The sequence below is a fragment of the Xiphophorus couchianus genome, chromosome 12 (genome assembly GCF_001444195.1).
Source record: "Xiphophorus couchianus chromosome 12, X_couchianus-1.0, whole genome shotgun sequence".
Classification (NCBI taxonomy): domain Eukaryota; kingdom Metazoa; phylum Chordata; class Actinopteri; order Cyprinodontiformes; family Poeciliidae; genus Xiphophorus; species Xiphophorus couchianus.
Genome location: NC_040239.1, coordinates 19,064,998 through 19,193,721, shown reverse-complemented (window position 1 = coordinate 19,193,721; position 128,724 = coordinate 19,064,998). Strand labels below are relative to the sequence as shown.

The 128,724-nt window shown below is 36.9% G+C and overlaps 1 protein-coding gene and 1 long non-coding RNA gene across 4 annotated transcripts; one reads left to right on the top strand and one right to left on the bottom strand.

Moving 5' to 3' along the window:
• Positions 1-16,497: 16,497 nt before the first annotated feature.
• On the bottom strand, positions 16,498-18,695 carry cox7c (cytochrome c oxidase subunit 7C). The gene is made up of 3 exons (XM_028034931.1): positions 18,517-18,695; positions 16,994-17,141; positions 16,498-16,596 (listed from the first exon to the last, which is right to left on the bottom strand). Exons 1-2 carry the CDS (start codon positions 18,589-18,591, stop codon positions 17,025-17,027), a joined length of 192 nt encoding a protein of 63 aa, XP_027890732.1. The 5' UTR covers positions 18,592-18,695; the 3' UTR covers positions 16,498-16,596; positions 16,994-17,024.
• Positions 18,696-59,397: 40,702 nt separating this feature from the next.
• On the top strand, positions 59,398-120,466 carry LOC114154190 (uncharacterized). 3 transcript variants are annotated; one of them, XR_003597514.1, is made up of 4 exons: positions 59,398-59,446; positions 59,694-59,755; positions 60,045-60,147; positions 120,391-120,466. It is a non-coding gene; the product is annotated as an uncharacterized LOC114154190 (long non-coding RNA). The 3 variants fall into 3 exon arrangements; XR_003597515.1 differs by lacking the exon at positions 120,391-120,466 and adding an exon at positions 117,378-117,532; XR_003597513.1 differs by lacking the exon at positions 120,391-120,466 and adding an exon at positions 90,462-90,656.
• Positions 120,467-128,724: the final 8,258 nt, after the last annotated feature.

Below are 128,724 nucleotides of genomic sequence, written 5' to 3'. Positions count from 1 at the left end.
ATATTAGGCTGAGCTAGCTGAATGTTGTTTCAGCACCGTTGACTTCGGCAAGAGCTGCAGCTAGAGATTACAACACTGATTGCATTTCAATTTTTAATGGGAAGTGCCAGAATATCTAAAGTTCCTACCGGTGAGTTCAGTCAGAGTGTTTTACACCATTAGCAACTCTCACAAAGACAAATTGGTCACATTAGCAGCTGCCTAATGTTCATTCATTCATTATTTGCATTAATAAAGTGGCACATATTTGCTCTCCCCTGAAATTTGAAATTGCGCAGCAAGGCGTTCCTTGATAGAGGATGAGGCTTTTTTCAGGACCCCAGAAGTCATTTGAGTGTGCCTGGAGGTTATTTATCTCTCTGTGGGACTGAGCCTTCTTTGTTTGGATTTTGTGGAACATATTAAGACACAGTAGGTGTCATAATAACTTTGGTTTTGGGATTTAGGTGATGATAAATAGTGTTGCATTCAGTACAAGCAGAGTATGAGGTGACGGTGTGTGATGCAAAAGAATGGACTATTTAGTTTAGGTTATAATATGGGTGATTTATCTCACTGCTCAGGGAGTGTGTGTGTTGCAAAATACTGTAATATGCAATCTCTTTTACTCTTATTATTATTTCCAGTCATCACAGAGGCAGCTGGCCAATGAAGTTAGCATACAGTTTTAGATTTCTCTTTGGCACTAAGTTAAATTCTGTTTTCTTCAGAATAATTTTCCCACAAATCTTTTGATTCATTAAATAAAAAAAAACACATTTAGACATTTTTTTGGTAAACTTGTGTAATAAACAGTAAACTGGCTGTGACACCGCACACTGCATCAAATCATTCTGAGTTGTTTTGAAAATATAGTTAAAATTTCTCCTCAGCTTCTTTTTGAGAAGTTCATATTTTATGTTTTACATTGAGCCCAAAAGGAGAGGATCACCCAGCATGGCATTTATGCTACAATCCCCTTTAGATCCATCCGTTTTCAATTTAAAAATGACCATTGGACTGCTATCTTTCCAACGCTGTTCCTTTCAGTGGGCCACAATGGAAGACAGAAGCAAAAAGCGGAGAGCCACGATTTCAGAAGTTCTAAGAGAATCAAGCAAGCCATTGGAAGATCTAAATCATCTCTGTAGTAATGTGCAAGATGAATAATTCACCAGCACAAATGGTACTGTTCTCACTAATACATCTTCAGCTTTCTCTCTGGCACACCATACAGTCGTGAGGCAGCCCATAATTGCTCAGGGCATGAAATAGTACTTAAAGCCCGGAACGATGTAGATCAGTGTGCAGTGCACACCACAAAATGACAGGCACAACCAGCGACTAGTCCATCATGCTAACCTCTTTACAGTGGCAGATGAAAAAGTTAAAGGCCCATAATACTGTGATGCTGCTTGCACTTCACTATGGTTTATATTCAACATTCACCGTCTGCAAAAAAAAAAAAAAAAAGGTGCTGAGAAGAAAGGAGCTTTTGAGTCTTGGGGAAGAGAATTATAGCTTTAGTTAGAATTTAATGAAGCCGCATAAAGTGGAAACCTCAGTGTTCGAGACCTCAATGAACTGCTAGCTGGGAGGAAAGAATTGCAGCCAAAAGCACCACGAGGAAGACTTTGATCCGGCTGGAGCCAATCTTTAAACTGATTTGAGAGTTCACGGTGCAGAAATGGCATTGTGGTTCACTTTTTAACAGTGAGATAAACGATTTCTCACATAATAACCAGAGCTTTAGGACTCAGAGATCATGTATAAGTAGAGAACTCTACAGGAATGCTCAAGTTGGCTCCTTTATGCTCTTATCTTCTTCGGCGGTGTGCCGCAGCAGCAACTTCTCAGCAGCAACAGTGAAAAACCCCCCAAAATGATGTCCAGTGCTCAAAACACGAGCGAGCCCTCAGCCCCACCATTACGTCTCAGTGGATTATTATTGTATGAAGCTATTCTTTGAAAGGTCAAGAGAAGTGATTTGTCTCTCTGCTGTTTCAATCTTCCCCTTGCTCTAAATCCCACTGGTGTCTGGGTGGAGATGATAGAACAGCCCATTCCATCTCTCCCAAACTCCCCAACACCCTCCACGCCTCCCTCATCCGGCTGTTACACACTCCACTGCTCAATTACATGTAAATTAATGTGAGAATGCACTTTTTTTTTTTTTTTTAGTTTTATAATTTAGAGGCCACACACATAGCCATAGCTCATGGCGTTGTTTCACACAGCTTATTGCATTTCTCTCATGGTTTTCCTGGTACTGTCCACGCTCATGTATTTTTTATGAATATGCTTAGCCTTGTGGGGAAAGGCCGAGGGTAGTGGGGGGGTTGGGGGGGGGGGAAGTTAACCGAATATCCAGTCTCCTCTTTTCTTAGCATACTAACAGTTAGGGATGATTTCCCTCTCCTGTTGAAAAGCGACTCTTCTTTTTTTTTTTTTTTCTCTTCTCTTCTCTTCCTTTTAACTCCCAGGACGGTAAATTTTCTGCTCCTGCAGCTGGTAGTGGATATTTGATTCAGCATTTCCTGAGTTCCCAAACTCCCCTTTGCTTGTTCTCTCAGCCCTGCTCGCAGATAACTGCTGAAGAGGCTTCAGGGACGCTGCGTCTTTGGAGGACCAGCTGGCTGGACGCTTGGCTGTGTTGTGAGATTATGAAACCCTACCAACTCCAATTTGTTTTGCTTTGACTGTCTTGCTTATTAACCTGAGTCGGAGCATATTTGTTGTAAGAATTAAGTACCTTGTGCAAGAAGGTACTTAAAACATAAGGTCAGCAAAACACTGGTGGAAAATCAACATCCTAAAGATTAAGGAACACAGCTGGGATAAAGTTGCAGAAGGCTAACACTATCCCACACTTTGAACTTCTTCAAAGACCATTGTGCAGTATATCATCTAAACATAGGAAGAGTAATACAAAATCAAAAACCTACTAAGACATCGTGTCCACCTAAACTATTAGGCTGGAAAAGAAAAGCATTCAGCAACGAAGAAGTCCATAGTCAGTCTAGACTCTAGTTCCACATTTCAAATGCGAGAACCTTTGTTTGTTTGCACTCTACACATTTTGGCTCATATGATTGGCCAGAAGAAAGGCATTGTGTGAGGAAAGTCACAAGAAATCCCATTTGCTTTTTTGTCACAGTTTTCATACAACCCATGTATGAAAATGATGGAAGCACGCGCTCTGATCAAATTAGAGCAAAACTGAAATTTCTCTCCTACATGCAAAACAATATGTGAGACAGAAAACTAGCAACCCAAAAGCACGGTGTCTATAGTGAAACATGTAGGGGGCAGCATTATGCTATGGGGACGTTTCTGTCTACCAGGTGATTCCAATTAGTGGAAGAAAAAAAAGAAAAACTTGAAAAATCATTTAATTCCAAATTATTCTGTAATACTTTAAGTATTTTTGATATTGGTCTATCACAAGTACTTAAAATAAAATACATTTAGGTTTGTGATTGTGGCATGACAAAATATCAAAAAGTTCAAGAGGGTATGAATACTTTTGCAAGGCGCTGTATGTGCAGAAGGTTTTGCCGTTGTATTGGTTGAAAATGTGGCTTTTAACATGATCTAATGAGACTCTCCAGATCTTAACTTAACTATACAATAATGATGTGAACAATGTACAAATATTTAACTTCTCACTTTTGCAGACTGTAAGTGGCTTAAAGTGATAACCCCGGGTTAAAACTTTCAAGGCTTTGTAGGAGACGCAGTTAATGTTTTTTTGTTCCTTTCTCATTTATGTGCCCCTGAATAAATGGAATGTAAATTAGATTTATTCTCTATGAGTGAGTCATTAAAGAAAAGGCAGAGGTTAAATACAATGGTGGAGGGCGAAGTTTAATTAGACCATCTTTTCCTCTTCTGTAAGGGAAGTCTTTCACTTCCTCGCAGCCTTCTTGGAATCTAAAGGAGAAGAAACGGTGAATACGCAGCAGAAAATTCCCAGCCTTTTTTAAAAAGGGAGCACTGGGGAAATTTGTTAAAAGGATGTCAAAGCTAAAAATCCCATTTAGAACTGTTCTTTCTAAATATCTGTATTTCTGCTGTGACCTCTGATTATTGAGTGAATAACAAAAGTTTCTTTCTTTCCACCTTGTAATGAGGTGTTTGCCAACAGGGCAATCACTGACAAGCAAAGTGTAATGAAATGCCATTTTAAACAGATTCAAAAATGCAATTAACTTCCCAGAATAGGAATCCAGGACGAGGACACTTCAGAATAAAAATCGCTTTTTAAGTTAAACAGCAGAACTTAATTGTGTTAGCCGACTTTGAAGCTAGGTGGAATCCAATTTTCTTCTTTAAGAGACCATAGCTGCATCAAATTAAGCCTGCATACTGTGCTCAACCTATTGCAATGAAAATTACACCGAAGTAATGAAATATTATGACATGGCCGACGGGGGGAGCTTTTCAAGGATAGATGAAAACATTTATACAGAACAAGAGAACTCTCTAATATGATGACACTGCATCAAGATAATACTGCTGAGAATGTGTTCGTTAACAGCTTACAGCGTTGAGCTAGATTGCCGTGGTAAATGATGAAACAGCTGTGAAATTCTTGAAATGTGTGGCTAAAGTTCTGTGAGAGGTTACTGCTCACATTAAACCCACTATTTCGTTGAATTCTGTTCAATGACAATAAATGCTATCTATCTATCTAGTCAAAGCTTTTAGAAATGAATTTACTACCTGCTGATTTGAGGTTATTGTTCCTTGTGTTCCTGGAAATATTTGCCCCCCACCCCACACGATCTGTTTCACTTTTTCCAGTCTCGAACGGCATTCTTCCACTGTTCATAATTCAGCCCTCGTGAGAGCTCTGGAGTTGCCGTGTTTGTTTTGCCTTTAAAGCTTCCAGGAGAAAGGGAGCTACATGCTTTCTTCACAGTTTAAAAGCTGGGAAGGAGCTCTCACTTCGTTTAAACTGTACTAAGCTAGATCATTAATGATACCATGAGCATGTGTGCCTTGCAGAGAAAATTATATCTTTTGAGCTTTTTTACATTTTATTGCTTTAGGGCCACAGAGAACAATATAGTGCATAACTGTGAAGTGGAAGGACAACAATACAATATTTTCTTTTTTCTAACAATAAAAACCTGAAAGTGCAACCTTTTGCTTTTAGAATCACCTAATTCCTAAACAGAGTTAATAGAGAAGCTAAACCCAGGGTTATATTATAGAACAACATCCCAAGCTTTGAACTTCTTGTAAAAGAACTGTTGAATCCATCATCCGAAAGAGAACAGAAACAATATGGGACAACTTCAGATCTACCAAGACATGGCAGTCCATCTAAACTAACAGACTGTTTAAGGAAAACATTAATTGGAGAAATGGCCGAGAGGCTCATGGCAACTCTGGGGGAGCTGCAGAGACTCACAGTTGTGAGGGGAGAATTTGTAAACAAGACAACTATTAGTCATCCACTCTGCAATTCTAGACTTTAAAGAAGAGAGAAAAGAAGAAAACTGTTGACTGAAAGAAAGTCATAAGAAGTTCTGCTCAAAGATTTCCGCAAGACACTTCAAATATAGAAGGCAGTCTAGCAAGATTGGAATCATCTGAATTAACATACCCGATTGGAAAATGCAACAGGGAGTGGTAGAATCATAGCCTGGTCACTGCCTTCCTATAAGCAAATTTGCTTGATTATCATCGCTCTTCAGTGCGGTATCTGGGATTTCTCCCATTGAACTTGATTTCTCCAGTTGAATTTCAACTGAAGCATTTGCAGCCAAAAATTTGATTTTCATGAAAGATTGTGTCAAAAAAGCAGGTAGTTTGCAAAAAATATGACTTTATAAAAATAATGTTAATTACTGTATTAGCGTAATTTTGTTTTAAATGTTACACATAGATTGTATGAAAATACCTAAGAAAATAATACTGGTGAACTTTTTAAAGATACTTTCTACTTTGGAGAACATTGCTAAGTTCTTTGATGTTTTTGACCAAAGTTAGGAAGACCCACAGTGAAGGGTTTACAGAGCCACCTGTAGCTAGGGAGCTGCAGATTACAGATTCCTGATGTAGATCAAGACATGTTCATGTGTTAGAATGGCCCAGTCAAAACGCAGATCAAAATCCAACTGAAAATCTGTGACTTAAAAAAAGTACACTGTAGCTAAACAAAAATGTTAACCTTGTAGATTTTAAAATGAAGAAACTATGGATCCTTTTTTTTACTACTTTACAATTACGAGATATTTTCTTTCTGGTCAATCATATAAATGTGACAAAATGCAAAGACACAGTTGAATAGACCAAGTTTACAAAGTTCTAAGTGAGTGTGTATGTTCAGTTCAAGTCATGAGAAGATTCAACATTGCTGTGAATGTTAAGATTTTTTTTTGGAGCGCATGAGTCAGTGGGAAACCAGTGGCCTTTCGTACTGCTACTGGTCTCCCAGTTTAATTTGTGCATGGAAACACTGTGATAAATAAACAGTAGCATAGGACTTTATTTATGTCCTTAAAAAATCTTGAAATAAAACAATGAATTACAAAAACACTCCTCTGAAGTTGAAAACCATGGCCATTGTAAATCCAATGGCCTCTGCAAGTTTATTTTATCTTTATTGTGCTCTAATTGATACTTTTACAGATTCAGGAACTGCTTTGTTTACTCAGCTCCATTTCTTGCAATGCAAGGCAGCTGTCAGGAAATACAGTAGCAATCCTTCCTTCTGTCTTCTTCACATCGTTCTCTCATTTGGCCCCGCTCCTTTGTCCATCTTTTACCTATAAGACTCCCATTCCCACCAACACTCTGATCTACAAATTAATCTGGGGATATAAATTATAATTAGACTAAGCAGGTGGAATTTCATCTTTAACCTCCCTCCATAATTGAATATCTTGACCTTTTCTATCAGTTTGAAAGGCTGCAGAGCCTTCGGATGGTTTTGTTTCCGCATACTTCCACATGCCTGAGCTGAAATCAGCAGGTGTGATTTCATCAGTAGACGGCTTTTCTCTCTAAGCCTCAAAGATTCATAATTGCAAAGAGGAACAGTAAATGTAACACTGGCTGATAAGCTGAAAGATTAAATGAGATGGAGAGTTTTGAAGTGGTCTACATCATAGTGAAAAGTGAAAGGCAATTAAAGTTGTATGCCATGGAAATATTGCTGGAGAAAGTAAAGTTTTGCGCTTCATCAAATTTTCAAGAAATCTTTACTGACAGTACTTGTGGGTTTTTGGAAAGATTTCAACCAACAGGATGAAACCATTTTGACAGAATTAATAGTATGACGGCAACTCATTTGCTCCAACACGAGCCCCTTCTCTTTTATTTATGTTGTCTGGAATAAAGGGAATTATATATATGTGGATGATATCACATATCTCTTGTAATTTCCCTCTGGTTTGTTTTATTTTTCTCTGCTCACATAAACTGTAATTTGGAATAGTTGAATTCCCAAAAGAGCCACTCTTACTTTCATATTTTGTTGCTGTATGCATCAGAAAACAAGATGAAATTTCTCACTGAAATTGGTCCATTTAGACAAGGTTTGTAAATGTGGTCAGGTTTTGTGTAGCCTTTTGAAAAAGTCCTGAACTGAGTTTCCCCCATTTCAAGTTTGTCTTGTAAAATATGTCATTCAGTTCAAAGTCCTGAAAAACAAGTGTGCTGCACATATGAACAAGGTAATGCGTTACACCATGTATTATTCAAGACAATATGGGGTGATCAGATCAGATCTGATGCAGTTCATTAGGACACCATTTAACAAAAAATTCTATAATGTCAAAAGATACAATTCAAGATGATCCAATTATCCAACTTCAGATCTAATACAATACAAAATATAATGGAAAATTATGCAATGAGAAACAATCTAACTATCCAACCATACGATACAGTCACTGTTTCTATAACTGCATACAAATTAAAATGATACAATTCAATATATAGGGCACAATACTATTTATCATGCTATGATGCAATATCAAGAGATGTTGCTGGAATAAACATAATTCAAGAAGACCCAATACAATTTGAAATAATACCGTAAAATAAGATGTAACGTAATGCAATAAAATACAACACTGATTGATAGAACAAAATTTAAGCTCTAATATAATACAAGATAATCTGATACAATACAAATTGTGTAAGATGATGGTATATGGTACAATCTGATGCAATGATTATCCACTTGTTCAACATTCAACAAAATGAAAGGAACAACAGACAAATAAAAAATACAAACAAAAACAAAACACATGTTGCTCAACTGATAAACAAATATAAAGTTAGTCCAACAGAGCTTTGTATCTGGGGCACTGGTCACCATGTGGTTCATCAGGGCTTTGAAAGACACCATTCACTGAGTGAATCCAGGCCAACGCCAATTGCACGTCTTTGTTGTATCCAAACATCTGCCGTGTCAAAGGAACATCCTGGAGGAGACTGGTCCGTAGAAAAATAAACCATTCTAAGCGCCCTGTGCCTTCCTCAGACACATGTTTCTCTCTCTCGCCTCTGTGGACAGACAATGGCACTTCATTCACATTTGCCCTGCGCCACCAGTGTTGCCCTTGTCACTTGTATTGCATCTTTGTGATGCTCTGTTCCTGTGCTCAAAGGAAACAATCTTCCCCTGCTGGGTGACAAAAAAAAAAAAAAAAACCTGGCAGAAAAAAGAAAAATCATAATGTTTGTTTGGACTTCCAATATTCTACCGTGAGTTACAGTACATAATATTTGTATGAACATCTCACCTGTCCTGAGGAATTTATTATTGATTAAAATGTATGACAACCAAATGAAATAAGCAAAACAAATGTTGACTTCGGCTGCAACCTTGCATGGAAATGTGTTTTGTAATCCAAAGCACTTGGATTACAAGTGCTTTGTTTTTCTCCAGATGGGGGAGCTCTCAGGCTACCCAGGAGCACTATGGTGGTGCCTAACTGTCCTGCTTCTATACCTCTGTACTTCTGCATCTGTGTCCTGAGAGACTGCTGCAGAGCTACACAGTAAATCTTGCAAAAATGGTAAACAGAGCAGCAAAACCCATACAAAGTGCTGACTCTTCGAGTTCAGGGCAGTGTTTGTTTGCATGGGGAAACAGCTGTAAAATTACAATTCCTTTACCATGAGTGCTTGCAAATCTTTTTCTGGGATATGTGTCTGTCAGCACCTTTCTGTAGTCTTCAAAACATCTGTCTATAAAGCAAGTGTCCTTGGTCTGGGATTTATCTATTTAACAAAGACCAAAAAACGATAGAATAGCACTTGTGAATTTGACTTTTCTTATAAGAGTGTGAATGGATTCTTGATCTTGTAACTTGTGTGTGTTTTTCAGTATTTTCTTTACAGGTTTAAGCTTAACTCTAACAAATTTATTTGAACCACGTTTATGTCCCTTCCTGATCTTCCATTCATGCATGTAAATATGCGAGTTTGTGGCAGATGCCTGTCATTGGGGATTGAATCTCTTCTCAGAGAAAGTAATAAGGGAAAGAAACCACTGGGGAGCAACAGACAAAGAGAAAAGGTTGAAATTTCTTTTTTCTCAGACTGTGAAAAAAAAACATACCAGAGAAAACAACCACAAATATTTAACTAAAAATTCCCTTTTCCCCCTGGCTTGGCTCATACTCTACTTCTGGCAGTTTGACATTGTCAGGCCTTATCCTCTGACTGCATCTTCTTCCCAGAACAAATCAATGGAGATGTTTCATTTGAGTAAAAAAAAAAAAACCCAACAACAACAAAAAACATCAAGTGTGCCTAACATCAAGTCTAAGAAAGGCAAGCTCTGATGAAACTGCGTGAGATGTTCGTTGTAAATAAGAAGACTGATCATGAACTGCTAAACATACATCAATATTTAATTGGTAAATGTATGTAAAAACCAATGAGTAAACAAAAAAATTAATGTAACAAACAAAGTAGTTAAAAAAATAGCTTTTAAATTGAGGTCACTTAATCAGAGCAGAAAGATATCTGGATTAAAAAGTTGTTTTTTTTTTTAAATCAAATCAAAAGTAACAGAATTATTAGAACTTTGAAACAAAACTTCCAAAAATCAAAACAAAAAAAGAAAACCCTTTGATGTACCCGTGTTTGAGTAGACTGGAACTATGTACTTTGGTCCAGTTAGACCACAACTGAGCTTTTCACCAATAACCACTCTAAGTGGGTTTGAAACAAATGAAACAAATGACTGTGTGGAAAAGCAAAGCACGAGCTGTGTAAGGTATGGTAGAGAAACTGTAAAATTACAGTTGTAAGTGCTTTAATGTTGTGGCTGTTATTCCCCTGGGATCCTTGTTTCATGGTCTCAATGACATACAAACATATTTCAAAGATTAATCTTGCGGCTTTTGTAAGAAAACTCAAAACATCTTTCAACAGGATACTGACACAAAACACGACCAAATCATTACAAATATGGCTTATCAGTAATGAATTCAAGCTCAGTCCACAGACCTAAGTGCTCTAGAAAAACTTGTGGGATGAGAAGAGAGAATAAGAGAGGAACCAGAACTCTGCATGATTTTGTTTAAAGATGAAATGTCAAATATTCTTGTCTCTGCATGATCCAGTCTTGTAAAACTTTTAGGAAAAGACCAAGTGCTGTCCTATTAGCAAAAATGGACTGAACAATGTATTGCTAGTGTTGACAATAACTATGCCAATGATAATTTCATAATTTGGTTGAAAAGAAATATTGGTAATCTTTCTACTTTTGTAATATTATGCTATTAAAGTAAAGAGTGTGTCATGAAATGGTGGTGTGGAGATGGTGAGGCAGAACGCTCTAGACCCAAGATGTAATAAATAAATTATTTTAATGATGAATGTCCAGCATAACATAGTCCAACATAGTCCAAAAACACCGGGCAGCACGGCCAAGCGGAAGCCAGGGCTCAACGCCGGTAGCAAGGACTAGACGACAAACTGGACACACAGACGACAGAGGCAAGGCGAAACGACAGGTTAGACAAGGACCCGACGAGGAACAAGGAACACAGGTGGGGTTAAATACACAGGGAGTAATCACAGAAACAAAACACACCTGGGAATGATCAAGGGGAGACAGGACGGCACAGAGACTCAGAAAACTCAAGACACATAGAAAAACACAGATCCTGACAGAGTGAATGAGTTTGAAAGCTTTTTATGCATCTTTGCTAGGGGTGCCGATAAATATGGCCAACTCTGTAAATGCAATTACTTGGTAAACTAAAATAAAAATAAAGCATTATGCCTTATGATACATTTGTGGTATAAATTGTGTGCCTTCAAGGAGAGATCTTGGGTTTAATGTTTTTGAGCTGTTTTATTTCTCTCATCCTGAACTTACCAGGAAAATTAAGAAGCTTTCAATACATAAAACCCACATATCCAGATCAAGTATTAACATAAGGCCCAGAACAGGAGACCATGACTCTGGTTGGCACAGTTATATTAAAATAAAATCTCTGCTCACCCCGAAATTGGCTAAAAACTGTGGCAGTTTAGTGTTTCATTACTGAATGAAAATCTGTTATGGGATCTAAAGTCTTCAGAAGCGGGATGTAGATATTATGCCAGCTTCTGAATCTTGGCAAGGACTGCTGCCAAGTGTATGCAACACTTGCTTTTATTTTAGATTTTATATGCAAAACTGTTCAACCATGGAATATTTTTCTCCTCTGGCCTTTCAGGTTTTGTTGTTATTTGCCAAAACAGGGCTGGCCTCTTTAAAGTGATTCAGTATCTGCTTCTATAGGAACATTAATGAATACGGAAGGAGAAATATTCTGCAATAACACACTCTTCTTGCTCGACTCCTTTGAATGATACATACACTGAAGGGTGTAGTAAAACTAGTTCACAGGGTTTCTCTGTTTGCTGCTTGCTGTCTAAAGTTACAATATTATTATTATTTTTTTTCCCCCAGTGACATACAAAAACATGTACATAGACAAATGTGATCTCACTGGGACATTTATCTCCCATGAGCAGCCTTACTCTGGAGGTCCTGGACTAATTGTGTGGAATTCCTGGCTGAGGTGGTGGAGGCCCACTTTGACAAAGTGGGAGGTGCATGTACACTTCATCTTCCTGCGCTGACAAGTCCTCGCTTCTCCTCAAGTCAGCAACTTTAAGGAAACGCATTGCAAACAGAGTCGGCTGGGAGAGGGAACGAGCTTCGCTGGAAGAGAAGGACTTCATCACGCCCTTGAAACTTTGTTGAGTGGCAGCGTTGTTCAGCAACTGTAGACAACTACTCCCTCCTCGTTCTGTCATCATGCCCCATGTTATGGCATAGTAGACACACAACGTGCAGCTCTCTGTACTGCAACAGAGTGATTAGCGATATGACTGAATGCTGCTGTGTAAGTTGTTTGTGTGTGCTGATTAGGACTCATGCAGTGCATCCAAAAGGGTTATTTACCCTCCGGATTACATGACAGACATCTTACTCCCATACAGATTAAGTAGATGTTTATATAGCTCTCAATGCACTGCTGAGTCTGTTCACACTAGCTAGAACTTACAAACAAAAGATTGTTTAACTATTGCTAAAGCTAAACGTTACCGAAATCAAAAGAACTACTGGGTGTCTTTTCTGAGATGGAAGTGCAAGCTTTACACCAAGCTGAGGCTCCACTCTGAAGTGCAAATGAGCCTATAATTAGATTCCACACATGAGATGCTGAACAGCCCACAGGGTTTGCAATCAATGGCCTAAAACACTGCAAATAACATGACAAACAGGTTCGCAAGAACATTAAACTTTTTTTTATTTTTGGACAGAAGTTACATTCTGATTTTAACAAGGAATTGTAAAACTTTTTCAGATTTTGCTATGTAACAACTACAAACTTCAATGTGTTATTGTGGTAGACCAACAGAAATTAATCAGAAACAGAAATGATAAGAAAATAATAAATGACTTCTAAATGTTTTTCTTTTGTTTACAAATAAAATAATTTTAAAAAAATTATGTGCAACGCTGCTACTGCAGAGTGATTTCTGTTAAACAGTCATTGTAATTTATATGCTGGTATAGACTTGATCAAATGTCTTGAATTAAAAAAAAAAAAACTTTAATGACGAGTATACTGTAAGGGTATGAAAAAGGTGTTAACTCAGCTAAACTACAAATACCTCCCTCTTTCCTTTCCATCATGCTTATTTAATGGACTCAGTTCAAAAATCTCCTTTAAGAGACTATCCATTCTCTCATGAGTTGTTCTCTTATAATGTCTTCTTTTTCCACTCTGCCCCACTTTCCATTTCCTGTGACCACTAAGAGCGACGCTCTGCATGGAGAGTTCATCTAAATTATGCGATGTGGACTGCTGTGGACAACCCCTCTGCAAAGCGTTGCGTGCCAGCCAGCATCCTTATGTACCTTTCATAAGATGCCAGGACTGCACTGCAGCTTGGTCCCTATCCAGATAACACCGCTGCGTGTAATTGGCCCTCACTGCTGGACCCTGGCATCAACTAGGATTCCTAAAAGCTCCGGTTAGAGTACATAATGGCAGAGAATAGATCATTTATGCTGATAATAAAAGGATTGGCTACTTTTTTTACTCTTGCGTGCTTCAGTAATGTGAAATTCTTGTATGACCCAGTAGCCCTGCTGGTCTATATTTGTACTCTCAGTAGAAAGGCAGCACACGTACTTAAACTGTTTTTCTTTTCCAAAGACTAGAAGGTTGGGGGCGCTCCAAAATTAGCACAGCGTGTTGCTGCACCGATTTGCTACATTTGTAGTAGATGGTAGATGTTTGATTAGCCCCATCAAAACTTCGGGGTACTCAAAGGAAGCTTTAAATTATTTAGTTTTATCAAAAATGGAGTCATATAAAAGGAACAAAATTACATGCTTTTCAACAGTCATTAAAGGCCCTAAAGCAATTTAGGGCCTTTAATGCAGCAGCTTTACTGACTTGTCACATATTTGGGCGGCGAGCATTGACTTTTTGCAGACACCTTTCAAACAAAGGGTTGAGTGTTTCATATTCAGAAAAATACAATTTTGAAAGGGGTATCGCTTCAAAGAGGCTTATTTGTCTCTAATGGCACTTGAAAGCTCATTCTGTCTCTTTGAACAAGCACGGTGATCTTTGAGATCCACTCACAACAATGTAGTGTGAAGTATGGCTCGTGTCAGAAGCTGAAGGATGTCAATTATCTCACAGTTCATCATGAATTCTTGTAATTAATTGCTGAACAGGGGTCACCAGGCAAAACATGACAGTTACAATCCAGTTTGTGCTACACTGTCACCTTGGGGTATATTTAAACACGACAAGCACTGATGTTGTTGGGAGGTTTAAATGTTTCAGGATCTGTTTTTTTTCCCCCCCCAAAGTGATGTCATTTTTTGATGTTCTACCGTCGAACAAAAAAATCAAGTCACCCCCCGCCCTGCTGACTTATACTTTGATGAAATATCACACATCAGTCCTGACTGACCCGCCATTGACCCCAGTATCTGCCTGTTAACTTCATCATCACTTAGCAAAAGCTACATGATCTCCATACATTTTTCTTTCTATAAACGCCTACAGGCATAAACAGCATGCCATTAATAATGCCAGCGTGTAAAACCACCTGACAGCTTTACTACATGCTTTGAGTTGTTTGTCCTAAGATTGAGTGTGAAGGTTACACTGAAAAATCAGGTCTCTTTCAATGTATTAAAATATCATCAAAATGGTATGTATTTAATTAATCAGATTTTAAAGTGGAAACATGTATTTTCATAAAACACAGTGATATATTTCAAACACTTATTTCTTTTAATGTTGATGACTATGCCATAGAGCTAATGACATCTTAATATTCAGTTACAAATTCCATTCAATTCCAGATCAATAAAACTGGACTTTCAATATATAAATATATTATGACCAACATAATTATGGGGAAAACTGATGACAGCGGCCCAGAACCAAGTTATTAACATATTTAAAGACCTCAGACAAAACTACGCCACAAAAGACGTCAGCTACTCTATAAGACTGAATGCAGTTATTTTAACGGAAAGCTGAGTGGAAGGAAAAAGTATAGTTAGAAAAAAGGTTCACAATAAACAGCAGGCAAACCCATTCAAAAGTCTAGGACAAAAGTGATGACTGAGACTGGAGTCTGACCGTTAACCCCTTAACTGTCATCTTCAAAACACTTATGTCAGATATGAATTATGCAGATGAGAGTTCACCACACAAACCCAGTACATGGACTACTTCTGTTGGTTGTCTTCTGTAAAGCCACTCCTCAATCAGAAGCCGTGTGGAAGAACGGAGACGCATAGAATCCAAGTTGCTTGAAGTAAAGAGCAGTCTGCACCCTCAGTATGATTTGGAAAGCTGAGCCATCCTCTGATTTGTATTTGATCAAATCTAAAGTCATCACAGCCACTTACCAAGAAATTTCAGAGCACTCCCTGCTTCACTTTGCTGAAAGGCTCTATAAGAATAACATTTTCTGGGGGGACTTGGCACCTACCTACACTGCAAAAAGTATCAATACCGGGTTTAACGACCATGGCATCAGTCTGCTCGAGTTGGCCAGACATCTGATCCTAAAACCCAAAAATCTAGTTTCATCAAGCAGAGGAGCAGATTCATCAAAGGTTACTAATAAAGCAACCTAGGCTTCTTCCAACATCTTGGCAGTCATGGACTGATTCCCTTCATACAACACACACCACTAATGCAGTAATTCATACAAACTTATTGAGGGCATGTACCCAGGGCCAGCCCTAGCCACATTAGTGAGATTTTGTGGGACATCACTGAATGCAAAACATTTTACATCAGTTTCATTTTTTAAATTGCTAATATACAGTAATTTGTCAACATAGTATTTGTATTTAAACTGTTCAAATTAAGATGCATCTGTAAAAGTTTTTTTTTTTAGCTTATCACCACACACCATACAAAACAAAGCAAGAAATTGCTTTCAAAGTCTAAAATAAAACTAACCTTGGCTGATTGCTAAAAACTGACTTTAGGTATTATTTCCCTGCACCAACACCAACTCAGCAGGCACAAACACCCAGTTTTAATACTTTGCCCTTGGATAATTATAACTAGAAGAACAGGGTTAATTGAACTGAAAAAGGTTATCCACGCTTAACTGTGGAGCGAAAAAAATAATACCTGTCAGAGTCCTCAGACCTTCACACAAATTTCAGGTGAGCCACCTCATCCTCTTTTAAAACGATTACTTGAAGAGTGATGTTTAGACGCTGCACTTTAATAAATCATCTGCAAGGTATCTGGAGCATTGCTATTTTCTTCATACAAGCCCACATTACAGTTAACACTGTACGACATTTTCCCTCAATTAGTATATATTTTTCTGGACCTGATCCACAAAAGATTTTACTATTAAGATAATATGTATGGTTACTAATAGCACAGTAGTTAAGGGACTTAGGTCCACTTAACAATGGATTAAACCTTTTCAAAGTAATGACATATACATGTCTTATAAGAGAGAAATAAAGACACATTCATATTTAAGGTAACTTTATTTACAAACACAAATAGGTGAATCCCATTCTTCTGCATAGATTGAACGCAGATGGATAAATGTGTTCCAGCTGACAACCTGCAGGAAAAACGGGACACAAAGTGATAAGATGACTTGCATACATCTTGATGTCAGAAAAGCAATTTCTTAGTAAACACCAGAGCAGATAAATGTGACAACACCTCAAAACAGATTCCACCTGATACACGCTGACGTTTATAATAAACTGTCACATTAATTTGCCCAAGTGGGAGCTGATCTGCACAATACTGCTGCCACTTGACATCTGTTACTATTGCATTCAAGCATATGGTAATATATTTAAGAAATGCCATGCAGTGAAAGGCTAAAGAGGTGCAGGGAAAAGCCTGACTGCCAGTGCCCACTTTACCAAGCAATATTGCAGCAAATGCCACATCATCCTGACATTTTAATAAAAGCAGATATGCTGGATCAAAATGGCAGCCATAATTACCTCGGAGGCAGAGTAACAACATTGGGCCATTTCACTTTTTCAGGAGCTGATGCCTGACAACGATGAAGGGGAACGTAAAGCCGCTGCCGAAGAACAGGACCATCATGCCCAGCAGACGCCACTTGTTGTCCACAGAGAAGGGTAGGTTCTGTGGGGGAAAAAACCCAGACAAGTTGCAGTCTATGGTCAAAGTACTTATTTGTAAACTGCTCTTATGATATCTGGAAACCACTTTTTTTTTTTTTTTTACACATTTTTCCATTTACAAGTTCTTACTACACTAAGGATTTAAGAGAAGTACATTTATAATAAATATTTTCAATAAGCTGCTTTTAATCATTGAGAATAAACTTGTCTATGTAAACATTAAAAACCATAAATGGTCACTATGATGTGGTTGTAATGTTATGCAAAGACTGGGTCTTTCTGTGATGCCTGCAATACAGATAAGAATTTGAGAGAAGCCAAATTAGACAGACATGCTTTGAAGCTATGTTTGTATTGATTTCACTAAAAAAAAATGTTCAAAAAGTAAAAAGGCAGAAGACATCTTCAATCATCACACTCTTGCAAGGATTAATAATACTTTTGGCTTTTTAACCTACTAATGCCATTTGGATTTCAGTTGCACTTTTCTTCTAATCAGAGTAACAATAATTAGTAGCTATTATTAATAACTGCAAACTATTTTCTCCTTATGCAATAAATGTACACTTCCTATACAGTCTGCTGTTCTTACTTTCTGTTATAAATCTACCATGGAGTGCATCTGCATGCCTCGACCTACCCGTCGCTGCGCAGCTAGTTAATCTGTATTTCCGTCACTGAGGGACAATAAAGATTTTCTATTCTTCTCTGTCAACGTTAGCGCTCTGTAGTTTTACCTATATTTGTTACACAAAAACGGTCAAACGTGGGCCACAAATAGGATTTCCAAACAAGGCACACATTTTTGTAGCTATTATGCTTTAAAAAAATATACATTTGGCAGAAAAAGAACAATTCGTGTCAATATTTTTTTTTCCTGGTTCGTGTCAATTTATCTACGGCTTTGACCTTAACTGTTACAGCGGTTTACCGGAAGTAAAAAGAAGAAAAAGAAGTCAGATGAAAATTCAATCAATTTTGGAAATTTATCAACGTATTTGCCTGTAATTACACCCACTTTTCAAATGAAATGTTATAACAAAGCATGTGTCATACATTAAGAAGGCGGTGTTAGAAGTAGTTTGCTAGCTGTTAGCTTGACATTGTTAGCCCTGTGTTGTATATATATATATACATAGAATATCAGTATTAAATGTATAAAGACCACATTAGGTATAAATTTGAAATTAAATAATGTTTAATGTGAACAAGTTGTATCAAAAACTATTTATGTTATCTTTAATAGCGTTGTCATATACTTGCTAATTAAACATGACCTCTATGTTAGCACTAGCTTAGCTAACGCCAGGCTTCGGACATCGACAGGGCCAAGTCTCATTTGAAACAACGCGGTTTCTCTTAGGAGATCAACTAACCTTCCCTGGTCCTTCAGCATAGTGTGAAGAACGAACAGCAGATGTAGCGAATCGCCTCACAGCTTGTCCCAGCATAATTGTTGTTTGGCTTACTCCGTGTCTCAGTACACTGCTTCTGTTGCTGCTAATCGCGACCGTTTTGCGTCTGTCTCAACGCAAAGGACTTTGGGAAATGAACGGAAGGTGTGCTGTGGGAAATGTAGTTTGAATACACCCACGATGCCCGCTAGGTGGTTTGGTTTTGTCCTTCTATAAAAAGGTGGAAAAATAATACATGGACTGTGTTAGAAAAGAGGAGTTTATTTACATTTATTTATATGTTCAAACGATTTAAATCACTGAGCCATGAATATTTGTTTTTTTAAAACACTTTCACAGACATTAAGTTATAAAAAAAACTCACTACTACTACTACTACTACTACTACTACTACTACTAATAATAATAATAATAATAATAATAATAATAAATTACATTATAATAATGTAATAAATTACATTATCATGCATGTCAACAATTTTTATGTATTGTATAAAAATCTTCAGAGCAACGATTAAATAAAAAATGTTTGTTTATTTCAACTTGATATGTGTTTTTGTTCTACCTATCCTTTTCAAAAAATTCTAACAAAAATCAAGTGGTATGTTTTCTTTTTGCAATATTACAACAGCACACACACCCTTTAATTCTGAATTCTCTGATGGGTCAACTTGTTTTAATGTTTTATATAAAGATAAAATAGCTGTTTGGCGAAGATTAACTGTCTCACTTGTATGTAGAATATTGAAACTACAAATGTTTTAGATTTAAGTAGTATTTCTTTCATATTTAATGACACAATCTCCCTTCATTGGTGTGGATCACGTGCTATTTTTAACTGGTTTAAAATATGAGATACATAGTAGCAGGTGGTCAAACTCTCTAATCATCAGTAGTCTGATGATCTGAATGTCCTTGAACTCCTTTTGAATGTCCATTGAGTCTTGTTTGGCATATTTCCAGTTACTGCTGTGTCTGGTTCTCATCTGATGTTCAGACACATCTGATGGAAGTGGCAGTTTCTGTCTTAAGTCAGAGATCAGAAACAATTTGAAAGGAAACCATTTGACAAAGCTCAAATTTAAGGAAATCTACAGTAGATTTGGTCAATGTGAACAAAAAGAACAAGCAAATAAATAAATACAGAAATATTTCAGTTTTGTTCTTCATTGAAAAATAAAGCCAATGACATGTTGTCATACTTTAAGCGATTGAGCTTTTTTAATCTGTCAATATTAAGAGAAAGGTAGCAATGATAACTTTTGTTAAACATATTTTTATTTGAAACCTGTTTTAAAATACACAACAATGTGGGGGGAAAAAGATGAAAAAAGATAAAAAGACAAAGAAAGAAAGAATGAGATTATGAAGTATTCAGTAAAAAAATACAGCTTTTATTTTAAATTTTGACTGCAGCATTTACAATTACTTAATTTATTATTAAATATTATCACTAACCAGTTCTAGCTTTGTTAAAAATTGCAAATACAATTTGGTTGAAGCAAAAAAGGGAAAAAAAATCAGCTTAGTTACGGTATTTCACACAAAAACAAATATTCATCAATCCCCTTAATTAAAACTAATATCGATAAGGGCTATTTTAGAAGAGAGCTTTTATTTTTTTTTAACTACTCAGATTTTTGATAATATAAAGTGAATTACTTTCTCTTTCTTCAGTGGTTAAAAATGTGTAATGAAACAAGAGAAGGTAAAATCACCCTCCAAAATGCAACAATTATCTAAAAATCCATGGAACATCTCTGTTCAAAGCAAATGTTATGACAGCATTGTCAGCTAGTACCATTCTCTTTGCTGGTTGTGTTGAAGCTCCAACAAATTATCTCCTGTGATGCTGGCAGCTGCGTCAGACTGGTTACCCATCGTCTCATCCATCACTGCAGGGTCATCACCTGGCCTGCTGCCATTTGTTTGCCCTCACATTGCCACTGCAATCTGTTTAAAAAGCATTGAGGGATTGGGAATCATACTGTAGCTGGATGACAAATAATGTCATCAGACCCCAGCTATAAATATTGATGTTATCTCATGCTTGCCACAAAAAGCTGGAGGCCCAGTTCTGAAACGCACCGTTTGTAACATTGTCAGATTAATCTATTCTGTGGATTCATTTCTTATTATTGTTGACTGCCTTATTGTCTGGTTACTGACCTTTCTTGGCTGATGAAGGTGTATTCATCATAAATTCATGCTGGTAGAAGAGTGAGATTCTTGGACGAATAAATACAAACACAAATTATACCGCTCACAACTATTAAGGTGACTTCCATATTCAATTAGTAGCCATTGATACTGAAATCTACTATGTGAAATTCACCAAATCAATCATGCATGTATGTTGGTATACATAATTGGTTATATGCATGATAATATATAAAGATGGCCCACACTATCTTGAAAATAATTTACAGATTTAAAACAAAAGACTTGCGAAGCATCAAAATATTATAATGCATTCTTCCTAAGTCAGTTAATCATTTGTTTTACAGTAACTTGCAAAAGTTTTCATACCAGCTCAACCTTTTTACTTAGAGTCGATCCTTAGTTAAACCACTCTTCTGTTAGTTGCAGCGGCAAAAATGTTAGAATTTGTCTGTCCAAAAATGGACTCAGATATTTTCCCCCTGATTCTCTCTTGTTGCTCAAGCGCATTCAGAATTGATGGAAAGCTTTCGGGAACATAAATATTCAAATCTTGTAACAGATTCTGTTGTATTTTGTTCTGTACTTTGTACTATTCTTGCTATGCAGCTATATAAAAGTTCACTTACTCAGTGTTTTTCAAGTAAGGGGGCACCAGGTAGCGCTAGGGAAGCCACAGAATGCTGGAAGGAGATGAGGAGAAACATGCAATGTGCAAATTGCAAAAAAAAAAAGAAAATCTAATAATTTTTTAGTTAGTCAGATAAATAAAAACAATTTTCTGCATCACAAATTTTGATAATAAAATCTAATTAATTTTTGACTCAGTATTATAAAATATAAGTTAAATGTTATTTACCATGCTCATCTTTCTGATTGAGTGCCAGTCAAATTTATCAAGCCGCTTTGCTCCTTAAACCAACATTGCAAATGCAAAATCAACAAGTATTTGACAAGAAAAAAACCAAAGGGTCTGTCTACCAGCCTTGATGTGGAGTACACTGCTCCAAAAGCCCTAAGAACTCATGGCCAACAAAATCAGAAGGTGTGAGGCAATATTTATGCTAATAATAATTAAATAGTGAGCAAAAGTAAGAATAAACCATCTTAAATTGTATGTTTCTTTACATATTTTGTAGCATATGCTGAGGATTTCCAAAATGGGGTCCTCGTCCAGAAGCTAATGCTGTGCAGTTAAGACTTTGTATGACTTTCTTTTATCAGTGACTTTCATCTTGCCAATATCACAAAGGCCAGAACTGTGGAGTGTATGAATAATAGTTGCCGTGTCAACAGTCTTTCATCTGGGCTGTGGATCTCTGCAGATCCTTCAGAGTTGCAATAGGTTACCTGGCTGCCTCTCTTATTACTGCTCTCATTGCCCAGGTTTGCAGTTCTGTCTTACTCATTCTATTTTCAGATGATGGGTTGAACAGTGGTCTGTGAGATGTTCAAAGCTTGGATATTGGCTTAGAAACCCTGAGTTTGGTATCTTAAACCATTTAATGGTTGTATTAATTCACTCTGACTTAATACAACCATGCTGTATACTGTGTTACTTGGTTTATGATGCTGTTTGTTCACTAATCTTCTCCTAAATGTGACAATTGCTAGATTTCTTTTTGATAACCAAGTATTTGTCTACTTCATAATATGACTTTGTGTTGGTATGGCACTAATATTTCTATAGAGTATGCTAAAATTTGTTGTTGTGACGTTAATCCTTTTGCAAGGCACTGTATTTACCAGCCTTCTGCAGCACATGATGAATAGTAGGACAGATCGCCAAAGTACACAACACCTCTCTCCTTGTCTAGATTTGCAATAATGTTCCACAAAGAAGAGGAGGGGAAATAATGGATAGCATTGATCAGCGGTGACAGTTCATTTTGGCAGCAGCACTCTGGAGTTTAAACTGCCTTGTGATATTAGCAATGATGAAGGAAATTTGTAGTTTACTTTGTGAAAAGTGAAAGGCAGCAGTTAATTGTCATTCAGAATGTGATATTTACTTCTTGCAGCTTACATGGGTGACAAAAAAAGCACATCACTAGTTTACAGTAAACCATTTGTGACATTTGTTCATGTCTCTTTCATTTGATATTAACTTGTTCTGTAAAAATCTTTCCGTTTCTGTCTTTTACCCTCACAGACTGTTTTGTATTGATAAAAATGTGCCTCTCCATGTCCGTTTTTAGGGTCAGCGTGTGTCCTCGCAGTTTAAGAGGGGGAACCCTACATGTTTATTGTTAAGTGCACATGCACAGTTATGCATGCAGCGTGTAAAGCAGAGACACACACAGCCTGCAGCAAGGTCATGCTGGTAGATCATAGCGTGCACAGAGTGGCATGATTTGACATTAATCTTTAAAGTGGATTGGGGGAAATTGCTCGGACTGGGAGCTGACCTAGTGCCCCTTAGGATAACCAGCATGTAGCCCTGTAAGTTCACTGAAAGGTTTCTTAAATAACAAGCAACCTAACTGGGATATGTATTTATGAAATATTGCTCCTCTTCTTAGTCAATTAGATATTTTAATACTGTATAACAAACAAGCCTTCAGCCCCTCACCACTCTCTCTCCAATTGCTATTCTTCACAAGCAAAATGGACAATGATGATTGGATTCTATGCCAAACCTGCCAGGCTTGAAAAAGAATTAAATAGAGAATTACTCTGCAGGCCCGAGGTAAACATGACTAATTTCTGTCATTTCATTTCCTTTTGTTCTCTCTTTTTTTTTTCTTGCGTGAGCCCAAGGATACTTCAAATCATTGTGTTTTTTTATGGGGTTCTTTTGTGAAAATTTCTTTGAATTATACAGAGAGAAATTTCTTGTTCATCTTCAGAAACTGTCAGTATTTTTTATCAACATTTTTGGGTTTTACCCAGATCACAACACTGTTATTAGTCCAAGATGAGGGTAAGATGTTATTATGAGGGCCCATCATGTGTATTTCAAGCTTCACAGCTGTGTAAAGAATTGAGAAAAAAAAGTAGTGTATGAGATACAAGAAAAGCTGTTGTGGATTCTTCTCAGGGTGGTATTATCTGAATTAAATTACTTTATTGATTAGATGGAAACTGGACAATGATAAAACATCCACATTCTGTGTGCACATATGGACTAACAGCTGCTGCTGAATCTCTTTTATACTGTGTCCCCCTTTTTCCACTTTCCATTATTATCCTTGACAGTGCATAGTGGTTAGGGGGTTATAATAACCTCTTGAGGTGGATCTGGAGGTACTAATTAAAAATGGTGGATTAGTTTCAACCCCCATTCCATGAAGAGACCTTTCAGTTGGTTTAAAAATATCTTAAACATGTGTAAATTGAAGAATAAAATGATGATCTGAAACGGGCCACCGACCGACAAAATATGAGCAAAGTCTAAGCACTGAACAAAAACAGTGCTGCACAACCCAGTTATGCTAAAGTTAAAGTTTCCACCTGAGTCGTAGCTTCCTATTTCCAGTTCAGTTAATGGCTAACTTTGGACAGGATTTAGTACAAAATTCAAAATAATTTCTCTGGTCAAACGTGAGAAGGATATAATAATAATTCTGCAGTAACTACCATTCTGGTATTTTCAATGAGTGGCATCAGGACAAAACTACAGTCATAATTCTTTTTTTTTCTTTTTTTTTTATAATGTTGTAAGTCCTTAGTGCTTGCTTGTTTTTTGGTATCTATCTTGCCATGTGCACTAACGATTGGTTGCTTCCTTTTCTTTTTTAACATTAATTTCTGCGTATTTTTCATTTGTGGCATTGTTTCTTAGTCATGCTGATATTTGGTCATGCTAATTGTTACTTATTATCTTCCTTTTGTCTTTAGTTTACTATTCCATGCAGTAGACTTTATTTTTTTTTCTCCTTGCTTTCCCCCAGATCCTGTTGTTCATTAGTCTCACCTAAACCACATCAAATAATGACCGCTATAGCTTAAATATTTTTCTGTTTTGTCAGAACTTTGCCGGTTCCCTTAGTTTTTCCTGCCTGTCATGCAAAAGCCTTAAAAGTTTCAGCATCTGTAAATGTTTCCTTTCAACATGATTACGCCTTTATGCAACTTGACTGTAGTTGTGCGGTCATCACCATTTAGAGCCAAATGTTACAATTTATGAAGCGTATTGTATTTGTTAAAGAGCTAACATATAGAAAAGTGGAATTCTTCAATTTCTCATAAATATTGTTAAAGTCTTTAGTGTTAGTTAGCCTGGTCTGGTAATGTTGTTTTATCTTGTGAGAGAAACATATACTTTAACCTCCATGCCTAAATTAAAATTAGTCCTCAAAATATTTCATTTTCTTAAATTAAATAGATTTTCAGTCAATTTCATCCTCTTTCTATTTCTTTACCCTAAAAACTAAAATGGTAAAAATCCTAAAGTCAATAGGAATGCTCTATCCTTACATGTAATATTATATTTGCTCAAAAATATTTCAGAAACAAAGATTGACTTTGTTTAATGATTCTAAATAATGTTTTTAACCAAGTTTAGGAGTAAAATGCTTCTGTTTTGTAAAGTGCCTTGAGAGGACTTGTTTTGAATTTACTCTGAATAGACGAAGTGAACTGAAATATTGGTTTAATTTTTTGAAAATATATAAGGTGATATACAGAACACAGAATATTTTTTTACTGTATAACTTATTTTTAGATGACTGAACTTTTTGTAACAAGATTGTTCATGGAAGCTCATAGAAAAGTCTTGTCTAGAACACATTGTACAGACGTAGAAAGTGAACAAAGAAAATAAAGGTTTCTTTACATGGTCACTCCTTTATGTTCCTTAGACACTTTCACACCACCAGGCAATCTGCTTTTCTTTTCAAACTCCTTGGATGCACAGGATTATCACTCATGTATGACTTGTAAACCCCATTCTCTCACCCTTGAGGCCTTGCAAAAACTTCAAAAGAAAATCATTTAACTTTTATTCAGTCAGACGTATTTTATTCAGTGTATATTTATACATTTTTCTCTTTTTTTTCTCCAGCTGGTTGGGAGTCAGAATGAGAACTGAATGTTTTGAGGTCTGTGCTGCCACCGCTGACAGAATCTCCACACCGAAACAAAACCAGAACCCTCAAAAAAAAACGCCTTGATTGAGTGGACTCTCATTAAATACATTTACATTTTAGGGTGTAAAGTCACTTTCCTAAAATAATGGTCTACGTCATTTTTGGCCAAATATTTTATTTTTTTGGCTAATCATTTCTTATCGAAAAATGACTCAGTTCATTATTTTAGGAAAGTGACAATATGTATGTAATTCTTTTTGCTTTTTTTCTGTATTTAAAAAAAATACATTTTTATATCTTACATAAATAGAATTGGTTACATAAATATGATGTGTGACTGTGAACAAGCAAACAAACATTTAGTGTGTCCGTGTGCTTGCCTTAAAATTAACCTGAAAAGCAGAACAAGTGAATTCTTAATTCCTATTTAGCAGTGAAGAAAAAAACAATTGATGTTCCTCTTTAGAACGTCTATGTAAATATTTGATTTTCATGAGATTTTTCCAAGCAATATCTAAATGTAAAAGCTTTCACTATCAAACATGTGAATGACAGCGCTTCTTTATGGATAAAATCTAGTTTTCCCTTCTCTGTACATTCATATGTTTACACAATGGTTGTTTGCCAGTATTTGTGTCTGTGGAATATGTACTGTCCTTGGCAATCCAAGCAGCCCATTCAGAATGAACTGCTGCTTTGCCACCCTGTCAAACATGAGACAGAGTGCCACAAAGCCACCTGTCAGTGGTCCGTTAAGCAAAGCTCCAGGCTGACCAAGGACTGACCGGGAGCATCTGTGCCACTGTTCGCCTCTAATACGCTAATGAGAGTTGTCAAGCTGTCGAATGCACTCTGGTTGCCCTCTGGCACTAACAATGGCAATTTGGTTGTCTTGAGTGACATTAACAAACAGCTGCAATGGGGAACAGACTTGTTCGACATCACGTTGCGCACTGACATGCTCACGAACAAATCAAACAAGCTGGAACGACAGCCAAAATAAAACCCTTAACACACACACAGAATGGCAAACAAAGAGGGGAAAGTGAAAAATGATAGTTTTAATAATGTAGTTAGGCTGGTGCATGTTCCTGCGTCCTTACTACCTCATTTGCTTTTCTATTTGTACCACCAAAAGAAGTCAGTTACTCCGATGGAAGTCTCCAGTATAACAGCATTAAACAAGCCTAGAAATATCTAACAACACATTTATTCCAGAACGCCATTAGAAAAAAATAACTCATCCCCTCCTGTTTCAATGATTCCACATGAGAATTCTTGATTGATGCCATGCATCAAGGCAGTGCAACCCTCTGTCACCTCATGAAAAGCGCATCACGTGCCAGTCGCTCAAGTGTTTGCATGTGTGTGGGTGTGTGTGTGTGCGAGTGTGTGAGAGGTCTTGGGGCACTTCACTCTAAACCTGCCAAGCATCCATCAAGCTCACTCTGGCTCCTCTCAGCTCCCTTAACATGTTCCTCCCTGCAGAATTACGAGGCTCTGACCTTGTTCCGCAACAACAAAATCTTCCTGGCAAGACATAAAAACACACACAAAAACGGATAAATTGGAAAAGTTGGATTCCACTTTAAAGTGAAGGCTGACATGCTGACTGCACTATCCAGACGCTCAGTAAACAAGATGATCATGACTGAATGGCTGTACCTTAGAGCACCAAGATGCTGGCCCTGCACCTGTTATTGTATTTGAGGTTATGCATGTGTCAGGCTGGATTGGGTTTGTTTTATTTGCTGGTTTATTGCTTATGGCTTCTTTTTGGTCTGGATTCTTTTCATGGTTTGTCTTGCTCTCAGTTTTCACCTTCACAACACACATAAGGTCGGGCTGAATCAATAAACTCTAGAGTTGTATTTGTTTCTGGGGTGTACTTTATTTATTAAAACAAGACTAAGTGAAAAATGAAATGGTTTGTGATAAATTAAGACATTTTGGACACACAAGTTTGTGTTAGTTTTAAATAAATGTAGTACCTAAAACAGGCAAGAGGTTTTGTTCTTTAAAACAAAAATGTTTTATATAGGGTGCACTTTTTACAGAGACAGTACACTATTATATAATAGTGATAATAATGCCAGGCCTCATCATCATCTAGGGTTTTCCTAATTATTTAAAATAAATAAATGTATGTATGTATGTATGTATGTATGTATGTATGTATGTATGTATGTATGTATGTATGTATGTATGCATGTAACCGTTATTTAATCAGGTGTGTCATGTTTATATCAAAAGTATCTTTATCAAGCTAATATAAATTATAACTGACCTAAAAAGGAAAAGATATTTACATTCAGTGTTATTATATTGTCTTTTGAAATGTGCTACTTACTGTCATTCATTTCTTTTTGTTTTACCGTTTTGCTGTAAAATAAAGAGAAAATCTGCCCTCCCAAATAAAAGCTAACATGGGTAGATAACTTTGGTGACATTACAAGAAGCGTCAGACATATATCTTCTCACCATCTATCTATTGACTGTTTATTTGCTTGAATTTTTATCAAAATCCATCAAATATATTTACTTGTATTCTGTTTAGCAGCAGAAAAATATTCAAGCCTTCATGGAAATAAGGAATTTTTGAAAACTATAAAACACATGGAAGAAGTTTATGACAGGGCTATGGCAGGAAGCAATGGACAGATTTTATTGTCAAAGATCTGTAATGATCATTTTGAGCCAAGCTGTTATCAAGACCATGTGGTCTGGTCAACGTGTTTCATTAAGATTTTAAATCCTAGCAGAACTCCTGCGTCATCCACCACTATTAAAATTATTACCATGCAGACAGATTTCCACTAAGGCCAGTCCTAAGCATGAATCTCAAAATTTTTAAAACATTTACCACCTTCATAAATACTGTTGAGATGTTTTAAAACAAGCTGTGTTCTGTTACAGAAATTAGTTTAAAAATATAAATAAAATAAAACCTCATGCATTACCACTGCATGTTTGAAGTAAAAATAAACAAATTCCAAATTAGAAAATTAAGCAAACAGGTCCACTGAAGTCAACATTTCAAGTGTTTTTCAATCTCTAAATTATATATGGCTGTCATGGGGATAGCTGTTGTGAAAAACTGTTTGCATTTACTGAATACAAATGGAAAAACAACTTTTTAGCTTTTTAGAACTCCTTTTTTTTGTACATTTATTAGTGAAAGAAATCTAAAGAGAAATATGTTTAAGAAATATGTAACTGTTGACTACCATTAACATAAATAAATACAGTGTAAGCATATAAGTATATAAGTGTAAGTACAGTATGAGCTGCATTTTGAGGTTTCTGTTAAAAGACAGGCTTGCCAAACATACAGTAGCACATAAAGTTGACCAAGCATCAGTTTTTTTTTTTATTTGTTGCATATTTAAAAAGAAACTGATACAAAACTTTTTGTATCTTGCCTAAACATCCCTACAGATGTTTACTGTTTGTTGAATTGTGGACAGTACAGATCCATTGGTGTGATATCCTCTTCCAGACTGCAGGAGAAGCACAGCGTGGCTTCAAGGATTTTTTAAAATATAGATACTCTATAAGAAAAAAAAACAAAATATCAAGGTCAACCATGTGGACCCTCCTAGGTTTTGACAGTGTGCCACTGAATTAAAAAAATAATTCTACTTTCATGTTTAAAATTCAGAAACGTGTACAGTACATGAAGTTTTGGGGAATGCTTAATTAAATTTGGTTGCTGTGTGATCTTCTCTACACAACCCAGCATCAGACCCACCTGGAGGGAAGCAGGTGGCTGCAGTGGGAATCAAAGTCTTTGGAGAGATCAAGGCTGCCAGGGAATGACAGATCGTTTTTATTTTGCCAAAGATCAGACTCTTTATCTGGGCACTAGGAAGAGAGGCAAATGTCGGCTGGTGAAAGCACAGGTGGGACTGTCTCACAGTCAGATCGGCAGTGATTGTGATCGATTTGCCTTGTTTAGGTCGGTTTTAAGTGGCTGGAACTCCTGACATAAGGCGGCGACAGGTGCATCAGAGACAGCACGAGTGACAAGCATCTGTGCAGCGCTCCTCTTTGCCCCCTCTAATGACACTTGGTTGACATTCAGGAAATATATTGGCAGCATATGCACAGGTAGCTCAGGAGCATTATGAAGGCATAATGTATCTAATTTAATGTAGTTCTTTATTCAGCTTAGCAGTGAAAATGAATCCTAAAGTTTGCTTACACATGTAAGCAGAATGGGCAATTAGGCTTCTTTTTCTCTGCTTTGTTGACAACAGTGCTGACAAATAAGGGAAGATAATTCTCACCAGTATGTAAATTTTAATAGCTGATCCATGCTTATCTGTTCAGTATAAAGGATTCAGACACAAGGCAAATGTTTTCCAGCTGCACCGGGTACTTCAAAGAGTCCAGGACCGCTGTAATTAAAGCAGACATAATATTCATTATTATGCTCATAAATCTCCCCTTGATTTCCCCTTGCTCAACATAAACTGGCTAAGTTGTTGGTCTGTTCTTTCCACTGGAAAGCACTCCTGCCTCACAGTTAAATATTAACCACTGAAGTAGGAACAGTAAACATTTGCTTGCCTTTCATTTAAATATTTTAATAACTTGCCAAATGTGAATATTTACATTTGTGGATTTGAAGCTCCATGTCATAGACGGTTGAGGATTAAGGAACACAATACGGTACAGTTCAAATGGGGATATCTACAGTGGCTTGCAAAAGTACCTGTTGAATCTTTTCAGATTTAGATAAGAAGAAATCACAAACTTCAGCGTATTTTCTTTGTTTGTTCCATGTTAGATCAACAGAAAGTTTACCATAATTCTGAAGCAAATAAAACATAATTCATCATTTGTAACCCTTTTTTTTATGAAATAAAATCTGAAAAGTGTGACATTGATCTCTGATCTGCTGTTCAAAAATATATAAAAATTAAAAAAAATAAAATATATGACAAATATTGTCAAGAAAATCCGAGCTCATCCCACTTCCCCATGCTGGAGATTTTAGTTTAACAGTAATAATAAATAAAATTATCTTTAAAATGAATCACTCAAGTGACATCAAGGCCCAACAGTAGACTTAAGTGTCAATAAAGTTAGTTTAACAGTAATAATAAATAAAATTATCTTTAAAATGAATCACTCAAGTAACATCTAGGCCCAACAGTAGACTTAAGTGTCAATAAAATAAATCTAGTTGTGTGTGTTGTTTTTGTCTCATGCAAACTTTGCTTTAATTCTACTTTTTTCTATCTAATCATAAGAAATCATAGTCAGTCAGAGAGAGTCATTAAACAGGAAAAGCAGGTTTCCTGGAAAAAGAGGAAGTTTCCAGCCTGCAGATTTATAAAAATAGCTGAGACTATTTTAAAGCATGAAAGTTTTAAAAAATTAAATCTAAACATTTTGAGTAATTTGATAAGATTCAAAGTAAAATACTTATATTAATATTGATTTACTTGTAATAATACTTACACTTATATTTGTGGGAACTACAAGAAAAACAAGTAACTGTAACTTTAGTAGTAAATAATTAGAATCATGTATTATTCTTGGTTTCTTTTCAGAAAAACATCTGTAATAACTCACATTAAGATCATAATAAGAGTAACTAATAAGTTATGGTTATAAAATCATAAATGAATGATAGATCAGAGAAGCTGAAGAAAATAAATGTGATATAAGTTATGGTTATAAAATTATAAATGAATGCTAAATCAGAGAAGCTAAAGAAAATAAATGTGATATAAATGTGATTTTGACATTGAACTTGAAATGGTGTAAAAGGTTGTAAAACTGCAATTAAACATCACTGATATGTTGGAGGTAGATGGTAGGTGAAAGGTGACAGGAAGGGAAAAAGGGGAACTAACAGGAGAGCCGAGATGATCAGCACCTTATATGGAAACAGGAGGTTGAGCAGCCCTGAGACATTGGCACAGACATCATGACATGATGTCTCTTAAGACAGTGACGGATATGAGATCATCTGTCTAAGCAGACAGATGAACCCTATATAAGGTGGGTGCAAAAGAGGAACCTTTTGTTGGATCCTCCGGGCAGCTTCGAGCCAAGATCGAGATGGACAAAGAACTCTGCAGCTGAAGAAGAGCCGGGGCCACGGAGCCGGAGACTGTCCTGCACATGGAGACCAACCCGTCAGGCCCACAATCTGTGGCTTCGAATCGCACTTCTCTCATCGGCTGGGTTCTGACCCCAAAGACAAAGATGAAGACAAAGACAAGGAAGAAGAACTGGTGCCTTTTTTCCTGCCAGCACCAAGTCCTGTGTGACCTCAGCATCCATGCGGAGAGGAGGCTCATCAGACCTGCGGAGATCCTGGCCTTCATCGATCAACATCTTCCTCCTGTTGCAACACCTTCTTCATCATCGTGCCAGGTCTGGGGTTCGAGGCGCCAAACTCCGTCCGTCTCTCTCAAAGGTTCCCTTTTTTAGTTCTCAGTATCAGCAGTAGGGAAAGATAGACTAGATGATTGATTTTACTTATTTGATTATTTCTGCTACTGAATTAAGCTGTACTGACCCTTGCAAAAATGCCTTACTAATAAAATATTTAGCATAAAGAAAATCTAAAGATGTTGTGGACATTCAGTTAATGAGTCACCTTAAAGTTCTTTGATGGTTGTAAAATAGCTGTGATGTTTGATTCTGGAGAGGAAGAGGTGGAAAATGTTTTTAGGTTGCTGGTAGCCCATATTTAAAACCTCATCCTTGGGACTCGCCCGAGTCACTAAAACCTACCTGGTTCAATAACAAATGCAAGTTGCAAAATAGAGAACGAGCGACCGTTAACAGGTGTGCTCTGTGAAACTAGTTGGCTGTAGGCTGCTCAGTCTGGCTAATTCACAGGGGGAAGAAGGGTGGGACACCTGGATGTAGGCCGTCAGATAACCAGGCGAATCGTTTCTCGAAACCAGCTTAAACAGAGTTTACTTCAGTTCTGGACAGGGTAAATCCCAGCAGATTTAGGAAACTCAACGTACCCGTTAGACGGAGAGCTGGTAGCACATCTCCCCTCTCAGAAGAGGAAGTACGAGAGTGAGAGAGTAGAGACAGAAAGGAGGGGGGGGTGTTGCGCAACAACAATATCCACCAATTACCTGTCCAATGCTCAACCTAGTGTATCTCCAACTCCATGTCTTTCACTTCATTTTTCTTATTTGTCCACTCCGCTCTCCTTAATGACAGTCAGTCAGTGGTACATGGAAAATCACCATTTTAACAGAGGTCTGCACCACCTTAGCATGTACAATCAATTGTAATCTTTGTGTATTGCGTGCAACACGCATACCTACTGCAATTTTGTTTTGCTCATGGAATTTAGTGCTTATTTGGAATTTCAACTTCAGCTTTATCGTGCTTCTCCTCATATGCAATTTTGCACGTAGGCCAATGAGACAAATCTCATCGAACCTATAGAGCCTTTCTGTTTACAGCATCTCCTACAGGCTTGTGGCAAACTGCACTCTGAATGTCTTATGGCTTCCTTTCAACAAACAGTTTCTTCTCACCATGCCTGGTTTATCCTCATGTAATCTGGCTTCCCCTTACAGTCCAAAGATATCACAGTTACATTAAACTCCCTAAACTGTCCTTTGAATTGAGGGTGCACATGCACACCATCCCTACTGTGACCCTGGAAGGTCAACTCAGTGAAGTTCATGAATGAAGTGAAAAATTAAATTGCAAAGTGCATTGAAATTTGTGGTTTTAAAATGACAAGATGTTTATACTTTGAATTTCTTTGGATATTTTTAACTTCTTTGAATAAATATATTTTCAGGTGATTGTAATAGTGTCACCATCTTTCATTTTTTCTGTAAACAAATGAAATGAAAGTATCTTCAAAGTGTATTTATCCAAGCATGAGTCTGTCATTTTAGTTGTGAGATCTCAGTGGTGTATAAATAGGTAGACACTACTGACATAACATAGAAGACATTTGGTCATCATTTGTATGGGAATTCACGTTCAGCTTCTACATGCATTAATCTTTTTAAAAGCTATTGTAGTGGTCCATGTATTTTTTTTTTTCCAACATTGGAGTGTGATTGATTGTTGACCTTCATCAGTGGTCTTCTGTTTCTGCAGATGTCCGTGACATTCAGTCAATGCAAGGCAGCTTTCTGGAGCGGACGCTGGGATAAGCAGCAAAAGCTTACACAGTGTTGCTTCACAAAACACTGGATCATTCCACAAGGTACCAAGCACAGATTTAAAGCTTAAAGTGTTATCTGATTCAGAGTGTGCACCACAGTTTGTGTAATGAGAAAGTGCAGTAAATAAATAAGCGGAAGCAAAAGAAAAAAGACACAATTTATATTCAAAGTTTAAAGTCATGTTCATTCTTGGTAGTGAGGAGGAAAGCTGGAAAATATTTTTTATGCCTTGTTCACTCAGTCAACTCACATGTAAACAAGTAAGTACCATAATAATTTCAATTTTTCATTTAGCCTCTGATGTCATAACTTTATGACACACGTACCTCAACACGTCATGAGTGTATCTTCTCTCACAAGTATGAAGAAAAAGAGACATTCTCTAATGGACAGTGGGATGATGGAGGAACTGAAAAGAAGCAGGCAGCAGAAGTGCCTGATGAACAGTGTTGCAGGGTGATTTGCACTTTACCAGCTAGATCATCCAAACTGTTAAAGTGTGTTTGATATTTTCTATAGTGTGCAATAAAACAGGATCAAATCTGAAGGTGCAGGTGTCAGATAAACCAAAAACAGCAATTTTCAGGGATCTAGGAAATGTCTGTTGCATTCAACCTTGAACCTGTTTGACCAAACAAACACATTTTTAGTCAGAATGCCTTGAAACTTCAAAGGTTTTCTAGACTCATGAAGAACTCTAATAAGTCAATAACATGCAAAACTTTCAATGTAATGTGACATTCAGCTAAAATTAATAAGAAAAAAAACAGCAACAAATCATACAATCATTTAACTTTTTTGTTGCTTCTGACTAAGAAGACCAACATTAAAATTCATATTAACTGTGAACTTGAAAAACTAGCATACTAACAGTCACAAGAGGAACCATGCTTAGCTTGGTTACGAATATGTTATGAAACACGACCTGAACATGTTCGGGTCTAGCTAGCAAGAGAAAAATGCTACAGATGGCATAAAGCTGCTAATCTTTATCAGTTATTAGTTATTTGGTAGCCAATATTTCTGTACCAAAATAGAAATCTTCAATAAGAATATATCAGATTATGATGGTCTTACCTTAGCCTACAAAGTCAAGGTTTTAAAAGTACAGCATAATTCAGACTAAGCTTTGCCAAAACAACTTGAAATAGATGTGAGAAATGTGCAGCTGTGTGAGAAGGTCAAAAATCAAGGCTGCAGCATCAGAAGGAAGCAACGTCCTTATCTGAAATCAGGGAGGAGAAAAAGAAGAAAGAGATTCACACCCATCTTCTAAACGTATGCTGTATTTCATTTCACACAATTATGCCCAACCATTTGCCTGCAGTTACATTCATTGAAAATCCATCCCTGTGTTAATGGAATTATAATGATGTAGTGTATGTCATGGCACCTAATCAAATGGAATTGATTTAAGTTGCTTTTGGCCTGTAGTCCTGCAGCTCAAGGGTATGTGTCTTCTTTTTCTCTGATGGACTCAGCCTGTAGGGAACATGGCTGTTTGAAGAGCATTGTGTGTGTGTGTGTTTTCACACGTCGGCCTGTACATCAGCATATTAATGGGCTTGTTCATTATTTCTTCGTGGTGATGTTTAGAATGCTTTTGATTTTGATTTAAGAATGATATTGTCCTTCTGTATTTTTTTTCTTTTAAAGAAATGTCCGGAACAGAAGAACTGGGATGGAAATCAAATTTTTGCTACGTTGGCCAACAACATATCTTAAGATTTCTAAATATTTAAGTACGGTACACAAAAACCAGTCATGTCAGCAACATCCTTAAGACCTAACTTTTTGAGCTGATGGTATGCATACAGTGATAATATTGTGGCATATGAAAGAAAAAATTAAGAACTTGATCTTGGTAAGAAATAAAGCTGACAGGATATTCATGCCAAGCTGTGAGGCTTGATCTTTTCCCTTTCAATATCAAGTGTTTTTTTTTTTTTTCCTCCAGTGCATAAAATCACTGTTATATCTGAGAGAAATTACAATATAAAAGCGACACAGGTGAGTGGTTGAAGAAGCACCCAAAGAAAAAACCAATTAATTTATCAATCAAATAAAATACTGTCATTACAAAGAACACAAATGTTAAGAAGACTTTTAACTAGAGATTAAATATAAAATTATTTGTTTATGATGGTGATAGTGGCATATGATAGTGGCATAAAATAGTATTATAAAGTCATGAAGATCAAATAAAAAGTCAAAGACAAAAAATAAATACAGATGGGATTGCATCAGCAAAATGAGAAAAATAGCAGGCAAAATAAATTTAGCGTGTCTGCTTCATGAAAATGCAAAACATATGCCGATCGTCAGAGATTGGAAAATACTGGGAGGAGGATAAGCAAATGTGATGACTTACCACCCGCAATGCAATTTACTAAACCTACTGCAGAAGTTGCTGAAGTTGTTGTTGCTTCTATATTTTGCTTGTTGGAAGAGCAGGTGCAAACTGGCACACAAAAATGTCTGCGGTCACTGTGTCAAAACGGGAGGCAATGACAGAATAAATTGCTTGTCAGGTATTTTAAATGTTTTAAAAATACAAAAAACCAAACTAACATAAAAATAGATGAGGAATATTCTTCCACAATGGCAATTTTCAGCAGCAGTATTACAGAATAATTCCAGCGCACTATCACTTAATGGCAGCAAACATGTCTTGATGCTCTGCAGAAGCATATACTGTATATATAGTCTAGAAAAGGTGGTGCAGATTACATCAATCTGCCACCTTTAATCTGTTACACAAACTGTGCCAGCAAAAGATTAATGCCGCCGGACTGCTAACAATGTTTGTGCAGTTAAACTGACATGAAAAGCATCACTGCTTAACTTAAATATTATACCATGTTACTTAACGAATAAAACTGAACATTGTCAGGCAGCAGAAACCAGAAAATCATCAAAGTGCAAAAGGGACATTGAAGATAAAACAAATAAAAAATAAATGTTATGAGAATTTTTTTCCCCTCAAAGTTCCTTTACAGGCTTGTATGTAACACATTCATGTTGTAACAAATTGATTGGGGTTTAACCTGGATTTGCAAACATTATTGATGTTTAACTATAATATGTGGTTTAAATGACTGAATGTACTTAGCTGTTACAGCAAACCCGTTGGTAACCTGTTTATGGGTTGGTTGATTATTTGGATGTAAAACCAATATCTGCAATCCCATCACTACTGATGCATTTTAACACGAAATGCGAATGTTTTTTGCAAAACATGTTTTCTTCTATCAAAATCAGCCAGGAATGCATGTCAGTGCCAGACCTGAGCAAAGTTTCTGAGAATCTATGTTCATTTTAGTTCACTGAGCGATCTCATTGTAAGATTACACACAGGAGCAGTTCTATGTAAAGAAAAGCATGTATTTTGTTGTGATTTGCCACTGTAGTGTTTGAAAAGTGAATAAACTGTGAAAAAAGAAACAATCAATCTGCACACAGAATCAACAGCCTAAATGTTCAAAAAAATATATTTTATCATCTTTTCAAAATATGAAAAGGTAAAAGCCACCTTGAGCAATTTATGACCATTAGAGCCTCAACTGTAGCTGACCACTTACCTTCTCAATTTAATAACAATTCTGTTTTGCAAGCCAATTTTACATAGCAAGGTTGAAGATTACATTCATCACTGTCACTGGCCTTCTGAGAATGCTTTCATAGGGGCCCCTCATCAGAACAAGAAAAGGCACTCTGAATAAAAGACATCCTTGTGTAAAAAAGCAAACATGTCCTTCAATTAAAGTCGTATTCAGCATAGACAGAAGTGAGTTGCATAACTGAATGAGAGTGAATGGAATCAGCAAAGCGCACAGGTTGGCCAATCAGAATATGTGAATAACTTGGCGTTGGAAGTAGAGTTCAGCAAAATGAGAAGCCAACACCAAGATAAAATGTTTTGCCACATGTAGGGAGGAATGTTGTATGTATAGAAAAGCTTATTCATGCAATTGTGCACTCAAATTCTAGCAGTGATTATGGGAGTCAGATAAAGCACAGGCCTTGCAGGCAGTCACATTTCTGTTTTCTTTGCTTTCTAAAAAGCATTCAGCAAACTGCATGTAAAAATATTTGGAAATTTTTGCAATGCCCTTTGCAGAACTTGGGGGGGAAAAACACTGGTTTTATGCCTTTTTCTTCTTTCCCCTTATTGTGGACACCCAGGTCTTATTTCCTGGAAGCTGTGCAAACAGAAAAAGGTATGCAGTGACATTTATTGGACGTAGGTGTATTTGTATTCCATCTCTTCCTTCAGTGTGTGTCAGCTTTTATGAGCTCACTCAGGCAAAACATTAAAGAAGCTCATTCTTTATTAATCTTCACAATGACAATTCAAAGCTTCCAATGTACCGACTTTCCTGTGTGTGCTTGCACTTTCCACATTGAGAAATCAGGTTGCTGTCATTATTTTTTAAACAACCCCTGGCAGTCGGTCTATATGAAGTTTTGCATTGCTTTGGCTTTTCCTTTTAATCAAATGGGACAAATAGGACGAATTGCTCTGCGTGCAGACTAGAAGTTTGGGGGGTTTGCGACACTGAAAACGAAAACATTCGAAAACCTCAATTCATAAAAAGTTGCATAAGAACCACACTCAGCTGGGTTAATGGCCAATGAGTTATTTCACTCTGCTATGCTAATCTAGCTTGCTTAATGCTTAAACACATTTATTATGGAATTCATTACAACCTGACAAATTCAGACTTCAAGTTTTGCTTTCTAGCCGTACTGTACACAAAAACCGACACATTTGGCAGTAGGTCCAATTTTTTTGGAAAAAATTCAAAATCCTTGTTAGAAAAGTATTTCCTGTGTGGAAATACAGGAAATACAATAAAATAAATGGGCCATGTGTAAAAAGGAGCTACCGCGCTTTAATACAGGTCAGCTAAATTTTTGATAGTACAGTTTATGATAAGACAAAAAGAAAATGGGTTGTTTGAAAGGCTTGTGTGAATAACATTCATATAGATATATACAGTACATGCAAACTGTGCCTTGATTTTCTAAATACTAGTAAAGAGAACTGTTTTGTCACTGACATTAGTAGTAATCAAACATTTCATTGAATCTCAACAAACTGAATAGAAATCCCAGCACCGGTGTCAGTTGGGGAATCTTCACAAGAAATAAAAAGATAAAATCCTTCATATATGTTTTCCATACATATCTTTATTGCTCATATCTCCTGTATCTCCTGCTGGACTAAAATAGTTTATGTGCTGCCAGAATCAGAACCAGCCATGCCAACAAACCAGCTTCTCTGGTTTGACATGTGCAACCAGGGATATAACCAGGGGTAAAGGGGAGTAAAAAAGTGGTTCATGATTATTTTTTTTTCCTTCTTGTTTTTTTTCTTTTCCTTTTTTTTTTTTGCTGGTTGCCCTACTTTTAGAAGGAAAGGAGATACTGGCAGGTTTGGGATTTGTCTTTTTTTATTATTATTTGTGCCAGCAGAGTGGATTGCAAAATAAAGTGAATAAAACACATTTTCAACTTGAAATGGCCAGCTAACTTTTCCATCCATCCATCCATTTTCCGTTCACCCTTGTCCCTAATGGGGTCGGGAGGGTCGCCGGTGCCCATCTCCAGCTACGTTCCGGGCGAGAGGCGGGGTACACCCTGGACAGGTCGCCAGCCTGTCGCAGGGCAACACAGAGACATACAGGACAAACAACCATGCACACACACACTCACACCTAGGGAGAATTTAGAGAAACCAATTGACCTGACAGTCATGTTTCTGGACCGTGGGAGGAAGCCGGAGTACCCGGAGAGAACCCACGCACGCACAGGGAGAACATGCAAACTCCATGCAGAAAGACCCCGGCCGGGAATCGAACCCAGGACCTTCTTGCTGCAAGGCAACAGTGCTACCAACTGCGCCACTGTGCAGCCCCCAGCTAACTTTTCCCCTACCAAAATAATTCCCTCACCAGAACCTTTTAGTTAATTGAACGCTGTGTTAGTGTAGTGTTGGGTTAGTTGTTGTGAACCAATACAGAAAGAAGACTTATATAATATTGTGTTGTTGTTTTTCTTTGTCATTGAAAGAAAGCTCAACAAGTGCAAATATTTAGCAGTACGTAAATACTGCTAAATCAATACTTTTTAAACTTTGCAACATGATTAGGCTTTATTACTTAGTCTGCTTTAGCACAAGCTTGTTTTCGTTTTATCTCAGCAACACGTCACAAACCAATTTTAGATTCTTGAATGTCAATTTAGTAAATTTAGCTGCATTATTCAATTCACATATGCTATTTCATTCGTTCTAGCAGTAAAGATGATTCAAATGTAAAAATAAAAAAAAGATTTAAAAACTCCCACTTCCAAACACTTGCAAAAACCAATTTGCTGATAAGCATATGTGTTGATTAATTTTCGACTTTAAATGTTTCAATAAAGTTCAGTGATTATTTAGACCACGCTGAACAGGGTGGAGGAGGTAGAGGTGAGGGGTTGAGATGGTCTCTATTCTAAGACATAATGATGGATTATGACTAAACCGGGCTGCATGGTGAAGTGCACAATCAGCTGAATGTAGGCCAGCGGCTGAGCTTTTCATAAATATGTATGGCAGTTCACATATTGTTGGGAGCCTGCGGTGAATTACAGATCAGCGTTATCAATTCAAAAATACATAGTTCTGCTGAGCTTCATTTTAAAAAGAGCTTGCTTGATGAGATGCAAATATGACAAAATGGTCTCAGAACAGCAGTCGTACCTTAAGTACCACGCTTGACTTTCGGTTTGAGTCAGAATGAGTTCAAGTGACATTTTGTCGCTGTGGCTTTCACCTATCAAAGTACAATTTTAAGAATCCTCCCCCAGGGAGACTTCATTGCGCTATGATAAGAAACTTGTATAAGAAAGTTTGTGGCAGAAATCCTTGATAGAGGGCAATGGGGCAAAAACCAGGGAGCAGAATCAGCAGCAAGTCCTCCTACAATCTTCTTTTTTTTCCCTGTTTCAGTTCTGAAGCAATCACGCACCAGCAGAGCACAACAGTAATGCAATTAAGCTGTCTGTGATTTTTAATTAAAACTAAGAGGCGTGATTTGTCTAAAACTTTGTTTGCCTTTCAGGCAGCACAAGTTATCATCATCTTAATGGATATGATTATAGTGACTCTTGAAATAAAATCACATTATGATCATATTTTCTAATAAGAAAGGTAAGACAGACAAAGGCGTAGGTTCTGGTTTCTTCTGTCGTCTTTGCCGGTGCCAAGCCTCGTTGCAATTAGGACAATACATTTAATAGATACATGAATTATTCAGCGGCGTGAAGCGGTTTCAGTGGGTCCAATCAATAGAACATCTGACTCCTTTGCTGAGGCAAAGTCCATTACAAGTTCCAATACATCTGAGGAGCTTCTGAACCAAAAAGCAATTTAATGTTTATATCTCCTGGGACTCCACAAGAAAGCTCAAGAAAGGCCAGTAAACAAAGCGAGCACAGGAGCAACCCTGAGGAATGTAAGCCTTTACTGTACAAAACTTTTCACTCTGATATTGACAAAGTGAACATCAAAACTGTAGCTATTTTTAAGATTCACTCACAAGGGACATGATTGGATCAAACAACAGATGGTCCAGAGTTGAAAGATGAGAAAGCAAAACTTGCCCAACAAAATAAAACAAAAATCCTCACACAAACAAAATAACATCCTGTTTTCTGCTTTTTGTTCCTTTTCCCCAGTTCCATGACAGGAGGCTCCAATGATCAATTAAGACAGAAAGTCCTCAAAGTTTCAAAATGTAAAAGTTGTAAATGCAAACTGTTTAATATTTAATTTTAAGTTGGTATGAAGGGAATCCTGCTAAAAAAAACAAACTATTTTCTAATTGATTTCATAGTTCAAACAATAACAAAATAAATACAAAATAGCCAATGAGTTGCAAATTGGAAGAATAATTATTCATGATTGTTTAAATCTTTCTAAACATAAAATTAAAAAGTGTGGCTAGTAAATGTATTCAATGTCCTTTTGTGGTATCTTTTGTAAAATACAGTGCAGGTTATATTGTCATACCAAAGCATGACAACATAATTGCATATTGCATGTTTTTCTTATGTCATGCACCCAAATTAAATAAAATATTTTTTATTTATTCTTTTTACATTTTCCAGTCTAGGATTATGCTACTTCAATAAAAGATTCATTTATAGGCATTTTTCTACATCTTTTTCAAGGGGAGCCAATAACTGTAATCACCAATATGTATCAAAGAGAATATATATTTCACTTAATTCATCCATCCGTAATGCAAGAGTATATAGTGTGCACAATGTGTAACAACAACTTCCAGGATTTTGTATGCACTCACTCCACAACTCACTCCTTATTTGTTTTAATCATTCTAGCTAAATCATTAAAAAATATTACTACTATTTGAAAGCCTGTCTAGCAACCCCAAATGGACTAGACTCCTCTCAAAAGAGTGATGTAACCTTTTAGTTATCTTCTTTATTGGGTACATTTATGGCTTTTTCATTGTTTGTAGTCTTATAGCCTCAGGAGACGGCTGGTGTAGGTTCCATGGGTTGTAGCGGTGTAGCACAACAGGAGTAATGTGCAAACATACAAAGTCATTATTTCTACAGATGCATGGGGAGGCAATACATGTATTTACCTAAAATGTAGCTGTGTGAGAGGCTGTTGACAGATATAGATATGTTTTCCTGTAAAGACTGCTTTCTGTTATTGTACTGAGCAGCTCATGGCCTAAGTAGTTATTGAAAAAATGCTCCATAATATATGCTGATCTATACCGCAAAGTTTTTTCTTTATTATGAATGATTCCTTGCTGCAGCCACAAATCAGCAACATATTCAGCGCAGCTTGCATTTCCTTATATCAGCAAATTACTTCCATTAACTCCAAAACACCCAAGATCGATTAACTCTGCAAAGAGAAATAACCCCATTTGAAAAATTCAAATGTGAGCTCTGCCCTGAAGTGAAAACAATCAAACAGATGTATTAGTCGGTGCTCCTCCTACATTCCTCTGCTATTTCCCTTACGATTTTCACTTAACTCCCAAGGACTTGTGGTCTTTCTGGACCATCAGCTGCAGATATTAGAAACTTGTTAACAGGGAGATGAAATGTAATTCATCAGGGTTGACATCAAATCTTCAAAATGACAAGGCGTCTGCTAGATCTAAGACTTTATTGGCTGGGAGACGGATGGACCAGAGGGGTAGTTCAAAGTGAGAAATCAGCCCCTGGGGAGTTAGATTCTCTTATTTCAGCCACAGTGAAAAATTTCTATTAGAAAATCGAACAGTTTTTCTTCACCGCTCTAATTTACAGTTGGCAGTTAGGCAACACACTATGTCTTAACTGTGCAATCCAGTTGCTTCAAATAAGATTGATTGTGATGGTAGTAAAAAATGAAAAACAGTAATAATTTCTTCACATTTGAGGAATCTGTTGTCCTGCTTTCGTCCATCTCTTACAACATAAGTCTCAAAGAAATGAATGCAGTCATTGGCCCTGTATAACCAATTATTTTTAAACACGAATTTGAGAATGACATGGCATATGGCACAGTTGCAGTGCTGAACTCCTTAGAAGAGAAGATCAGTAGTTTGAATCTCAGTCAGGGCGAGCCTCCAGCTGCTTCAGAATCTGCATGAGCGAGAGACATATAGTCGAAGCGCTGCTGGCTAGGATGTCAGCTGGATTAACAAGGCCTGCATCAAATGTTTGGGGACCAGGACAAGCTGATAAGGAGATGACTGCTGGAAAAAAAAAAGACTTGGCAAAAAAAAATGCAAACTGTGGAACGCTAACATAGACAGTAAAACTGGGGACACACTACATGATTTTTTGGCAGATTTTTCACCCGGTTCCCAGTCGGGAAAAGTCGGCACCAGTTGCGGTCATTTGGCATCCTTTAGCGAGAGAGAGGATGATGACTGCAGAATCGACCCAAGCTCAGTTGCAGTCAAAAAGACATGTAAGATTTTTTTTTTTTCTTTTGATGAATCTGGATGCAGGTGGTAGAGTGAACTGATTATTGATCACAAGCGTGTGTTGCTGACAGCCAATGTAAAAGAGAGACTGGGACACATTATCTGCAAGGTGACTTTTTTTTCTCACTTGAAACTGTTTAACATTGCAGACGGGGTTTAAAATGCACCAGCCTGGGGCTGGGTTTCCAGCTATAAAACTAAGCAGGCTGTTGATCTGTTTCAACCCATCCATCCATCCATCCATTTTCTGTTCACCCTTTGTCCCTAATGGGGTCGGGAGGGTTGCTGGTGTCTATCTCCAGCTGCGTTCCAGGCGAGAGGCGGGGTACACCCTGGACAGGTCGCCAGTCTGTCGCAGGGCAACACAGAGACATACAGGACAAACAACCATGCACACGCACACACTCACACCTAGGGAGAATTTAGAGAAACCAATTGACCTGACAGTCATGTTTTTGGACTATGGGAGGAAGCCGGAGTACCCGGAGAGAACCCACGCATGCACAGGGAGAACATGCAAACTCCATGCAGAAAGACCCCGGCCGGGAATCGAACCCAGGACCTTCTTGCTGCAAGGCAACAGTGCTACCAACTGCGCCACTGTGCAGCCCAACTGCACAGTGGCGCAGTTTCAACCCAACTGTAGTTAATTGACTACTGCAGATGAGAATTGAAGCTCAGGTTGTCTGGTCCAAATACTAACAGTAAAGCAGCTTGTAGAAAGCAACAAGCAGTCTGGTTTTTGAATGAAATTAAATGGAGTGAGGACAAGCAGGGATGAACTGGTAGTAGGTACTGACCCAAGACTGTCATAATTTAACCAAAAAAATATTAGAAATTATTTTGCTTGACCATGACAGTCCGTTGGCTGATTTTCTTGAAGGACTTTGGGCTAATTCAATGAAATCTCTCAGCCCTCCTTAGAATTAGAATTAATTTAATTCTAATTAAATTAATCCCAGTATCAGACAGACACTGGAATGACACAGAAAATTTGTTTTGCTTTGTTTGTATTAACAAACAAATTCTGGTCCATTTAACATTGAACAAATGTGTTCAAATGTCTGCAATGTCTACAGCCATCTTACATTTTAAATCATAAACTAATATCTTTCATTTGTTACATTTTAAATAGTGTATTCACATTTTATTCACCACAAGTAAGGAAAGTACATTTTTTAATGTTAACTCTTCTCTGTTATGTTCTTCTGTTGTTTTGTCTTTTACATGACTGTTTTTATTTCTGTGGTACATGGTGGATCGGTGGGAACACACTCAGTTTTGTTGTGCCTCCCGGTATAATGACAATAAAGACTATTCTCTTAACCATGCTCGTTTTTACTTCACAGCATTTTGTTATGTTGTTCTCTTTCTGTAATTCATCTTTTGGGAATGTTTATCACATTTTATTATACTGGTAACAAACCTTTTTCATTTGAACATTTCCGATCAGTAAAGCAGAGATAGGATTTCAAGTACAGATGGGATTTGCAGTCAATATGGTTTATGAGACAGGCCATATGCACTGTTGCCCAGGATGGCACTAGAAGGGGGCGTGCATGAGCACAAGATTTAAAAAAAATATGTAGCTCATTAGTCAATTGCAATTTTAACAATAATTTAATTACTTTTAAAGATGCAATTTACATTTTACAGTAAATGGAGATTAGGCCATGTGGTGATTAGGTCACTCCTTCTTACTACTGAGAACAGCTATACAAGGTTACTTGCTTTTTGTCTGGGACTCCGATGTATTTTGTTCCACTTCAAAATCTCTGGATGATTCCCTTTATTTTGATTGGCTGCGAGCACAGCTGGAAGAACATTACCAGAACATCAATCTTCTCATTGATCAGTTGTTTCCAGGTAAATATTCAATCTCTTCTAGAGGGAGCTATTGTGGGGACTGACTCTGTTATGTACTATGTTTTCTTGACATAAATTTTTACTATTGTCTCAAAGGTTATTTGTTTAGTTATGTTTAGATTCTGAAGCTATCGGCTCTTTACTTTTTCTTTAACAGACGGTACTCTTAGATCAGTGCTTTTATGCGTTTTGTGTTTCTGCTCAATCTGCTCAAATCAATCACAGCAGATGGTTGCTTACACTGAACAAGGTTGTGCTGAAGGTTGCTTCCTGTTAAATGATATGACTAGTTCACATGGCAAGAGTTTTATGCCAATGTATGTTCCGATTTCCCCTTCCAACAATCTCAGGGACACCCAGATTGTCAGGATGTCCCTTTAGAGAAACTAACAACATAGTCCTGCCATGTGTGGTGTGTTAAGAATCACCCGGTCTACTTGGAAGGACCACAGCAATCTAAAATTGGGGATATTCAACATGTTGAAATGTCCTGACAAGACGACAAACAAGCCTGTTAAATGTGACTTTTACCCAATCAGAAAGTGAGATGAGAGGAAGTGAGGTGAACAGAGAAGATAAACAAATTTGCATGGCACACCAAAATGTCCAGGTAAGACGTCTTTTTCACTTGTATTTTTCTGCTAAACATAGTCCACAAACTATCACCATTGCATCTTCCCAGTCTGCCATGTTTGTTTATTCTGAAATCATTTTTGGTCTCGAGAGGTTTGGCGAGATTTTCTGTCTGTCATCTGAATGTTGGTGAATGAAATCAGTTTGTGTGTGGCTGTACAAGGTACACTGTAGAACCAAACCTGTTACACCTAAGCGTTTTCATCATCATGAGAGGGGTCTATCAAGTTTTGAAAGTCAGCCGACAATTTAAAAATCTTGAAGTGTGAACCAGGCAGTAGTTGTCTGCTCCACTTTTGTTACACACCTGTTCAGTGTAACGGATGTCTGTAAGGTTAATAACACCATCACCAGCACGACTAAATCCACTGTTGACAGTTGCTCATTCAGGAGGATATATTGCTGCAAAGTCAGTGACTTTATGTCACAAACTTGGTTTCCTAACAAGAAATTTTTTTTGACAAATTTTGTAGCTAGGATTGAACCAGAAGATGTGTAACTGACTTTGAATCTGTCTGTATGGGTGGACTGAAAGGACTGTATATTTCTGTATGCATACTGGATTTTTCAAGTTCCTTAAAATGACATTTGTTTTGATTTGTTGCTGTATAAATAAACTGAACTGATTTTAAATAAAACAAGTTGCTCAGAAAACAAGAACTTCAGACACACAATATCTGCACACAACTCACTAGACACTGAGTGTCTTTTTTTATCAAACTATCCCAAGAAGGAGATTCGTTTAAGACGTGTACACTGTTCGATTTGAAACAGCTGTTATTTGGCGCAGCTGTATGAAATGCATATAAAGAAAACCACCAGAAAACTGATCATCTCTTCCTCTGTACATGTATTATGTCTGCTTCACCGAAGAGCTGGCTGCCCACCTTTTGAAAAAATGAATCATGTGATGATTATCATCAATTCCGATTATTCTGTGGCATTTAGAAAACAGAAAGACATGATCTTCTTGTGCGCTCCCTCCTCACCTTTTCACGAAGATTTATGGGTACTGAGAAAAAGATGAGTCACTTGTACAAGCCAGCTAAGTGGAAGAAGATGAAAATGGCATATAACAAAAAGTAAAATTCATTGCTGAATTAGATTTAAACAGAAAAAAAGAAAAAACACTAAACTCTGGTGTAGGATTCACATCATTGAATATTTTGTTGATTATCATTAATTATTTTTGCTTTTTATGCAAATTCAAACCTCCAACCAAAGTGACCTACATGTTGTTCATGCCTTACTCTGTGGTCTTCTGCTTTTCTTCCATTATTCCAGAGTAAATCTCTCAGCCATCCACAAAGGTTGATTTTGTGAAACTAAAAGAAATGCTCTCACCCTCATCATTCTGCTTTTATTTTTGTTTGAGACTTTGCAATATTTTGGAGGACTTGCCTAAATATTTGGAAAAAAAACAACAAAAAAACCACTTATTTTAAATCTACATGTTGTATTATGCACACGCTTTTTCAGTCAAATGGTATGGGGGGAATATTTCCTGTCTCTTCTTCAAATGTAACTCAAATGTGACATTTCACTAACCTGGAATTGTGTGTTTGAGAAACCCAGATGTGAGGCTTACTGTTCATTTTCATTTATTCCAGATAATGCATTTATCCATTTGTAAAGATGCTGTCAAGGCCAAGTGCTTAACCAACAGAGAAAGCTCAAAATGCGCCGGACGGGAAATGGATTGGATTCATTTCTTTATGTTTTTGGACAAAAGAAACGAATGTTTGACTGACAAAGCTTTGCATTTTTTCCCCTTCTGTCGAACAAAATCTATTAAAAATAGCTGTGGGAGCAGTCTACATCAACACAAGATGTCAAATCATATGAAATTATGGCGAACCATTTATGCAGAATTTCCCAGGGCAGTGTCACTTGTCGAGTCTCATGTATCCAAAAGGGGGGAGGTGACTACATGCAGAACGATTGGATTGAAGTTTGTTTTTTTTAAATAAAAATACTCTGCATTCACTTTCAATTGCTGATTAACCAATAGTTAATGAATACCCATGCAACTTCCTTCGCAACAAGAATTAAGTCTTGTGGTCATCCTTTGAAGTCAAATTAAATAACAAAGTTTATAATTACAAGGTTAATTTTTGATATAAATGTTAGAAGATATAAAAATGATACCTATAAAACATAAAATGTAATACATTGGGTTTTGATGATGCCTACATTATAATTATGCAACATTAGGATACAATTTCTGAAGTTAGAAGCTGAAATGTTTGCTTTGTAGATTTCTGATAAACTAAAGGGCTGTTCAATCTGATCAGTTCATAGTTCAAAATTTTAAATATTAACATAGTTATTGTTTCTGAAAACCATTTTAAGAAAAACAAATAATATCCTTTATCATGCATCATCATGCTGGATTATGTCATTGCACGCCTATTTTGTTTATGGGAATATTTAAACCTTAATTGTCTGAAATGCCAGTGATTTTCTCCAAAAATGTTTTGGTGTAGTGTTTCTCAAAAAACTACAAATTTAAAAAATCTAATAATTCTCTACAAAAAAATAAATTACAATTTGTGATTATGTCACACTACAATCACATTAATGTGGCAGGTGCAGTAATTTCCTTTGTGGGACGCCATGCTTTGTTCACTTTGAAAGCTTTCCCTCTGTGCACAGAATGTGTAATTTAATGTGTTTATTTAAGGGGCCTTGCACACATTCTCTTTTAATCACTGGTAAATAACAACTCCCGTTGTGCCATTGTGACATGACAGGCACAGTAATGGGCTTGTTTCACATTTATTCATTCAATTTTGGTCTTAAAAACTGCTTTTAAAACATTATCAAGTTTCTATGTGGAGGTGGAGTGGGGCTTTCTCTAACAAAGCCTCTTATTCAGAGTCCCATCTAAGAACTCAATCGCCACCATGCTGCGGGTATGTGCATACAATTGCTTATGTTGTGAGACCAATGTTTTCATCACATGATGAAAATGATTCATTTTTGCTGTCTAAATCTGTAAGGTCAATATTAGAGATGCACTGATCCGACAGTAATATCTGTATTAGTCCTGATATTGAAAAAGATTATAGAGTGGGTATCGGTGACAATGTGCCCAATCCATACAGGCAGATTTATTCAGTCTAATTCTATGCTTTATGCTCTGAGCAATGTCATGCTTTCTTATTTATTTTACATTATAGAATTCCTAATTGCACTTTCTAAACCATTTGAAAGAAGGTTTTGTTGCATTTTATTTTTACCTGCTTGACCCGTGTAGTCAGCCTATTGGTTTTGCCAGTTTCAGTGTCTTTATTATTTATTTTACATTGGCTGTTATGCTCCCAATTGCACTAGCTAAAGAAATTAAAGTTGTCGTTTTTACTTGTTTGACCAAGATTGTGAAGATATTGTTGTGTAGAGTTATCAGATAAATTTGTAATTCAGTATTAAAAAACATTTTAAGTAAATTCAGCACTGTTTTACTGTATCTGATCGGTATCGGCTAACACCACACCTCAGATATCAATTGTATTGGAAATGAAAAAAGTGTATCATTAGTCAATATAATGTAAGTACTGTTTGCTGATGCAAACATATTATGTATTATTTGCTTTACTTTCTACAGATGAGAAAATATGACTAGCTTTATTGCTGCAGTAAAAATGTATCTTGAGACTACATTGTCTGTTGAAATGGAGCGTTTATGTATGGAAATGAATTATTTTTCAGAATACAAGAGGACTTTTGAATGAGAGATTTATAGAGTATTCAGGGACTTAATTAACACTCACACTATCGTTGTGCTCTGGGTGAAAAATAGAGAAAACCACATCTTCCTGAGAATTTTTTTCCCTTCACAGTCAGATATGACTTAAACTACCCCCATGTTGGCATTTCACAATAAACAATTTCCCAAGCAATGGACAAGAATAAGGGGACGAGGGTGAGCGACCCATGTGACCCTAATGGACCTAGCAGTTTGATTGTTCTGACTAGAATTTATAAGCCTGCTACACCTGAACAAAACTGAGCAGTCTTCTGGATGAGAGGTTAAACATCTACAAGAAATGCAGTTGCCCTCTATTCTGAAGCACTTAGGATTGTCATGTCCTGGAAGAATGAGAATACACCTATGTGTCACTGCAGCATGTGCAACAGCCTGGCCTGCTTTGCTTGAATCTGCTCAGAAAGTCTTGGCCTGTCATAGGCCTCTGAGTTAACAGGTCAGTTGTCTAAAGATGTGTGGCTTGTTTAACTTCAGGAGTCTATAATGTGTCCATATATCTCTGTTTCAGAGTTTCTAGTCATCACCTGGTCCAGATTCTGCAGATTTCCGTTTCATAGCCAGTCAGCGGTGAGCTGACTGGTCCTGTTTGTGTCCTTGAGTCTGCAAACAAACATATTGTTCAACTTGTAGAATCAGTTGGCATGGTGTCCTGTTAAGAGTTGTTAAGAGTCTTATCTACTACACCGGTCCTGAAGCCTGCAGATTTCCAGTCAGTTGCTAACACCTCAGGGTTAGCAACTCACTGTTCCGTATGCTGCCATGCCAGTTCGCTGAAGGGTCACTGGCACTTCCTGCTTGGTCATTTTCCTTGCTGCCTCCAATAACTATGTTTTCAGTCTGCTCAGTTTCCCTTGCTGTGTATTGTCTCAGTCTTTCTAGTCCCATAACAAAGAAATCAACCTTCTTTGTACATGAGTATTCAAGCACTACCAGCTCATTTGACAGCTTTTTGTGTTTCAAACTGAGACATATGGGTTCAGAATTTTCTGTCACAGAATAAGTAAAATATTTGTGAATACCTTTCAATGAAAAAACATGATTCATGTTTGCGAGAAATTTAACTGCTAAATTTAAACTGACAAAAGGTGCAAAAACACTCCTCGCTGTGGTGAGGATAAATAATACTTATCTACTTATGGTAACTGTAAACCTATCTCTTTCATTTTTTGTGACTAACTTTTTCTTTGAGGACAATAGCAGTTTTATAAAAATGCATAAAGGTCATCTTGAGACTTGCAAAACAGTTCTCCACTATTTATTGACTGATTAATTCATTTGTACTGCTTAGAAAATATTATCAGCAGCCTCAAGATTGCATAATTTTCTGCTAATCCGACTTTGGAGGTCAAGAAACAAACTAATCTACAAAAACCCTCATTTTATAAATGTAGTCATAAAAACCAGTGTGTAAGAAGCATATAAGCCTGTATTTTGTATTTCTGACTATAAAACAATTCAACTCACTGAAAAGAACAACTGAAAAGCTATAGACAAAAGGCCTTTTCAAAATAAGACGTTTCAAGATTGTGAGGATTAATACATTGTAAATGTATTTTCATTTTGGAAAAGCATAAATATTGCCATGATGTTTCCCAACTTGTTTAAAGTTCAAATAATTTGTCTTTTATAATCAAATTGTTGATGATTGATTGCCCATTTTAAATGTATAAATGTGTTGTGCATTAATGTCAAGATATACTACAACTACAAATTGAGGTAGACTGAATAAACATTTAATAGTCCCTTCTGTCCCACTAACAATATAAGTGTACAACTCTTTCTAAGCCATTAGATGGTATTTAATTGAATTTTGTATTCCTCAAAGTGGCCAAATGGAAAAGATCCAAATTAATCAGTCCTGACTAGAAGTAAACTTCAGGTTTTGCTAACTCTTCCAAAGCCTGAGTAGCCGTATTCTGCTTCATACTCTTAGCCTCAGGCATTATGTCAAAAATTAAAAAATGTAAAATTTTTAAAAAGACTTCTTCAGATAACATTTGTCATGATTTCCACATTAGTCGGAATAAGCTGGAAGATGAAGCAAATTGCTGCAGCACATCTGTCAGAAGAACAAGTCTTAATCACAGTGGACAGGTCATCTCCTTTAAAAAGAGAAACTGTGCTTGAGCTGCTGCCACAAGGCAAAAGTGTTACACATTTCTGTGCTCTAGAATGAGTGCTGTATAAATGTAATAACAATTAGGGGGGGGAGGGAGCTTCAAAGAAATACTCCTAGAATTGCTGATTTATTCTCTTTCTAAACACTTTATATTCTTTCATTCTTAAACTTAAGGGGGTTAGTCGGCCAAGAACTGGTTGTCCAACAAGATGCGGACTTGGGGTAGCCATGAGGAATGGCTCACCTGCATGGTCTGAGTTTTCACCAAATGTCCATCACTGAAATATTGACTTTAGGCATCAGAGAGACTCTTCTATTCTCAAGAAATTGATAAAAAAAATAATATACCACTTTAGCCACAACAATTATATCAAGACTGATGTTTCCCTATTCATTCCTTGCACTGTAATTGCAGCTTGATTGATTAAGACACAGCAGTTTTGTTCTAATTTTGACACAACAAATTTATACATTTCAGGATAAGTATAGGAATTTAAATGCTTTCAACATTTTTAAATAACTATTAAATAATAAATGTATTAAAATTCAGTGTTCAGTCTTATAAGCCCCTTTGAGACCATTGTTCCAAAAACATGATATTGCCAACATTGCAGATGATCAACGTTATCATTCACAACACTTCCCTTTGTTTGCTGATTGGCCAGGATGAAATGCGTCAGTGAAATACCAGATGGAAAAGAGATGAGAATCAACCAGTTGCCTACAAAGGCAATGGCCAGTGTAGTAACTGTTAAAACAGGTAAATCCTTTGTGATTTTTTTCATTAATAATATGTGAACAATTAAATCTGAAAATAATGCTCAAGTGAGTTAATGTCACATAAACATTACTTTTGTTTTTGTTTCTTTGTTTTAACTCTTAAATGTTCTAAATCATGTCTAAATGTGCCATACCATGCCTATAACACAGAAGCACACTGTCAGTGTTACACATCTTATCCCAAGACATATAATCTATAACATATCATAGATGTATCAAAAATGCTGCACACACTTCATATGTGAGCATTTTACACTTCAACTTAGTGCTTCTGGCAAGATCTGAAACTTTGTGACAGTATACATGTTCACTGTGACAAATACTATAATTTTGCAAAACTGTTTCAGTCTGTGTTCAATATTGAACAATTCTCAGGATTATGTAAGATAAACTGCAGTTATTTTAGTTTAAATTATTTAAAATAAAATAACTTATATTGTCTTCTCTTTAACATATCCACATTTAAAGGTCTGTCTGAGGTTGAACATGTGGCTTTCTCATTTGAATTATAGCTCTGTAAAGCTCTGTAAAGGAGACAGGAGGTGTGTCAATTTATGTGTCAGTTTGACCTAAAGCTGGTAGTTAGGAGGTGGTGCAAAACAAGCCTGTATTTCAGCAGTGTTTGGAAATTATTGACTCCACCATTGATTTTTGGTGGAAAAAATCAATGGCAAATAAATTAGTATTCTTGCCCTAACACTAACGCTCTATTTTCATATACTTGTAGCTTTTCTTTCTTTGCCTGTGTATTTTGGTGCACAAAAACAACTGACACATGTACAAGAATGATTGTAATGTGAATAAACACAATGCAAAACCATATGTCACAACTTGATTGGTTGGGCAATGTTTGTAGTTGTAATTAGGCTCTGGCAGGCTGACAAATAGTCAAGAAAGTGTTTTATATCAAAAGGACAAGAGTCATTTAATCAAACAAGATTATGTGCGTATGTGATACATTTACCTTATTTACTTCAAATTAAATAGTAAGCCTTGTATGATCCTTGGTATTAACAGTAATGACTCCACTTGATCTTCTTATACCACTTTTCTAATGAAACCAAACTGTTATCTAACAGGCGTGGAGTAGCTCTATTATCCACATGTATGAATAAAAACAGAGTACATGGACGGGTGAGTGAAATAGCATCAACAGTCTGCTGCACATTTTATTGCACTACCCTGAGTCAATGAACTAATCATGTAAGGATAAAAAATTTTTAAAAATCAGTGAAAAAAAATGTGGCAAACAAAGTATAAGGGCAAAATATGTAAACTGCAGGTTGGTACCTAAACACAGGAAGATTTATGTTAAAGTGTGCGCTGGTGAGAAAAGACCCAGCATATTCTTTACTGTGAGAGTATCTTAGTGTGTTCAGTTTCTTTCAGTTTTCATTTTATTTATGAAAGTTGTGTCTCATTTTACTTTCGTCTCATCTTGCCTCATCTGTTAGCTTGTAGTATTCAGTTTTAAGTCAGTTATTTTACGCAGCACATACCAGAGATATCCAAAGCTAATCTCTGAGTGGCAAATCCAAGTCCAGCCACAACTCTTTTGCCAGCTCCTAGCTGAGTCTTGTGTAAAAAAAAAAAAAAAAACACATTTCCACATCAAATGCATGATATGTAGGGGTAACAGTGATTCCAGTACCTCGATTATTAAAATTCCTTGAGGCAAATTATCGCAAATATCACAAATATAAATCATTTTGTTTGTTTTAATTGACCTAAAGCAAGAAAAGTTTGGTCTGATTTAACCGCAGACAGAAAAAGAAAAAGATGTCTATTTATTTGCAGTATGTAAACTTTTAGTTTCAACAGGTGCTAGCTGGTCTGGTGAATATATTAATATCATTTCATTTTATAGAATTTTCTTTTGAAAGCTGTAGCACCTTTTATTCACTTAGAATTGGCAAATAACTGTCAAACAGTTATCTATCTGACTTATAGACAAAACTAACTAACTCATAGTGACTATTTTGGATACTTCTGTGGTAAATGTATTTGAAGTAGAGAAAGAATTTGTCTCAGAACGCTAACTTTCAAATCTGAATCAGATGAAGGAGAAAGAGGAAGGCAACAACAATGCCCTCTGTAGTGCTCTGTAGAGCGTGTTGTTTTATTTAATCTAAAAACAGAACTGAATGGGGAAAGAAATGAAAAGTGAACCTGTACACCAGTGGTCCCCAGAGCATTAAATGTCTTATTCTGCTGTTTGCTTTGTGGGGATGGTTATTGTTTTTGCTCAAAGTGTTGCACAAGGCCAGCTTTGGTGTTGCCTTCAGTAGCTGGTGACACTGGAAAGGTTATCACCTCTGAGGGCCTGTTGAAACCCAAAAGGCTTATAGGCTTGTTTAGTGGCTAACCATATACGAGGTGTGTTTTAAGGTTTAAAATGTATGTGGAATCCCATTGAGATGTTTCCACATGAAGAGTTACAAAGTCAGCCTTCTAACACCTGGAGAACATTTCAAGGATTAGAGGACTAGTGTCTCAGCAAAACCTAGAGAAACTCATCCATCCGTTTATCTTTAGTCACATTGATTACTGCATCAGTGTCTTTGCATATCTGCACAAAAAAAAAAAAAAATTCAGACAGCTGCAGCTGATCTAGAATGCTGCTGGTCGTGTTCTCACTAAAACTAAGAAGATAGAGCACACCACACCAATTCAAAAGTCCTTACATTGTCTCCCTGTAGCTTAGAGAATAAACTATAAAATACTGTTGCTAGTTTACAAATCACTGAACTGTTTAACCAGAACTGAACTGTTCTGGTCTGCTCTGCATCCCCAGAACCAGAACCAAACATGGAGAACCAGCTTTCAGCTTTTTTGCACCACAAATCTGGAACAAACTTCCAGAAAACTGCAAAACAGCTGAAACACTGAGTTCCTTTAAATCTAGACAAAAACCCAGCTGTTTAGAGTTGCTTTTAATCATGAAACATTAATCAATAATCTGAGGTGCAAAATGTAATGTTGTTGACTGTGTGTTCTGACTGTATTTTTGTGTTTTTACGATGTAAAGCACTTTGAAATGCCTTGTTGCTGAAAGGTGCTATACAAATAAAATTTGATTGATTGATTCTGAAGCGGTTTCACAAAGTGTGACCAAAGCTGATAACATCGGTGAAAAAGAGGCAGACACAAAACCTGGAACACTTCATTAGACTATAAATCAAAATTCAGATATTACCACAGTTAGACTTACAAGTACAAATAGGTTTATTCGTGTTGTGAAAGACATATATAAAATACAGGGAAGCTGCAAAGCATTAACCTGATTTATGAGGTGAAATTATTGGACTGAGGTGTCAGCATGCTATGTATTGTGTGTTACTGTGTGGGGTTAGGGTTAGATTTCCACATACAACTCAGTATAAGTTCACACAACACAACAGGCATTTCTGTCATCTAGTAAGTGGTTGTATGACATTTAAAATTAGCACAATGCTTTTTCTAAAAAAAATCACTGCAGCTGGCTTCTTGGCAAATTGTACAATCGGCTCCATTATATCAAGAACTGTAATCATCTACACAGCTGGAGTTCTCCATGAACTTCTTCCACAATGTCAAGATAATGTAACAACTGTTTCCTTTTTTTTCAGTGATAGTTGATTGTGTTTCTTCATCTTGATTGGATTCAACTGCAATGTCAGCTGTAGTCTTTTTTATTTATTTTGTTGCTTTTCACAGGTGTGACCCACAATTGGTTCCGTGCAGTAGCATAACATTACAAGTCAATAAAGAACAGCACAAAATGTACCAGTTTAAACAAGGCTCAAAAATTCTAAAATGGCCCCAATTTATTATGGTTGACATCATATTATTTGTCTCATCTTTTACTGTCACAATATAGTGAGAGGTTTAACAAATGTATCAAAAACATATTCTTCGGGTGCAGCGGTGGTGCAGGTGTGAAGTGCACGACCCATATACGCAGGCCTCAGGACTCGTGGCAGCCGTCATAGGTTTGAGTACTGGCCTGTTTACCTTTGCTGCATGTCTTCCCCGTCTCTCAACTGCTTTTCTGTCTAACCACTCTCAATTAAAGGCCACTAGAACTAGAAGAAAAACACTTAAAAGCAAATAACAACAAAAAGCATGTTCTACATAAGCTACCTAATGCAGCTTAAAAAAAAATAATTAAGCTAACCTTTCTACATTTTGCTATACCTGACAAAAGAATGACAAAAACATGCATTTTGCTTATAGTATCAGCAGTGCTTGAAGTGAGGGGTATACTCCCTTCTAAATTTATCATAACCTCATGTCCATTCCTCAAAAACCCCGAGGGTATGCAGCATCAGTGTCGCCAACGGAAAGTTAAAGCCCCCTGATATTGACATAACAAATATAAAACTTATCACCGTAGATAGATGGACAGATGTAATAAAAGGATTGCACTGTGCAATAGTTATTTGTGAACATGTTTGTTTGATATTTGCATAAAATAAAATCTACTGTTGTCTACCTGTACTAATAATCATTAGCTCCACAACAATTATCAAATCCCGCTGATATTTTTCAACTTGCAACTACAATGTGATCTACTTGTGTATGTGACTTAAGTTCAAGATGTGAGCTATCTTTCAAGACAAATCAGACACAGCATTAGTCATTGCAGGCTTCATACTTATTCTGATTGGCTCAGATTTAGGGAATTGGGTGAAGCATAAATCATGAGAAATGATGATTAGGTAAAAGTTAGACATAAGGAGGGTGGCAGAGGAAGATGCGAGGGTATGCTGGGGAGTGATGGGTCTGTGATTGTGAAGCAGAATACTAGAACTTTTTTTCTAAAATTAAATGCGGCTCTCTTTTTTCCTCTTTGAGTTACCATGACAGCTAGAAAAGACAATGTCGTATTTCAGACGCAAATAAAACAATACTATGAACATTGCTGTCTTCCTAACATAATGGGCTTTTAAGTTTTCATGGATTTCCAAGCGATCCTGAATAAGAAGACGATGGCTTGTAAATATTCGTAGCTACCAGTTAAAGCTAACGCTGCACAGCAAAGTTTGCAGCCTTCACTTCACTCCGGATCAGCTTCTTCAGCCTAAAGAAGAAGGTAAAGGAGCTTCCTGTGTTATTTCCATGGAATCACTTCTGTATTCAGCCTGAAAGATCGAGTTTATGGGAACCAGAGAGCAGACCAGAGCCAGACAGCCAAGCAGCTGATCCGCCTGTACACACTGCTGTAAACACCGTCCTGCTTCACAAGAAGCATGCAAAACTAATAAAACGAAATAACACGGCAAGGAACACGGCCATATTTTTCTAAAAGCAACAACTTTGAACCTGAACAGTCAGCTGAACTAGAACTCTGACACCAGAGCTGCTCTACTGTTAAGCTATGGGCTTGTTGTTCCTCAGGCTTCAGAAGCAAAAAGCCTGAACCGTAAAATCACCGCTACTTGGTCTCTGACACTAAGGACAATAAACACACGTAATATACTTGAACATAAGGTAAAAACATTGTCCGTTAGAATGGATGAAAAATGTTTAGATACTTAAATAGCACATTTTTACAAGAAAAATGTCTAGCATAAGCTAAAGCTAATGTTAGCCACAAAGTTTAAAGAAAGTAAAACTCACCTTCGTATCTGTGAACGTTTAGGCATACATCTTCGGATCGATGTACATCATTAATTGTTACCTTGGACAAGCCCTATAAACATCCAGTGTAAAGTGATCGAGCCGCTGCAAAGAGCCCATTGCTGCATTGTTTGTGAAACAAAAGGGGATCAGGTTTTGCTTCTGAAAAAATTTAAGGAAGGTAATTTTTTGGTCTATAATGTACATGTAATAGAAGCTTATTTAAAAACAGAACACGTGGGATAAGAAAGTGTGTTACATGAAGGCTACCTAACTTGAGAGGAAAATACAACTTTGCCTAATCCCAATTTTGAAGCTTTTATTGTGAAAATATTGTGTTTCTGAGTGGTGGCCAAGCAATTGGTGTGAACTGAGACATAAGAAGTACAGTATATAACTGGAAAAACTTCTGAAGAAATTTAAACGGGGCCTGCCAAAGTGTGTCCGACGGTTGGCGCAAAGCGTTCTGATGCTAAAAATTAGCATCCATACTAATGTAGCATGGAAGAGAGAAAATCCAATGCATTCCACCAAAAATCCCTCAACTGTTAATTTTATTTATGCATTTTTATTTACTTTATTTTATTCTAATGGTATTGCTTCTCATTTTTAATCTTCAAATATTTTTTTAAACAAAATTTATGTACCAATATTGGGAAAGTTTTGTTTTGTTTCATTGTTGCGATCGTAACCCGTGACGTCACTTCCTTCTTCGTCCTTCACCATATCGTTCTTAGGTGGTAAGGAGGAAGGTGAGTTTCTCACGGAGTTTCTGTTGGCATACTTTTTAAAAGTTGCTGTAGATGACAAATTTTTTACTATCCTTTAGCTAGCGTGTTTGTATAATGTTCATTTCAGTTTATTTATATATATTGGCAGAGGATGGAAAGTTTTTGTCGAGTGTTGGACCTAAGAGTTGCAGCATGTGTGTGAGCTAGCCGACTGCTCTTCCCTCGTCGTGCAGCAGGATTTTTTATGTTATATCTTTGCTATTGGCAGGTGGACTGATGTTGGCTGAACATTTTCTGTGCTGCTGAAATGTTAAATTCCATTCTGTGCAGGTATGTAGTCCTCCTATCTGTTCTTTTTATTGGGCTTTCGTGCTCATTTTTGGAATTATTTTATTTTCACAATACACAAATTGTTATGGATTTTGATTATTGATTAGAGGTCAGCCAGTGGTTTGTGTTTTTTATTTTTATTTGTTTTAATATGTAGCATGATTATTTCTATTAGCACATAATGCTGTCATATAAGATCAGACCGTTCCTTGATGTTATGGAGGAAAGTGGACTGATGTCGGCTGAACATTTTCCGTTCTGATGAAATGTTAAATTCCATCCTCTACAGATTAAATATGCCATCAGTTTGGCTGACCTGCAACTCTTGAGGCATCTGATTCACAATGCAGTGTGGTTTCGGCTGGAGTTACCCCTGGACCCGTTACACTAATGTAAGCTACAGAGTACTCAATAGCATGTGGAGAGTAAATAGCATGTTGAGTAACATGGCCTTATTCCATTCAGTATGTTAAAATTAGTGTATAAAATAAGATTAGTCAAAATGCTAATGTTAGCCTAAATGCTGCCAGTGGCATGTGGGGTATCACTAGCATGTTGTCTTACCTTGACTTCCTCCATTCAGTGTGCTAAACATGGATAATAAAAAATTTTAGGGAAAAGGCTAGGGAAATATTTGTCCTAATGTTAATGTACTGCCTTCTGATTTTTACTTTTGCAAAAGTAAAAATCAGATGTTTACTTCGTGTCACTTTGTTTCGAGAAAACACGTTCATCTCTTAGCAACAGATTAACAACAAACATTGTTATTGTTCAAAAAACATTTGATTTCTTCTGCTCTTTTGAAATACTACTTATCTTATACTAATTAACTAGAATTGTACAGTTGGTGAATTTTGCAGAAAAGTGATTTTTTAAAATTTTTTGTATTTTTGTTAAATATATTATACAACAGACATTCAACACAAAAGTAAAAATTTGAGTTATACTTCGGGGCAGTTCGATACCAGGAGAAAAAACGCTAGTCTCTTAACACCAAATTAATAGCAAGTAACATTATTGTTTATAAAACATAAGCTCTTTTGAAATACTGCTTTTCTGCTTAGACACAAGAAACTTGCAGTTGGTAAATTTTGCAAAAGTAAAAATCAGATGTTTACTTCATAGTTCCTCTCCTAACCTGAGAGGAATAATGAGGCTTTTATTTTGACATTTTCAGTAAGCTTCATTTTGAAAGGCTTCTCTAATCCCTTGTGTAACAGTTATTGGGTTAAACCAGTCATATAATGCCCAAAACAGCAATTACCTGTTTTAAATAATATGAAGGCTTTTAGTTTGTAAAGTATGTGTTGCTCATATTTTGACAGCCCAAAGTGATTGTCAGGAGCATCAAGTCTCATGAGTCATAGGAACTTACTTCCTTTGCTCCTCTGCCATGTTGTCTGTATTAAGTGTTCCATCAAGGTGCCATCTCTGTAGTTCTAACTGGAAGCTCTGGCCTTCGTGTTCCACCATCTCTGTAGTTCTAACCTTCAGCCATCTCTGTAGTTCTCTACATCTCTGCCCGCCTCAGTGTTCTATTGCTATGGTAATTAATATAAAGAATATAATATAAATAGAAATATTTGAGACTTGCACACTTACATTCTCACCTAAAAACATTGTACAAAATCACATTGTGTCGTTTAAAGTGTAATATAACAAAATAATTTGCAGCTCTTTACCGCTATTGTCGCTCTGCCTGAACACCCGGTTGGGACCCGCAATGAATTATGGGATATGGTGGGCCGTGAAGGATACCCCAGACCCATCCTTGAAATCTGGGGAAAAGGAGGACACATTTTTAGGCCGCATGTGAAGGAGTTTTCGAATTCGGACAGGCCTTGTCACCTCGTTATGATGTAATCGGCCTACAAATCCGTCCTTCGAAGGATGCAGACCCTGAATTCGGACACAGCTATAGAGGGGCAGACAAAATTCTATCTCTGTTTTGAGTCTAAGTGGCACAAAACAGTGCCAGTTAGAATTTGGTTTGATTTGAATTTGGCTGGGTTTTTGCTAATTATGTTGCCATGGTTACTCGAAATGCCAACAAAAATAATAGCACCCCTCACTGGATGGAGCCACACGTTTTGTACGAGCCGCATTAACGGCAGTTATTTTGAGGTGTGGAGTAATAGGTGCCTTCCATGCATTGCTATGGCAGGCCCTAATTATAACAATTTAGTCTAAGCTTGTCAAGGATTTTAAATCTAAATATGGAGCCGTCACCTGCCTTTTGTTATGACCAAAAACAAGAGATCTCAAGTTTAACCTAATATCCATGTTGCATGCCGTACCGGCAGTCAGTTTCACAATGTGGTTTTTATCTGGGCTGTACTTCATCTGTTTACATTTGATTTCCACAGAGGTGGGCCGTTAGGCAGAACGTGGGTATGTCCTATTTTCCCCACTCTGATGCTGCTATTTATTCTCATACATTCCCTTGACTGGCATATTCAGGCTGCCTTATGTTGACTTGTCTTGTGGGCCTATCTTCTCAGGTCTTACAGAGCGAGTATCATATTTGCACATTGTTGAAAGAGAGGCACAGGATAAAAGTATATCAAAAGCTTGGCTTGCCTGCTAAAGATGGTACTCCTATTCCTGAGTGATTCATTTATTTATCTAGTTTGCCAATTGTTGGAAATAAGGCAGTGACAAACGTTTTCTGTTCCACCTGGCAATATAATTATCATTTAATCTTATTTGTGAAGAAACTTTCAAACACTGTGATTAAAATCCTCGGTTTTGTCTTGCAGCCATTATAGAAGAAACACAATTTGGTTTCTGAATATATTATAGTTTCTGAGAACAACTTTGGGTTATTCATCAGAGCGTTGCATTTGATATTTCTCTGAAATTAGTTATTGACCGAGCCAATTACAGACTGACATGAAACATATCCTCAAATTAAACTTGAACTATAAAATGTTCCCCTAAAGTTCCTGGGAAAGGCAACAGCAGGAAATCAAATGTTCAAACTTTTTTTTCCCAAGTGAACTGTATATTTATTTTAACAGGGTTTCTCTTTGTTTTTATCAGTGAACATAATAGTTTATGGGTTTGACCATTTTTGGTCCATCTCAGGGTGGCAAAGTCTATCCATATTTTTGAAAAGATACATGTCCCTGGATAACATTTTGGTAATATAGCCCTTCCAAAGTGATAGTTGAGTCATAGTTATAAACTCATGAAGTTAACAACCCCTTTGGACAAATTCTATTTTTTGAAATTGGTGCATGTCCGGTTTAGGCTCATGTAACCTTAAAAACCTGCTTATATCCTTCTCTTTCTGTGACTTTATAGCTTTCAGGTCTTGAAAAAGATAAATCCAGAGGGAGTTTCTTTACCATTGAATAAGTTGACTGTATTAACTCTTTCTCCTTGTTTGTCAGTACTAGTCTCTCGGCAACACAGCTATAGGACAATTAACAAAACCTTTCATATTTGAAGGCTTTCAGGAGCTGCTAGACATTTCTTTTCAGAAATATTTCAAGTTTTAAAGAAGTGAATTCTATGTTATGCGGTTTGTGGATACAATCAATTAAATATGTTTCACTTATTCTTACGTATTGCCACTGATATTGCATTAGACAAATCTTGCCTGGTTTTGGAGCTAATTTAAAATGCTAAAAAGTATTGGAATTACAGAAATAGTACATACTTTTGTCAGTGTGTTCAGTAAAATATTTTATTGCAAAATTCTACCTTACAAACAGTTTGACTGATATTGGTAAAAGTTTATTTTAATACTCATACATCTCAGTGTGATATTAGTTGTAAAGCTGTCTACTCATTCACTGTATAAAATATTTCTTGAACCAAAAGGCCTGCACAATCATTGGCAGTCAAAATCTACCATAATTAACTGGTGCAATTTGTTTTGGTTCGGATTTCACACAGGCCTGTTTTTCCCTCGATCATAACAATTCTGCTGAATCAATTGAATTCAAAAATACTTTATTCATCCCAAAGGGAAATTTAAATGTTGTTGTAACTCATTTAATTGAAGAGTGACTGTAGATGGTGTTGGCTGTGGGCAGAAAAGCACTCCTGTAGCGATCTGTATTGCAGAGATTTTGAAGAAGCCTCCAACTAAATACAGTTTTTCAATGACAGCCTCTTGAAGAGGATGGTCAGGGTTGCCCATAATTTTCTTACATTGATGTAAAATCCTTCTCTGCACCATCATCTTCAGAGTTTCCATGTAATCTTGTGGAAACATTCCCCACTACAAAAACATTATTCTGATCACTTACCTAATCAGTGTGTCTCTTAAAGCTTTGCCAGAAGTCACTTGTGGCTTAATAGTTTGTGAAGAAACTACCAGTGCGCGGACTATTGTGATGTCCTTAAATTATGTTGGTCCGCATTATTGGTTAAGACTCCAAAGACTGCACTTATTATTGTCCAATCATATTTAGTTGTCGTCTTTGGATATAGTGCATAATTTCTGGTGATGATAAAACATAATTACAATGGTTTTAGTAGTCTAATTTGGTCACATCAAATCAATACAAGACAATTTAAGTTTTATTATTTTTCATAATTAAGTAAATGGTGCTTTATTCAATCATATAAATAAAAGAAACACGAATCTCTTGTGTAGTAGGGATTTTTTAAATGGCTTTCCTTCACTGCTTGCTTTCCTTCATTTTTGCTTCTCTTAAGTGCCATATTTAAGCTTGTCTTGCCTGATCTAGTTATGTGACATGTCAGCTCATTAGCACTAGATGTGCACACACCTAAATCTAATGCAGCCTACAGAATGAACAAAAATCACATACCTGAATAATTTCTCTCTTTCTGGCTGCAGTGATGTAGTTTTTTTAGTCTCAATCCACTGGTGTTGACTGGAATAATGGCAGAGGGATAGGTTGTACTGCAGATGCAGGCATGATGACGCTAACTGGTATGAGTGAGCTGAGCCGTCTGTTTGCTTAGCAATTACTCTTGTGGCGAGTGATGCAGCACTTCAGAGGGTTTCTGCAAAATATATCCAGCGTTTGAAAATTCTTTTTATGTAATCTCAGATTCTATGATAGTCCAGATTTTTTGATGAAAGATAACCGTTCTAGTATTTACTTTTCCTCTTCATAAATGCTTTTTATATCTTTTATTGTCCGTGCAGTTTGCATGTATAGATTCGTCATTCAGGTACAGCTCTTAAAGAAAAAACAACCCATGCACTATTAAAAACAACTTCTCTCAAAACCAACTGATAAAAATAACCCCCCCAAAATGGAGGGACTCAGGAGAACAGTGATGACCTGACCTTATATCTGACTGAAAAACTGACCATGACATCATAATTTATTGGTGACAAAGTAAAAAGTGAGTTTGATTGTATTTTACAGAATGGTCTGTGTGACATGCCAAAGTGTGCATGTTATGCTTCAAAGATGAATAGACAGCTATTGATTAGAGAGTAATCCATTACGCAGCACATCATGTCCACTTATCTTCCAAGAAGTGCATTGTAAGTCACAAAGTTCACCTGAGCAATATTAACCCTTCAACTCCATCAGGAAGCCTACAATTTGATAAAGTCAGCTTCAAAAGATCTGTTGCCAGAGGTTGACAAAAATATCAATACCAAACACTGCTGTTCTCTCTGAGGGCTGCTCTTGTCAGCAGGCAACACTGAAATAAAAGACGACCACAGCTGATATACAGGTGCTGCTGTGAGCAAAGATATTTGTATTCTGAGTACTTTATTGCAATCTGTATTTCAAATTCCTTCATTTTTTTTGTAGAAAATCAGTAAAGTGACCTTTCTATTTACCACAGCATCAGGACAAATATATGTTAACCTCTCTGAGACAGAATCCATTTCAAGTAAGTGCAGTTCCATCTTTTTGAAATAAAAAAACAAAACATCAGTGCTGCTGCCATCACCGGTTAACACTGAAAGTAAATAATAGTTTTAGTTCTGAGCATAGCACGCAATATTACAATATATAACAAAGAAACATGAAAAACTGTGAATAAACACACGTTCATTAAACACAAATTACTGGGTATTAAATAGTTGAACCCACCTCTTCCCAGTGTATATAACAGAAAAGGTATGTAGCCATGGTTTGTTAATTAAGCTTATCAAACTAGTATGATCCAGGCAGTACAGACATACACTCCTGATGCTGTAACAACATAAAATTATTTTCCTTCTTCAGTTAAAATAAAGAATTTTTTTAAACTAAAGCAACACTGTAAAAACCCAAGTTGGATATTCTGACTGCAGATTTGTTCCTGGTAGAGCTGAATACAACTTTTTTCTGACAGTGGATAAAAACCTCTATCCATCCCTGGTCTAAGAGATTAGCACCTTTCCCTATGTTATCTTCTTTCTTGGCACTGGAGATTGAAGGTCAAACTTAAGTAATTTATTTGTAACAAATATTTCATTGCCACATCAACACACATTGTGCATAGTTTGATTTCTTCTGATGTGTTACACCAGGCAATATTGTTCATCTGTCTTAGTACACATTACAAAATAACAAACGTAGAATATTACCAGTAAACATATTTTACTGTGACAGCAGCCTTTGTATCAGGTTTGGCACAAATTATGTTTGCACAATTGTTAATTTGTTTAAGTGACTGTGAAAAACAAGATTGTCTATCACTTAACTAATTTCACACAGCTTTTATGGGCTGACTAATTTCCAAGAACAGGCACACATAAAAAGCTTTTGTGACGACTGATGAGTTACTGGCTTTTGAAGAAAAAAGAACAGAAACAGGTTTTGCTCAATTACAGGAAATTAGTAGTATTTTAGTAGTTAAAGTACAACAGTATATATAAATAATGTTTCTATATAAACTACAGCTATAACATCATTACTACATATTTGCCACATGAGAAAAAGTTGTGTCGACCCTTGCTATTTCTTTAACCCCATGAAAATGGTTTCCTGATATGTTGTTGACATTTTTCCCAGTTCATCTATTTTACACAGTCTTGTTCATTTTTGGAGATAAGCAAATTGAAATTGATTTCAGGATATTTTGTGCCTGTGTGACAGACTTTTGTGGTCCTGAGGCAAATTGCCTCTCCATTTAAAACTTAAAAAAAGTCAGTGTGTGTGTTAGTGCATTTGTGTGCACTAAAAAATTGCAAATATTATAGTCAATATAACTAATTCTGATTGTTTGCTACCTCACTTATTAAATTACTTTAAAATGTTGTCCTCTGTTAATAGCTTTTAAGTAATTAACCTTGAAACTAACGACCTCGATGTTCTGGTTCAGGTACAGAACAACTTATTGCTAAATTGAACTAGTAATTTTAGTAAGATTATGTTTTACATGGACATAAAAACTACTTGTGTAATTAGGTGATTAAGTTAGTTTTTCTCAGTCGTTTTGTTACGTTTCTCAGAACAGTCTTTTTATTCTCAAAACTACTTGTTCAACCTTCCAATTATTGTGGCACTTGAACACAACAAAAGCTCCTTCTCATTCATGTGAACAGACTGAAAATGCTTTGGTACATTCATGCAAGTACTTATGTAAAATTATCTGCTTCCCCCTCCATTTTCAATTGCTTATGTCATGTCGATAAAAGTTTACACAGGTTTCTGTTGAATACTTTCGACCTCCACAACATTTAATCATTTAAATTCATCAGTTTTAAGTCTCCACATGCAAAATGCTTGAAAAAGTTCTGATAATATGTCAATGATATTTCTATACATCTCCATTTCAAAGACATCCTATAAAAACTTAGTGTTGTAAACATGCAAAATGTGGAAAAACAAAAATAAGGGCGGAAGACTCTATCCTCTTTAAATTTAACATCGATTACCAGTGACCTTTTACGTTTCAGCTCATCTTGTCTTCTTATTTCAGCTTGAGCGATTTGTCAGGTACAGCAACATGATTTCACCACACCTACATGCCTGTCAGATAGGATAATGCATGGGTCTTATCAAGCTTTCATCTACAACAACATGGTGTTGCTTCACATATCAAAACACCTTGACTTTGATTTGGCCTTTCTGTGAGCCTGGAATAACCTGCATGAATAAGATATTTTAAATCATAATAGTAGGAAAACAAACTTTTAGTTCTTAACAAACAAAAGGGCTGTTGTGCTATGAATTTCAAATATGTGCTTGAAAGAATGTTTGTAACTGAAAAAAATAACATCTCTGTCAGGGAAAACCTCTTACCATTGTAGCCTTAATGTTTCTGGCCAGGCTTTGCCTCAGAAAAGATAGCTCAGCATGTAATATAACATCTTAGCATTGTGATGTTTTATTACACTGCTGATAGAGTTTGGGGAAGTGCTGCCAACTGCATCTGATATTTAGGAAAGTATTAAGTGTGGTAATAACCCTCTCTTGTTGCAATAGCCCTTTGCCCCTTTTTTCATTGTTTAATTGGTTCCTTTGGGATAATTGGTAATCATTAAGAGATAATCAACTGGGCTTTTATCCCTTGTCATGATGCATTGCACCAAACATCCAAACATTAAGTGGTGCATTATTAGCTGAGTGGTCAGGATAGTGGTGGCTTTCATACTAGGAAATTACCTAAGTATGATTCTGTCCTGATCAAGAGCCTCTCCTTTAATGAAAATATTTATGCTCAAACTTTAAACCATAGTAAACATTGCACACATGTTCCTACTCTGCGTCAAGTATTCTAGTAATTATAGAATTTGTAAATAGCTGTAAAAGGAAGTCTAGTTGAATGTAATTCTGAGAGTGTTGTGCTGTAGTCTTGTCTGGTTTTGCAGTTGACATGACTGTTAAAGCCTCACTATCTTTACATTGTATTTTTTTTGTTTGTTTGTTTTGTTTTTGGTAATAAACATATAGGTTACTCCCAGATGTCTAAAAAGTTTGACAACATTTTTACAAAGTTTAAGAAAGCTTGCTGATAAAAAGGATTATCAGAAGCCAAGGCAGAAAACCATTTTGAAAAAGCTCATATAGCAGATGCCCTGAGAGGTTTAATAAAGCCTCGATGCAAGTGGCAGGCAAAACACACCCATTGACTTCCCCTTGGGATGAACTGAGTTTTCAAGTTTATGTACACATGCTTATCAGCTGTGAAAAAACCTTTAGTAGCATGGTAAACACCCTTTTTCTGATATTTCAAAGAACAGTGAGCAAATATTGTTGCCTTTTCACTCCTGTAGTAGAGGTGAGCCAAACAAAGTCCTCCCTAGAACATGCACATCATGTGTGCACATGTATTAATAATTCAGACTTCCTGCAAAATGTCAGTTCACTAAGAGTTCAAACTTAGCACAACTCTTGCATTAGCTGTGAAAACACTCTGTTGCTGTAGAATTTCAGCCATTTTTATGAACTTAAAAATCAGCAATTATATGTAAATTACTTTAAATATAAGTCTTGAGTATTGAAAAATATGCAGAAGTTCAGAAAAGGTCATATCAGTATTTTAGCCTATCACTTCAATAAACAATGAATCACATTTTCCATACACATTAAGTTGGTGGAACTGGCACAAAACCCTTAGAGTACCACTTTAAATATGGTACTTAATAGCTATATAGCAGTATATAGCAATGGTGGTGTAGACATTCACGTATTCTAAAATAGCTTTAGCTGTGGGTGCACAGTTTTGCATTGTTTTAGGGGGGCATTAAAAAAAAAAAGACCTTGCGCTCTTCCAATCATTACATTACCACAAGAGCATTTAATAAGGGCAAAATAACAGCCATTTATATCTGTGATTATACAGAATGGTGAATATCTTTCTGTATTTTGCTTATGAGAGCTATATTACAAGATAATGGTATTATTTTAAATCACATGCAGTAGACAATGTTCTTAACTTTATTCAGAGTAACATTTTCCTCTTGCATACAGCCCACATCATAATACATAGTCCTTGATGCCAAAATAGAAAACTGTTACTTTTCAGTATGATTAAACCTCTCATAACCCCAACAAATTGTAAATGTATAGAATGACCTTAAAATGTAATTTATGTTATGAAGAGCATATGCAAGAAAAGTCCCTGCTTATGGGATGAAATAACTCATTTATGTCTATGCATTACGGAGTCATTAATATTGTGATGTGAGGATGAAGGTGGAGGTTAATGTGAAGCAAAATGTCCACATCAATATCTGCCAGGATGAAATGAGTAAAGAGCAAAGTATCTCCCCCTGTGCACTGGATCATATAAGGTCTCATTATATAGTAATTCATTCCATAAGCTGGCCAGAGAAAATAGAAAAATACAAAAGGGATCAGTTCAAGGTTCTCAGCTTGGAGGCGAATGCTACAATTCTTAGTTTAGAGCATTCAAAGGTTCTTTTTCAACAGTGCTCTGTTTTTACTCCCATCTTTCAGAATTGTTTTGACAATATATTTTGGTTAATTATCCAACTCTTTTGGGGGCACTAGAGCTTTGAAATATCTTTTCCATATGGTCAGCTAAAACTTTAATATGAAAAATGTCATGATAACGTGACATAAATGTCATGGAAAAGTAACATACACGTTAACCATAGTAGGGTCGGAACGATTTATTGAATGACTCGAGAGCCGCGATTATTAAAAATTCCTCAAGGCTTGAAACTTTGTTAAATAATTTTTTACTGTTTAGCATGCAATTATTCATATTCCGGATGAATAATTGTTTGTGTTGTGCAACGTTATCACTTCTGACAAAGAGTTATTGACGACCGCTAAGTCCTATTAGCTCAACAAACGTCCTTTTTTCCCGGACATGTCCACTTTTCATATTCTATCTGGGGCATCCGGGCGATTTAATTTCTTGATTAAAATGTACAGGTTTTCATGATTTCTGGTGGGAGCAAAAAGTGATCCTTAGATTGACTGGTGCGATGCATGTAACACGATATCTTTTCTTTCTAGTAGGTGGTTCGGTGTAAATGGTGGCAGAGTGAGTGGCATGTGTATTTATAGAGGTAGTGTGGAGACACATTTAGATAGAAGGAACACAACAGGCTGCGCTGTAGATGATGTTATTGGTGTCAAAGTTCGACTCAAGTCTTTGGACTTGAGTCGAACTTTGCATAATTTCACCAAGTCAATTCTTGAGGCATTTGTAACCAGAGTATGACTCATTTCTAAGTCACATGACTTGAGTCTACACCTCTGCATCACAGTGGCTACCTGTATTTTTTTTAATTGGTCTTTGCACCCAGTACTAAATTAGAAATTAGAAAGTATTTGCACATAACAGTTTTGCAAATGATGTGTACAACAGAGGTTGTGTTTAACCTAGGGGGACCATTCCAGTGATCTGCAAAGTTGCAGTAATGTTATGATCTCTAAGCCACTGCCTGGAGCAATTCTATATCTTGATCTCTTCTTGATCTTGTGGTTTTCAGAAGACCGCAGGGCCTGTGGCAAATTGTGTATGTGTGGTTATGTATTTTTTAAAGCACACCAGTGAATCTAAGGACAACGCTATAGGTGCCACCCTTGCCACTGAAAGAGATCTTACATGTTCATACAGTCAGCATAAAAACTGTAGAAACGCAGACAAGTGGGTGTGCCCTTAAGAGCCAGAGGGAATGAAGAAATCTGAATCCATTCAATAAATATGAAAGAGATAACACATTCGTGGTGCTGCAGCTAAAATGCAAGCAAAGCAGGAGCTGTCTGATCCTGCCAGCTCTCCCGAGATCACAAAGACCTATTGGTGGTCCGAGCTTTAATGTGGAGTATAAGAAGATGGGAGGGCATTCGATTGCCTCAGGGTATCAAGGTGGCATGTGGGAAAGCAGGTGGAAGGAAGTGGACTTTTTTCTTTTTAGGATCAGCGACACTAAACATTTATTCAAAAAATATACTGCCCTGACAGCTTTCAGTGATTCTTTTGTTTTAATTCCATTGAAGCTGGCAACAGTGAGTTTCCAGCTTATAACAGAAAACGATTGTGATGTACACTGAAAGCTAATTCTCAATCTGGATTTATTTTAGCTTAGCCTAGACATTTCTGCATAGCAGAGGGCCTGTTGACTTTTCATTATTCAGTTAATAAAAAAGAAATAGTGATTTTCCTTCCTATCATCTCTTTTCCATCAACCTTTGACTCTTGGAAAAACGTAACACAAAATATGCTATTTTCTGTCCAAATAATGGAAATTAAGTTCATGAGGTCAGAAATAAATATGCATAATACATATGCAAACAATGAAATGTATCTAGCCGCCCATGTTAGATAAACTTTGTCTGGGAACAGACTCACAGAAAGCAACTATAAGCTGATTATTACTATCAATACGCCAGCATAAAGATTAACATGAAAGAATTAAATCTCAACCTATTTAATATATAATATAATATATAATCATGATTTATTCAAGGAATGCTGACTTTACTATGCTTTTCAAAGTGAGACCATGACTGATCATTTCCTTTCAGTTTTTTACTTATAGGGACAGTATTATGTATTTTCCAGGCACATAGTGCCATTTTATAGTACAATCAAGTTCATGTGTGTATATATATATATATATATATATATATATATATATATATACATAGCAAATGTACTGTAACTTAAAATAAGTATATCTTGAAATTGAGCCTCCTGCTCTTTTTGCACTACGCCTTCAGCAAGTCATCACAATAAAATTCCTCCATTAGGCCGGATACAGCCATTCTTAGTAACGCTGGACTGAAAAGTCGTTTGTATGATAAGTTCAACCGATGCACTGGACAGCCAGGTGTTTGCTTATTGCTGTTGCTGCTAGTCTGGTCCAAAGAGACGGTGTTGTTCTCATAAATGATGACGATAATAAAATTAGTATGGAGCAGCCGCTGCCAAGGCTTTTTCAAACAACTAACTCCTCTTGTTGGTTGACAATGTCGATTGGGAGATATTCAGAATATTACATAAATATGATGAGGTCAGATTATTTAGGCCTTTAAAATGAGTCAGTATACCTTAAAGTCAATTCTTATATGGTTTGGGAGCAACTGTAGAGAATTCAGAATTGGAGTCATGTATCCATGCTTTTTAGTACTTGTAAAAAGGAGCTGGCAATGTAGAGGTGACTGAGCTAAGCTGACATACATGATATTACAATAATCCAAACAAGAAATGTAAAATGAAGAATCACCTTTCAATGACTGTGATTGGGAGCCACAGTTTTACTTTTGTAAAAAGCTTGCTATAACAACCCCAAACCTCTGTTTTTTTCTAGTTTCAGGCATAGTCCACACATAGCCCGATCTTTTTAAAACAATGTTTCAGAGATATTAGTTTTCATGACATGATCTCATCCACACCTGATTGGTTTAAGAAAAGTGTTCATCCAGAGTACCCGGAGAGAACCTACGCATGCACAGAGAGAACATACACATTTCATGCAGAAAGACTGTGACCCTACAACATTCTTGCTGCAAGGCAACAGTGCTACCAGCTGCACCATTGTGCAGAACGCAGTGTTAGAATATGAAGTTAACAAAACCCAAGACAATGTCGACTGGGAATCATATTAAATCAAGTATTTGGACGCATGTGGAGTTTGAATGGCATTCTGCATTGACTGCGAGGGATAGATGGTGTGAAACAGCTGACCTCCAAGTGATCTTTCTCTTTTGCAACTCAACGTATCGGAGCAGTTGGGCTTATAACAAACAAATGCATGAACAATCGTAAAAATAAGCACCTCTCTTTTCGCCACTGAATGGCCAAACAATAACAGTGGTCACATATGTGATGTCAGCGCCGCATGATTTGTTGCACATTGTCATGCGTTTACCTCTAAATCTCTGGTGTCCAATGTCCACACACAAGTTCTGTTCGCCCAGAGTATTTTTTTTCCTTACAGGTAATGAAAACACAATGCTTAAGATTAGAATATTACATCAGCGCAAAAACTAAAATGTTTTGTATGTAGAAATGTTGGCTTATCTGCCTAAAGTTATTTTTAATTTCAGAAATGAGCACCACATACTAATTTATTAACTATGACTCTTTTGTCAAATTTCCTGAACACCACTGCAGACACTTTTGTTAATATTTCTGATTTGTGAAGACTGATTTCCATTTGGAAACACACAGCACCAAACTAAATTCAGAGCTGCAGGGGAAGTTGTATCTTTGATCTAAGACTAGAATCTTTGATCATGCAACACAGTGGCAGTGTTTCTACTGAGTTGTGTCTTTTCCTTAGAAATTCCTCTTATACTAGCACACTTCTTCATGTACATACACACAAATGCTAAATTTTTAAGCCACCACAGATGCAAGAGAGGACATGACATTTCCTCTGCAAGTATTTGAATTTGTTCCTCATATTGGCTGGTGACAAAATCCCCAAGATGCTTGTGGTTAACTGCAAACAGAAGAAATCACACTGAAAAGGTTGTGGAAAAACAAAGTGTAAAGAAATGGGACAGGAGTGGGAGTCTGAGAGAGATAGGAAAAAATGGGAAGATTTATCAAACAAAAGTTCACCTTAAAGAAACTTGTGACAAAAAAACAACAACAAAAAAACATTCCTAGCCTGAAGTGGTTTTTCAATTAAAGGATCCTTTTACTTGTGATGGACTGGCAACCAATGTGTACCCGTCTTGCCCTATAACTACTGGAGACAGGCCCCAGCTGCCCCATTATCCTCACAACACAATCACTTGTGCTGACAACTGATGATGGGTTTGGATATGGTACTATGAACACTTATCTCAAGATCTGGTGACCGCCTGTGCTTCTTATATCATAAAATTGTATAGTGATCCATAAACAAATGAATGCACCTGTATACACAAAGGACATGAATGAGCCATTGCAATTTGATAACGCTGTGACTGTCAACGTCTTAGAGGAAACATTGATGCAATTGAGAGAAATATCAGCAGTATGAGACTTACTTGTAGAGAGATGGTTGACAAAACACCACCAAAAAACAGATTTTGTTTCATCGGAGAATACGGTTGACTCCAATGTGCACTGTTGCCACTAGTTACTGCTTTCTATTATGAGTCTAGCGAGGACAGGTCATAACCTCAAGGAACACAGCTCACTTAATTGAAACACTTGGAAACGGAACAGTAAAGAAAATAGAACTCTCCTCCTAAATGTCATTTCAACCTCTGAAGTCCAACACTATGAGTTTGTCAAACTAAGAAAATCGATTTGAACTATTCCGCTTTCTCCCACACAAGATTTCCACATAAAAGGGTGGCCCGCCTGTTCTCAAGCCTGATCTCATGCCTGACAGTCTGAGTCTTTTCAGGAATAAAGACAATCTGGACCATTAAATTATCACTGAAAGAGCAAGTGAAAGTCAGATACACTTCAAAGGTTACAGGACACAGAACGTTTATTTTAGTCACATACTACAATGTAGAGAGCAAAGAGTGAAATCTTCTATCTAGCATTTAAGAAAAACTAAGAGTGTACTTCTCTGGCATAAATCTGCATTTGTTTAAAGAAGTGTTGCAATTCAAAAGTCAAATGTTTATCATTATGTCAGTGTTACCACTCCTCCAGTGCCCTGCAACATTGAAGTACTGTTGAGAGCAAAAGTTTCGAACCAATTAAAATAGTCATCTGCTGCCATTTCTTATGACAAGGAAAAACATAGACAGTACACAGTAGAGTTAAAATGGGTTCAGGGATTTAAAAAAAAACGATGTGGTTGGAACACTGGCTGTAAGCAAATAAACAGAGGCTGTTAGAAGACTTGTGGAGATTTCCTTCTGATGTTTTTTAGTCTCACTTATACTGCAACAGGATGCTTATGAGGCACACAGAGAGACGGAATAAGGTAAGGAGTGATTGCGAGCTTTTTACTAATCAATTAACCTACTAATAAATAATTATGAGGGGTGTGTCATGTATTGAGAGTGAATGCTACTGTTATTAAAACAAGAAAACCATATAAGACATCTCCAAATCTGTACAATACAGCCACAACTGTGCCATGTATTAACTTAAAGGAAAATACTCTGTTGCTGATTATTTCTTTTATAGACAAAATCCATCCTCCTGTATTTATAAACAGAAAGACTTTAGCAACAGTCTTAGACTTTTGAGTAGCACATACACAAGCATGATTGACAGTGCTAAGATAATCCTCTTGGTTCTGACAAGGAGCAGTGTATTTCTGCAGATGGCTGTAGGACTACAGGGAGGTATTGGAGCAGCTTGAATTTTTTTTCTTCAAATTATGTCTTATACTGTCACAGTGATATCTTTAATGTTTAAATGTAAAAATCTAATTTTTTATAAAAGTTATACTACAGCTGAGTAATATATTTAACTGAGTTAAATATATTACTGAGTTCTACCACTGCTGATCACAATTATTCAAGATTTATTTTTTCCCCGACCACATTTCTTGCTCAAAGGTGATGGACCCTGTCTCACCTTCCAGTTTAATAATGTATTGAACAGGTCTTAACCCAGTTTAGTAGTTTCTTCAATTTCCTTTGATTTTTTTCTCTGCTTGATGAATGTAAATGATTTGACCCTTATTAAACAGGCTATCATCTTTTTCACAAACACTGGATGTGTCTTTTACTATGGTTGTTTAGGAAACTTGCTGCATTAATAACATGTTGCCAGCTAAAAGATTGTCACCCCAGCAGTACATATTTGCCTATATATACAGGGGCATCTGAAAAAATCTGAAGGCAGTAGGTGGGTGGTCTGACACAAAGGGGAAGACGATGGCAGAGGGTTATAAGGGTTGTCGGATCAGTGACAGACAGGGGCTCTTACCCCAGAGAGGGGCCATTACAGGGAGAATAGAGGAGGAACATGTTGGCGGGCCCTGCCACAGAGCTTATTGGCAATCTGTTAGTGGAGCCGCTGGCAGGAGAGAGAATAGCGTGTCTAGGGACGGAGGAGTGCCTGTGAGAAAATAAAAATCTACTCTCCTCTGGATTCCTGGCAATGAGAGAGATATGTGGAGTGGGTAGTGGTGGGGGTCAGGTGTTGACGGCATAAAACAGGAAAAAAAGGAGTTGAATAAAATATATAGTGGTGTTTTGTTACCACAAGGGATGTTGGGAACATCCCAACTGCAGGATTTGCATTTGTATTTAGTTCAATACCAGATAGGTGAATGGGATGATTTTTTGTGGCTAAAGGGATTGTGAGCCCTGACCAGAGAGATGAATTACAAAATGGGTTCTCACTCTAGAAGGGCCATAAATCACAAAGTGTGATTAAGTGTCCAGTGCAAAGTAAATTACCCTCTTAGGTAAAACAACAAAGTCTAGTTTTTAGTTAATATTACATACAGTTAGTGACCTGATGTCTGTCTCATGTAACACAGTGTATGGTCAAGTTTTAAAATGCAAGACATACATTTTTGTGAACTGATAAAGAACATGAAAATATACACATTTCCATTTACCAGTTCCATCCTGTTGTGGAATGAGACTGGGGTGGTACACTTCTCTAGAAATCAATTAGTTGGCATTAGGGTAATATCCAGGACAAAGTGTGCAACATAGTGTGAGAAAAATCTAAATATTTGTTTTAGTAATCATTCAAAGAGATGCCTGAATATCACTATCTTAAGTTATTAACACTATTTAACCAACAAGTGGTAATTTTAAACACTTCGAGATTTTTATAAGCTCATTGGCATCAGCAGCCCTGGAAAATAGTAATTAAGCACAACGTCTACAGCATGATTTATTAAGACCACCAGGCGATATTAAAAACCAACACTGTTCTTGAGTCACTGAAGAATATTAGCTGAGTGCAGCTCCATGCGCCATGTGGATGCTATTTTCAACTTAATAATGGGAGATGAAAAAATACTTTAATTGCTTAAACCACATTTTGTTATTGTTGTGACAGTGCTTTGTCTTAAATTAAGTGGATCGAAATTTAAGCACAAGTCTTAATTTCTTTCTTCTGCTTCTGCTTTGTCCAGCTTCTTTTGCTCCAGCTCAGAGTTAATGCTGAGAAAGATGCAATTTATTGGTCTAAGAACCAGAACTTGCTTGTGAAATCATGTAGTACTGGTACAAACCAAGTACTAGCACAAGTGTAGCACAATTGGTGTGCTGGAAAAAGGGGCTTAGTTGCAAAAGTCAAAGAATCATTCAAACCCACACTTATGCTTAGAGGGAATTTAGAATTCCCAACACAACTAGATTTCCCCTCTTCCATCTTTTGAATTTAGACATAGATCAAGGTCAAAGTAACTAGCCTTTCCCAACATCAATTAGGGATGGCTTTGTTCTGGGAGTAAGCAATGTTGGTCAGAGTGATGTGCTGCACATGTTGCACAACACCTTCATAATTGCAGGTCATTGCTGTTCTGTCTTTTTTATTACAACCAGCAATGTTTAAATTATTAAAACGCTGCATAATAAGCAACTTAAATTAACAGGCAAACCGTCAGGTTTTTTAACTTGTTACTGAAAAACAGATAAACTGAGTTTGTCATTTTCAGGATCAGTCTCTGACTTTTGCTGCATGCATGTAATCGAGCCCATTTAACTGATGAGATTCGATCCATGTCTAAAAAGGGCCTGTTGCTATAGATAGATATAAAGACACAAACTAGTAAAATAATAGTAAAAAAGTTTCAGATACTGCAGAGGAAATTAGTTTGGAAAACTTTGATGCAGAACCAAGAAGGATTGATAAATGGATGGATGGCTGAACAACAAGACCTGGAAAATTCTTAGATCAAATTCAAGTTTTCCAGAACCCGTAGGATCAGAGTATTAAAAATCTTCATAATTGAAATTCTTTCTTATTTATTATTTATGACTTGAAGGGTATAGTTTATGTTTGTCTGCACTTCATCAACTGTTAATATGACTTTTTTTCTTCTACAGAACATATAATTATCTGAGACAGACTGTGTCATAATTAAAGTTCAAGAACAAAGGAAGAACCAGGCAACAATTGCAAAATAAATCTTTTGAACTTATTTATTTAAAACTCACTCACTAACTAATACATTTATATTAATGCCATAACCATTTCATCACATTGTGTGTGGTGCAGAGATGAAAGTAATAACAAAAAATGGCTTAGAAGTACGATATAATATAGATAACGAGAGAAAATAGAAGAAAAGGCGGGAATTAGGAGATGCCAAATATCCTCAAACTGGGGTTAATATTTCAGTTTAATTTCACACTGTTTGATATACAGTCAGATATGATGCTGCTTTGAGCATCAGATCTGGTGTCACCGTTTCAGTAACAGTGGAGATTTCTCTTTCCAAAAGAAAATGAATGATGTTCAAGTGGAAGATGAGTAACATCAATCAAACCCTGTGCTGAGAAGGAACCCAAGAGGGGAATTATCTGCACTTACTAGAGGTGATGTCATATTAACTGCAGTGTCTTTGCTGAAACGATTCTTTGCAACCGCCCAACAGAGGCTGGGCATGATCTCCTGAGCTGTCTGAGAAACCAAGGTTTCCCAGAGAATTATTGATTTTATCTCATAATCTATTTTTGAGACTTTGGAGCAAAGGTAAAATGAGAGAGAAAACATATTACTGATCTTTTTTCTTTTTTTTTCCTGACACTTTGGGTGGAGGATGTTTTTATTCTAAATATGCTTGAACTTATTAGTCTGGTGTGCAGACACTTTTTCATTGTCATATGCACTGCAAGAATTAATTGGTGGGAGGGAACCCTTCAAGCCACCTTGTTGGGTGCAAATGATATTTTCATAGCCTAAGGACACTATTTGAAGACAAAAAAAAGTGTCACACACCTACCTGATAAGAGCAGATTTAACGGATTTATTAAAAATTGAGGATGGAAAATTTACATGTACAATGGCTCTCTCGAAACTTAATCAAGTGCTTAATTAACAATTGTTAGCAGTTAATTGCTGATATTAGATCTCTGTCTGAGCCTGAATGACTTTTAACACATAATAAATTGGTGGGTGAAATATGATAGCTGAATGAAGTGGAATATATAAAAAAAAAGATTCTTAATTATATCTAATTAACCTCCTTTTGGAAGTTTTGATACATACCAAATGGACGGGCATGCTGGGAGAACAAGAGGACTTACGAAAGAAAAAAGAAAAATTCTGCATTATCCATGCAAAGGAGATGCACTATGTGATTCAAAACATAACATTTTGGGGGAAAAATCACTTAATACAAAGTTAAGAAGTCAATACCACATTGAAATGTCTGAGTGAATATTGTGTACAAAACATTTAATTCCGGCACCTCAAGGTTGTGTATAAAAAACAAAATGAAAAAGTCCAGTTCAGATCCGAAAACTTTCTCTGTTATGTAATACAAACTGCAATTTATTTAAGTTTGATTATAATGCAACACATTTCAATCAGGTAAAATTCAGTTTTAAAATAATTATAAAATATAGTTAGACATGCACCCTGGAAAAAGTCACTTTTCTTATAATTGTCCAAAACAAAACCTTTTCAGATTCCAATGGCATCCTGGATTCTTCAAAACACATGGATATTGCCTGACCCTAAATTGTTAAAAAGAAGTTTAATGAGCAGTGGGATTAATAATTGCTATATATTAAGTATAATTGATGGTATTTATTCAATAACTCCTAGTTCTGTTAAATATCCAGAGCCTTTGTGCTTCTTTTAAGTTTATAATTGAGGTCCTTCAATGGAAAATAAAGAATTAATCTTTTATATTTAATTTTTATTAGATTATGGTGTAGATTGTGACACAGACTGGAATTAATGATTCTAACTTAACATAGCAAATGAAATCCTTCGTTTAATAAGGCACAAAGGTGGTAAACCTTATAAAGGTTTACTTGGAAATCTTGAAAACCACAAATAAATGTGCTGTCTGAGAAACAACTTTTCTATGTCAAAACAATATTACTTATTACTTGAGCAAGGTAGTTTATGGAGACCAGATTTTGCATACATGCTTCATTTAACATCTGTAGTTTGTGTGAAACTAATCTACACTACTTGAATTACTTCCTCTCTGACCTTCGTGTTCCAACCTCTCATTTCATCCCTGACCTTGTATGGATGGGTACATAATTGAGGATCCTCCCGCTGTGAGAAATGTATGAAAAGAAGGATAGGTGGTCATATTTTTTCAACTTCAGAACAGTTCTTCTCACACTTGTCTGTGTATCTGCACCAAGGTCAAATCGAGTGTATATTTTAAGAAGATGGATCGCCCTGGCAAAACGCTCATATTCAGGCCTGGTCCACACTCTCCATGCCAAGATATTAACTGGCTTTACCTAGCCCCTAGGACACACATTTCTCACAGCGCGTCTTTTTGTTTTTATGTGGAGACATGCCTTTGACAACAATATATGGACTATCAACATCTGATTTATAGCTTAAGCCAACAAAATCCCCAAATCTTTTTATCTGTACCAACACAAGGATGCTTTGTTACTGTTAATAGAAAGTTAAAACACATAATACACACAAATACGTATTTGATTAAGTAGAATTGGTATTTCTAATACACAAAAACAGTCATAAATACAATCAATGTCATATTGAGAGTGGATCCTGCATTTTCATCCAGTTATTGTCCAGTTATATGTGAGACATATAAAGAAGTTTGATAATATTTTGTGAAGAACTATTCCAGAAACTGACATGACCTGATCAGATTCAGTGAAATGCAGGGACTGCATTATTACATGAATATCTAACAGCTAGCTGTTAAAATGTGTTTCCAGTAGACTCAAATAACTCCACATAAAGGAAAAAAAAGTCAAAATTTATTACAGCTACCAATAATGTTTACATTGATAAATGTTGATGAAACTGCCCAACAATTAACTCCATGTTTGAAATGGCTTCATCTCTGCAAAGTCTGGAAATTCTTTAGGGTCTTACAAGTATGTGCACTTCACTTCAAGGATTTGCTTAAACACGCTTAGATGTCCATTTGTTACATTTGCTTCTAATCACATGTATTTTAAAAGTCCTGACATGTTCTCCCCACTGAAAATAGTCTTATTATTAGACTTACTTTGAAATTAATTAAAGATCCTTTCTTTCCACGAGCCTTCAGTGTGGTCTGCACCCAGTTCCTCCCTCTCTTGTCATTCTCAGATAATTCACCTGGCAGCCAAGTGTCAGAGGTCCTCAGCTGAATAATGGTTAATGAAGCATGTAACCTGCATTACTTCTGCCTTCACTTTCTGCCCTTAGTGACATGTGCTGCTCTTCTGTGCTCTTCACTCCACACTGCATTAAAAGGGGCAGCGCTCGAAGGCAGCTTCCTGCTTTCTACCTGTCTAAACCGTTCTGTTTAAGCTTTGCCAAATTACTCACTGGGTGCTGTATGCAACACTGCTTGCTGAGGAAACAGTTTATAAAGTGCATATTCCCACTAACATTCTGACTGACACATTCGCGCTCTCACCCCGTTGGTCATGGCTCTATTTTAATTCTTTCTAGTGTTTCACACCAAAAGTAATATTAAAAATGTGCCATGCTTGAAAATGTGAAACAAAGGAGAGGCAACCTTGACAGCAATTGAAGTCTAATTGTTTTAACTTGTCAAGATAAATATTGATTTTATGTTGAAATTTGAGTGTTCTGTTGTTATTAAAATAGCACATTTAACGTGAAAAGGTAACTTTTCATTCCAAAGTAATTGCCACAGACACATTTTATTCCTGTGAAGCACACATTGGTCTTGTACTAATATGTGCAGGCAATAAAAGACTTAGCATCTTCAAAAGGCACAGAACTGTTGTTTGTTTTAATAATCACCACACATTTTAGAGGGTGCATGGATTTGTTGTCATTTTGTGCAATAAGATGCAAATGCTCTCATTCAAGTAATTACATTTTTGCATGCTTTTCTTTGCATGTTTTCACAAATATAGTTGCAACCATATGTTTGCATACACTAAATAAAAACATGCACACACATTTTTTAACTGTCTTTAGTTAAATCAGACCAAGTCTAAGTTTTAGGTCACTTAGTATTTTGAAACTTTTTTCCTACTTACTAAATGTCAGAAAACTTTTTTAGATAAGCATATATGAGGTGGGACAGTAAAAAAAACCCCACAGTTACAGATGTTTCCCTAAATCCATAATAATGATAAAACATTTTATTGAATCGCATTTTTCTAAACACTGAAAGACACTTCACTCAAATCAAGTAAAATTACAAACAGAACCAAGAGAATCAAACAAAATCATGAAAGGGGGGCACTTAAATCCATACCACATTACAAAAACACAGGATAAGCATAAAACAGGACAATAGTAACACGTTAAAAGTTGTTTGGAAAAGGTGTGTTTTTAGATGTGTTTTGAATCTGCAAAGGTCTGTAGATTCACAGATGTATTTAGGAAGAGACATCCTGAAGGATGGGAGCAGCTATGGAGAAGGCTCTGTCACCGCAGGCCCAGTACTTGGTTCTTAGTGGTGGAGACAGGAGATGGGCAGCAGGGAACAGAATTAAGAAAAGAAAATGCTGGCTGGGATGGTTCTGTGTGGCATTTTGCATTGCTTTGTGCAAGCTCTGGATACTCTAGCTTCCTCCACCAGTTCAGAAACATGAATGCAAAGTTGAATGGTGACTCATGGATGGTAGGATGGATGGACAGTTAATGTTAAAATAGATCAACAGCAAGGGAAATACTGAAGAGTCCACAATTAAGATAACAGACAGGAATTTAAGACTGCAGTATAAGAAAAAGTGCAAGTAAAAATTGTTTGCACACATCAAACACACATCACATATATTGTGATGTGTGTTTTTTTAATCATTTTAAAGGTATATAAAGATTTGAAATCCATCTGATCAGATGTATTAACTGTATTATGAGTGTCTATGCATGGCATTCAAAGATATAATAATCCAATCAGTGTTTTGTTGTTCATGAAACCAGTGAGGACTCTATTCTCTGTACAGATCTTCAGACATTTAACTGAAATGTGTTTGCATAATTGAAATCCACCAGAAACAATTCTGTTCACCTTAAAACATTTTACATGAGTTATGTGCATAAGTTCTTTGACAATCAGATAGTCTTAGCTATAAATTGATCCCATTGTTCAAGTTTAGACGTATTAAAATGAACAGGATTTTTGACATGCGTACTAAATTTTCTAGCTTTTTTTCTGGCTGGAAGTATTCATTTTGTGTAAGATTGTTGTACTTTTATGACTTTTAGGTTTTGTTTGCAACATTTACTCCTTATTAGTCAATGTTGGGCTTTGTTATTTGAGTTTTGTAAGATCTTACTTACAAAAGTAAGTAAGATCTTACAAATCTTACAAAAGTAAGTATTCGAGACTCTTAACTTTTTTATCTACCATCATTAAATTAACCACCATTAAATTGACGTTTAAAGCTAATTCTTGTAACTTTAAACAAAGTAAATACATTTATCAACAGGGATTTATCGTCACTTACATGTTCCCATGCAAAAACAAAAAGTCAAAAGAGCACAATTAATTTACTATTTTGGTGCAGTCCCCACATAGGGATAATCAGAGATTTTTCCATTTGTTTCTGCAATTGGATGTTAGGGAGCTTAAAGTGAAGCACTTAAAGTCCAGTTCAAGTGAAATACAGAAGCAGCTTGAGGCTTATTGATCTCAAGGCTGCAAACATCAGCAATGTAGCCTCTTCTGCTCAGTTGATGTACAGGCCGTGAACTTATGACCTTTTGCTGTGTCAGGCTTTCTGGGTCTAATCCGTGCAAATCATCCAGGGTCACAAATTATGCTGGGTTAGCAATTTCTGTTTCACAGTGGACTACTTCAGTGTTTCCCCCATAACCGTATTCTAAGGTACAAATAATCATTTTTAGAAGATACAGCATATGTATTTCATAGTGGTAGTACTTCTTGATTGGAGAAAAATATGATAAGAAATATTCAAATATAAAAGGTACAACACTAAGTGCAACAAGGTAAACATGATTCAGAATAATTAATGAGTAACTAATCAATAATTTATGTTAATTAGAGCTTAACTCTTACTCCAGGACTACACAGTTATATTTTATGAGTTTAAAGTAGGACCAAAATATAGACAGGAGCTTCGGATAATCACAGGGTGTTATTTTTTATAAAAATAACTTGCGGGTTGAAGAACAGGCAGCAGCACGGCAGGAAACTGGAACATGTCATGGAAGGAGCCAATGAAGAAAGGAACAAAGGAACAGAGACAAATGAACACTAGTGGAGCTAATCAAAGGAAGAGGCCTGAAACGGCAATAAACAGGAAGGAAAAAGACGAATTTAGAGAAGGAAAATCCAAATGCACCAACAACAGAAGGAAAGCATAATCTAAAGAACCGAAAACACAAAGGAATGACATAATATGGCAAGATCTAAGAGAGTAAATAAAAAACAAAGAAATGCTCAAAGCAGAAACTCAAATGACACACAAAATTCAAACACCAAATGATCATAACAGCCAACAAGCCAATATTTTTCTGTTGACTATTTGCACATGATGCCACTGTCTGTTGTATATTTTTATTGTAGGCCTACATCAAACAAACTCAGATTTGGGCAATTTAGTGATAGTAAATTCACTGGTATTATTATTAGCCTCAATATGAGTTGATTTGTATGCTTATTTCTAAAATATGGTTATAATCAAAGGCTTTCTGTAGGATTATTTTTATGTCTTTAAATAACATCTAGTACAAGATCTGATATTGCATTTCTAATAAGTAATTTCAGGAACAGTTTTAATCGAGTTTGTATTTTCCGTTTTGCTGCTTTTTGCAGGACATTTCTGATTGAACGCTAAAATTATTATTAATTTTTCATATAGTTTCTGGAATTCTAAACAAAGATGTCAGCACACACCTATAAAGAAGCGGTCAATGGTATGTGGTTGCATTGAAATATTATAGACTTAGTGGTTTACCTCTGGCATTTTAGCAAAGTTAATATCATCTAGTATTCATTCCTTCACACTCTTTCTATCTCCACCTCTCTCTTGCTGTCTGTGCCAAATTATTTATTTCCAATGCATGAAATATCCTTCCACATGAGTAAGCATGCTGTCATTCATAAACACACTCAGTCTGGCAAGAGATAAACAAATAAACAATGCACGTATATGACTAATTTCAAATGCTATTTCTATTTCCTTATCAGTCATTTTGCTGTCTCTTTGGGTGCTATCGTTCAATTAAACACCATTATCTGCAAGAAGACATTCAAAGTTTTGCGCTTCTGAGAAGCTGCCCTGTTGCTGATTATTTATTCCAAAGTAGGAAAAGAAATTATTGAAGAGGAGTTACCAATTTGGAAAACAAAATTAGAATTAAGATGTTATTATTTTATCGCAGGGAAATTACTTCATGAAATTGTAATGTAGTTTATTTTAAGTAAATTGTAGAATGAACACTTTATTATTGAAATTGATTTTAAAAGTTTTAGATCTAAGGAGACCCAGCAGATTGCACCAAGTGGTTGACTGTACACCAGTCAGTAAATATGGAGCATGCACGAGTCAGGAGTGGAAAGAAAAACGTTAATGGTCAGGGGAACCGGGCTCAGTGTGACCGGCCCTCTGCCATGACTGACGACATTTGAGAAGACAGCACTAACACAAAAAAAGAAACACAAGCACTGCTCGGAGTACTGTCTATGTTATAGAAAAAATAAAGTCACTAGCAGCAGTAGCTCCTTTAGTGGCTTCATCCTGGACAGAAACACAGGCAAACCAATAAGCTCTGAAATAGTTTTCTAACCTATAGGTTCATATAATTATTAAGTTATTCAAGATGTTTTAAAGGAAGAAATGGTTGGTTTAAAACTGTCTTGACTACAGCCACATGTTTACTTCTTAATCTTTATGTATGCAAAATGTTCTTGTTTCATTTCGTTGTGCAAATTGTTTGCAGAACTTGGGGGATGCTAACTACCATTTGTGCTCGAGATATTCTTCTTTTTCTTTTTTGTGTGTCTTTATCTTTCTGCTGGATCAGCCAGAGATAAACTTGTCTTATCTCTTTGAAAATGCACATCTCTATTCTTAGCATTCCTGCAGTATGTCAGCACTATTTGTCTGCTTTTTATCTTTATGCTCTTGTCTGATCTGATAAAGACCCGGTTCCACCTTGGTTTTGCCAAGTTTTTTCTCATTAATTGGAGCATCTAATCTCATTGAGCAATTTGCTCAACATTAGGTTTATATAAACTCCAGAAGTTGATGTCAGTGTTGTTTTTAGTTTACTCTGAACAGTTTCCGCCTCTCTTCTGGATGGTATTACAAATATGACATAACCTACTGTTGCTAATGGGAAAGCATTATGTTGGATGGGGTTTGTGTGTCCTGGCAGAGGACAGAATGCAGAATGCTCAAGCAAATGGGCAAAATCTGTTTTCTGAGCGTGATGTTGCCACAATACTTTGGGTGGAGTTTGGAATGAGGTGCCCCAGCTCATCTTTAGATTTTTTTTCCTCCCCCCGCATATTCTTTGCACCGCATATCCAGTGCAAAAAGACTTCCTTATCAACCTTTCGAACCCCTTTGGTTACGCATGTGATCCAAATGCAGCAAACTGGCACACTTAATTCAGTGGCAATATCATTGTAAGAAATGCTCTAGCCAAATATGCCCACTTAAATTATTCATTCTAGTTTTATTATCTGGCCACTTCTGTTGCCACTCATAAGAGTACCCCACCTCAAAAGACCATTGTGTTTGAGGGCTATTTTGTTTGGTTAAGCACCTTAACCAAAAAAATGTTACAACCTCTATTGTCTTTAGCAAGCCACAAAGATTAATCTGATACCCATCATCTACCAAAACACACAGTAGCAATAATAATGGATATTACCATTTGATGTCACAGTGTTAAATGGGGGTATCTATTTTTTTGTTGCTTTATATCATATTATAATGTTATTCTCTCATTAAAAAACATACCTGGAGTGCTGCTTTGATTCCTTTGTGCATATTTGAGGAATCTCCTGTGGCAGCAATTTGGCAGTGCCTGAATACTTGCTCATACAAATCGCCACCTGTTTCCAAAAAGCTCCTCCTCCCCTGCACCTTCACTACTCGGCTCCACCAGGCTAGTCAGCAGCAATTATAAGCTTACCATACAAACTACACTACAAACTACAGGCCCAGTGGTTGTAAATGGCTCAATGGAGGAGCATTGTTATGATGAGGTGTTGGAACCGGTGTCAGAAAGAGCAGGAGCTTCTTAACACTGGACAGTAACAGAGGCCCAATTTCAAGGTGTTAACTTGCAAAGTCAAAAAATTTTTAAGTCATGTCATGCAGCATTTTTACACCAACTGAAGGTGTTTGTACTATAAAATGTGCCTGGAAAATATATAATACTGCCCCTTTAAGAGATAAGTGCCTATTCCAAGGTCTGGCTCCAGGCTGTATCAGTGTGGGAGTGTTTTGCCTTCTGAATGTGGTTAGTATCTCTTGAAGGAACGGTTTTATTCTCCTGCCGATTAAAGTGAGATACCTCTTTCATCCTTTCTGCTCTCCCACATGTGGGGAACTTTGCAAAACTTTTTCAAATCTATCTAATATTGAATTCAATTTCTGAAGGGGATTTTACTGTTAATCCTTTTCAGGACTGGTACAGCTCTCCAATGAGCTCTTTCTAATTCTGTGTGACCTGTCTGCAAACAATAGCTTTATCAAAAATATGTAATTAAGAAAATGCCAGGAAAATCCTTAAAGATTAACTTTAATTTCAGGTTAATCAAATTAACTGTAACTGAAGGCACACCTGCCCTCATGCACACTAAATGCTGAGACTGAATCAAAAGGAAATTCAGGAAATCACTAATTTAAGGATAGGCACATTTATGCATATCTAATTTTTAATGAAATTGTTTACCTTTTGAACTATCCACCATATATATTCCTTAAATAAAATGTCTTGAAAAGATTGATCAAATATTCTTTTTTATCTGGTATCTTAACAGTTGTGTCTTCACTTCTCAGAACAATTGTGAATGTAGTCACTGTTTATTTTTATTACTCTGTTTAGAACCACACTTGCGAAAAAAGAATAAATATTAAAGCACTGAAGAAACATCTTGGTTTATGCGTTGTAACCAATGCACTATTCAGTCATCGTTATTACAGATTACCAAATATAGACAGAGTCAATCCAGAAAACCTCTGTATACTGACACTAATAGCATGGCACGTTTGCTCTATTTTTCTATAACAAAATTATGGCATGACACATAAACAATAATTTTTCTGTTTTTGTCATATTTACCTAACCTAAAAGTCAAAGGCATGTCTTTCAGGGGTTCCAGATAATTGCTGTTGTCTTTTTTTTAATATACCTTTCCTCTGGAATGTGTGTATCTCACCACATTGCACTGTGAAATCAAAAGGTGTTATCAGATATGCAGAGGATTCAAACCTCTCAAGTTATCAGTTAAACTGCTGAAACGCTTATAAAGCTGGCCCTTTTAAGCTCCTCTGATCCCATATAAATTGCTAAGCGTGATTTCACCATGCTACTCTAAAAGGCTACTTGGTTGCTCTAAATCATCACAACTGAAATTTCATTGTAGCCTTTAGCTGTAAAATAGATTAGCGAAAATCAAACACTGCAGAGTACAAGACATTTAAGCAGTATCTTATTAGATGAGGTTATATTCTTCAAAACCGTTTGTACAGTAAGGTTAGAATAAATGTTAAGAAATATGTTTCAATACAATAAAGTTCATTACTGAATAATAGCTACACTGCAAATAGTAACAAAAAAACTACTCAGAAATGAAATGACTAAGCGAGTTTAAACAGAGAGGTATCCTCAGTGTAATTGTGAATGGATGTGTGGAGAACTCAACTGAGACATCAGGCAAGGACTGAAAAGAGAAGAAAAAAACAGCTGTGGAGTGGTAGAAAAATGTGAAGAGGGTGACAAGGAGTTGTATGGATTTCAAGAATTTTCACTAGGCTGAGCCCCAAGAAGCTAATGCCTCAATTCACCACCTGCAGCCCAGTATAACACTCTTTTTTCACATATTCATTTCAGACATGGTGAAAACCCTGAAGCAGAATGAGGAAGAGAGTGAGAGAGGCAGTACTCTTGCTTGCTATCCCAGTTTTATTTTAGCCCCACAAGGCATTGCAGAATTTGTCATACGGAGGAGCTGAATTTTTTGACATCCTCCAGGAAGCTGTGGAGTTGGATTTTTCTTTACACCCCCATATCCAAGCCTTTTAGCCCTGTGGTTATCTGTTTGTGAATTTTCCGGTGAGACAACATCACATGTCAATTTGAATGAGTGCAGTGTTTTCTAAAAGTGAGCTAATGTTTAGAAGATGGGCTTATTTTAATGTCAGAGTACTTTTACCAATTGTCTTGCAAAAATTAAAATTCCCTGTTTCAACGTAGAGGCATATGTAATAATGCTAACTTTAACCCGGGATAAGACTGCTGAGGTTTTCACTTAAGAGTAAGATTTTAAGTTTTATAAAATGTTCTTTTACCTGAACCATCAATAGATTCAAGACTAAACCGATGCGGAGGCTTCAGCACAAACAAACTTATCCCATCCAGTAGCCTATAAGCTAGTTTCTGACTTTGTCATTCATTAATTTAACACTCTGCATCACCCACAGGGACACACATTCGCTCGACAATCCGCAAACATACCCTTTACCCTGTGTCCATTCATCACATACTAAACACCTCACAGAGCTCTCTGAGGAGACTTTGTAAAAGCTAACTATATAAATACAAATAATGCAGGTCATTGTATTCTTAGGTAGAAATGCAAGAAGGAAGGGCTGACTGAAACCTTTGTTTTAATTCCACTCCTCAGCTTCTCTGCATTCATCTGTTTGCTGCACATGTCCACTGTGGCAATCACTTCAAAAACCTACGAGAAGGAAAATGGAGAGTAAGCCGATGCACTCACAGGTCATTACACCAAGCTGGAACTAACAGATGACATTCTGTCTGATTTCTGAAAGGTCAGTCCAAGATGGAGCTGCTGCTGGAGAATTAAACATTCAAGCAATGGGCCCATAATGGTATTTCATGGATGTTAGGTCCTTTGTCATGTGACAGATCCAGGGTAGAGGCAACTAGAAGCAAAATCAAAATATTTTGAGACTATTCCCACTAAAACAAATTAGATTTCTTGCTATCAGTCTGCAAGGGAGCATTAATAAACAAATCTATCAGCTGAGCATTAGAGTTGATTTAAATGTTGAGATCTCATATGCACAACTCTGACTGATCTGTTTATTTCATGCAGGTTTGAACTAAGTGCTTGGTCTAATGGTGGTCTAAGATAAGAGTTAGAATTAAAAACTATTAAGATCCAAAAAGACTTTCAGTCAGGCAAAACAAATCGCCAAACAGCACAAATATGAAGTTTGAGCATCAAATAATTGTATGATTTGTTTTCGCTATCATGTTACAGTAATAATACCAATGTGCTGATAAAATAACGCAGGACATTTAAACATTTTTACGTTTATTTAAGAGCAAACAACACAGATAATTAATTCCTTCACAAGACAATAAGCTTGACTTATTATACCAGAGACACTGGAATTGATGCCCTGATTCAAATAAATAATTAGAATTTTGTAATAATTATTAATAGTTACTTAAGCCAACCAGTGCTAACTAGAAACAATCAATCAAAGCCAGGAGACAGGTCTTAGTGCTGTCAGTCACAATCTTGTCTGGCGCTGCACACCCCCTCACCTCCTGTCAGAAAGAGCAGGAGCTTCTTAAAAAGACAAAAGCCAATTTCAAGCCATCAAGCTGTGAAGTCAAATTTTTTCTAAGTTATATTTGATGCTTACCAAATTTTTATTACAACTGAAGGTAACAAAGTTTCATGATTGTGCTATAAAATGGCATGATTTTTAAAAGCAATAATAAGGAGAATAGCTTTTATAGGGACTGTAAACTATGGAACAAATTTTGAGTTGAATATTCAGCAAAGTAAGCCGTTTCAACCCACAAATTGTATGCTTGATTCTAGTTCTCACTATTGGTTTTGTAAGATAAAAGCTTTTAGAGGCAGGTGGTAGACAGGCTTGATAGCAGGGTGGCACAGTATGCCCTAAAAATGTAGATTCTCTTTAAGAATAAAAAAGCCTTTCTAAAATCTCTACAGTGTCACTCACACAGAACTGCTGGATAAAATTCTTTCCATACATTACAGCATGCATGAATTATGATTCAATTTAAAACATTCTTTACTGGTCATTTAATAAGCACAATAAGACAAAAAAAAAAAAAAATGAAAGCAGTAAGTCACGTAATGGAATCATGTTGATCTGACTGTTTTTAAATCTAAAGAAGCCAAAGGAGGCAGTGTGACTCTCGGGAGCAGTAAACCACTGTTATCATGAACAAAACAGAAATTAATGATCCAAAGGAAAATGGAAAAGTGTGGGTATTTCCTGCTCTTTATGCCTAACAGTGTGTTACAAATGCAATTTATTCCTTTCAATGCAGTTTAGTGTGCTCTTTAAACTTCACATCACAAAAGCTTGAATTTTGCCTGTAGCTCCTACACATCTACACGTCTCACATTCAATGCCTTAATAACTACTCTTCTTTCAGTTAGGTTTATCATGTTTAATATTCTGCTCATCAGTTTGAAGACCCCATATTCTTCACAAGAAATGCAGATATTCGCTCACATTGACATAAACATGCAACAAAAATCGCATCATTGTTTGTAGAGAGGCAAACTATTTTGGCAGAGCTCTATGCAAAGGATTTTGTGATTGGTAAGAAGTTTATTGCCTGTTTTATGCAGAAATGTGCTCTGACAGCAATGTTGATATTTCTCTTCAAATATTACGCTTCCACATGAATACTTTTGAGGAACGTTCATTTGACACGGCGAGAAATTATGTGCATTTGTACAATTCTTCACTAAATAACTTGTATGCGAAGTAAGACTAGCAAATGCCTAATAACTCCTGGATAGAAATTGTAACATTGTTGTTCATGTAGAAGGCTGTCAGCTGAAAAGTGTGTTAGTTCCATTATCATTTTATGAAAGCAAAACGGAGGATGCAGGGAGGGAAAAGAGAGGAAGCGAAAGGTCATGATTTATACTGAAGCTGGAGGGGTGTCCCTCCGCTGCTCTTTGCTGTTTTATGAAAGGTGTGTGCAAATATAGACAGTCCACAACCACTTGACTGTGTATCGACTGTTCGGCTTTGGAAGACGTATGTGGAGACTTTTACCGTAAAGGGCCTCGCATGGTCGGAACAAAGATCTGTCGAATAGTCCCCCGAGTAATGAATACTTGGAGTGGCTGCAACTGAAAGTAGCCTGGCCTACTTTGTGACTAATGAAATGGAGAAATATCCAACCACTTCAGCACTGAACAATGAGATGTTTGATGATGCTATCATACTACATTCTGATACAGTAAATCACTAACTTCTAAAACCCTTCATGCTAACATATACTAAACAAATTGGAGGCATGTCAAAAGCAAAGAAATTGAGACTTAATATTTTAAAAAACTTGCTGACATTTAGACCTTTGAAACATTATTCTTGGATACGTAAATATACATAACTTTAAATAATGCGATAGCAGTACAAGAGTGCGGAGTGCACTGTCAAGATTTGCTTTAATATCTGAATGTATTTCTAGCATTCACTACTTCTGCTTTTTTTTCTTGTTTTGTTTTCTTCATAGTCAAGTTGTCTTATCATGACATGTACATTATGATAGAGCTTTAGCTGCTTTTCTTAACATTGTGCTCTATTAGATTTCTTTTTAGTGTTTTGTAATAGCTAAGCTTAAAATTGAATCTAAACAAAGACAAAGAAGGGAGACTTAATGAGGAGAATGAGAAGGGTGGGGGTTGTTTTCTGAGAATTAAAGCTGCAGACTTTAAACTGTCCTGCTCCCTGAGGAAGAAAAGCTGGTGTTTAAAATGCCATCCTTGCACTGCAGTTGATGGAATGGTACCACCACTATCTCAGTGTGAATTATCAGCACAGTTCGCCTTCTCGCTTACATCTACATGGTAGATTCTTGTCCTCATTTACACATCAGTGTTTATTTGATCTTCATCACACATGCAAGTTGAAAGTTTCAGCATTGCATTGAGCCCAGGGATGAATAGACATGGATATTTTAAGTACACAAAGACATGTATCATTATCCTTTCCCCTTGCTTCTAATTAGTTAATTGAAAGGACATCTGCGTAACATCTACAACACATTAGCGTTTCCCCACGGATTTGCTGCTTCTGGTGCCTTGTCAGTTCTTTGTGAAATCTTTTGAACAGTTACAGAAAATTCTCTATTATCTCAGCCTTAAACGTCAAGAAAAAGTTTCATTTAATTGCTAAGAACTAACAGTTACTGCTAATCAAAAAGTCTGGCCTATAATTTCCCCACCTTGATATTGAATAAGGCTTGGGTTTTAAGCTATAGGGCATAGAGCATGCAAGCTGTAGCTCCAAAATGATTATTTATTTTCCCAAGCTACACCTAGCCCTTTAGTTTCTGTCCCCTGGCTCTTCTCTCAATACCTCAAAACATTTTATATGGATTATGCCCTAAGCTCCAGTCAATATCTCCATTTTAGATTTGTGTTGGCTACTTGCACCACAGCAGGGTGCTAAGTAAGGGTGAAGGCTGCAGCCCACTTTTGATGAATAACTGAGATTAAGAAAGCAAAAGAAGAAGATAATAAAAATTTAGAAATCATATAGGTATTTTGACAGTGCACTTGAATGTGTCTTTAATACCTAATTTAAAAATGATCATATGTGTCAGTCCATTTAACATGCAGTTCTGGCACATGACCCTAGAGACGTGTGTAGATATAATCAGGATTGCATCCATGGGGTATTTTTTCAGTTATTGAAATGCATTGTTTGGTTTGTCTTCTTTGTCTCTGCCATCTCTCTTTTTTCAATACACTAAGTAGGTAACCCCTAAAAGCGGGGATAGTGGGGAAATGCATTCTGGGACACTCTGACACCCCAATTACCTGCAGGCTATGGCAGGTGAGGATCCTTGTCGTGTCCTTGGGTTGTGACATTTTCTCTCTCAGCTCCTCCTCAGATTTACTGGAATGAGCATGGTTGCTGAGCAGGGCACTTTATAAATACATCTCCTCTCGATTACTGTGACCGTTGGCCCTGGGCAGCTGAGTGTGGCTGGGATGGCTTCATCCCTTGAGATTTGGAGCCGTAGATCAAGGCCCCAAATGGACGTCCTAACTCGACTATCAATCTCTGTTATTGCCTGCCACTGACGCCAGGGGACACACACAATGTAGTGCCATCTAATCAGTGGGATGCCGATCGGTGGATGGTAAACATGAAACAGAAACTCTTGTGTTCATCATCAGATATATACAGACAGAATATGTCATCAGTGATCTTTGATGAATATCTGATATGTCGTCTTGAACAAAGACAGAGCGAACTGTATTTTTGTCATATCTGTCTTATCTGTCTTGACGTTACATTTATGATTGTCATTAAAATACAGTCTTCTTTAAAGCTGCACGATTTAACTCCATAAAATATATGTTGCTTTAAACCATAATGTAAAATATAATGGCTGGTATTTCAGCTATGATCAGGGCACGGCACAAAGCAGGAGATGACACAGACAGAGGGGAAGTTGCATTGCAGCCACCAATACTGTCTTTCTTTCACTATGAACATCATTGTTAATGGTGAGAAACACTCATGTTGATAGGGAAAACCCCTGGTTGAGATTAACAAAAAAAAAACAAAAACAATATCCTATACAATGTTTTTAACTGTGCACATGAATACAGTATAGCCAGAATTTGTGAAAAACTGACCATGCAAATTTTCATCAACAATTAAATTTGAGTTTTTGATAGCGATCGTTTAAAAATGCCTTGCTAAGGATCTTGATTCTATGCTTTGGGTTGGAATGTAAATTCCTTGTTGAAATGTTATGTAATTTTTAAAGCCTGTGCACAATTAATCAGAAATGTTCTTTAACATTGTTTAAGGTTAACATATTTATGGAAAAAAAAATATGTTAACGCACATGTTAATTTTTGCTTTCTATTCTCATACTTTATTGGTTTCTTTGAAAAGTGCCTCTAACTCTAGGGACATTCAGAGGTTCGGAGCAGATAATTGCTCTTGTAAACACAAGTTTTGCCATCATGCCGGTTATGCATTATTCACACAACTAACTCCCAGCAGTAGAATGTTAAACACTAGTTAAGTCTGCTCTGGCCTCCAGGCTTTTAGCGTTCGCAATGGGAAAAGGTGTGACTTGTCAGCATACCCACGGTGTATTTTAGCGTCAAAGATGAAAGGAGGGAAGCTCAAAGAGTATAAATTTATCCAAACAAATAGGAAAAACAGTTTTGACAAGTTAATTGAATTTCCTTGTGAACTGTTAAATATGATAAAACAGGCATAAAAGCACAAATGCACACAGATCTACATATCTCTTTTACTTAAAAGTAACATTTTAAAGTAAAAACTAACATCTAAAGACAGATATACAAAAGCTATGACATACAGTATCAGATAAATAGAGCATGGTTGGATATTTGCATGTTTAATATTAGCTTTGATGGTATAATGGATAAAATATGAACTATGAATATGAAGTGCAGATAATTGATAATATTATCTATTTCTTATTCCACACCTGACATCCATTTAAAAATGTCAAATCATATATTTTGAGGCATTTTGAAGTATGTGCATGTGCAATGTACTGAGTTTGCTGAGTTTTTAGCATTATATAAAGTGACATTTAACTCTAGGCTGTCACCGATGCACAAACTTGCTAAGTTTAAACTTAGATCTAACCTAGTTGAAGAGAAGCTATGTGATTATATTTAGTGATAGTATTTCACTGTTTCTGCTTTAGTGAATTACATTACTAACATTCAATTTAGCAACTATTTCAGCTTGTTTAATAGTGATGTCAACTGGTACTTTTTTCACTTATTTGTCCTTCTGTTCGGCTGTTTAAAACTAGGTGGGCGTTATTAAGAACAAAAACCCATGTATTTAGTATCTGGTTGTACTTTGTGTTTCCTTATAGCATATTTTATTCTGTCTGTTAAACTCTGTGAGGCCTTCCAAAGTGCAAATCAGAAGCATAGGCCTGGTAGATGTATATAACATAAAATTTCAGGCTTACATTTTACCTTACAACTTTAACCTACCAACCATCAGCACAGTATTGTTAATGGTAGCCTTGTGATTTTCAGTCATTAAATTTTTGTACTTTTTTTTCTAATTTGGTTTTCTCTGACTGATTCATCTGGGTAAAATGGATTTTTTTATCTTCAAAGAACCTAAATAAGCCAGTTGAATTAAATGAATGATGTGCTTTGGTAGCTTACCGGTAAAAAATAGAAAAAGCATAAAAGGTCATGTTTTCATCATTACCTGTCATTTTTCATAATGGATACGGCTTGGTAAATTTCTATGTACTAACCAGTATTCCTCCTCATTTTTCAAAAATAACAAGGCAGTTGGGAGTCCACTTATTTTTGAAGCTTGATCTTGGGTACTGTGGAGTCACTGCAGATCCCATCCTCATTAGCATACAATAGAACCGGAGCCCCAGTTCAGTATGCTTGGCCAATTTAAAATTATCTCAGACTCTCATATGGTGTGACTCTTGTGTAATTTTCAGTTGGCTTCATGTTGAGAGGAGGACGAGAGTCCTTTGGTGCTGAAATGGCTTAGCTTCACAAATCCAGCATATAATGTATACAGTGTCAGCTCACAATAACTATTCACTCATTGCTCCATTTGGAGACACACAGTAGATCTATGATCAGGATAATGCCGGTTCCTATGAAGATGTCAGCATGGCAATCCAAGGCTAAGTTGTTTAGGTTTTTTTTTATTGAGAAATTTTTACTTTAACCTTCAGATAGTTTGTGCCTGAGTATCATAAATTATTCTGTATTTGTTGTGTTGAGTCTGAGGAAGTTCTAAATATTTGTAATAATTCATGACATAGCACACAAAGTACACTTCTTTGCTTAGTTTATCTGAGCTTTAAATGGCACTATGATAGCATAAACACAACAGGGTAAAAATAAAAAATACTTCATCCATTATGTTTGCTATTTACTTATCTCAAGGAGCAAATCTTTATTGTATCCAAATATTCTCATAATCCTATTGCGCAACCAAGATCCAGTAATCAGAATGTATTTCTACAAAACAATCTGAATTTCTATCCTATTGTACAAAAATATTGAAACAGCTGGGAAATAAGCAATTCAAGGTATTACAATAGCATGGCATTTGATACAGTCATTTATCATTTAACTTTCCCTTCAGCAGTTTGTTTTCAAGAGTCTGTCTGCAAGTGAATAAAACAGTTCTCAGGATTTCTTTTATATTTCATACACATAACCTGCAGTGCTTGAGGGTTTTTCAGGAAGCTTTGGAGAGACTGAACTGATCTCAGCAAGAATAATAGTAAGTGATTGTAATGCTGGGCTTGTGGACAATTTCTATTCATATTTAGACTTCTTTACCCTACCTTTTCAGATTGTGGTCTACACAGTCAACCACAAGCACAATCTTTACAGCAGTTTCTCAACACTAAATCCAGTAAACAATGCAAATTAATTTCTAATATACAAAAAAAATGTTTTTCATATTTTATGAAGCTGCTTCGCTAAGGGAGGATATGCTTATTATACATGTTTCTTATTTTCTGTTTATATGTAGTTGTAAACAGATATTTATAAACCCCACATGAAAAAACACGTAACTGTTTTCTGTCTGGCATGGAATTACATATTTTCTTTCCCTTATTTTCTTTTTTGTTTGTTTTTAAGGGAACACCTCAAACACAAACATGTTGCTGCCTTGTTTGACATCAGGGAAAAGTCTAAAGAAGTCAGCCAAGACATCCAGAAGTATTATGGATCTTCACATCTCTGGTTCATTCTTATATACAATTTCCAGATTTCTAAAGGTGCTGCGATAATCTGTTCAAACAGCTACATGCAATAATAAACAACACGGGAATGTCCAGAACATCCTGTTCTGTTCAACAGAGATACATTTTTGTTTTGTTGTAAAATCTAAGTATTGATAGTAGAATAAAAGCAAAAGTCCTTGTGACGATTAAGATGATCAGGCAGCGTCATTTTCCATAGTGAATTGAGTTCTGTACCAACTTCAGGTGAAACCACTCAGACTGAAAGAAGCCATTTGTTTAGTAACATCAGAAGCCAAGAAGTAGCTGAAAGAACTACATCTGTGTAATGTAGTATGTATACACCACCGAGAAACCTGGATTAAGCTTGATCCTTAGAATGACTTAAAGGTGGCGCCAAAGGACATGTTAATATAGAATTTATTTTCACCTATTAAATGTAGTACAAGTTGGTAGTCTAAGGTTACGCTTCTGCAATAATAGATTAATTTATTTTAAGACTTTCAACACATCTTAACCACTGGTGGAAATAATGTTCAAAGGTTTGTTCTTTTTAACAATTTTACAACTGCTTTAGAAAAACTCTTAGTACCATGTCTACCAGGTATAAAGTAACCTGCAAGCACTAAATATATTGTATGCTTGGATAATAATTGAAAAATATGTCATTTGTATGAGAAAATGTTGCACTCCACTTTTTACATTTTTTTGCAGCTGAGAGCAGCTACTAGAATGTTCACACCAGAAATTGAAATTGACACTTAACCTGGTTGTTTACCTCCTACATCCTTTCTGATGAAACACCAACAGTGCAGAGAAGAGGAAACAGCAGGCTCATTGGGTGGTAAATGCGGGTGCTCAGACACTTTTGCATCAAAACACATGCTTAACTCTGCCTTCTGGCTTTGTTTAACCAGAAAAGAGTCAAAAAAACAAGTGCTGTCTTAGAAAATTGTGTTTAACCTAAAAATAGGATTTTGTACTGTATTGCATAGTAATGTGTCACAATGTTTATATATCTTGGCAAGCTGAAGCCAGTCAAAGTCAGCTAGTAAAATCAGAAGACATTTTAAAGACAGATTTGTCAGAAATCACTCAACATTAGCTTTTTACATCAAGGTAAAAAAACAAGCAACACTTGTTAATTTGTGCTGCAGTACTCAGATTCTTTACATCTCCTGACTTACCCAAACTGAAGCAGATGATAATGCAGTCAGTTTCTGACAAGGTCCTCTTTTGAAGAAAATGTAGTCTTTTCAGAAATCAGACATCTTTTTACTAGTCTCATTTTTCACATATATACAACAACTAAAGTATCATTGATTTACTGCAGCAACACTGATGCTGCTTTATAGAGACTGCTCTTGCACCCTCTGTGCCAACAGGATGACATTGACAATCTTTATGTGGCCCGGCAGCCAACTTGGAGACAAAATAAATCTAACAATGGGATATTTATTGTATTGCCTCCCACGTTCCACTCCAAAAAGAAGTTGGAAACCAGAAAAAAATTAAAGCAGAATATCTGAGTAAAATGTTTTAAACCACCAGGCTTGTTAAGGTCGTGACAGCTCACCTGGGCTGTGCTAGAGGACCCAAATCCATTCAATAAGATGAAGAGGAACAATCCCAGTTGTTTATCTTTCACGGAGAATCCATTAAAAAGTTCCCTCTCCATTGGTTTACTGTGCATTCTTCTTGTACCCAATAAATCACGCCTCTGTCTTGGGTGTCTGCCTACTGTTCTCTCCTATTTGTACTGCACTGCTCAGACAACATCCGTGGCACTGAACTATCTTGTTGCACAGGATGATGATGGTAAACATCAATCAAACAAAACATTGAAAAATCAGTACATTAGTTCAAACGTTTTGCACAGCAAGGATGACCAAAGACTTTAAATCTCAGATGGAATAAAAAAAGCAATGCAACTTATTTTTTGTTTGTGGATTCTTATGCTGACAAATAAATAATTAATACAGTTAGGTTAAAAAATTACCCTAACTTTTTGCTGCCATTAAATGATTAAGAAAAGTAAAACCGTAGCTAAAACATTGTCAGACTTGATTATTGAATAAAGCAAAACCAAATCATAGCTTTTTAAGTGTCTGCTGCATGCAGATGCATGATTTGAAATATAAACAAACATGAAAATGATTAAGCAGTGATTATAAACCCATTCATCACTACATCATGACATTTAATCACAGTTACCAAAACGCAACCGGATCCATACATTTCAGGAACAAAAAGTTAGACTCGTTCCAGTAGTTGATGAGCAGAAACTGATCTTCCTGTAGTAATAACACTATTACTATTGGTTGGTATTTCATGACTTGCTTTGAAGTCTGTTTTTCCTTATTTCAACCATCAGCAGGCACATAAGCACAACTACATTAAAAATTTAAAGATCTCTCACTGTCAATTATTGTGTCAAAAAACATATTTTGTGTTTCTTGTCATCAGGTTGCCAACTTGTTTATGCTCTGAGTGATCTACAGTTGAAAATGTGTGGATGACATTGAGCAGCATTTCAACATTTTAAAGTAAAATATTCTTAGCTGAATTCCAATACAATTTAAAAAAAGTCATTAGTCTATAAAGTTAAAAATAAACAATCTTTTTAAAATAGAAAACTTATTTTTGTTTTGTTTTTTACCATAAGAATCTATCTGATAGATAAAAAGTATTTGAACAAATATTTTTCACTTTCCAAGTTTTGTTATTCTGGAAGCAAAGTTTCTTGAGCTCAATTTAGCTTTCAGGACAGATATGAGGCAAAAGCTAAAACGAGAACCATACCCCAGCTTCATTGCAGTATTCAAATGAGGGCACTGAATTTGAATGAGTAAGTATCCAATTTCAGAATCACTAGAAATCGACCCTCTCACTGCCTACAGAGGCATCAATTTGCTGCCTCACATACTTTGTACCCGCAGGGCAGAGATTAAATGTGAAATTATTGGACATCTGTCATATTTTAAAAAAAAAGAAGTTGAAATGTCCCTGGGTCTTTTGAGACTATGGAGGAATTAAATTACAAGAACTTGACAGAGTGAGAGCAGGTGAGGCACCCATTGACTGCGCCAATGCAGCTGGATCAAAAGTAGGAAAATCAGATGCTTTACAGGAAATTTTAGCATTTAGTCTCAGTATCTGCTTCTCCTTTAGAAAAGCTTTGTGCAACTTCAGTGTCATGCATATCTACATCTCTAGCCATTTTCTGTTTTCTTTCTCTTATTGATTCTGTCCTAACTCACTTGGTGACAGTGATAAAAAAAGCTATTGATTTTGAGCTTGCAGTTTGTTTCTTTGTTTTGTTTGACAGTTCTTATTGGCTGAATCTCCATACTATATGAATCTGTTTTTACAGGCAAGTTCCTCTTTTATCAATGTAATTCAGAAGTACTTTTTGAATGCAATTAGAACTTCGTAAGCTTTCCTCTTCCATATTATCCTGACCATCTTAGGGCACTTTATATCCCGCTTTACATACTCTGACATGGAAGACCCTCATTGAAGATCTGCAGTCTGATTAATTACTTCTTTAACTGGCTTTGCGTCAGGGGCCACCAGAGTGTCGACTTAAGACAGGCTTGATTTAAGCTCTAGCAGGATTTTACCCACATTGCCAAGAGGAAGGTCAGCACAATGGAGTCCACAGAGAGCAGGAGCAGAAGGGCACGGGACTTGCATGTAACACTACATGATAGATGCAGAGGAGGATTCAACAATCCTATAGGGAGAAAAAGATCAGCCTCAAAGATAAACATAAATAAAAATACATTATTTAAAGAGCCATAAATGTAAGGTTATCTATGTTTAAGTTTTTATTAAAAGTAATTTGTCAGTAAGAAGTTTACATGAGCTCATCGTTGGTTGTGTGATGATGCATTATATACAACTGCAATGAATTTTAAAAACAATAACTGGGTGCTTAAATTTAATTTCAATGCAGATTATTTGTAATCTACTCAGGGTCAAACACACCACCCTCTCCCCTCACACACACACACGCACCCCCACACGCCCACAGCCATACATTTTTGGATAGATGTTCCTTATTAAATTACAGAGAAATCACCAGTTTCAGAAGGTTTATAGAAGCTTCTGGTATAACTTTGGAAAGAGACTTGTCCACGTTTATTTTTATAACTGATGGAGAACTGGTGGATGTTTTCCTGCCACAGACTTGGATTTTTGGGACATAGTTTACACATTTCCAGTGGGTTTGATCTCTGGGCCATTCTGTAAGCTTTTTGTCTTCTTAACCTATTCAAAAATCAGTTTTGTTAACATAGCTGACTGTGTCACATTGTGAAATAAAATTGTTAAGAAACTTTAGGAACAATCCAAGAAATAAAAAATACCAAATTTGTCATAACCTGAAAGATGCTGGAACACAAGTGCCACAGTGTTAAGTGGAGTCTTTCAAATTCTTTCAGTGGTGCTGGTGCATTGCAAACATTGAGTGGATAAATGAACAAGAAGGAATCCTTTGAAATTCTTTAACTTGAAAACTAATCACATTCGAAATAGGTATTTGAAGAGTCCAAGCAGTCTAACAATGGGCCCAACCCCAATGAATGTTATTTGACTTTGCTGGATGCTTGCTAGGAAAGCAACTAAATTAACCCAATCTGCTAAGAAGGGTGTTTAAAAATCAATTGATGATGACAAAAAGCGTGCAGTTTCTCTGCAACTTGCTAAGAACAATTTTCCTAACTTCAGTGGGATTGCAGAAATATTTTGACCCTTTGTGAATTAGATAAAACTTCACTGCTTCTATCTTAAATTTGTCCTCTTTAAGCAAAGTCATAAGTCAGTATTTCTAATCCATTTTCTTTCTTTAGCTCTGAGCAAGGTGCAGAAACAGTTCTCAGAGGATTGAATAGGGCTTTTTGTACAAATCGCCATGATAAGGGATGATTTATTTAGATGCATGCTTAAGCCACAATTTAAAAATAGCCTATAACCAGATAAGATAGCAAAGTTTACACCTGCTAAAGGGACACAGTGCACCAATAATTTATCATTTTTCTGACACACAAAGACGAATAGAACAATAGGCAAGAATAAATTGTTTGCTTCTTTGCAGTTTCTTTTGGCCTCATAAAATTTAGAAGCATTTATGTGAGTGTTTTGAATTGAAGCAATAGCTGACCCAATTAATCCTCCTCTCCAAAGCAGCAATGGCACATAATAATTTTGTTCAAGCATCTTCCAGTAAATTGAAAAGACAAAACAACGAATCACCTGCTCCGTCTCTCCCTGGGATCTACTACATTATTTCCTCCTTAAGCGTTACCATTGCTCTCCTCTCTATGTTTGACATCAGACACAATTATTTCTTGAGTACAAGCATTTTTCAGGTTGTAATAGCGTCTCCCTCAGATGTACCAATTTACTGCAAAATACCTCCCCAGTCAAAAAAAACTGAGTAGCTAATCCTGTCCCAATTAGACAATGATTGAACATTCAATAACAACATGGATCAGAGAGGTTTTATCCATCCATCCATCCATCTTCTTCCGCTTATCCGAGGTCGGGTCGCGGGGGTAGCAGCTTCAGAAGGGAGGCCCAGACTTCCCTCTCCCCGGCCACTTCTTCCAGCTCTTCCGGGGGAATCCCGAGGCGTTCCCAGGCCAGCCGAGAGACATAGTCTCTCCAGCGTGTCCTGGGTCTTCCCCGGGGCCTCCTCCCGGTGGGACGTGCCCGGAACACCTCACCAGGGAGGCGTCCAGGAGGCATCCTGACCAGATGCCCAAGCCACCTCAACTGGCTCCTCTCGATGTGAAGGAGCAGCGGCTCTACTCTGAGTCCCTCCCGGATGACTGAGCTTCTCACCCTATCTCTAAGGGAGAGCCCAGCCACCCTACGGAGAAAACCCATTTCGGCCGCTTGTATCCGCGATCTCGTTCTTTCGGTCATGACCCAAAGCTCATGACCATAGATGAGGTTGGGAACGTAGATCGACCGGTAAATCGAGAGCTTCGCTTTTTGGCTCAGCTCTCTCTTCACCACGACGGACCGGTACAGCGCCCGCTTGATAGTAGACGCTGCGCCAATCCGCCTGTCGATCTCCCGCTCCCTTCTTCCCCCATTCGTGAACAAGATCCCGAGATACTTAAACTCCTCCACTTGGGGCAGGACACCCCCCCTGACCCGGAGAAGGCACTCTACCCTTTTCCGGCTCAAGACCATGGCCTCGGATTTGGAGGCACTGATCCCCATCCCGGCCGCTTCACACTCGGCTGCGAACCGCTCCAGCGAGAGCTGCAGATCACGATCTGATGAAGCCAAAAGGACCACATCGTCTGCAAAAAGCAGAGATGAGATCCTAAGGCCACCAAATCGGATCCCCTCAACACCTTGGCTGCGCCTAGAAATTCTGTCCATAAAAGTGATGAACAGAATCGGTGACAAAGGGCAGCCCTGGCGGAGTCCAACTCTCACCGGAAACGAGCCCGACTTACTGCCGGCAATGCGGACCAGACTCTGACACCGGTCATACAGGGACCTGACAGCCCGTATCAAAGGGCCCGGTACCCCATACTCCCGGAGAACCCCCCACAGGGCTCCCCGAGGGACACGGTCGAACGCCTTCTCCAAGTCCACAAAACACATGTAGGCTGGTTGAGCGAACTCCCATGCACCCTCCAGGACCCTGCCGAGGGTGTAGAGCTGGTCCAGTGTTCCACGACCAGGACGAAAACCACACTGCTCTTCCTGAATCCGAGGTTCAACTGTCCGACGGACCCTCCTCTCCAGGACCCCTGAATAGACCTTGCCAGGGAGGCTTAAGAGTGTGACCCCTCTATAATTGGAGCACATCCTCCGGTCCCCCTTTTTGAACAGGGGGACCACCACCCCAGTCTGCCAATCCTGGGGAACTGCCCCCGATGTCCATGCGATATTGCAGAGTCGCGTCAACCAACACAGCCCTACAACATCCAGAGCCTTAAGGAACTCCGGGCGGATCTCATCCACCCCCGGGGCCTTGCCACCGAGGAGCTTTTTAACCACCTCGGCGACCTCGCCCCCAGAGATTGGAGAGCCCAACCCAGAGTCCCCAGGCTCCGCTTCCTCAGTGGAAGGCATGTTGGTGGGATTGAGGAGGTCTTCGAAGTACTCTGCCCACCGACCCACAACGTCCCGAGTAGAGGTCAGCAGCACACCATCCCCACTATAAACAGTGTTTGTGCTGCACCGCTTCCCCCCCCTGAGACGCCGGATGGTGGACCAGAATCGCCTCGAAGCCGTGCGGAAGTCTTTCTCCATGGCCTCTCCAAACTCCTCCCACGCCCGAGTTTTTGCCTCAGCAACCGCCCGAGCCGCATGCCGCTTCGCCCGCCGGTACCCATCAGCTGCTTCCGGAGTCCCACAGGCCAACAAGGCCCGATAGGACTCCTTCTTCAGCCTGACGGCATCCCTCACCGAAGGTGTCCACCAACGGGTTCGAGGGTTGCCGCCGCGACAGGCACCGACAACCTTGTGGCCACAGCTCCGATCGGCCGCCTCGACAATGGAGGCACGGAACACGGTCCACTCAGACTCCATGTCCCCCACCTCCCCCGGGACGTGTTCGAAGTTTTGCCGGAGATGGGAGTTAAAGCTCCGTCTCACAGGGGATTCCGCCAGACGTTCCCAGCAGACCCTCACAACACGTTTGGGCCTGCCAGGTCTGACCGGCTTTCGCCCCCACCACCGGAGCCAACTCACCACCAGGTAGTGGTCAGTGGACAGCTCCGCACCTCTCTTCACCCGAGTGTCCAAGACATACGGCCGCAGATCCGATGAAACGATGACAAAGTCGATCATCGAACTGCGGCCTAGGGTGTCCTGGTGCCAAGTGCACATATGGACACCCTTATGCTTGAACATGGTGTTCGTTATGGACAATCCATGGCGAGCACAGAAGTCCAGCAACAGAACACCGCTCGAGTTCAGGTCGGGCGGGCCGTTCCTCCCAACCACGCCCCTCCAGGTCTCACTGTCGTTGCCCACGTGAGCGTTGAAGTCCCCCAGCAGAACAAGGGAGTCCCCAGGAGGAGCACTCTCCAGTACCCCCTCTAAGGACTCCAAAAAGGGTGGGTAATCTGAACTGTCGTTCGGCCCGTAAGCACAAACGACAGTCAGAACCCGTCCCCCCACCCGTAGGCGGAGGGATGCTACCCTCTCGTTCACCGGGTTGAACCCCAACGTACAGGCGCCGAGATGGGGAGCAACAAGTATGCCCACTCCTGCCCGACGTCTCTCTCCCTGGGCAACTCCAGAGTGGAAGTATGTCCAGCCCCTCTCAAGGAGACTGGTTCCAGAACCAGAGCCATGCGTCGAGGTGAGACCGACTATTTCTAGCCGGAACCTCTCGACCTCACGCACTAGCTCCGGCTCCTTCCCCACCAGAGAGGTGACATTCCACGTCCCAAGAGCCAGTTTCTGCAACCGAGGATCGGACCGCCAGGGTCCCCTCCCTTGGCCGCCACCCATCACACAATGCACCCGACCCCTTTGGCCCCTCCCACGGGTGGTGGGCCCATGGGAGGGGGGGCCCATGTTTCCTCTTCGGGCTGAGCCCGGCCGGGCTCCATGGGTAAAAGCCCGGCCACCAGACGCTCGCCATCGTGCCCACCCTCCAGGCCTGGCTCCAGAGTGGGGCCCCGGTGACCCGCGTCCGGGCAAGGGAACACCAAGTCCAATGTTTTTACTCATCATTGGGGTCTTCGGGCTGCACTTTGTCTGGTCCCTCACCTAGGACCTGTCTGCCTTGGGTGACCCTACCAGGGGCATGAAGCCCCAGACAGCATAGCTCCTAGGATCATTGGGGCACTCAAACCCCTCCACCACGATAAGGTGGCAGCCCATGGAGGAGGAGGTTTTATGATTGTCTGATAACTATTTTTAGTCCAATCTTTCAGATAGCTTTGAACATTTTACCATGAAGACAAAAGTCATGCAGAGGAAAATAGCAATAAACAAATTGGCATAAAACTGCAAGTCCTGCTTCATTTTTGAGTTTTCATCATGTAAGAAGACAATGAACTTTCTTTTCCAAGCTGTCTACATTTGAAGTCACCTTTTGTTACCCTACTGAATGCTGACAGGTTTAATCCTGATCTAATTTGAACAATTCACATAGTTACAGGAAGGATTTTCAATTCATTCATTTTTCTTAAATAATGCTTAATGTTTATTATATATTTACAGGACATTTAGGGTGCTTCTCATCTTATCAATAGACGCAAAAGAAAACATGGAATAACAATAACCACCATAAATTGTGATTAAATTAATTGACAACAGGGTCTTTGCAAGCAACATAATAATACACATGTCATTATATTTAATAACAAGTTTCTTTTTTATTTGTAAGAAACAATTATTAACAAAAGTGCTTATTTTAGCAGAGCAAAGATCCTTAGTTGCATGAATAGCACTTAGGTCATGGGAATTGACATATTTTAACAGCCCAATGTAATTTAGATCTTATCAAGTCTTAAGTTTCTGCTTTCTCCACATTGTCATTCTTTTCTGTCTTTGGCTTCTGCCACTGACAGCTGCTTTTGAGATAGACAGAGACACTTAGTGTAAAGTGGCCATGGATTCTCTGTGCAATTAAACACCACTCCCCCTACTTTAGTCTTTATGAAAACTTATCCCACTGGAGACAGTTTAAGGTTTGCATAAATAAAATAGTGGTGGGAGTCATCAAAATTTGATTTTGGTCCCAGTAACCATTCATGGTTGTTGCGATTCAGCCATGCATTTACACATCTCCAGTGATCGGACACCGGCACTTTTTGAAACCAGATCTCAGAGTGGAACTTTTCATGAACAAGATTTACTGTGAAATTCAACGTGGTATTATAACAGGAACCTTAACTCGTCAATAATATTAAGTTTATTTGTCATCTCCCCTTTTCACTCAAATTAGAACAATTACAATATGTGTATTATTTCAAAAGGTAGCTTAAAGCATACAAGTATACTCTTATATTCATGTAAAAAAAAATAACACATTTTATGTATGTAAATTTGATAAACTATGGAGAACTACTCTAGTTTCAAGTCATAAAGCGACAAAGAATAATATCGGTCCATAACGCACAGCAATTACAATCTTAATAGTAAAATGTAAATGTGTCCGATCAATAATTACTAAACAACGTAGTTGTGTTTTAGTAACTCATTAAATTCTAGTGTGGGACACCACAGTTTTGGGGGTTGTTGGAACAAGTTAAAGTTAATTTTTTTGTGTTTTTAGTAGCATCTAGTGGTTGATTTCAGTATTACAAGTTTGTTAGCAGTCTTACCCTTCAGTTTCATAGAAGAAGAGAGTAGAAACAGGAAGTATCTAATATGTTCCGCTGAGCCAAGATATTGTGTAGTAGAGCAGCATTACCATCCAAGCCATCCTCTTGTTCACAATGGTTTGAGTAACTTGATCAGCAAGTTTTATGTTATTCATTAGCATAAAATATTTGCTAGTTTAGAGGTTTTTCGACAAATACAAATCATTTTCTTAAAAGGATGCTAATTTAACATGCCATGAGGTGTAACTACCTGTTTTTTCTTTGGGTACCTGCTTACTGTGTACATATGGTGGAAGCTGATTTGAGATTTTTCTTGTGTGTTTAGTAATTGTAATTGTATTTTAGCATATCTGTTTTTAGTTTCACACTTCTGATTAAATCTGCCAAATACAACAACTATTTGCTTGTTGGAGATATATGGGATGAAGAAGAGTTTAGTTAGCTGTAAATACTCAGTGTAGACACTGTGAGGATATTGAGGAATCACTGTACAGGGGGTAGAAAAAAAAGCATGCAAAATCTGACAAATTTCCAAGAATCTTGTCATACTGATTCAATTTTCTTATACATTGATATTATTCACCATGTAATAATTTAAAGACCTAAAATGTAATTCTGCAAATGTCCACATGTAGGCCAGTGTGGTTCTATCACAGATCTGCGTGGACCAGCTCTTCCTATTGTGTCTAGGGTAAAATAGACAGAACTGGGTTTGCAAAAATCCAGTTAAACAAGATTTCACTAAGCACAGTAACTAAATATTGAATCAGGGACCAATTTCTGCCTGCTGCGATATATGTAGAAATATTTTTTCAGAGCTCGCAGTGCTCCGACAGAGGAGTGTTCCTGAACTGAAGCTTACAATAATCAATAGAAAAAGTATTTGGTGTTGGCTACACTTCCAAATACTGAAGTAATATTAACAGCCATCTTGTTTGGCTCGGCACTTCCCTTCACAGTGGGGAATGGTTGTTTGCAATTTAGGCAATTTCTGGTGGACTTCATAGCATTAGTGATTGGGTAACATTTTAAACTTCACAGGTGCCAAGGATTGAGAAACAGTCTCAAGTTTCTCAATAGCCAAGGGTTCAGACTTTCTGTGTGAAGAAAAACAAGAGGCTGGTTTTTACCTTGCTAGTGATTCCCAAGATGTTTTGAAAAATGAATTTGTGTGCATTGATGTGACTATAGTGGAGATTTTTGGAAGGTTTGCCTCCAGCTACATCTTCTTTGGATAAAAGTAAAACAAACCAAATAAATCTGTAATGGGGTAAATACTTTTTTCACAAGACTTTATCAAATCCTTAGTCTTGTACTTTTATTCTTTATCTTACATACAATTAATTCCTTTTCAATTCCAATTTGTAGATAAAGATTCATGTTAATGCAAAAGTAATTCATCACAACTATCCTATTTATTGCAAACACTTCCTATGTTAAGACACATTCTCCATCTTGGGAGTTACTTGTTAATGAGCAACACAGCTGCTGAGTGTATTATTAAGTGACAACTTGCTGGGAAGGTGTAGAGTAAAACAGTCTCTACCTCACCTTCCCATCCCAAGAATAGGTGAAAATAAGAGACTTTCAAAATGGTGTCAGAAATGCATTAATGCATATATTATACTCACGTTAGAAAGATACACAATAGCTTTGACAGCCTCACAGTATCATGCATAGCTCCATTAGAAGTCATTATTTCTGATCAAAGTTTCATTTGATGTTGCCCTGATGCAAATATATATTACACCTCAGGATAGATATCTTTAGATTCTGTAACATTGCAAAGTACCATTATTTCCACAGCAATTCTAGCTAACAGCTAATTAGCTGTGACTTCCCTGTTCTTTTACAAGACAATCTACTCGAAGTAACAATGAAAGTGACAATTACTGTCAAACACTGAAACAAAAAAAAGATAAGAGGGCCAGAAATAGAAGGATATATATGCCTCTGCCTCAGTTCAGCTAGAAATCTACACAGGGTCTCATTCATCTCATTTCTTTGGGGTGACCCTGGAACAATTTGTCAAGCAATTTTTCCATGTCACAGCCTCCAAGAGCTATAATTTGCCTTGTCTATTGCGATACTCTTGCATGTCCATGTGTTGAGATTTGCTGTAAAGTCAGGTCAGAACTGAAATGCTTGTTCACGCTGCGTCCTGAATATTGGACCTCGAGGAGAAATTGTCTGGTAAATTCAAATCAAACCTGCAGAAACAGACCAGCGGGGCTCATTCACAGTCCATGAACAGCTGTGACAACCACTCACTGCTGATGTGTTCAGGAATATTTCTGAACACGGATGAGCCCATCTGCATGTGGATGACTATAAAATCATTGAACCTAGAGAATGAACCTTAGTGTCAGTATTGTATGGTTAAAATATTATTTAAATAGCAATAATACCAGTTCGTGAAAAAAATACATTACTGAACAATACAATACTGAAAACAATGCTTATGAACTGATACCTAGATATACTATAATTATTATATATTCTACAATTGTTATATAAAATATATATTAATAGATTTATTGCATATACTTGAAACTTATTACTGTGTAAGAAATAATAGTTACCTTTTTCATTTTTTGAAATTGTTTAATGAAATCAATAAACCTTTCATTAATGCATTTATCTGAAAAAACGGACAACACATTAAAGAGCTCTACATGATTTTCATTCTGTCCACTAATATAAAGTTTCCCAAATTAAAACAAATCTTAGAAATATTTCCTGAAACAAATGCAATGAAGTGTGCTTACATAAATATTAGGCTGCCCAATGCCACAAAGTAATTTTAAAGAGAGGCATAGTGGTAAACATAATACCAGCAAAAAGTTATTTCAGAAACCCATTTGTAATGTCATTTGTTATTCTATTTCCTTCTAAATCCAAATGTGCCGCATTATTTTTAGTTCAACTAATTTGAAGTTGTGCATTTATAACTTTTAAAACAAGGAAGCAGAGTGAATAACAATTCTCTGCAATTGGTAAAAAATTCCATTGATCAAACCTTCCTAAAGAAAATAATGTCATTAAAGTTGAACTTTTGATTCTCAGAAATCTTGTATACCAGACGAAAACTAAAATGAGTGTTCAAGCATGGTGTGAAAATGTCCTTTGATTGCTCGGAGTTCAGAAGAGTTTGCCTATTTCAAACTGAAGTAAGATGTCTTTGTAGATTTTGACTCTCCAGTTTCTGCTGCACTTTGTGTCTTTGGAACAAAAACAACAGGCTGCATCTTTGAACCGCTGCTGAAAATGTAGTCCCCTGAAGTGTTTCTGTAATGCAGCACTTTGCTTCTCCAGCAACTTCTTCACCACAATAGAATTTTCCCTTTGTATTCTTTACAATAAAGATATACTGCTGTGATATTCATTAAGTCCTGACACTGAGTTTTACTATCATTCCTTAGTTGTTACAGAAAAAAGGTTGATTGTTCCATTGCATGTAGTGCGGTGCACTGTGGGCTTTATGATAAAAAGATGTTAAAATGGCTGATATAATAACAGCAGTCAAAATGACAGATGCTTATTATATTTCAGTTCACACTGTTATTATCCGTGTATTGTTGCACACAAATAATGGATATGAGATACTAAGTAAAAGTATAAAGTCTAATCAACTAAAGACTGATCTCTAAATGGTAAATAATACAAATTTCACCCTCTCTTTCCTCTCTAAGTCACTTCACGGATTATGGGCTTTGGATTATCAATTGACTGGAGCACCCAGAGCATGACAATTATAGCACATGGGAGAAGTGATAGCTGGTTAATTAGGATGCATACCACATGGTGCAAATGCTCTCAGGATTACTACTTCCTGCTTGGCCGTATGTCCCACATAACCCGTCTTTCTAATTAAAAGAACATGGTTTCCTTGCATGTAAATTTGTATGTGCAAACTCTTTTCAAGAATTGGTAGCCTGTCGAAGTATTTTTCCTGCATTTTCTCTGGTTTTGAAAATGGCTGTTTGGGCTTCTCACCATTTATACATAAGCAAATGTAGCGCCACAACAAGTAGGTGGAGCTTGCACACTTGTTTCTAGAACAGTATCTGCTGGTGCATATGCTTCATGCCCCCTGCTCAGATCAAGGAGCCAGCGAGAAGTAGGCTGACTTCGACCATATGGTTGTTTCACTGCAAAGATCAAAATGTTCTCTTGTATTAAGACCTGCTAATTGGCATGGCTTCCAGTCAGTGCAAAAATCAGGAAATGGTTTCTGCACTGACTGAGATCCTCATGTTGCACATTTATATTATCAGTGGTAACATAATGAACTTAGATCAATATAACATGTTGTCCTGAATTTGAAGGTACACGTCGTCCACCAGCAGACTTTGCCCTTCAATTAATAATTGAACACTTCTGGCTAGATTTATGTCACATCTGACTGTTTAGCAAGAGTCCCTTTCCAGTCAACGTAGCTGTGATATTGTAATGAGCTTATGACTGTCAATTTTGTTTCGATGGTGTCAATTTTTAAAAGTGCTATTGTCATGCTAGTGCTTGGTGAGTGGGACACATTCTGGTTAGTTCTTTGTTGTCTTGCAGGTGCTTTTCTGTTCAGATTTCACATTGTACCTAACCTCATTTTGCCAGGATCACATATTCAAAGGGGGATGTAGCTTCATTCATAGCAATAATCTTAAGGGATTTGGACTATATTTGGCTGAGCTCTGTGTCACGGTCACTTCATGATCCCATCTTACTCTTACAACTCATAGTTGTTGCAGGTTTGTAACTTCCTTTGGATGTGAATCTGAGGTGTCATGTTTCAACTCCCAGTTGAGTCTGGGGAACATTTCAGCCGATCAAAAGGTGTAAACAACATGAAGGGAGGGGATTCGATGAATGATGCTGAAAGGAGATTGAGACAATTGTTTGCTTATTACCTGTAATATTTGCACAAGACACAAAAATGTTTGAGTATTTCTTCATGTACTTGACCACATGTGTAATTAAACTGATGCAGTTGTATTTTGATCTTGGAGACTGGCTTAGAGTTTAGAGTTCTTCCCTTTGTCTTATTGCTTGCACACAATGTATCGTGCGATGAGAATGTTCCGATTTCTAGGTGCAGCTGCAAGCACCATTTTCACCTTTTTAGAGAGGTAAAGAATATATGTTAGAATTGAAGCTTTTTAATGTAGTTCCAGAATACCTTCCCAAATTAGTTGCTCCAGTGGTGGACAGTCCATGTGAGAAGCCCGACAGTAAACATAAGATAATTTAGCACTGTTCCACAGCTTCCACTCTATTTCAGATGGACACCCAGACTTCACTCCTTCTCAGCTCCTGCTTAATATTTTAAATGCTGCAACCTGCAGTGGTCAGAGGATTGTTGTGGCAGCAGAGTGCAGGACCCTAAGCTTAGACTTGAGCGATGACTGACGTCCCAGAGCTGCTGCTGCAGTATGGCAGGGCAGCCCTGAGCAGATCGATCACGGCTTTAGCTACAAGGCTGGCATAAGCCTTAACAAATACAAAATGAAAGAGAGACCTATAGTTTCCTCATGCTCACTTTTTCAATGATGAATTGTTTTCTCACAGCACTTCCTTTTGTGTTCTTTATTTTGGTACATCATATTAGTATTTAGTGAAGCTGGACACCCGGTAAAGGCGATGGCCAGCGCATTTTTCACAGCATGTGGTTCTTCTGCTTCTAGGATGAAAATTGCTTAATATTTTTGTTTCAAGTAGAACACAGATATAATTGCAAATGGAGTTATACAGGGTTGTTTTCAATGACCAAACAATTCTCACAACTGCAAAAAAATATCTAATTCATGTATAATGCTTGAGCATTTTTTCATAGCTATCATCAAAATACAAATGTAATTTTATCTTCAACTAAGCGAAGTAGTCATGGATTTTTTTGATGGGTCAAAAAAGTCTTTTGTAACAGCATTGCATATGTGTATATGAGTACTACTTCAATGTTAGAGTTTAACTACATTACTTAGTCTCACGCTATATCATGTAGAAACGCTGCATGTGAAAAACTTGAAATTTCTACAGTAGAAACCTAGTCAGATCCTATTTTTGAGCATGGCAAATTGGATTCATTGGATGTGTGGGAAGTAAGACGGCAGCAGCTTTAGAAAGGCTGGGATAAAAATACTAGAGCAGGGGTCTGCAACCTGTGGCCGCAGAGTCACACTTGGTTCTTTGGCTCTTCAGCTGTGGATCTTAAAAAACAAAAAAGGAAATGCTCTGAAATCAGCTGTTCATTTTATTCCACGCAACTGCCATTCAGTAGATATTATCTCATTTTTTGGACCAGTTTCCTCAAACCTAAGATGTAGCTGTGCATAAAAATCCCAGTAGATGAACATTCTGAAATACTCAGGCCAACGTTTTCAGCCCCAACAATAATACCATTTTTAAAATTACTTAAATCCACTTTTGTCCAAATTCTGATGCTTGATTTGAAGTTATCTTCACTGTGTCTAAAACCCAAAATCCATTGAGTTACTGCCATGTGATTGGATGATTTGCTGTTTGAGTTAACAACATACTGAACAGGTGCTTTATCAAGATCCTGAGAGGACGGTAGACGCCAGATGAGGGATTACATTTAGTAAAAAAAGGGTGCATTTTTCAACTATCCTTATTTAGTTACCCTGAAAATATAAATAGATAGTTGAAAAGACAACATAAAGTCTATCGGATGCCTTTCCCAAATTGATTAAAGTGAATAAAGGAAATACTTTATAGATAATTTGTTTGTGCTCATTGCTCATTAGCGCCTTTTTGACTTAGGCTTAACATGGAAGAGAGTATTATTCTTTAAAAATGGTCTGTATTTGTACAGTTTGCTGTAATCTTTTCAATTCATGTCTAGGTTATATTTCACTTACTCTGTAGCAGAACAGCACACTGCTATTATGTTCAGTCAGTTAATTAGTTTACTTAGAAAGAAAAAAAAAGTTTGTGAATTTTTTTGCTATACATTGAGCACAAGAGTGCTAATGCATTTATCCAACATTCCCTCCAGGGCACTACTCATTGTAATTAATCCTTTTGTAAACTGAAGTTCATTATGCCTGACTGACTGCCACAGCAAATCTAGAGAACAAAGAGTGGGTAGATGAAATTCATAAAACATGGTGTTAAGATACAAACCAGCTGTTGACACAGTTCCAATAGTCTGCTTGATTAACGTTATATACAATCGGGAAGAACATGTTTGAGATAAACAAAGTTTTATTAACTTTTTGTCATAAAATTGAAAATAAATACAGCAGTTTTACATTTTGGTTTTAAAAAAATTATTTAAATTGGCTGTAGCATCTAGGAGTGCCGTAGGCATCATGACATGATTATACTACATACAAGATTTCATAGTTAAGTGACTTTCTGCCAGTAGACTCTATTCATCTCCTGATTTACAATGTAACTTTGCCAAATTGTAAGTTATCTCACAATCAACATATTTAAACTTGTCATTTCACAATTTACTCGTTTAGCTAAGAGTGTCAAGAGTTACTAACCTCTGAGGTGCTAGTTGGACTAGACCTAAATTCAAACATATGAACCAAAACTTAATTTACAACATGTCCTGTGTTCATCCTCTTTGATTTTCAATGACATACTAGTCATTTTTCATGAATTAGTCAGCATTGTTGAACTATATGTTTTTTCACTGATAGTATTCAAAACAGAGTGAGCTATAACAGAGAGAATAGGAATTTGAGTGGTTGATCCTTTCTTCTCTGGTTAACAAGGGCACATTTCAGATTTCTGGCAGCTGTACTGAGCATTTTTTACAACTAAAGCCTCCACACTGCTTTCAAACATTCACCAAGGGATGGAAAAACAAAACAACGGCACCCTTGGGCAACAAGTCATGCATAACCAAGTGTATAATAAATTATGCACCATTCATGAATAATTAAACAACAAACTGAACAGAGGGTGAAAGCAAAGTACATTAGATAAACGTGATAAGGAGGGTAGATGAAATATTTTCTGTTCTGGTATGACTTGCACTTCTCTGTTAAGCCTGCTCTTATTTTTAACAAAAAAATTGAAAGGTTTTGTAAGAAGGAAAAAGAATATCTGTCATGAAGTGCGGGTGTGAGGTGGTGAGGCAGAGGCAGCGGACCCAGGTATGATGAAAAATGATGATTTAATGAGAAAACTTAGTCCAAACAACGAGCAGCAGGCACATGGAAACACTGACGACACAGAAGAGGACCCGACGAGGAACAAGGAACACAGGTGGAGTTAAATACACGGGAGGGTAATCACAGAACGAGACACACCTGGGAACAATCAAGGGGAGGACAGGACAACGAAGAGACTTAAGGACACAGAGAACTCTAAATAAACACAGAAAACACAGAACCTGACAATATCCTGGTCAAGAAAGTTTTGTTTCTGAGAGTAAGATTTCAACTAGCAGCTCAGGCACTTATATTTTCTCCTTTTATCCCCATAATTCACCAAAAGTCTTAAATGATTTATGTGCTGTCTCACAGATATTGGGATGCAAAGGCCTTTTTGCACTGCAGTGCCCACCCCGGCTGCCATTGGCCCAGTCCCGAAAGCCAGCTTCTTCTGTATCTGCTTATCAACAAAGAAACTGGGCAGAACGGAGAAGAATTACCTCAGCTTTACCATTAAACAAAATCATGTAATGTGCATTTTTACCCTTATACTAAATAATAATAATAATTTTAAAAAAATCATATCTGACCTGGACTCGCGTTTGGCACAGCTGAACCGCTGCTGTGGCTTTCGGGATACGTTCACACTTTACTAGGTCTAAAATTCAGTTTCAGTTTTATCCCTTTTTGTAGACCACAGTGAGTTAATTTCACTTCCAAGACAGATACTGAGTTTATCAAAGGTATGACCCAGAAACATAAAAGACATACAGGTTTTAGAAATGTGACATAAAGCATAACAAATGTTTGCCTTGGAAAAATATGCTTTAGCTACAAATGAGACTGTGCTGTCCTCTTGTGATGGAGATTGAATTAAACACGACCAGTAGTTCAATAGTTGAACTCTATTTGAAAACCATTAAATTAAGTCTTAACTGAGAGAATGGGTGAAAGGATTTTTCCCCCTGTAATTGAAAGAGTAAGCGTTTAAATTAAATCAGCGACATGTAATGAAAATTCTAACCTTACTTCTGTGGTGTTTGATCTACAAAGATTCAGAAATAGCTAATAAAGATTTAACATTAAATAACATCAATCTGTTTGATTTATGAGTTTGAGTAATAAGTTATTTTTTAATTTGTTTATATTTGTTTATATATATGTGGTTTTAGAGACTAGTAGAAGCATTCGATAATTTATTGTAATGCCACCGTATTAGCTGCTAAGCCACTTTACTAATTTTAGGGCTGAAGATCGAGTCTTTTCTGAATTTACATAAAACTCCTTGGCTGTATTCCATACTGTAGGCTGCCTTTCAGTTGTTTGATGAAAAGAAATGACATATGACCCAGAAACTGTAATGCGATGCAAACACAAGAGTGGGTTGTGTGAAAACTTCAGACAACTGAGTCTTCAATGTAAGACCCTGCTGGTGATTGGAGAGCTTTGCTTGCCTGTGTTCAAGTGTCTCTCCTCTTTCTAATCTCCCCTGTTGATTTGCAACCACAGATACAGTTCATTTTGATTAGGCATGCTGGTTTAGAAATAATTCATCACTGCAGAAAATACTTACATTGAGAATTGTGGGTTGTCACCATTTACCTCATTCATCCAAGAGAATGCTGTAATTGATTGGTGGGGATCCAGCGGTGAAACACGTACCCAGAGTCCTCCTGCGGAGCAGATGTTTTATTGTAAAATTGGAATCACGGTGCTCACTCTCTGAGAACTAAATATTTTAAGCTTTTGTTTTTTAAAATATCTAATCCAGTTAAACCACTCACAGGTTAGACAATTATATTCAACCTTGAAAACTCCATGGAGTTATAAGGAAAATACCTTATTGTGATACTGACAATTTTGTATTTTCAAGAAAAACATGGTGAGTACTTACACTTATCTCAGAAAATAAATACCTAGAAGCATCCCCAGTACAGATTTTAAACATGCCTGAATATAGAGACTTTATGCAAAGGAGGATAAAGTGGAACAGGAATTGTGCCTTTGAGGCAGAGCATTCCCTTCTGTCTTATATGATCCCCACAAAGCTCCTCTTGTTAAATCATATTAGTTTTAGGTCTTGGTCATAGATGCTTTAAAGTGAAATATTTAATGGAGGAGGATTGTGGATTAAATTAGAAGGGCCCTGAGAATGTTATAAAAGTGTATGTTCTTGATGCTTAATGTGATGTTTGATCAGAAGCTGAGCTTATATACAGTGTCCTCATTGCACTATGGAAAAAGAATGGTTTAACTTAGACAGTGAATTTTAAAAATTCATATTTCCATAAAAGTGTATGTAAACATATTGCAACTGTACTATTATCGCTGCTGTAAAATGCATAATCCCCCTTAGAGCTTTCGCTGTGCTTTTCTGGCACACATACTATAATGTTTCAGACCATCATACAAGTTTAAATATAAAAAAGAATAACCTGAGTAAATACAAGATGCAGTTTACAATTGTTGCTTGTATTTAGTTAAAGAAATGAGGAATCCAAATGTGAAAAAGTATTTCAGCTCTAAGCCTAAAACGGGTTTTGCCAAACTTCTGACCACAACTTCCTTCAATACTACATGTTCAGGCTGAATGGAAATGAGTCTTTTACATTATTGTGGACAAATTCTGGTCATGACTTTTAGTAGAATTGGGGAAATAAACAAGCTGAAGCATAAGCTGCAGAATAAGATGATTATATAAAGGACTTACACAGAGGGGCAGAAAACTACTGCATGTGACACATCAATTATGCCCCATTTGATGCCAATCTACTGTATAAATCCCAATGACATACATTGAACTTTACTGTTGTACTTTTTCACAAAGATTAACAGAACATTTCCATGTCTGAGACTGAAATCCCAAAATAATCAACTTAAATGGCCCTTTCTATACAACAGATCGATGAGTGTGTGTTTATATTCATTGTGGGAGAGGGGTGTCAGTTCCTGTCAGGAGAGTGAAAACTTTTTCAATTACAAGTTTAAGGTGAACTTAGATGGAGTAGAGTTGAATTATCAGAACACTGCATTAACTGAGACATTTACCATTATAACCACATCAGTGGAACTGTATCATTAATCTGTCAACACAACAAAACCCAGCCAGGTGAAACGCTGTTACTGGAGTGTATACATAGCTCAACAGATCCAGAAAAAAAGCAGCTGTCACCAAGGATGATGCTGTGAGCACTGGAAAATAATAAAAAGATAAATAAATAAAATGCTTGAAACCACTGTTGTTCAATGTCAAGCTGTCCTCCTGTCCAGTGTGACATGATTTGCTGAGGTAGCTCCTCTGCTTTATATTGGTTTGTAGAAGGCTACTCAGCAGTTGTCCCATGAATGATAGCTGAGCTTTCCCTCTGCTACCTTTTCATTGCAGACATGTTGACCCTAAGGAAATCTCTGTCTGAGAGCAAATGTGTGTCTGCTCTTATATTAAAGCCTGACAGAGCACAAAGGTATGGATTCTTCCTTTAAATGTGGAGTTTGGGGGGCAGAATTTGTTCCAGTAAACAGGAAGGGATTTTTTTATGATTAAGACATTTTGTACATTTGGGGCTTGACATTTTGTTACGTTAGATAATATTTATTTTAATATTTTGTACAAACGGGCAGGCACCGTTTGTACAATGATATACAGAAACAAATGCTTCCTTGCATGGATGTATGTGAGTGAAATTTTAGCCATTTTTAGGTCAAACGGGTCTAAAGGCTCTCTGAGGACAAGAGAAACAGTTTGATACTCTGCGGGGGAGTTATGAGAAATACATGTCCTTGTTTTAGTTTGCTGGCACTGCCAAAGGAACCATGTGGTTACAAAACAGCTGGCTGATAGTCCGTGTTTCCATGTCACTTGTCTTTGAAACATTTTTCAAAACAACAGAGTATATGGCACAGTTGGAGGTGCGTGTCTATTGTGTCTCCGAGGTGTAATGATTACAGTGGACTTGCAAAGAAGATGTGAGTTTTTGAAGACACGCTAGGAATGGCAGGAAGAAGGAATGCTAAGAGGCAAGAAGACACACAGCAGATGTTTTCTTTATGCTTCGGTAACAAAGAAGCACACTTCAAAGCAGACAGAGCATTCATGTAAGTAACTTAAGCTGAATATTTTTTTATGGGTGACTAAATTAAATAATTAAGGATGAATTGATTATGTGTATTTTATACCTAGGCTGCATAGTCTTGTGTTTATTTTTGAGTCTTTATTGACAGAGAAGTACAATGTGCTTTTTCTCCAGTCTGAATGGCTCACAATCAGTTCAAATGAGCTTGATTCATTTCAATTCAATTATCTACCATTGAATTGTTACTTTGCAACATACTTCACAAAATGGTCCAGTTTATATCCATTTGTGTATAATCAGTGTTAGTGCAATACAATTCAATTCAACAAATTTTGAACCTTACAGAAGGATGTGACAATTTGAAGAAATTGAGAAGAAGAAGTCTGAGTGACAGACTTTTTTTACTGTCAACTTCAACATGCAGTAAAAGTTAAAAAAAATTAAACAATCTTTCAACTTAAGAGTCCTGCTTAGAACACATTGAAAGTTATTTGAGAATAATTTGAGTTACCTACATCTAAAAACAGACTTAAGGTACAAAGTAGCAGCCATGAGCTACTATTTTAAGCAGTGAACAAGTTAATCATCAGCTAGTGTAATAATATCTATATAAAGTAGGAGTTTTGGCAGGTTGTTGGTGTGGAGCACATACTGTACTTGCAATGCAACACAATGCCTAGGAGTAAAACAGCAATGAGCTGAGATAAGCAACAATTCCTACCCATCTGTCTGGCAACATTTAAAAGGCTTGTTTACAAAATATCCAGTCCATCACTTTATAATGAGGGAGCTTATTTTTACAAATAAATTGTGGAAAAAAGCTGCATAATTGACTCAACTGCCCATTCTTAGCATGTTAAAGTTTTTGACAGTACAAATAGAAAAAGAGTGAACAATTATAGTTTATTTAGCAAGATTGTCCATAAAAAGCCTGTTCTGTCAAAACTATGTCAAAACAACTTGCATTCATCCTTCCTTTTCCACTTATCCAGGATTGGGTCATGGGAGCAGCAGCTCCTGTGAAGGCAATCTCTTTATTCACTTGGGGGAATCCCAAGGTGTTCCCAGGCCAGTCAAAGAATATAATCCCTCAAGCGTGTTCTGAGTCTTCCTTTGAGTCTCCTCCCAGTGGTACGCGCCAGGAACACCTCACCAGAGAGGCGTTCAGGATGCATCCTAACCAGATGCTGAGCCACCTCAACTGGCCACCTCAGATTGCTTTCTGGGGTGGACTCTGTTGATGTTTTAAATATTACCCAATAGCTTATGTTTGTTCATGATGTGATCCAGATCGACTCTGTGAAGCTTACCGGAAATTGCCTGTAATGTATACATCCACCCTCTGCTGCGAAAAGAGAAGTGCCGAGCTCAACAAAATGGCTGTTAATGTTATTTGGACGCGTGACCAACACAGCCTGAACGACGTTGTTCACTTCCCCCGCTGCCATTGCTAAAACTACAGGCAGGCTACAGCTCAGAAAATGTATGTAATCATTCACTACTTCTCCTTCTGTTTGCAGATTGGCCCAGTAGAAATTCTTCCAGAGGGAATCCAAGTCAATGGGAGAAAGCCCAGACTTTAAATTATCACTTGAAGTTAATGCTGCATAAAGTTCTTCTGTAAGCTTATATATTTAGGCCTTACTTTAGCGAAATAACTGACCATCTGGAATCTGTTGTCTTATATACTTCTGTTAACTTGCGTAAATTTACAACTTAGCAAAGACCAGATGTTTTTGTTTATTATGCCTATTTATATAAAATTTAATTTTTAAACTTCCACATTTAGGTGCTTATTACATGCTGCACTCATAAGTATAATTAGTACATTGTGTCCTGTTGTACTAAAAGCCTACTATAAAAAAGAACTAGGAAAAACTCATTGAAATTACAAGAACAGTGTACACCAACAGCTCCTCGAATACAAAAACATTATTGCAAATGATATGCAATGGCTGTAAAAGCTATTAAAATCTTGTATGGTTCAAAATGTTCTGACCCAAAAGGATCCCAACAAACTCAGTTGACATCCTGAAAGCCTGAAGTGATGGACTAGCCAATCCCCTCCTCTATTTATCCCTCTGTTTGCGATAAGCTGGAACAATTGTTGTCACTGAACTTTAAAATGCCACTGTAAGCAGTGATGGATTTTGGAAGCTTGTAGGAGGCCTGATGATATTGTGTGGCCAATCTCGGAGAAGAGGCATAAATGTCATAAGTCAAAACAGGGATTATTGACTGAAAGGAAATTCCATTTAGAGAGTAGTGCTTGACAGTTCTGACGTTACACAATCCATAAAATATTAATTATGGTTTATGTGTGCAATTTGTTAAAACATAATTATCATTCTACAACAATCCACTAAAATAATGATCATTGTAATACATACACCAATAAGATAGATAACCAAACACAAAATGCTATGGGTAACAACGATCTAGAAAGACTTATTGATGCAAGGCTGACACATTTTTATTGGTATTTATTGATGAAGTTTACCCTCCTCTGCTGAGGCGATTTGCATTTAAAATTATTTTTATGAAGGTCAGCATCATTTATTTTAGATGGATAGATGCTCTTTACTTGTTTGTTTTGAGCACTTTACACCTGAGAAATGAATAGATCCAAGTGCTGACATTTCTGAGATGTGTTACTGTGGTTACATAATAATTTGGTAATAATAAATGACCCAGGCTTTTAATGGACAAGAAAATGAGGTCAAACAACACTAGGGCATCATTATAAACTTCTTCCAAAGCTTTGCTGTCTTACAGTATTTTCAAAATGATGAATGCTTCCATTATTTGCATAGTCAGTTAACTTGAGATAAGAATACAAGCCTTCCTAACTTATTGGGATTTATACAAGATTATGTCCTTTAAGGGAATTGCTAATGCTTTTTTGCTTTTTTTTAAATTTGGTATTTTCGTATCTTGTCACTAAAACCCAAATTCCAAAGTGACTTCCTAATTATCCAAGTTGGGTGTTATCTAACTAATTCAAATAATAAAGGCAAATGACAGAGTTTTTGCGTTTGAAACCACAGGTTTTAAGAAACGCATGTCTTTGATAGTAGTATGTGTAATTTGATCTTTAGCTAAGTCAGACTTTGTATATGAATTTAATAGGTGATGTTTTTATATGTTTTTTATCTTAAATGAATGCAATATTTTGACTGGACTGATGGGCTATTGCTGGTATGTTTTGTGTCATCCAAGTCTGACCTTGATTTTCATACACAGATGGGCCAGATTTATGAACTTAAATAGGCTTATCTGGCTTATTCAGCTGACTCAATCTCACCCATCATTGATGTATTAGAGTTTAAAATGCTCCTGGGTTTTGGTCTGGTTTGCTTCAACAGAAATCTAAATTACCAATATTATAGTTTTATGAATTGGCCTTGAAAATATGATGGAAAATATGGGTTATTTATTTGCAGCACTGCAAATAATCAACAATTAGTTGAGGTTACATGTCATAAAATATCTTGACAAAATTCATTTTTCTAATCAGTGACTGTAATACAATTTTTTATTAGCCTTTTCATCGGATTATTATTTCTAAAATTTGTTTTTCTTAAGGTGAAAGCTAATGTAGGCATGACAGATAAACACTGAAATTTATTTATTTACTTTTTCGAAACATTATACAAAAAAAAAACAACACAATTAAGGTTTAACAACTAAATTATCGTGTTTTCTATGTTAACATACATTATATTCATCTCATTAAACCAAAACAAATACATGCCTGAGGACAGAATAATATAGGCCCACAAAATTAAATGCGATTGCAGCGGATTATCCAGGAAATAAAGGAGGTAGTAAAATACATTATATGCAGATTACAGTAAACCGGATAATCTGTTTGTTCTAAATGGGCTTTGACTATTGGAAGCTACATCCGCTTGTCCCTCTGGAGCTGTTTCACTGATGCCATCTCCTGCTGCCATGTCTAGGCAAATATCTTTTTTGTGTTTTTTTTAAGTCTACCTGCAAAAAAAATATTTAATTTTCTAAACTACAGTACAATGTATAATATCTAATAATGTGAATAAACAATATATCAAAATATGTCACATTTTTGAGTCTTTTTTTAGACCGTGAAGATATTTGCAATAATTAAACATTCTTATAGTGCGATACATTCAGTGTCATGTATGTATGAGTTGTTTTTTAGCCAAGAAGAGCAGTTTGACAAAACAAAGAACAGCTTGCAAGTACTGAGATCTTCAGAATGCAATTTGTTGGAGTTTGATTGATTTAGCAGTGACTGGCTGGAAGGGGCACTGAGGTTCCAGAGAGAACTGACGCAACTACTTTAGCTGGTCAGAATTGTGACGCTGATGACATGATAAGGCTTTGAGTAGTCTGTGAAGATATGGCCAGATGGGAAAGTGAGTAGGAAACTGGTACCCAAATGGTGAAGCTCTTAAAGGTTCTACTGCAGATGAGTATTGACCATTTCTTAGTTGTAAGAGGTTATTCATTAATCTTCTCCAGGAAAAGCAGGCACAAAAAACACAGGAAAGCAAGGAGACAGAGTAAGCAACTCAAAGAGAACCACTATAGTTCTCTATGAACTATATATATATATATATATATATATATATATATATATATATATATATATATATATGAGCACTTGATTCCAAAAATTGATGAAAATGTATGCAACTGAGAATTTTCTTGACCATATAGCAAGGCAAAATCACTATTCTATTCAACCTGTTTAAAAGGGTCTGTTCGGTTTATTTTTGTATATATTTTTACAAAAAAAAACGCACAGCCACAGAGAATGTCATATAAAAAACTTACAAATACAAAATATTAAAGTAAATCCTATGTTTCTATTTGTGGAATATGTTGGTAGGTATTTGTGAAATATGATAAAGTTTTTCAGGGTAAACAAGCTCAATACATTTTATTAAATGTGTGTTAAATACTGAAGATAGTTGTAATATTTTCATCAGTGGAAAAGACACAACATAATCATGTCCAGTTCAGGAAAAAAAAAAAGATGTCAATCCCCACTTTCACAGTCTAATCAAAGCATATATTCATTAGCGATAGGTCATGCTGCAAAGGAAAACTGGAGCAAATGTTCAAACATTCCTAGCTTTTAATCTTATAGTGTTAAATTCCAGAATGATCACATTAAAAAGTATAAGAAGCATGAGACATCATTATATTACAATAATGCAGACTGGCCAAAATAGTTGAACAAACAGAGAGCTTGACAGACACGTCTGGGGTGATGGCACTCTGGACTGGAAGCAGACAACAAGTTCCTATGAAAAATACCATTAACAGTTGGCTGCTCTTCAGCAGGGTTGTAGGTTCAAGGAGATTCACAGCTCTGCCAACATGATGATGGGTAATCTAACATGACAATATTATTGTGTAGGAGGGCACAGTTGGCACTTTCCCTCGCCATCTCTGCTCCACTCCAGTCTGCTCCATTACCGCACACAACAGGACAATTGTTCTCTTTGTGAATGCTTCCATCAAGTTTGCACAGATGGAAAGGAGCACATGAAAGTCAGGGACGGCGATAAAAGAGAACAGCCGGAGAAATGTAATAGAAACTGGGCCACACAGGGAGAATCAACAAGACGAAACCTTTTTTTTTGATAGAACTTCACTAATTGGTTTACTACATTAGTTCACTTGAAACTTCGTTTAGAAAAGTTTAAATAAGTGAACATACAACATTTAGAATCCTAAATAAAAATATTGATAAGAGGACAATTAAAGCTCGTTGCAGACCTTATGAAGTTTTATATCCATATGAGAAGGAGCAGAATTACTCATTCAAATAACCTTGCTTAAAATAGAAGAGCACTTCATTAATCTTGATGTCAGTCCCAAGGATAAATGGGAAAGGTAATTAGAGCTAATAGAAATTTCATTTTCTATTCTATTTTATGGAGGTATTATTCACTATCTGTCAGCAGTGGGGGAAAATACTGGACAGCCCAAAACTGGTTTGTCTGCTAAATGATAAAAGGTGCTTTTAGATTTATTTTGGATCACTTTATCCAACTTTTGTATTTTATCACATCGACAATACTAATGCAGCTATGTATGGAGGACTATTGTGAACAGATTTATTTAATTTTGGGCATGTGGCATAATAAGCTTCACTGAATGTATAAGAAACAGTCAAGCATATGTTTTATATTAATAGAAACATACATGTATGTAGAATATTTTTCAAGAGTAAATGTTTTCTATTCATATCAAAAACATGCAGGGAAATGTATTCACCACAATCTCACACTACACACTAGTTTAAAGAGGCTATAAATCTGAACTGAAAGTAGGCATGTCCCAATCTGATTCCAGTTTTCAGCTCGGATATCAACTTACTCCATTTTGAAAATACTAATATCAGGAGTCCCCAACAAAATTCATCTCATGATGCCTGTTGTTGATTTACTTTCTGCGATAACGTCAGACACACCTGCAGCAAGAGGCACAGCAGTGTTCTGTCTGCTTACATTCTGACAATTTTCTTTGTCGTGCATTTCATGCAAGACCATATTATAGTCCTTGCACAGTATTGACTGATCAAATCCAGGTTTCAAGCTGTGATCTAAGTATTTCTTTACCCTTTACAATGATGTTGAGAGACAGAGAAGGCTTAAAAGCTTTCTTTCTGTGTAATGTGTATATGCTCTGCCTGCTTCACTCAGATATCCTGAGATCAGCCAAAAATTATTCACACTCATGACAGATTTAGATATAAAATTATTTTGATTCCACTAGGTTTGTGTCTAATAAGAGCTGAGATAAAGCCTCTCTCTCTGTTTGGAACAACTTTGTAAAATAAAAATAATGGCACATCGAAACCTATACCCATCTCAATTATCAAGGAAACAGTTTTTTAGCATTTCAATCTGCAGAGGCTCACACAGAGAGAAAACAGCTATAAGAGAATTTTATTGATTGAAGTTAGATTTCTTTGGTGCTGAGATCCAGCCGAAGAGGTGTACGCCACCAGCTTGAATGGACAGCTTAGGGTGAGGATTAGAGTCTTCTTTCCCCTGTAGAAGACAGAGCTGCTGAAACACTAGTTTCAGGCACTTCCCCTGTCTCCTGCGATAACGTCAGACACACCTCTGAAAAGGCACAGCAGTGTTCTGTCTGCTTTATGAAAACTTTACCACTATTTTAAGGCTAATAGGGATGCAAATATAATGTTAAAAGCACTCATCGAAGAGTCATATATAGGAATAGGGGGCATTTGTTAACATTAGCTTAGCAGAAAAACAGACTAGGCATGGGAACAAATAATGCAACTATTTGTACTATTTGTAAGTTACAAGTTGCCAGAATATTATAGTATCTTATATGGTATAAAATATACTATAATATATTTTATTATAGTATAATATGACATATATTAATATGTCATAATAACATGACATATTAATATTGCCATGTTAATATGACAATATTTGAAGGCTAAAACTCCAGAGGAAACAAGATATCTGTTGTCATCAAGAAAAACAGAGGAGACTGCAGAATGTTATTGATATTTCAAGTGAAATGGTTATTGCATACTCTGTTTTACTGCAATTGTATACATTTAGTTTAGACAGGGATTCGGTATGTCATTTTCTGTCCTTAGGTAGCCT

Coding starts and splice junctions, on each gene's coding strand:
- cox7c (XM_028034931.1), bottom strand. CDS start 18,591: ATGCTGGGACAAGCTGTGAGGCGATTCGCTACATCTGCTGTTCGTTCT. Junction 17,142..18,516: donor ATGCTGAAGGACCAGGGAAG/GTTAGTTGATCT, acceptor TTTCCCCCACAG/AACCTACCCTTCTCTGTGGA.